At 39.5% G+C, this 144,179-nt stretch overlaps 2 protein-coding genes across 2 annotated transcripts; one reads left to right on the top strand and one right to left on the bottom strand.

Annotated features, from left to right (window-relative positions):
* Positions 1-40,355: 40,355 nt before the first annotated feature.
* On the bottom strand, positions 40,356-143,645 carry LOC309615803 (uncharacterized protein; the record flags this gene model as incomplete). Its single annotated transcript, XM_082365779.1, has 6 exons — positions 40,356-47,010; positions 88,921-88,948; positions 97,241-97,312; positions 107,700-107,783; positions 140,083-140,711; positions 143,573-143,645. The coding sequence occupies 6 exons, from the start codon at positions 143,643-143,645 to the stop codon at positions 46,949-46,951; spliced, it is 948 nt and encodes a 315-aa protein (XP_082221905.1). The 3' UTR covers positions 40,356-46,948.
* Positions 61,193-70,133, top strand: FAM216B (family with sequence similarity 216 member B). The gene is made up of 3 exons (XM_082365759.1): positions 61,193-61,917; positions 64,127-64,247; positions 65,955-70,133. The coding sequence occupies exons 1-3, from the start codon at positions 61,813-61,815 to the stop codon at positions 66,170-66,172; spliced, it is 444 nt and encodes a 147-aa protein (XP_082221885.1). The 5' UTR covers positions 61,193-61,812; the 3' UTR covers positions 66,173-70,133.
* Positions 143,646-144,179: the final 534 nt, after the last annotated feature.

Raw genomic sequence — 144,179 nt, 5'->3', positions numbered from 1 at the left:
AGAGAGCATGGAACTGAGACTGGCTTGGGGCTTACGGTGTTAGAGAATGGGCTGTAATGAGGGTTCCCATGCCCATAGACTGGGCCCTGCGTGGTTTGACATTCCACCTGTGCCAAAGGAGGGAGTATCTGGGCTTCCTTATCAGCTTACACAGAGTGTAGAAGGCAGGGGAGAGTGGTGGGGCTTGAAAGCTGTCAGCAGTCAGACACCAGAAATAGAGTCAGACTCTATTACACATGATATTTATCAGATATGAAAATCACATTTTTAATATCAAAAGAAACAACTCGATAACATTTAATGTAGAAAATGTATCAAGTGCATCGATTATGCCTGGCTCTTAAATGTACTTCAAAATCTTATAAAAAGATTATCATCTGGAAATATATTACTTGGGCCTTTTCTGAGGGAAATGTCTGTTCTAAATGGACCAGATTCATGTGCTATGAAAGAAGGGCTGTGAATACAGGCAACAAAACATGGATAACTACGAGAATTATGAAATCTCTTCCCCTTATTGTGAGAGAGAACAGAATTCTATCCAACTGACCACTCACTCAAATCACAAGATCACCCGGTTTTTTGTTAATGTGCACTGCATGGGTGGCTCTATCCCAGGTTCTGTATTTTACTGAAGATTTGAGGTCTGATTGGCTGAATGACTGGCTGTAAAGCAGTGGGTCACATGGGCAGAATCCCTGCAGTATGATTATAATTCAATTACAAAAGTATTATGCAAACTTGCATCATTTGTCAGAAACGAATTGAACACCTATTGTGTGCCAGGCACTTGCTAGGATCCTCAGATTAAAAGTTAAGTAAAATAAAGTTGTGGCTGTCAAGCAATTCAATGTTTATTGAAAATGAAATGCTTGGGCCAAATCATTGTAATGGCTTGAGATAGATTTTTAAAAAGAATATAAATAAAAGGGTAGACTGGTCAATCATCTTTACAACTTTACTCCAAAATGAACAGTTTTTATTGGGAAATGTAATGGAATATTTTTGGACCTTCTTCTCAGAAATACGAAAGCTGGCATGGCATTTGGGAATCTTATTTTCAATAGAGATCACTAACCAGTATAATGAAGCATGTTCTACAGACTAATGAAATTCAATCTTTGAAACAGAGAAAATGTGTTTTTATATCTCACAACATTGTTACATTATAAAAGTAATATTTTGTCAAATATTTTCTTATATTTGTGCCTGAATCCCTTTCTCTTTTCCTGCGTGGTAGGAAGGAAGCCATTTTATGATCAACACCACAGGGAAAATATAGGTGAGAGGGTGAAGACAAGGAAGTAGTGGCTTTGTTATTTATTAGTTTGTAGTCATGGCTGGATCAAGGCATGCAAGTGCTCTGTGCAAGTTAATCATTAGGGACACCAAACATGCTAATAACATGACATACTTCAAGCTGATTGTCTTTACTTTTTTCCCAATATTTATTTTTAGGTGGGAGGAGTAGGAAGTAGGGCTACGGTGCCAGTGATTAGTGTCTTGTCTCTGGTTTAGGGCAATGGTTTTCAAAGTGTGGTCCCCAAGATCAGCGGCATCAGCCTCCCCTGAGAACTTGTTAGAAATTCAGATTCTTGGACCTCACTCCAGACCCACCGAGTCAAAAATTCTGAGTGAGGCCCAGCAATATGTTTTAATGAGCCTTTAGAGAATTCTGATATATGCTGAAGTTTGAGAACCACTAGTCTTAGGCAATTCAGCTCTGATCACAAACTCCCATTTTTTATTCAGAAAAACCAAAGTCTTACAATTTACCTACCTACAAATCTCAGAAGATGACCTAGCAACCCTCAATTGTTATTCAAGCATGTGCTTTGGGGGCCCGTCCCTTAACCCCTACCCACGTTACTACCACCACCATTCTATCTGAACACATACTGCTAACTCTTCCTTGAGAGGAGTTTTGCTAACTACAAAAGCTTTTTATTTGTTACATTTCCAGTGACATTTTAATGCTCCCAGTGCATTGGTATCCTGACCCTTCTGGCCTTTTGGGTTTGATGTGACAAAGTGGTAGCTCTACTGGGTTATTCAGAAATCTCCTGGGGTGGTGGTGGGGAGCAGAGGGAGAACAGTTTTCTACTAATACAACTGTTGGTCTGTTTTTCTACCATTTCTCCTCTAAAAATAGTTATAATTGTGAATTCTGTAGTGGATTTACTGCTGTTGGCTTTAAGGAGAAAACTGGAGACTTGGATCACAGAAGTTATAAGATTAAGGCTTGAAGTTTCTTACAGATAATAATTTTTCATTTTAGTTCGTGCCAAAACAAAGATACTGTGTTGATAGACTACACAATTTATACATCTGGAAGAAGAAAAAGAAGGAGGAAGAGGAGCAAGAAGGGAGAAAAAAAATGTTATGTATATAATGTTAATTTCAGACAGAGCAGACTTTAAATCAAGGTAAGTTATCAGGGATAAAGAAGGACATTACATAATGTTAAAAGAGGTCAATTCTTCAAAAACACATAACAATCCTTAACATGTATACACCTAGCAACAGAGCATCAAAGTATGTGAGGCAAAAACTAATAGAATTGAAAAGAGAAATAGAAAAACCTACTACCATAGTTGCAGACTTCAACATCCCTCTATCAGAAATGGACAGATCCAGGAGGCAGAAAATCAGTAAGGACATAGTTGAATTCAACAGCACCATCAATCAACTGGATATAATTGACATCTATAGACTGCTTCATCCAACAATGGCAGAATATACATTCTTCTCAAGTGCATGTGAAACATTCACCAAGACAGACCACATTCTGAGCCATAAAACACACCTTTACAATTTTAAAGAACAGAAAACATATAATGTCTACCCTCAGACAACAATGGAATTAAACTAGAAATCAATAATAAAAGATAACTGGAAAATCCCAAAATACATGGAGATTAAACAACACACATCTAATTAACACAGGGGTCAAGGAATTCTGAAGAGAAATTACGTAATATTTTGAACCAAATGAAAATGAAAGCATAATATATTAAAATTGTGTCTTCTTCCATTTATTTCACCAGTGTCTTGTAATAGTTTTCAGTGTACAGGTCTTTCACCACCTTAGTTAAATTTATTCTGTGTTTATGGTTTGGAAGAATTAATACTGTTAAAATGCCTATACTACCCAAAGCAATCTTAGAGTCAATGCAATTCCTATCAAAATTCCAATGGCATATTTCACAGAACTAGAACAGATAATTCTAAAAATTGTATGGAATGACCAAAAAAATCCCAAATAGACAAAAAAACTTGAGAAAGCAAAACAAAGCTGGAGGTATCATGTTCCCTGATTCCAAACTATGCTACAAATGTATAGTTATCAAAGCAGATTGATATTGGCACAAAAACAGACACACAGATCCATAGAACAGAATTGAGAGCCCAGAAATAAGCCCACACATAAATGGATAATTAATTTATGACAAAGGAGCAAAGAACATACACTGGGGAAGGGACAGTCTCTTCAATAAATGGTGTTGGGAAAACTGGACAGCCAAATGCAAAAGAATGAAACTAGACCACTATCTGACATCATACACAAATATTAACTCAAAATGGAATAAATACTTGAATACGTGAGACATGAAACCATAAAATTCCTAGAAGAAAACATAGACATAGGAGAAATCATTATCACGGGAACAGGATAGAAAGCCCAGAGATAAACCCACGCACCTATGGTCAACTAATCTATGACAAAGGAGGCAAGAATATACAATGGAGAAAAGACAGCCTCTTCAATAAGTGGTGCTGGGAAAACTGGACAGCTACATGTAAAAGAATGAAATTAGAACACTCCTTAACACCATACACAAAAATAAACTCAAAATGGATTAGAGACCTAAATGTGAGGCCAGACACTGCAAAACTCTTAGAGGAAAACACAGGCAGAACACACTTTGACATAAATCGCAGCAAGATATTTTTGGATCCACCTCCTGGAGTAATGAAAACAAAAACAAAAATAAATGAATGGGACCTAATTAAACTTAAAAGCTTTTGCACAGCAAAGGAAACCATAAACAAGGCAAAAAGACAACCCTCAGAATGGGAGAAAATATTTGCAAATGAAGCAACTGATGACGGATTAATCTCCAAAATATACTGTACAAACAGCTCATGCAGCTGAATATCAAGAAAAACCCAACCCAATCGAAAAATGGGCGGAAGACCTACACAGACACTTCTCAAAGAAGACATACCTATGGCCAAGAGGCACATGAAAAGATGCTCAACATCACTAATTATGGCAATGCTGGGTTCATGGAACCTAAGTGAGCAGATATTTATGACACTGATGTCCAGGCATGCATCTGCAATCAAAGAATCTCTGCCTAGTCCCTGTAAATATCTGGGAGTCCTTATTCTACCTATATTGTTACTCGTCATCAGCAAGTTGCTGGGCAAAGTAATAATGTAGAACTACAAATTAGTAATTATTAACATATTAGTCCTAATCTAGTTAACAGATCACTAATTTAAAGCAATTTGGTAGTAGGAAGCCTGAATTATGCAATATTTTAAATTCAATTCTAGTCTATAGTGCAGTGACAAAATCTGTGCTTAATGAAGGTTTAAGTGAGACTCACTGAAGCTGCTTTGGTAGAAAAGAGAACAGGAAATCTCTTTGCTTTTGTAAATAGACACTACTAAAAGACGTAAGGAATTTTTAGATGTAGATTAACTAGCCTCTTTGCAATCTTGTTTACAGTTTTTCTATACTTAGGAAATCCTTTTCCAAGGATAGTTCAAAGACTTTAGCCTCATTTGAAAAACTATATTTTTTATAGTTTATTATTTATCCCAATTTGATGAGATTTTATTACCTGTGAAATCTTCTACTTCATTGTGTCTCTTTATTTTTTCCTCCTCCTTCCTTTTTTGACCCCCCTTCCATCTCCTAATTCCTTCTTGCCACGCTCTCAGATTTTGACAGACCATCTCTTCAATTCTGATGGCAACATTTCCCATTAAATAACTACACACTCAAGCATTGCCCCTCACACGTCTGGGTGATTGGCCGATACTTGTTTAGAGAATTGGAAACAGCTGAAAGTGACATTCAAGATTCAAAAACAACTTGGCAGGGAAATAAATCTTTGGCTGGGGAAAAATGACTCTCTCTTTGCCAGGCAATAGCCTTATAATTTATCATTTATTGGAAAAGAAGAATGCATTTTGAGAATATCATCAGACTAAAACTGATTACAGATAATAGGCAATGTCTCTACGAGCCATAACTCACGCTGTATGTACAAGCTGAGTGCCTCTGGAAGGCAGGAGCTGATCAGCATGCTGTGTTGCCTTGTTGTAATTGTTAGTATCACAAATGATGGTGTATGACGGGGTTAGAGCAGATTAGAGAGAATGAAGTGTTCTGTGTAGTCTCCTCTCGAAAGAAGAAACAAGACATTATTTCACTGTGATGCTAACTATTGATTTGGGTTTTTGTTTGCTTATGGTTCCTAATGGTTATGATAGCTCTAGAGAAATATTTATGGCTTACTCATTTCAAAAGCCACCATAAGTGATAGCTTAAGCTGTTCCAAATTCATGTTGTTGCATCTGAAATAAAAATAAGGTGTGGGGTTTTTTTTCAGTGTTATTAAAAGAGAAGTGATTCAAGAGAGCTGAACCAAGTGCTATGTAACCAGGACTCCAGAGACCTTAGACACTGGATAAAAAATATCAAAAGAACCAAGGGGGACAGGGTAACTCTCAGCAGTGAACTCACAGAGCACTTATCCATATTCCCACTTGACATTTGTCACTTTCTATCTATGTCATATTTACTTCAAATAACATTTTAGTTACTATATGGGGCAATAAATATCTCAAAACAGAGATTGTAGCTTATAAATCTTTTTTATCTCCTTAGAACCTAGCTCAGTAACTTGTTAGATGCTAAAGAAAAACATTAATTTCTTAATAGATGAATGATATGAATCACTCTACTTATTACAACTCGTCTCCATTTCCTCAGTTCTTTTTTTTTTTTAAACAATGGATGGTGATCCTTTTTTTATTTATTATTTTATTTATTTATTTTTATATTTATTTTTGGCTGTGTTGGGTCTTCGTTTCTGTGCGAGGGCTTTATCTAGTTGCGGCAAGCGGGGGCCACTCTTCATCGCGGTGCGCAGGCCTCTTTACTATTGCGGCCTCTCTTGTTGCGGAGCGCAGGCTCAGTAGTTGTGGCTCATGGGCCTAGTTGCTCCGCGGCATGTGGGATCTTCCCAGACCAGGGCTCGAACCCGTGTCCCCTGCATTAGCAGGCAGATTCTCAACTACTGCGCCACCAGGGAAGCCCTCCTCAGTTCTTTAAAAAAACGTAAAATCTAGATTAGGCAATATTGCGTAACAGAAAACTACAATGGTTTTTAGAATGGGTACAGGTCATTGTTTATATTTCTTCCCACCAGTCTTTAATTTTTAGTGAAAACAATGCTGGTACTTAGTAATCTGTATATATTATGTGGGAAGAGTTTTACTTTTGATGAAAAAGGTATATCCTCTGGAGAAAACATTTTAATGTCATGTCTTTTAGGTCCCCACAACTTGCTGTTCAGAATATGAGGTAGTAATTAGCACTACACAATCTCCTCTAGGCAGCTTATGAAATGTAGATATTTACTAAGAACAAAAAAGAGTCTGTGAGTATAAACTCTGCAAATGCAAATATATAAAGGATCAGAAAAGTCATACTAGTGCATTGTGTTAGCAAACCTTTCTGCAAGCAGCAGGGCTAGCCCTCAAAAGACACTGTGGAATAGAACAGAGAACATTTTGAGCATCCTCTCTCCTCTTGTTTCTGGACACATCCCTTCACCCCACAGAGCATACTTATATCAGAAAAGAAAAAAAAAACAGAAAATAAATGAGCTAAGTGTTCATATCCAGAAGTTACATTTAAAAAGAATAAAACCAAAGAAAATAGGATGAAATGTATTTTTTAAATAGGAGCAGGGATTGATTAAAAAATATAGAAGATCAACAAAGCAAAATATCTCTCTGGGAAGATTAAAATAATAGACAATTTACAGTAAGACTGATAAAGAAAAAAATCAGAAACATCACAAATAAAAAGTATGACTACTAGGAGTGGGAAAGGTAATATATACTATACTGATGAAAGTTAAAGGAATGAATCTACAACAATGGAATTTGAAGAATTAATGATAGACCACTTGGACCCTATGGGGAAGATTTCCTTCTGACTGGAAGTTCTGGTCTTGTCTCACTTCAGAGCCAATGAATGGGTACTTACAAACTAAATGTCATTACATTACAATGACTAAAGCTGAGGAGTATGTAGGGTTAACTCTCCAAAAAAAGTTTATAAAGTAAGCTGGATGTTAATAAATAATTAGCAAACATGAAACAACTAAGTCTGAAACACCAGGCCATAAAAAGATTTTGCTCCTATGGTCTTTCAAAATCCTAGCTATGGTTCAAAGTCCTTTTCAAAGGCCACCTACTTCATCCCGCTTCCTATGATACTCTTCTATTAGATGTGACCTTCTCTCCTGTGAACACTCAAGTATTTTGTTTGTTATATGAGTCATAAGCAACATTTTCACCTTCCTGCTTATGGTAGCATAAGATTCTTGAGAGGATGGACTGGATCTTATTCACCTAGGTAATTCTAGTGGTAGCAAACACTGTCAACAGTCAACAGTGGTCAAAACTTTAAGTTTAGTGGAATTATATCACTAAAACTAAACATCACAAGTTCTTTTCCAGGAATTCTAGGATCTGGGAAGTGACAATATCTTAGGGCAGGAACAGTCCCTAGAGCATATTTTGCTCCACCATCTAAACAATGCAGAGAATTACATCAATACTATCTCTGGTGTCAGGACCCTCTTAGGGCACTTCCAATGATGGGTACATACCACCTCATAGAGTTTACTTAAAAGTTGGTCAGCATATCCCATCTGTAGGATGTTCCTACTGTAACTGGAAGTGGAGGCTGCTCGCCACTCAAAAGCCAATAAAGAGGCAAGGTTGGTGGAAAGGAAAGTTTGCTTTATTTTGGATGCTGGCAACTGGGGTGGGGTGGGGTGGGGAGGGCGAACTCCTTTCCAAAGGCCGATCCCCCTCCCCGACCCCGTGACAATCAGTAGGCAAGAGCTTTTATAGGTGGAGGGAGGGAGCTACAGGTATAAAAAACACAGTCAGCTCTGACAGTCATCTTGAAATTGGTCATGCAGTGGTCTGATCAGCAACATCTTGATTGTTTTAAGTACAGTTAATCTTCAGTTCCAGGGTCGGCTTGTTCCCATTTCCTTGAGGCCAATTCTTGGAATTGTGGCAGCTTATGTCATGACTACAGTCTGGTCATCATACAGTTAACTTCTTCCACCTGGTAGGATTTTCAATATCTACAAGCTAGCTCACAGGATATGGTTCAGAATATTATCTAGAGCCCGTGAGAAGGAACTAAAGGTCCTTAAATATGCTTAATGACTAAACTATTATTATTTAGTCTTGTTGGACTGTTTTCCTTTGTTTCTGCATTTTCTCTCTTCTCTGATTAACCTTATTCTTTGGCTAAAGTTGTTCCACAGAAAAAAGTCAGGCTGAGGACATGGGGGGCAAGGACCATAGGGTCCTGCTCCGTTTCACTACCAGTGTTGGAATATCATTATCTATCCTTTGGCCATAATCCTGCTTTCAGAAAGCACACCACCATGAAGAATAAAATGCAAAACTTTTCAGCATGGTAGACCTCCAAATTCATTCATTCCATTAATCAAAGAACCTTTACTGAGTGGTCACTTTGTCCCAGGGATAGTGCTGAGTGTTGGAAATATAAAGCTAATGATATAGAATGTAGCCCCACCCTCAGGAGGTGTAGTCTAGTGATATAGGTAGACAAGTCAATCATAATGCAATTACAATGTGGTATGGTAAGCAATCAGAAATTGTTATATAAGCACATGGCAGGACACTGAAGCCAGGTTTGGGTATGGAAGTCTTTTCAGAGGAAGTGGCACTTGAGTAGAGTTTTGAAGGAAAGGTAGGAGATAGTCAAATAAAGAAGTTAGGGAGGGATAGTCTGAGGACAGGGTGCAACACGTGCGGAGACCCTGGGAAGTTTAGTTTTGAAGTAGTCATCCTGTTTCCTTTAAGCTTTCCATTTCCAAGCTCTGAATGTCCTGCTTCTTCAACTAGGTGACTTAAAACAACAGAAATGTGTTCTTTTTTATTATTATTATTTATTAAAAACCCATTTTAAATGTGTTCTTTTACAGTTCTGGAAGCTATAAGTCAGAAGTCAAGGCAGCCACAGAGCCACACTTGCTCTGGATGCTCTAGAGGAGAATCCTTTTTTGCCTCTTCCAGCCTCTGGCGACTGCATTTCTTGGCTTGTGGCTGCATCACTCCAATATACGCCTGCGTCTTCACTGTTCTCTCTGTATTTCTAATCTGTGCATCTCTTACAAGGACACTTATCATTGGACATAGGGCCCACTCCAATGATCTAGGATGATCTGCTCTTCTCTAGATCCTTAACTTAATCACATCTGCAAAGATCTTTTTTTCAAAAAAAAGGTCACATTTACAGGTTCAGGGGATTAGAATCTTTGCAGGGGCCACCATTCAACCTATTACAGTTGGCAACTGTAGGTCTGATGTCCAAGTAGCATCCATTTCTGTCAGCTTGGCAATGCAGAAGTGCTCAGTAGTGCTGAACATCTTTTTATAGGTTCATGATTTAAACAGCATTTGTCTAAATTTCATCTTCCTAGTATCTTCCAGTGCCCTTTAAAATTTTATTTTTGGTCATGAATTTAACAATATAATTTGGTTTTAAATTCCTGGGGAAAGTAATAACAAATGTTTGGGGATATAAGTAATATTTATGTCTTAAAACAATTTTTTTAGAGTTCTGACGTTCAATATAATATTTCTAATAGCATTGACACAAGAACCTACAAATACAGAGTGAGGTGATTTCCTTTTGAAAAGTCAGTATATTATGTTCTGAGCACTTTGAGAAATCACCCTATTTTGATGAAATAATTCAATTCTGAATGCTGTCACCAGAAATGAAGAATTTTCTTCATCTTTTTGATAAGGAAATCAGTGCCTTGGACATGATGTTTTACTTCCCAGGAGGGAACAATACCTCTTGTTAAGCAGAAATGTGTTTTGTTTTGTTTTTTTTCAGCAAAGAAACTGCTACTACAAAATTTTAAAAACCAGGTTAATATTTTATTTCAACTTCAATGTTAAAGGCCTGTGAAGGAAAAACTTTTAGTGTCACGGGTAATCTATGGATCAATGACTACGATAGGTTTAATGTGGATTCTGTAAGATGTGACCTTTATTTTAAAAAATAAATACATTTTCCTTGTTTAGAAGCAAAAGATGAGTTTGGGGGAGAAATTTTGAAATGAGAAAAGCTGCACAACTCAATGTAACATATGAGATTAGACTATACCGATTAGTAAATGTCCCATATCATATGTGTGCACTTTTGGTCAACCAATTTTTATTAATAAAAATATTATTTTTATTGAAACTGTCTGGTATCCTTAGTATATGTGAGTGTAGGTACAAACAAATGCTCAGAAGCACGTGTCTGAGATGAATTCACGCCTTGGCCTTAGTGGTGCATTTTTGAGAGTTTATGGATCTACTCTATGCCTATATCATGTCATCTTAACGGGTACTGCAGCTTGCTGACAATCTGATTAATTGCCAGTTGAATTGAGTACATGAATACTGAGGTCATCCCGCTGCACATGGAAACAAGTAACAAAAACTCCATTTGAATTTTTTTCTGGAGTGCCCACTTCTTTACTGCAGGGAGCCAATGTCCATGAGCTCTTTCTTTCTTCAGTGTCTAGTTCATGTTTTGGTAAAAAGTCCAATCCAAGTATCTGAAGTATCATGTCAAATTGGCTTAGCCTCATCTCTGTCTTTGTCAAAATTTTGAAGTCATAGATTTTGGGATTGAAGAATTTTTAAGAAGACATTCTATACCTGCAGATCTCACTGACCTCTTCTGAGATATCCAAGTGCTGAACCCACTCCATTCTCTCTTCTGAAGGTTTCCCTTCATGTAGGTCACCATCTTGGTATTGTATGTTGTTGTTACGCTGGCCACAGTAGACTGGACCAAGCACAGGTCTCAGTCATCTGTGAGCTGGCCGGGAGTCCTCAAGGTACCTAGCACGAGAGCTTTCCACAAAAAGGACCTGCTATATGGACAAGGACTAGCCACCTTGGATAGATTCTCTTTTGGGGAGTTTGAATGAGAGATCCACCAAGTCAGTAGAGTACAGAGTGATCCAGGCATGCAGAGACAGACCACGAAGGCAGTGAGCAGGAGCTGTGAAGCACCAAAGCCAGCAGCAAGCAGAACACACGAATAAGTAGAGCACATGAAGAGCAGGAGAGGGAAGAAATAAGTTGATATCAAAGAGCAAAAAGAAGCAGTTGAAGGGAAAAGCAGATGCAGGGACTGAAACAGAAACTTGGCCCAGAAATAAAATTTCCGTTCTTGCCCTCAAGATACTGTCAAACAGTTAGAGCTGGTGTTGTATGCTGCAGGCGCTGAATGGCATCCCATGTCTCTGTGACCTCTGGCTATGTTTTTGAGACAGCACCCAGTTTTCTATATTTCTCCATGTATCTCATTAAAGAAGATAACCTGAGTCTATTTCTGTTCTTTGCATTTGCAAGAACCTAAACAAACACAATTTCCTCAAGATGAGGCAAAGGACAGAGTTAGATAGGCAAAATTAAAATGTGAATTCATAATTTTGACAGTAAAATGTAACCATTTAACAATATTTTCATTTAAGCACTCTATGCCAGGCAATGTGCTTTGATGCTTCATATACAGGCAAAGGATATACTCTGAAAAAGGCAATTCTGAAAGCCAGAAAGCTGTTGATTCTGGGTTTGAGACACAAGTAACTACTCCTGAGACTGGACTCCCCAGAAGGTAATTAGGTTGTTTGTCCAGGGACATTTCAGATAAATAGAATTTTCATCTTTGGAAGTGAAAGCAATGGGAGAGGGTTGCCCCAGCAACCTTACTCTGTGTCCTAATAGAGGTCTTTCCATCCTGCATTGTAAAATTTCATCACTTTGCCCCTGCTGAGCAGTCAAGAGCAATTTGTGCATGATTGTCAGTCTGATGTCTGATGGTAAGCATTTCTTATTAACTCAAATGTGATGGAGAAGAGAAAATAGTTGTGTTGGTTTCCTAATATGCTAAGGTTTCCTCTCTTCTGAATCCAATGTATGACATTTCTATTATCTGAACAATGTTAAGTGCACATTTTTTGTTCCACTTTATGTCTTTGTTGTCTTTGAATCAGGCTTATTTCTTCACAGACCAAAAAAAAGGCTTGCTTCATTGTCTTTCTTATATGAGTCTCCCTTAAGAGCTGAAGGACATCTATTTGCATTTATTAATTAAATTTGGAACAAATTTCATTCTTCTGTGCAGAAGGTGTTATTTATTAGGATTCATTCCATTTTTGTGAGCCTCATTAAGTTTGGGGGTCCAACAACTATATTGTTTTCAAAGGAGAGCACAGGGTTAGAAAGTATTGATCCCTGGAAGTTATCATAAAAACCAAAGCTAGAGAATGCTGTTAACAATCACAAATACTTATTTGTAATTTAACTATTTCAATGACACTTTCTAGTAATAGAGACTGTAGATTAAAAAAAAAAAAAAAAAAAAGGAGCATAGGGTATGGACTAAGAATGGGCCGGAACTTCTGGCTCTACTATTTCTCAGAAATGTGGCCTCCACAGTCCCTGAACAGCTCGGTTTCTGCCTTGACAGGGAATTAGCAGTACCTGCCTTATCTCCCAGGCAGGGCAGTGGTGAAGCTCAAAGGAGAGTCTCTTGTGGAAAGCGCTAGGCCAACAAAAATCTCTCTTCAAAAGCAAGGTAATAGGATGGTGAATGCTGTGACACAAAGGCAGGCTTCAAGTCTTTGTGGCTTTTAATGATTATTATGTAGGGAGTGGGCTGGGGGTGTGCAGACAAAATGAGAAGTGTTCAGAATAAAACATTCCAAACGCCCAAGAAGCACAATGACAGGTATCAGCTCCTTCGGAATTCTACATTTACATAAATATTTTTCTTTATGAAATTTCCAGGTTGAATTGGAAGGTGACAATGCAGCTTTTTTTCATTCCATACATATCTCTACAGTATTGACAGAAATGAGCTGAACTTAATGAAATGAAATAATAGCTATTTAGCCTAAGAACTGAAGACAAAGACAAGATGGCAAATAAGATTTCTTTCCCTGCTTCCTTTCTGGTTTTTCTTTCATTAACGTGAATAATTCACATACTTTACATTTTGAGAGGAATAATTACAGTAATCAGAATCTGACTTTTTATGAGCTATAAATTTGGGGAAGCTGTTTATTCCTACTGGCATCAATGTAATAACTAATAAGTATCTTTAATCTACCAATTAGATAGCATGTAGCTAATGACACAGAGCAACACTACCCTGTGTTGTTAATGTTGTCAACGTTATCAATGTTAAATGTGTAGGAATTGATAATATAGACTCTACCCCTGGTCTGAATGAGTTAGTTATACATTAAAAGCCCTAGAAAAGGATGACTTTTTAAAGTATATACTTTGAAATTAACAAAACAAAACAGAAATGAAAATGGGATATTTTGTTTGGGGGGGATGCTTTGTTCTTTCCAAGCATGTAACAGTTTGGGGGGATTAGTGGCTCTGTTTAGGGTACAGAGGATGCTAGACTGCCGACCCAGCAAAGATATTCCAATGAGTGAGGACCAGAGTGGAGAGTGGGGACCCCCTCATCCTCTAGTTCTATGAGGTGCAGAGGTTTTCAACTCTTCTGGTCAAAGAAGTAGCTTGATATTTGGATCCTATTTCCCACCTATGAAGCTATTTTCCCATATTATCCCATATCATTTATTTGAAATAACATTCACTTTATTATTTTGTTTAATTAATGAATTAATTTTTTTTTTTTTTTGGCTGCATTGGGTCTTTGTTGCTGTGCGCGGGCTTTCTCTAGTTGAGGCGAGTGGGGGCTACTCTTCGTTGCAGTGCGCGGGCTTCTCATTGCGGTGGCTTCTCTCGTTGTGGAGCACAGGCTCTAGGTACGTGGGCTCAGTAGTTGTGGCTCACGTGCTCTAGAACACAGGCTCAGTAGTTGTGGTGCACGGGCTTAGTTGCTCCATGGCATGTGGGATCTTCCCGGACCAGGGCTTGAACCCGTGTCCCCTGCATTGGCAGGCAGATTCTTAATCACTGCACCACCAGGGAAGCCCTGAAATAACATTTACTTTAAATCCCATTTTAAATGCCCCATCCCTCCAGTAGAAAACAATTTTAGAACATGTATTAATGATTAAAAAGAAATATTACCCTGATATACAATTTTTTTCTGTGTATTTTAATTCTGATTACTCCCAAATACAAAGGGAAATATCTCAGGGGTAGCACAGGGTGTGATGGAGGGAGGAGGGAATGTAGAAAGGAGATTCTTTACACCAAGGAAGAGAGGTATTTCCAGAGACAGACTCCACAGAACATAAGGCACCTGACCAAAGCGGTTTAACATTTCTTCCACTGCCAAGAAGGCAGTCTCAGACTTATTTTCTTTAAAATGAAAGTCTTGGGTCATACCTAAAGTCCCTTCTAGCTCTTAATTTCCAGGATTCTAATGTTCCTGAATTTTGGCCTTGGCTTTATTTAGCCCTTGCTTGGGTGAATTTGAATGATCCACTTGATTTCTCTCCAGCTACCCTACCTTTTCTCTTCCTCTGAAGCAGAAGTATAACCAGTTGACTTTAGCTGACTGTCAGGAAAAAAATGGTCAAATTCTTAAACGTGGGCAAAAGAGATGGCTGGGTGTTCACCCTGGGTGTGTGGGACATTGTCTGGCTGACCTCCAGGGATTACTGGATTCTACAGAAGTTTCACCTTTGGATGGTTTCTATTGATTGGGCTATTTTGGCACTCTGTAGTAGTAGAATGAAGATGTAGACAATTGAGAGTAATGCACACAATTCTTATCCATAGCAATGTAAATAAATTTTATTTGCTAGGTATACAAATGATTTTGGACCTATAGAAAAGGTTACCCCAAAGATTACATTTTATTGCCTCAACCCTCTTTGCATCTATTAGCAAATTCATTTCCACATTCCTGATTGCCTGATCTTCGAATTCTCCAGTAACATCTTATTGATTCCCCCTTTAAGTATAGAGACAAAGAAAATATTTGATTTCTGTTCAATTTATGTAGGAGTTATGATTTTATCATTTTGAAGTTATACTTGAGCAGCAATTTAGCTAATGAAATGTGTGTGTGTGTGTGTGTGTGTGTGTGTGTGTGTGTGTGTGTGTGTGAGAAAGAGAGAGAGAGAATTACTAAAACCCTCCTTGTTCATTTTGTTAACATTTGTAACCATAAGTAATCAGCTGCCCCCACTGGGCTTTAGCTGTATCCACATTAAATCAGTATATTGAGTCTAATTTAGAAAGTTCATCATCACCTAGGTGAATTGCTCTGCAGTTTTACAGAGTTCAAGAAAGATCAGGGAAGCTGGCATTTAATGTAATTATAGAATAATTATTACCTTTTGTAAAAAAATTCCAAGCATAAAGCAGCTAGAACAAAACACTGTCTTCAAACAAGAGGGAGGTTGTGAAATGGCTAGTTGGTTCAATTGTCATTTCCTCCCACTCAAGGTGTTCAGTCCTTGAATCTTTCCCTTGCTTAGATGAGGAGCTGATTTCACAGGAGTCCTCTCAGTGGAAGAAGAAATGGGGAGAGATACTGATATTAATAGTTCATGTAATGTGAATTTGAGAACGCTGAAAAAATTGTCATCCCATGTGGAAATCTTGTATTCATAAGAAAGCGCTGTAGTAAACAATGTAATTCCAATTCAATCCTAGTCTTTTGTGAACTGCAAAAGGTATTAACCTCTGTTTTTGCTGCAGGCTTTCAAATAAATAGGTATGAGATAATTACCACTCATATTTTGGAATCAAAGACATTGCTGCTTCAGCTAATCTAACAGGAATCTAGTGAGAGAGTTTATACTCAATCTCGACTGAAGACAGGCATACCTGAACCCTTTTTAATTCAATCCAATCTACATTTCTCCTTAAAATGTATTAATATTGCATGTACCCTGTATAATCTTTATTCATACCTTCCTGAATTATCTGGGGATAGGCACAGATTACAAATTAACCTCCCACCACTATTCTCTTTCTGCTAATAGGTTTTTCATTGGCATATTAGATACTAAAAGTCAATTCTTACTGAAATGAAAACCTCATAAAACTATTTTCCCAAGTGGAAAGTGTGATAAAGTAAGAAGGTAGGCAAGAGATACAGTCTATTTTTCTTTGCTGTAATTACAATAGGATATATAGATTGTTGTTTGCAAAATCCATAATAAATGGAATTTGTGGAATCAAAATTTTTTATTAAGTAGAGATACTTTTTTTAAAATTATTTATTTATTTATTTATTTATTTATTTATGGCTGTGTTGGGTCTTCGTTTCTGTGCGAGGGCTTTCTCTAGTTGTGGCAAGCGGGGACCACTCTTCATCGCAGTGCGCGGGCCTCTCACTGTCGCGGCCTCTCTTGTTGCGGAGCACAGGCTGCAGACGCGCAGGCTCAGTAATTGTGGCTCAAGGGCCCAGTTGCTCCGTGGCATGTGGGATCTTCCCAGACCAGGGCTCGAACCCGTGTCCCCTGCATTGGCAGGCAGACTCTCAACCACTGCGCCACCAGGGAAGCCGATACTTTTTCTTTTACATCTTATTTTAAAAATCTTAGAATATGATATTTATTTGTGTTTGTCCATTTTCTACCTGAATAAAATAGAAAATAGAGCTTACTCTTTTTTGATTACTGAGATCTTGCAACATTATCCTGAATATTCTTGATCATTGAACAGTGATCACTAGCAAGGCAAAGGGATAGGAGACTGAGCAGAATCCAGGGCCATCATAAAACCGTGGGTCCTTTAGAGCTGCGCAGTCCATAACCTATGCAACTGTATCTTCCAGTCCTGGATACTGCTGGTCCTAACAGTGAGGACTGGATTTCAGACAAAATGAAAGTGTGAGCCTGCTTGGGATGATCAGATGTCAGAGATTCCTGGATTGATCTGCAATATAATCTTCAATACAATCTTTAATACAATCTGCATCCTTCACCCAGCAGTGTGCAATACTGGCTCATACTAGCTCCTAGCCTGAAGAGAAAGGGATGGAAATATCCCTAGGGCAAAATGCATTCCTACCCTGATACAGTTGAATAATAATTTGCTGTTGATACAACTGAATAATAATTGGCTCTGGACAGCATTGTTACTTTCCTCTCTCACAGCTGTCAAGAAATGCCACAGAGGAATAAAGACACTCCCACCTCCAACCCCGTCAACTTGGGAAGGCCCACCATACAGTCTGGAAGGGCCTGAGCAAATCATCGGCCCCATGTGGTGATGTCCTTGGTTGTGTGGCCTGGTATAGGAAATACAGGGGATGGGGGGTGTGGTGGGGAACTGGGTAAGGAAGCTGCATCTACCACGAGCTCACTGCAGGATCTCCTGCTCTGTGCAGCAAGTTTCTTACAGCTAAATTCTTGCTTGTATCATTTAAGGAAAGGAATTTATATTGCTTGCCTGTGTCTGTGGACAACATAATGTCAGTCACTATCCCCCTGAGACAACCACCCACCAGCACGTCCTTGGAATTCAAATCAACATCAACAACATCATCTACATCCCTGATAGGAAGTTTTGTTGTCATTTGTTCCTTTGTTTTAAAATACAGAGTAGAAAATGAGGGCAGGGGAAGCAGAGGAAAGGAGCCTTGTTATTTGACTGCTACAATTAGTTAGATTCCTCTTAATGGAGGTTTTACATATTCTTTTTTCTTTCTTTCCTTCTTCTTCTGCAAGATTGACTCTGGCTGTCACAGCTCATAATTATGGGCCTGTCCTCAGTGACATAAGATATTGATTTGCCTCCTTTAAGCAGTAAATTCTTAATGACAGAAATTATCTCTCATCGATTTCTTTTGTATGATGCCCAGCATATGGCTGAGACACAAAAAAGAATTCTGTATATGTTTTGATTATGTGAGATGATTTAGAACAAGTCATTTAACTTTTCAGTTTTGCTGTCTACGATAAAGAAATCAAAAATAATTGTGGGGCTTCCCTGGTGGCATAGTGGCTAAGAATCCACCTGCCAATGCAGGGGACATGGGTTTGAGCCCTGGTCTGGGAAGATCCCACATGCCGCAGAGCAACTAGGCCCGGGAGCCACAACTACTGAGCCTGTGCTCTGGAGCCCGCGAGCCACAACTACTGAGCCTGCATGCTACAACTACTGAAGCATGCCTGCAACCTGTGCTCCGCAACAAGAGAGGCCACCGCAATGAGAAGGCCACGCACCACAACGAAGAGTAGCTCCTGCTCGCTGCAACTAGAGAAAGCCTGTGCACAGCAACAAAAGACCCATGCATCCAAAAATAAATAAAAATTTAAAAAATAATTGTGAATAAAATGTTTTAAGAACTGTACCCTTAGTTATAGGGTTATTGGCTGTATTAATTTATGCAGCTGCTAGCAAAAGGCCTGGTAGAGAGCAGGTGACCAAGAAAGGGTCATTGTAATTATTAATATTATTATTAACATAAATTGGAAATGCAAAGATTAGCCTTGAGAGCTTATAACTAGGTGTGATGCCATGTACCAATCTAAGGATGAGGAGACCCTCATAGGGGGAAGGTCTTACTCACCTCCAGATCTGGACATACCCTAGAGGAGAAAAGAGCAGCTTAGAGTTGGAATAATAATCAAAACTAATGGCTTCAACTTCTTAGGTATCTAATATATGTCCTTTATCTTCATCCCGTTTAACATTTTTAATAATGCTGCAAAGTAGTTATTTCCCCCATTCTTCAGATAATTATTTTTAGAGCAGTTTCAGACTTACAACAAAACTGAGAGGTAGGTACACAGATTTCCCATATACCCTCTGCCCCTACACGTGCATAGCCTCCCCCAATATTTCCCATGTTTTAGTAAGTAAGCTGAAGACCAACAACTTGTCCACATTCCATAGCTAATAGGCAGTGAAGTTGGTCAAATAAATCTAGACCTGTTCACTCTAGGCCCTAGATTTTTTCTTTTCAACTTGAATGAAAAGAGGCCATCCAAAACGTCTATATGCAGGACCCCAAAGTAAAATATAAAAAGACAACAGGCCTCCCTACTTATTTATATCTATTTGTAATCTCCAACTTGAATTCCTATTCTCAAACAGTATTGTTAGCACTCACCGATGGAAGACTAGAACCTCAGCCATGCTTAACCCAGAGGAAAAGAGGCATCTAACTATGCAAAGAGGAAAACAATCTGCCATAGAAGACAGCCCTCTAGGTAAGCCAATTCCCACCCAGCATCCATAACCAGCCTTCCCCACTGGAATAGGATTTCTCCTATGATTCCAGTCTTCACAGTTTCCCTTTTGCCAAAATTCTACTGCACCAAGACCTCATACTCCAGCAGTCTTAAAACTATATGGTCTTTTATTACTTGTTAATTAGAATTAAAAGATAGAGGTGGCCATAGATCACATACATAAATTGAATTATTTACAGATAGAAAAATAGTGCTTCTTGTGTGCCGGACTCATCTTCCTAAACAGATTATAGGTTCATTAAGGGCAGGGACTATGTCTTACTCACCTTTATGGCCCATCCCCTCTGCACTGCCACCCACTGACTCTAACATAGTACTTAGTACATGGTGGGTACACAAAATATACTACTAGGTGACTAGAACACCTAGCATATTTTACCTGGCTTCCTTTACCAGATTGTAGCTCCAGAGAGCAGGAATCTTGCCTGCCTTAGTCACTGTTGGCACATAGTACACACTAAATAAAGATTCGTAAAATGGTTGTTTTATTGAGCCCTTACTAGATGTCAGACATTGGCCTAAGTGCTTTAATACTTAAAATAACCATGTGAGATATAGAAAGACTTTTCCTCTAAATCTACTTCTTCTCTCAGCTAGAGATGTGTAACTGCATCATGGAAGCCAAGAAGGCTTAGCTGCCATCAATTCTCCAGTAATCATTGGACCACTCAATAGGAAAAGTCATGACTGGCTTAACCTGGTGCCCCTTAATGTTCACTAGACATTACCTGGGATTATTTTCAACAGTCCTTCAGAGTCCAGAACTCTAAAGATGGAAATCAACAACCAAAACAGAGCAATGTAATGTCAATATGCAACATGAAATATTTATATTTTTATACATGTAAATTTTCTCATGTAGAAATGTACATGCAATCTACACAATACTTTACAAATAATAACTATATTTTGACTATGTAAATATATGTATAATTTAATTTATAGTTTTAATTTTCAATAAATTATCTTTGGCCAATAAACAGTCCTTGTTTGTGTTTCTCTGTGACCTACAACCAATCAGAGATTTAGAAGATACTAAAGTAGTTACCAAGTTCATTAGGATTTAAGTCCAAGCTTCAGTTCACTGAAATTCACAGATATGACATAGTCATTAAAGAGGCAGGAACCCAGAATACAAAAGTCAGTTCTATCTGGAGGAACAAAGCAGTTCAAAGGTAAAAAGAGTGGGAAGGGCTTTATGGTTAGCATTAAGAAATCTGGTCAGTTCTTTCCTGTGTACTTCATGCAGTCAAGACATAAAGGGCAAACCAAAGAAACCATGGTGATTAAGGACTGTTTTTCCTCAGTTACCACTAGAAGGCTGACATGTAAATGATACATAATCCAGTGTAATTGACTTTAATTTACTTAATATTAAAAGGAGACATAATATAGCTATGACTCATCTTAGTGTAATCAATTTCTGGTTTCTGAAGATACAACAAACAAAAAATGACTTTTTGTTTGGTCTGTAACACCCAAACAAGAACCCATGGAGATGCAGACACTTCTGTTCCCAGGAGCCTCTTGAATCAAATTTTTGTCTTTGTTGGTTCTCCTTCCTTCTTTCTCCCTCAATGAATGCATTTGAACTCCAGGTCTTTCCTGTGCTTGTGTGTGTGTGGTGGTAGGGATGGGTGACAAGAGTAAAAGTCAGTCCTTTCTGGATTTCATTTAAATGAAAATAAAAAAATCTGCTGCTTATTTAGGTACTTGGCTGAAGGGAGAGGCAGGAAGAAAGTACAATTCCAGCTCACATTTATTGAGTATCTGTGCTGTGCCAAGCACCTTCCTCAATTTGCATATAATGAAATAAAGCTCAGAGAGGGTGTGAACTTGCCCTTGCTCCCACAGTCTGTGTAAGTGTATGTGCAAGAATCTGAACCCCAGGTCCCTGAATTCCAAGCCCATGCTCTTGTAGCACATGGTCTTGCCAACTTCTCTTCAGAAGGACTGGGATTCTGTTCCCTTTGAGTAAATGTGTTGACTGTAAAAGAATCATTCCATTTTCTTATTTTTCCAAGTGAAAAAATAGACAAATCACCCTCTCTGCAACCTTCCTGTATTAGTTTCCTATTGCTGCTGTAACAAATGGCCACAAAATCTTAGTGACTTAATACAACACAAATGTATTCTCTTGAAGTTCTGGAGACCAGAAGTCCAAGGTAAGTCTGATGGAGCTAAATAAAATCAAGGTGATGTCAAGGCTGGTTCCTTCTGAAGGCTCCAGAGGAGAATCCGTTCCTGGGCTCTTCCAGCTTCTAGTGTCTGCCGGCATTCCTTGGCATGTATCACATCGCTCCAATCTCTACTTCTGTGGTCACATTGCTTTCTCCTCTTCTGTGGTCAAATCATCACTGCCTTGTTCTCATAAGGACACTTGTGACGGCATTTAGGGCCCATCCTAATAATCCAAGATAATCTCCCTGCCTCAATATCTTTAATCACATCTGCAAAGTCCCTTTTTCCATATAAGGTAACATTCACAGTTTTGGGGGATAGGGACATGGATATCTTTGGAGGCCATCATTCACTCCCCCATACCATTCTTTTATTCTGACCACTCCAAGAATATAAATTCAGTGGTATGAAATGGCAACTATCTATCTCTACAGAAAGTATTTTAAGTTTTGAACCTCCATGTCCACTGAGGGTGGAAAACCAAATCTTGCTTTGTTGCTCTCTAGGTAGTTTGGGTCTTTCTCAGCTGCATTTTGCATTTGGTACCCTCACCATGAGTTTATTACTAAATGCATTAAAGAAGAACACCACCTTGACTGAGCCTGGTCATGAATCAGATAAATAATCATAAAAACAGTTTAAAAAAAACACCTTCTTTTAAAATTGCTCATTTTATGTAAATCCTTGCATAAATCTGATTGCATGTTTCATCATTTAAATGTGGCAGCACTCAGCCTATTCCCTTTTAAAAAAAATCTTCGATCTCTCACCATTACCTGCAGGAAAGAGTGAATTTTCAGATCAACAATCAGGGCCTTGGATAGTTTGTCCTATCCTCCTGGTAAGCTGGCTCTTCTCTAGCCTCACACCACTGTGGAAGGTTGCAGGAGGATCTCAGCACATCACATGCGTGGGGTGAGACCTCAGCCTTTCTGTCCCTGTTGGTCTCCACTCACACTATAAACGGCCTAAGACACCAGACAAGGGAATGTGACAACTAGAGCTGCTCATCTGCCTCCACTGAGAGAGCGTCAGCACCAGCCTCATCATGCCGCATGTCCTATCTGTGTTCATCGCAGTCACTCCCCTGAAACCCGCACGCCATTCATGGTCGCCCAGACTCCCATCCATGTGGGGCCCTGCTTGTCACCTAATCTGACTCAAGCTCCCACTGCTTTTCAACAACTCAAGCCTTCAGTATGCCCATGAAAGGCACTGTCTGCAATCAGCAAGGTATTCCATAGCCTCAACCCTCAACCTTGCCTTTGAAAAGAAGGGAGTTGCTGGATCTAGAGTACCTTCATTTTTATCTTTACCAGATATTGTAAATTGTTCTCCAAAAAAAAAAAAAAAAGGTACCAATCTCTTTTGAACCCACTTCAATCAAGCATTTGTCTTCACTCCATTCAAATGACTCTTGACGTGTCACTGTCCACATTCACATTGACTGCCAGATCCAGAACTCAGTTCTAGTGTTCTTTTTTGCTCATTAGAGTGTCCCCCAAGTTTCAGCCTTTCTCTCCCTTCACTGTATACTCATTCTCCAGATGATTTCATTCAACTTTATAGCTTGAAATACCATTTACATACGACTCCAAAATTTTTATCTACAGCACCAACCTGTCTCTGAAATCTATACTTAGATAACCAGTCTGCTCCTGATTATCACAAATTGGTTGATTCTCCCCCAGTGTTCCCATCTCAAAATTACCAATCATCCAGTTGGCACAGTCAAAATTTTTGGAATTACCCTTGATCTTTCTCTTACCCCCTATATCTAACCCATCAGCAAATCCTATCGGCTTTACCTTCAAAATATATCCAAAATTCAACCTTTCCTCACACCTCCACTGACACACCTAGTACAAGCCTAGATGAAAACTAGAGAGGCAATTTAGGGAAGTGGGTGGAGCATGAACTCAAATCTCAGCTTTGCCATGTATGTTCCACCTCTACACGCTTCAATTTCCTCATCCATAAGGTGGGGATTATCATAGTAAATTCCTCATAGAGTTTTGTTGGGGTTAAATAAGTTAATACATGTGAAGCACTTAAAACAGTATGTAGTACTCTGCCTGTTATCATCATCATCGCTATCATCATCATCACAATGGCCTAATAATTATTATCCCTGCTTCTGCTTAAGACTTCCTTACTCTCTAATAGAATTATCTATTCTTTTCACAGAGATTATCAATAAAATCAAAAGTTGGTTCTTAGAAAAGATCAACAAAGTTTACAAACTTTTAGCTAGAATTATTAAGAAAAAAAAAAAGATAGAAGACTTAACTAAAATCAGAAATGGAAGTAGGAACATTAAGACTGACCTTAGGTGAATAAGAAAGATTGTAAGAGAATACTGTGAACAACTGTATGCCAAAAAATAGAATAACCTAGACGAAATGGACAAACTCCTAGAAACATACAAATTACCAAAATGGGCTTAATAAGAAATAGAAAATCTCAGCAGACCATCAACAAGTAAAAAGATTGCATCAGTAATTTAAAAAAATTCCCAATAAAGAAAAGTCCAGAACAAGATGGTTTCAACAGTGACTTCTATGAAACTTTAAAGAAGAATTAATACCAATTCTTCTCAAACTCTTCCAACAAACAGAAGAGGAGGAAACACTTCCTCACTCATTCCATAGAGCCAGTATTACCTTGATGCCAAATCCAGACAAAGACATCACAGGAAAGAAAACTATAGACCAGTATATAAATACAGATATAAAAATTCTCAACAAAATACTAGCAAACTGAATTCACAGCATATTTAATAAAGACTATACACCACGACCAAGTGGGGGATGGCTATTTTTCACTCAGAATTCCTTGGAGATTCACCCAAGTTGTCACATCAATAACTCTTTCCTTTTTATTGCTGAGTAATATTCTGTGGCATCGATGTTCCACAGTTTGTTTAACCATTTATCCATTGAATGACAGTTGTTTCTAGTTTTTTTTGTCATTATGAACAAAGTTGTTATGAATACACACATTCAGTTTCTATATAAATATGTTTTCAAGTCTCTTGGATAAGTGCCCAAGATTGCAAAAAAAAAAAAAAAAAAAGACTTCCTTACTCTCTGTACTTCATATATCAGTCAAACGGATCCTTTTAAAGCATAATCATGTCATTAACACCCCAAGCCCCCAAATGGCCTCCAAGCACAGTTGGAATAAAATCTAAAGTCTTTATCCAGTAGAGCCATGCCCTGCCTACCTCTCTGATACCATATTCTAGTACTCTCCCTTTGCACATTATGCGTTGTTCATTTCAAATTCAGAAATCATGCTGGTACTTCAGAGCTTCAGCACTTGATGCTTCCTCCACTTCAATGACTTTCCCCAAATATTTGTGTGGCTCTTTCCATCACTTCATCCAGGTCTGTGCTTAAATGGCACATCTTTAATGAAGACTTCCTTGATCTCATTCCCCAAAATAGTAGTTCTTATTAGGGCAGCCCAGAAATTTCTCTCTTTCCCCTTTTCTTATTTTATTTTTCTTCATGGCACTCACCACTTTCTGGTATTGCTATGTATTCATTGTTGCTGTTTTTTATTAACTATCTTGCTCACTAGAAAATAAGTTCCTTTTAATCATGACTCATCTTGTCTATTATTATACTCTCTATGCCCAGAATAGTGCCTGGCATGTAATAAGAATTCAGTAAGTATTTGTTGAATAAATGGATAAATCTTATCTCTTGCAGTTCCTCAGTGCAAGTCCTCTGCTCTAGGTAGATGGGTTACTTGCTGTCTCCTGCATCTACTTTGTCCATACTGCCTCTGTTCTTGTCCTTCTGGTCTACCACTGTTGGAAAACCCTTCCCAACCACTTCCAAATATTACCTATCCTTCCAAATATTACCTATCTTTAAAGGCTCATTCAAGCCTCACCTCTTTCATGGAACTTTTCTCAGTGAAAGACAACAAAATCCACACCTTCTGAAAACCTATTTTATTCATTATATATGTCCTTTATATATATTCTTAATTTTTTCATTTACAAGTTATGTGTAGGGTTAACTACACATTAGTTAACTATTCTAGTTACCTTCAGGGTTAACTATTTCATGTTAATTTCATGTAAAGTCATTTCTTTGACTTTACACTCTTCCAGAGAGAGTTCTGAGTCCTTCCTCTGCCCAAAATTTCCCAAACATCCCACATATACGTTTATGATAAATACTTTTGAATCAATGAATGAAAAAATAAAATTAAAAGGTACCCTAGTAATGTGAGTGATAAACTTTCAACAAACTAGTTCCCAGTTTTAGATATATTTCAAACTTTAAAGAGGAAACTACTAAAATTAAGGTATCTTCTCTACCTGATAATTTCTTTCATTTTTCATGACCCAAGTCATGCATCACATCCTCAATCCACTCATTTATATAGTAATGTTATTTATTTGAGAACTTCTGTACTCTCCTCACAGTGTTCCATTTCATAGATGAAGAAACTGGGTCTCAGAGGGGTTAAGCTCATATTCTAAAGGGGTAATAGAAATATAAACAGATAATTACAAAACAATGTGATGTATTTTATCGAGAAATTTATGGGCTGCCCTAAGGACAGTGAGGAAAATGCACTCAACTCTGCCTATCATACAGGAGCGTGGTATGGTCAGAGAGGATTCACAGATAAAGGTGATCTCAATTGCAGTTTGATGAATAAATGGAAATTACCTAGACAGGTGAAGAAGCCAAGGAAATAACACATGCAGAAGTTCAGTGGCATGGCAACAGAGAGAAAAATTTCAGTGTAGTGATGGGAGCTAATCCTTCTCACCGCTGCCACCACTCTTTGCAAATGCTTCTGTCACAAACATCATACAGTATTCTAACTGTGAGTTCAGGAGTCAGTTTCCATTACTAGATACTGTTTTTTTCCCTTGTATAACTCCCTTTGTGCCCAGCCCTGTGCCTGACACTGAGTTCATATTCCTTAATTTCGAGCTGCTTACGTGGCTAACGAGACTGCTAGCTGGATAGATACATGGAGATGCCATTTCCGGCTTGTCCCCTTTTACAGAATTTCCCTGTAAACAGACATCTCTCAGTGGCAGCCACAGGGTGATCTGGACAGGAAGGAAGACATTACCAGACATGTGGTAGAACTGAGCAAGTTCTGAGCCCTTGGAAAGAGCACAGCCAGCTACCAGGTCCTGGAGGATGTTCTGCCCTTGAAGTGCTTCATCTACAGTAGTCCCTCATCCAAGCCTCTGTGTATTGCAACATAATAATAATCAAAATAATAATAATATTTAGATTGAGAAATAACAAGATGTGATTAGAAAATCACTTTGAAATACCTGAATTGGAAGATGTCATGCAGGATAAAATATACCTATTCTATGAAAAGTAAAGAATCCAAAATGCCCTGCTTCATGAATTAAAGTATCTTTCTATTTTCTAATTCCTTTTCTTTTAACTGCAGGGGTGACTGCTGGCAAGCTCTGCCCTCCACTGCCAGCTTCCGAACAAAGCCAAGAAATCAACATCATAATCATGCATTGTTTCCATAGCAAGCAATCCTGTAGCTCTGAGCAAAACAACACTTTCTAGATCCTGCCAGAGTGTATGTGGCAAAGAAAGATTAATTAGCCTCTCACTAATTGACAGTATTTCCCTTCACATCTGCTTGGGCTTGATGTGAGTTTAAATGTCTCTATTTATGTGCCTGAGGCTGACTGAACATGTACAAAATTTAAAGCCCCTTCCCAAGTATCAGAGATGCCTAGGACCTGGGTTCCCTTTCTTTAAACGGTAGAGATATCAGAAGAAGGCTTAAGGTGGTGGTGAGTCCTTGGGGGCAGGCAGAAGTAGCCTAAGAGACCTGAGGTAGAGTTCTAGTTCTTTAAGAACCAGTCACATGGCTGGCAAACTATGCCTCACTTCTTTGGACTTCTCTTCTTGCTCAGGTGTTAGCTTAGATCGGTGGTTTTCTATCTTGTTTCCCAGAGTCCTAGGAGTTCCAGAGTTCCCTTAGGGATCTCCTAGACTCTCAAGCAGTGCTGTTCAGTAGAGATTTCTGCTATAATGGAAGTGTTCTATATCCACGCTGTCCAATAAGTTTGCCACTTGCCACTAGAGGCTGTTGGGTGCTTGACATGTGGCTAGTGAGACTGAGAAACTGAATTTCATGTTTTATTTCATTTTAATTAATTTAAATTTAAATAGCCTCATGTGGTGCACAGCTTCCATACTGGACCATGTAACTCTGGAGGGTTTGAGTTGGGGTCTAAATGGACAGGGTCCAGGATTTGCCCCACTCCTGCCAATCAGAACACATCTGCCTTTCTCTGTTTCCAGTAATATGCTTCCGTGACGGCTTCCCTGAATAAAGCGTTCATAGCTAAAGAGCATTTGAAAACTGCTAGACTAAAGGCCCTTAAATCTTGAAAGTTTCTAATCCCATGGTTCTAACCTCCCTTTGTAATCAACAAGGACCACACTCTCTCTAGCGTGGAGTGGAGATAAGACAGCCTACTCTATTGTCACACCCCATTTTGCCCGGCTTGAGGGAAGATGCTAATGCAGCTTGATGTGGTCTCTGCACTGAAGAGCATCCTGGCTCCTTTGACGGATGTTCCCAGCTGCTCCATCCAAATTGCTCCCCGGGGGCTGCTCATGCATGGCTCTTTGTGGCTTTTGCTGGTCCTAGAGACTCAGACCACAGAGAAAAAAAGGATCCAGAGGCCGGAAAAAAAATCCAAATGAAGTTAACTTTCTCAGCCTGTTAAGTCTCTATTCTCACACAGCTGGGAAGGAGGGGCCGAGGGTTTCCCAAATGAAAGATGCCCAGAGCTCTGTCAAAGTCATCCCAGGATGCCCACCTCCAGAAACAAGGCCTAAGGTGACTGTTGCTCCCAGGGTTGGAGCTGGGTGGTGGTGAGTGCTGTGTGCGCCTGCTGGGGGAGGGTGGTCAAAGCAGAGACCGTGAGTTGCACGTGGTGAGGTCTGGGGTGACCCTGTCAGGCTGTGAGCCCTGAGATGGGAGCCCAAGGAGGTCACCGTGTATGAATCTCACCTCAATAAAGCATTTTTGTAAGAAGAACAAGAAATGAGGTTTACAGCATTTCACATCCCAGAACTGCCTACAACATCTGTAAACCACATAAAATAAAGCTTGTCTCATAAAAGGTGCCAATATCTCTGGCTGTGACTCTTGAAGGGAAGGGAGGGAAGTATTACACAGTTCCTGGAGTGGTCCTGCGGTGAGGAGTTGTAGGAAAGGAATGTGGAGGCCTTCCTCACGGAGGCGAAAGCTCACACAGCTCCTTCAATTTCACATCCCCAGACTCCCTTCGAAGCTTCCCCCCCAGACAAAGGTAAGCGACTACCAGTAACCTTCCAGAAACCTTTTGTAAGAGGAAATGGCTGTAATTTTCCATCTTTCTCAACCACACTAAAACAAACAGTGGTGCCTGTTAAAGTTCAAGTCAATATTTTAACCAAAGAATACAATTGAGAGAACCACATCATCGAACATTTTTCCAACCCACATTCTCACTTAGAGCAGAAATGGTTGACAGCAGTCTTGTCTTCTGTCAGGTGTTTGGGTGAGGACTTTGTGGAAATACAGAGTGTGGCATTTTGAGGAGGACTTGCTGCTAGAGTGTCACTTCTTGGCTTTATCACATTTCTAGTTGTCTCTTCTTATCAGTATGTTAAATCGCTCTCACCAATAAAATAGGCATATTTTGTCTATGGTGCCCCATCCCTGCATTCAGCAGCCCCATGCTTATTCTTGAAGGGCTGGATAATGCTGTTTTCTGTCAGTAAGGAGGTGACTGGAAAGACCAGGGTCTCTCCACAGTGAGAACACACTTCGGCCCCTTTGCTCAGTAGCTGTGCTGGCTGCTTTGGGGGTGTTCCTGCTGGTGGCTCAGTTTCTAGGGGCCTGGTTTCTGAAGGAGATATGAAAAGTTAGGCTGTTGATGTCCATCAGCTACTAGCTATACTGCCCTGTGGAAGCTGGACTTCTGCATGTCCAGCTCAGCCCTGTTTGAAATCCCACACGCCAAATAAAGAGCAGTGTATTCTGCCTTGGTTCTGAGTTCACTATTCCTAAAAGATGTAGGACAATTGCACAGTCTACCAAGAAAAGATTCTAGACTTGATTACAAGTCAAAATCTCTAACAGAGGTTTGAAACACCTTGTGGTAATAAGTGCATGTCAAGTCTGGGGTTACCTTCTAGGGACTTTCTTTTGTAGTGTGAATATCTCTTTATTATGGGTTGTAGCCCATAATAATAAATAAAGGGTCACAATTAGGTAAAGACAATTTAGAACTAAAGGGTCCACATGGCTCATTACCTTCCTCTGAGCCATAGACCTCTGGTTTAATAAATTCAACCCACAGGGTAGGAATTATTTCTGAGAAAAGTCTGTGCCAGTGTTGGACTGGGAACACCTCTTTATGTCCCTTACACACTGAAGCACTTACTCTCTTCCAACTGTACAAATAAGCTCCTTGGAATCATTACCCAGGATTTACTGAAATGATAAAAGTGGAAGCTACTGAGATTTTACAATAAAAGGAGAAATCTCAGGTTTGAAAAATGTAAAACTTTTTTTTTTCCCAGTTCCATTAAATTACCTATATCCTCACAGGACACAACAGAGGATCTTGCTTGATACCTGCCTGGAGTCACATGAAATTTATTCTCCCGATTGTTCCCAAGGACGTGATTAATGATGAGTCAGAAAGTCTCCGTGCAGGAAGTCTATCCTTTATGACTTTGACCTACTTTTCTGAAAATGGATTCAGAGAAGAGAGTGTCATTCAAAATGCCTGGAAAAGAGAGCCTTAACCTGATTATTACAACCCCAAGGACTTGGGAGAGGGAGATTTCATGACCAAAAGCAGAAGTAGGAGTTTGGATTAATGTGAAGAAAAAGTAGTTAAGCAGTGGAACATACAAGCAAGAACGCAAAACAAAACAAAACCCAACAAGCAAGTGGAAGGAGAGCCAGTTAGCAGGACACTATGGCGGTGTCTGGGTAATGATGTAAATACAGGCTGAACCGCCTCCTTACTACGAGCCTGTGAGACAATTAGGATAGAGGCTCACTCAAGAAAGCAAAAGAGCTAGAGCAACTTGTAATTAAGAAAAACCAAGCTGCTTGGGAGGCAGCACTGGGCTACGGTTTTTTATCTTAACACTCACCACCATAATAGCATACGTTTCTCTATTTTGTAGAACCATCCCGTCAGTAAGATGTACACTTTATTTTCAAAGGGGTTTATGTTTGCCTTTTCCATGGATGCAGTACTTCCTTTCATGATTATTTAGCTGCTCGGGACATGTGCAAATGTGAACAGAACTACCACAGCACTGCCAAGGGCTTGGCTGCCTCACTGGGCACCCCACTTGGTCCAGGATGTTCCTTCAACCATCCTTCTCATGTAGATTTTTCCCCCAGTGAACTCCTGCTCCTTTTTTCCCACTCTTCCATGCCATGTTGGGGGTATAAGCAACCATAAAGAGTGTCTGATGTGGACCAACCTCAGCCCAGTGTGGGGAGGCTCAGAGATGGCAGCCATCACTCTCCTGCTGCACAAGGACAACTGGGGAGACAAGGAGAATCTTCATGGAGCCCCAACAAGTTAGCACAGAACATAATAAAATCTGGAGTTGAGTGTCACAAGCCAGAAGGAACTATATAGCAATTTGGAGGAAGAGGGTGTCAGTGAGAGTGAAAATGACCAAGCATGATTCCTGGGTAAATAGAGGCAACAGGACACAGAGAGATGAAGTGTGTGGCTTTGGAGCCAGCCAGATGGCACTGAAGGAGTCACTCAGAGTCTCCAAGATTTACTGCCCTTACCTTTTTAAAAAAATAAATAAATAAGGGAAGTGATACCCACCCCACCATGTACTAAGGATGAAATTAATAATTTATGTAATATGCTCAGCACAATGTTTGGTTCTTGGTAATTACACAATAAAGAAGACAATTATTATGGAACTTTAGCTGGACCTAGAAATTTAAGTAAGATTAAGATAGATGGATAGGGAAAAGGATCATATTCCAAGCACAGAACATACAGGAAATATAGTACACAGTTCTCACACATATGTATGTTCAGTTCTTACCCCTGTATATGCTCAAGAAAGACCTTTTTAAAATTTGTAATAATTGTATATTTATTAGAAAGTTGCAAAGATATTACATGCTCTTTAGCTAAAGGTATGATGGCAATCATGTTGCAATATATAAAAGTATCAAATCAATATACTGTACACTGTAAACTTACACAGTGTTATATGTCAAATATATTTCAAGAAGGAAGGAAGGAAGGAAGGAAGGAAGGAAGGAAGGAAGGAAGAAAAAGACAGAAAGAAAGAAAGAAAGAAAAAGAAAGAAAGAAAGAAAGAAAGAAAGAAAGAAAGAAAGAAAGAAAGAAAGAAAGAAAGAAAGAAAGAGAGAGAGAGAAAAAGGAAGGAAGGAAGGAAGAAAGAGAAAGAAGGAAAGAAAGAAACGAAGGAAGGAAGGAAGGAAGAAAACATCAGGTAAATAGAACTTGAGGGGCATTCTATAGACTGCCTGACCAGTGCTTCTGAAAACAAAGTAATGATAACGAAACTTGTTTCTAATGATCCAATGATTGGAGGCAGCAAGAAGAAGAGTTTGTTCCTGTAATGCTGAAAGGATCCCTGCATAAATTTGTGACAAGGGCTGATGAGTAGGCCAAGGGTAGGAGGTGTTAGGGAAGAATAAGCTAATTAAACACATTTCTTGTATTACCCTACACTATGCCCACCCTATATCAGCATGATAACCTACGAAGTTGACATAAAAGGATAAAGACTCTGAGTACCCTCTCTCTATTCATGGAACCCCATGGCTTCATTGATCCCATTGCCCAAAGTTCCCCAAAGTTACAGAACCAGGAAGATTCACACATAGAGGGGACGTGTCTGTTTCTGAGGAAAAATCTTAGGGTTTCTTGAGAAAGCTAGCTGGTCTTATTAAATCATTTTAATAAGTAAGTTACTGATTATCTACTATATAGAATGTGTGCTAGAAATATAATAGTGAGTAAGAAAACCATAGTCTCTTCCTTCACATATTTTAGAGTCTAATGGACTACAGATGTAAATTAAATAAGTACGCAAATACAAATTTATGAATTGTGAAAAAGCTTATGAAGGACAAATTACATGGAGAAGTAAGAACATGTATGGGATCTGATCTGGTCAGGGAAGTGGGGAAGGACATCTATGAGGAAGTAACTCTTGGGGGGAGATCTGAAGGATTCAGGGGAATTCAATGGGGAATGGGAAAAGTGGTCCAGATTGAAGGAAACACAAATGCAGTGGCCCCAAGGCAGAAGGGAACAGAGATGGTCTGAGAAACTGAAAGATGACATGGCCAGGTGGCAGACACCCAGAGAATAAGGGTGAGAGATGCAGCTAAAGATGAACACAGAGGCCGTGTTAAAGATTGTGACTTTCCTAAAAGCAACATGGGAAGCCATTGAAGTATTTCAAGGTCTCCCAGGCTTGGTGGGGAGAACATATTGAAGTGGAACAAGACTGAAAATGTGGAGACCAAAAGTCTCAAGAGTCCTGGAGAGCAAGGATGCTAGCTTGACAGAGGGTGACAGTGCTGGTGATGATCAGAGGTGAGCAGACTTGAGAGAGATTTGGGAGGTAGACTCAGAAAGATGTGGGGATAGACTACCTATTGGAGGTGAACAAGGAAGCAAGACAAATGTGACAAGGAAGACCAATGATCTGAGAGGCTGGATAGTCAGGGGAAACCTTGGGTGAACAAGGGACCCAAGATTTTCCTGGGGGACAATGGAGAAAAGCAAGGAAGGGGGAATCTACAATCTAAAGGGAATCCTCTGGCCTCCTCTGCTAAGAAAGTGCTGGAGTGTGCTGGGAGACTGAGAAAGAAGGCTGGCAGTGAGAATATCGGGGCCTGTCCACCAGCGGGGCAGAGAGAACAGGCTTGGAAGAGGTCTTAGAGGTGGTAGGGCAAACGGCGGGGCAGTTCTTTGAAGGTCTGACAAGTGGCCACTAGAAGCGTTCAGTGTGGCCAACACATGTCAGAGGAAGGTCACAGGCTGGTTTGCGGCTCTCAGAGCAGGAAAGTCTCTTTTCCACCAGGGACTGTACCTGCCCTAGCTTTATACTTGTTGTCCTTCAAGATGGGGTGAGCTACTAGAAGATCCTTGGTACTTGCTAACAATTACATTTAAAAAAATTTTAATGTTGTACTTACAAGATTTCCAAAGCACTGAGCTGGAAACATTTGCAAGTGAGTGGGGATTTCCCCAGGTCACTTAGAGCATCTTCAGGACAAGACCATACCTTGTGTATCTCTGCATCCATAGTGTCAAGCACAACTGAGTGAATAAATGAGTCCTGGTTTTAGGTTAGGGTAACAAGTACACTGCAGAAGACCTCAGGCGAGAAATAAATCAGTAGATGAACTTGGCAAAATTGAAAATAACTTCCAGTACTGTTTGTGTGTGGGTGTGTATGACAACCTAGAAGCCTGGTGAAATAGGTCCACGAAGGCTGAATTCATCCCCGTTTCCATCTGTTGCTTACTTTCTTTCCTCCAAGCTGGAATAAAGCCACGAAGAAGAGCCAAGGACTAACTCCCAGATGAAGCTCATGCTCCTTAATGCACAGAAGCTGGTTTGCCCTTTCTCACTGGCAGCTTTCAGAGGAACTGCATCACCAACTGATGACAGTCTTGTCCTGCTCCTCCTTCAACCCATGACTGTGACATCGGGAAGCAGAGGGCACCAGATGCAGAGGCATGATCCTCCCGTCATGCAAGGAACAGGGCTCAGTGGTGTTTGGAGGGGTGTTGCAAACCAGCCCGTGAAGAGCAGTTTCATCTTTCTTCTCCATCCTCCACATGAGACTTCGTTTCCAAGCATTGGATTTGGGCTGCCTCAATCCCCAGACAACCCAATGTAAAGTGCTGCCTACATATCTGAGATCAGCTCTCTGGAGGCACAGTTAATATGCTTACGACGTGTTATTCCTCCAAATCCTGTCTGTCCCCATTACCTACATATCTTATAACTTTTGCCATCCTTTATTAGGAGTATTTCTGTTCACTCCTCCATTTTCTCTTTCCTCAGACAGTGGTATCACGTGACTCACATAGGTAAACATTTATTTAAAAATCTACATGGGGCTTCCCTGGTGGCGCAGTGGTTGAGAATCTGCCTGCCAATGCAGGGGACACGGGTTCGAGCCCTGGTCTGGGAAGATCCCATATGCCGCGGAGAGGCTAGGCCCGTGAGCCACAACTACTGAGCCTGCGCGTCTGAAGCCTGTGCTCCGCAACAAGAGAGGCCGCGACAGTGAGAGGCCCGTGCACCGCGATGAAGAGTGGCCCCCGCTCGCCGCAACTAGAGAAAGCCCTCGCACAGAAACGAAGACCCAACACAGCCAAAATAAATAAATAAACAAATAGCGTTCCCTTTATAAAAAAAAAAAAAAAAATCTACATGATCAGAAATGCAAATTAACACAAATATTTTCTTGCCAATCAAATCTGCAAAGTTCTTTTTATGTTAATACCTAATGATGCCAGGTTTCCAAGGAAATGGGTACTGTTGGCAAGGATATAAATAGCTCAACCTTTCTGGAAGGTAATAGAGTAATTTTATCCTATGTCTTGAAAGTATGCATATCATCTAACCCGGCAGTTACACATTGAGGGTCTATGCTAAGTCTCTCAATTTAATCTCAGAATCATTTTGTGAGGTAGTTATTATTACTGTTATCCTCATTTACCAAGGAGAAAACTGAAACTCAAAAAAGGGTGAGTTACTTGTTCAAGGTTACACAGTAAATATGTGGCCAGAAAGGGGCAAAATGCAGATCTCAAATGTGATCCTTAAATCTCAAATGATGTGAAAGGCTGTGATCTTACAGTTAACACAATAATTTTCATCTAAACTTTACTTATATAATAGGGAACAACTGACAGCAACCTGAATATGCAACAATAGAGAATCGATTTTTAAAATTATAGTGTAACCATACAGTGAAAAACGCATATATTCTTTAAAACATTGTAGAAGAATATTTAATGATGTAGAAATGTTCATAATACACAATTTAGTCTACAACGTAAGGCACAATATAATCTCAACTTTTTAAAAATAACTGTATACACATGCACAGAAAAAAGATCCAAAGAATAGATATCATAATGTTAATAGTGTTAATCCTTTATTGCTAGAATTTCAAGACTATCTTCTTTCTTACTGCATTTTTTGTAATGTCATGCATTTTTTTAGCAAGAAAAAAAAATTACTAAAAAGGATTAAAAAGCCCATGTTTCCCTTCCTTTAGCCTGGATGGACTCTAGATCTATAATAATAAGTAACAGCCTCCATTTATTAAAGCATCTGCTACCTGTCTGGCAAGAAGGCTTTTTAAGGGACAGTTCACTTGTCACTATTAACCCTAATACACCCATGTTATGAATAAGAAAACTGAGGTACAGAGAGTTAACTTGCCAAAATCACACAGCCAAGAGGCAGAGCTGAGACTCTAACATTTCATGTCATTGCAGAGCGCGTGGTGCCCTGGTTGGTGGTGAGAACGAGGATCTAAAACCAGTGGGTTTGGATTCAGATTCCTGAGCTACTGTAAGTAGCTTCTGGCAGGAAGGAGGTCTCTGCAGAAGGCACCCCTTTGTCTTGACACTAACCTTAAACCAGGCACCCCAATGCTCTACTCGTCTCCAGCCCAAGCACACCTTTCAAATCTTCTGATCACACAATACTTTGCCTAATTTGTTGGTTCTTTCCATAGATCAAAGAAATAGAAATGAAGAATAAGTAATTAACTGATGACCAGATCTCTTCCCTAGCTTCCCCTTCAGTAATCTCCTGAACAAACTTGAACAAGACAGCCTCTAAAGAAAAACCACAAGTCGACAAGCCTGCACACAGAGGGGGACGGCGATGACTCTGACCCCCATCTCGATGATCAACTGAGGTTACTCCCGTTTCCCTTTAAAAGCTTTCATGGCTGAGCAAAACCTTCGGATATGGCTTTTGTGGACACTGAGTCCACCATCTCCCCAGATTGCCGGCGTTCTGTTAAGCACCTTCGCTTTCTGCCAACGTTTGTCTCTCTCTCTGAGCATTGATTTTCAAGTGGCAAGCAGCCGGACCTGATTCGGTACCACTACTTGCTAGCTGTGTATAAGGAGTGATTTGCTCTGTATCTCAATTGCCTCTTATGTAAATTTGTATAATAATGGTGTCTACTATGTAATGATGAGGATTAAATGAGTTAATTATGAAGTTGCTTGGAACAATACGTGACAGGTAGCATCCTAAGTGCCAGCCTTAGGAAAAGGGCCCTACTGGTTGGTGCTGGCAGGTATATCACGGAGCCAAATACATCTCCAAATGCAATCAATTTTGGCCACTTAACTGGGTGGACCTTGAGCAAGTCACTTATCTCTCTGTTCCTCTATTTCATTATCCCTTGTGTCAAGTGCCCTGAACATGGTACCTGCTAATGATGACAATTGTCCCAGCCATGCTACGGGCCCATCCCTGTGTTTCTCCCCGACACTGTGACACAGTCACTGGTTAGGAACCCACCCCTTTGCTCAGGCTGAGTTGCACCCTGAACTCTGCCAAAGGGCAATTTCCAAGCTCCATGTGAAGAAGCTTGAAAACAACAAAACCTGTACTCTGTTCCTGATCTTTTCCAGGAGACAGATTCTGTTCCGATTCTGAAGCAGGAGAGGAAGTTCAGCTATTTAATTCCTTTCTGCTTTACTTCAATAACGACAACAACAACAACAATAAAATCCTCAGCTTTGCCAGAAACAAGAAGCCCGGAAATGTTTTGCTTCTTTTGATAGTACTAAAGAAAAGTCCCATCTGCTTGCCATTTACCTCCGGAGGCTGGAAGCACTGCAATTCTCAGAGCAGGGGCAGAGATGGAGGAAGCTGTTTAATGGCTGCAAGGGTTTGTGCCTGTGTATAGCATGGGAAAATAAACAACAGCCACCACTAAGGTATCTGGGCCTTCCGCTCCCCGGGGAGCGGAAGGGAAGAGAGGAACGGTGTGGGCATTCCAGAGAGCAGCAGGGCTCTGTGTTATTTTTTTTTTCTTTTAAAATTAGAAGACTCTAATGCTTGCTATCTTCCCAGCCCACTGTTCCCTGGGCTCTCTCTCTCCCAACTCTGCCAAGACACATATTTCTCCTTCTCTGGACCAACCTGAAGGTGTGATTTGGGAATGGCACTAAACAAACAACCCTGATTCCGGCTCCCTGGGAAGCACCCAGACACCCAGAAAAGGCTCCAGAGGGGAGTGGCTGGAAGGATGTGGCCTGGCCCAAGAGCATCCCTGCTTAGGAGGACTCTGGAGAGGCCATCTCTACTCCACACTTCTGGCTTATTTGGGGCTTGTGGTGGTGTGGGGGCGGCGTGCTCACCACAGACTAGACGGTCAGTCGTGGAGTGGAGTGCTTGAATCCGCTCCCATCAAGGCTGACCTGAGGCTGGGTCCGTTCTCCTGATGGTGAAGGAAGGCCCTGGCTGAAAGGCCACACACAGACCTCTTCTTAGTGAGACCCCGTGTCCCAAATCACTTCCTCAAGACATGGCCTCAGGGAAGGTCAATGCCCTGGAGAGTGTGGGAGACCATGCAGGGGCTGCAGAAAGAAAAGACTGCTGAATTGAAGATGGATGCTTTAACAAATGTGTCCTAAGTAAGAGCAAACCAGAGATGGCCTAAGGCAGGAGTTTACAAACTAAAGCTTGTGGACCATACTCAGCCCACTGCCTGCTATTGTGCAGCCCTCAAGCTAAGAATAATTTTTATGTTCTTAAATGGGTGAAAAAAATCAAAGGATAACAGTATTTTGTAATGCATGAAATTATATGAAATTCAAATATTAGCACCCATCAGTAACGTTTTATTAAAACTCAGCTGCACTCATACATTCACATATTGACTGTGGCTGCTTTCATACTACGATGGTGGAGTTGAGTAGTTACAACAGAGGCCATCTGGCTCCCAAAGCCTAAAATATTTCTTACCTGGCCCTCGATGGAAATAGTTTGCCAACCTGTATTCCATGGCGGTGGTTTTCAAACTTTAGTGTACATTAGAAATCACCTGGAGGGCTTGTTAAGACAGATCGCAAGCCCCATCTCCAGAGTTTCTGCTCCAGTAGGGCTGAAGTGGAGGCAGAAATCTGCATTGCTAATAAAGTCCCAGGCGATGCTGTTGCTGCTGGCCCAGGGTCCACACTTTGAGAACCAGTGTACCCACAGGGACACAGACAGTACAAAGAAAATGAGAGGAGATGCTGAGGAGAGTAGGTTCCGTGGTAGTATTAAAGCTGCAGAGACAGGGAAAGGAATGTTCTAGGGAATGAATGTGGGTTTGAGTATACTTCTCAGCAAGCACACACAGGAAAACTGCAGACGGAGAGAAAATTTAAAGATGTACAACTCTGATGGAAAGGGACACTGCTTTGATTAAAATGTGTGGACTGAAGGAAACAAATTTCCTTCCAGCTCATTGCTTCACTTGGCTTTTAACAGTCTCAGTGTCTCTGCCTGTGATAAGAAAGGGTTGATTATAAAAGGGCTAATTGGACATATGAAGACGTTAGTTCTTAACCTTTTGAGGTAAGGTTATTTAAATTCCTTTGGGATTTCTTACACCTCACTCTCAGGAGAAAGAACCAGTTACCGCTTTTGGTTCTCTATTGCTGCAGAGCAAGCCATCCCCAAACGTTGTGGTTTAAAATACAGTAACCCGGTTTTGCTCAGGATTCGGTAACTGGGCTGGGTTCAGCAGGGTAGCCAGATTTACCACATGGTGGTTTAGGGCTCCCGAGATCACAAAAGCAGACACTGCCAGGCTATCTTAAGGACTAGACACAGAACCGGCACAGCATCACTTCCATGGCGGCCACACTGTACTGGTGATGGAGAAGGACAGGCCAGTCCAGGTTCCAGGGGGCGACACCAATGTCACGGGTTAGGGCAGCATTTGGGAAAGATTTCCATAAAACCAAAGGAAAATAGGTACATAGGAAAGCTCCCCTGCTAATAGACGGCTCTACAGGGACAAAACTAAGACTTATGGTAATTTTGGGGGGTGGAATCCTAGGACTGAAAGCACTGGAAGTTCTTCAAGAGCATTCACAGATGTTTTCCTTTTTTATTTTTTAATTGTGCCCACACAAGTTCTAGAACAGCCTACTTCCACTGACTAAATTCACATAGTTACTGACAATTATCTTAATTACACATTCACGGAAAACTCACAAAGAGGTGGAATAAGATTACCTTTAAGTTGTGCTATTGGTGAGGCTTTTTTTGACTGTTTTTTTTTTTAAATACAAGCACACCGGTATATCCCCTTTTGAATGTTCTAAAGGCATCTACATAATGGAGCTTGTATAGGGGGAGAAGGAAAGACTTGAAACAATTATTTTCTTCCCAGTATTCCTTAATTCTTTGTTTTCATATTTATCAATGTGTTTGTTTTAATTACAAAAAAGTGTTTATTCAATACACATTGTACTGTACCTTGTATTTTCATTTAATGATTCTGTCCATGTGAGTATATATAACTCTATATCATTCTTTTTGATGGTTATGTAGTATTTTGTTATATTATCTAGCTAATCTCCAATTGTTAGACCCAAGAGAATTAAAAACATATGTTCACACAAAAACTCATACATGAATATTCATAGCAGCATTGTTCATAATAGCCAAAAAGTGGAAACAACACTAATGACCATCAACTGACAAATGGATAAACAAAATGTGTAATATCCATAGAATAGAAAATTATTCTGCCATGAAATTAAAAAAGAACAAAGCACCAATAACACCCTACAACATAGACGAACCTTGAAAACGTTATGCTAAGTGAAAGAAGCCAGACACAAAAGACCACATATTTTAATGATTCCATTTACACAAGAGGCAAATCCATAGTGACAGAAAAAAGATTAGCATGCCTTCATTCTTGAAATGCTCTCCTTTCCTGGCTTTCACAATATCGTTCTCTTCCGGAGTTCCTTGCTACCTCTCTGACTGATTTGGTTTCAAGTATGTCACCCACCACCCCTCCTTACACACTGTGGTCCTCGGTGACCCTCGTATTCTCTCACCCATATGCTCTTTCTTGCACAGAGCTCAGAACTGCTGTGACAAGTTTGCTGACTCTGTGACTTCCAGATTTATTCCTCCAGCCTTTTCCTCCTCATGAACTCTAGACCCTCTTGCCGTTCTTGAGTATTTCTTCTTAGACGTTCCTCGGGTTCAAAACAGAATTCATCATTTCCTAAACCATGTCTTTATGCTTTTGTGTATGTTGCCTCCTCCACCAGAATGCCCTTCCCACTTCTCTGCCCTGTGAACTCCTACTCATTTTTCAAGATTTAGCTTAAATTTTACTTCCTCCTTAAGGCCTTCATGGGCTACTTGGTTTCGATAATTAGCTGCCTTCTGTGTTGCCAAGCACTTTACATATGTCTTTCGCACATTCGCCACATTGTGTTTAATTATTTTGTCTGACTGATCGCCTCAAAGGCTGCCATTTTGTCTTACTTTTTTTGTATCCAGCAGTTAGCACAGTTGCATGGGAGATAATAACAGTGATCACAGCTAACACTTCTATTGTGCTTACTGGATACCAGGCACCATTTTGAGTAATTTTACTCATATTAATTCACTTAACCTCCCCATTCACCATTTGAGGCAGGCACATTTCTATGCCAATTTCTCATATGGATAAACTGAGATTAAGAAAGTTTAAGGAACTTTCCCAAGGTCACACAGATACCAAACGGCAGAGCTGGGATTCGACCCCAGACATTCTTGCAACAAAGTCTATGTTCTTTTTTTTTTTTCTGGCTGCGATGGGTCTTCATTTGCTACACGCGGGCTTTGTCTAGTTGTGGTGAGCAGGGGCTACTCTTTGTTGTGATGCGCAGACTTCTCATTGCTTTCCTTAAAGTCTACTGATTGTAAATGTTAATCACTTCTGAAAAATACTCTCATAGCAACATCTAGACTAGTGTTTGACCAAACAATGGGGCACCAGAGCTCAGCCAAGTTAAAAATTAACCATCACACTGTCCATAGCCATAGCTAACCATGGTTGAGAAAAGGAAGTCTCAGAGGCAGTGAATATATAAACTACTTCCAACTGAGGAAAGCTTTCATTACCTTAGGGGCTATTTTGTATGCCATGGTCTAAATTTATGAAGAACATGCTTAAAGCTGCCTTATATTCTTTTTCCTTGTCTTAGACATCCCATACCACCTCTCTCCATTATCCCCAAGTACTCTTTCCTCCCATCAGACTGTTGTTTCTGCCACTGAACCTCCCAGGACACCCTTCCTATTCATTGTCACAAACAACATGTCTTCCTGATGAAAAGTGGTCATTGAGAACACTTGTCCTACACCATGTTTTTGCAACTCTTCCCATTTAAGTTTCAGCCTTCTCAGATGCTCCACAACTCATAGAATTATAGAACTTTAGAACTTGAGGAGCAACTTAGTCAAATTTCCTCATTTTACTGATGACGAAACTGGATGCGGTGACTTCTCTGAATTTGAGGTGGAAGCAGGAATAGAGTTCAGGTCTGTTCTGCCAGCCTCAGTGTTCTTTACGCTTGATAGACAAGAAAGAACCAATGCAAACTGGAAGGGAAACTAGCCTGGGAGGAGATAGGAGAGGATGCTCTTGATATAACAAGCGGATTTTGTTCAAACATTTAAATCTCCCTGAGCCTCAATTTCTTTATTTGTTAAGTGGCTGAAATTGGTGCTTCTCAAACTTTAATACACATACGAATCTCCCAGGGATCTTTTTAAAACACAGACTCTGATTCAGTAGGTCTGGAGTATGGCCTGAGAGTCTGCATTTCTAACCAGCTTCCAGATGCTGCTGATGCTGCTGGTCTTTGAAGTAGAAGGGCATAGATGATCTGTAAGCCCAATCTGAGCCTTAAAATTCTATGATTTGGTGCTTCCGTGGTTAAGGACAGCAGCATCAAAGGTATGTAAAATAGGCAGTCTGGGGAAAATATTAAATTTTACCCGTACTTCTCTGTACACTTTTTTTCACGATACTTTTCTTCCATAGAGGGTCACCATATATTCTGATTTATCTGAGAAAGGATTGGTTTGTGCCTGTCTTCCCAGTGTGATGATTCAGAGAAACCTTTTCACTCTTAAGAGTTTCCCAGTTGGGACAATAAATTTATACGGTTACCCATTGTCTAAAAGTTTCTTTTGCTCATTATCTATGGTCATAGAATATAGAATGCATTTTATTTCGACAGTTTGCATATTTCGAACCACGGAAGAAAAGTTGTGTCCCAGAAGGTTTCCTGCACGGTATGTCAGAATTTCATGGTTTGTGAATTCCTGTTTTCTTTCCTTATGAAAAGCACACTCACTGCAGGCACTTGGCAAGGGCCTTTTGCATTCAGCCCTCCTAAGATGTGGGACCCTGGGAAAAACTGCTCACTGTTTGTTTTGTGGTGACTGGCAGCAAAGCTCACTTGGATGATTAAAAGCTAAATGGAAAAATACTTCATGGGTGATTTTCCCACTTCCTACTCTCACGAATCAGTGTGTGAATGTATAGTTCCCAAGCTCAGGGGCAGCTACTGGAGTGAACTTCTGTGCCTACTTAACCAAAGGTGTTTCTGAAGGCAGAGCATAGGGAGGGCACCAGCCGCAAACTACAGGTCCTCCACCTGCTGTTCCTCCAGTCTGCCTGCAATCCCGCTCAAGAGACTATATTCCTGGAGGTTTCAAAATCAGTTACTAATTACCACCTTCTATTATGAGTTAGTGGCCTTTGTTACTGATTCCTTTAATAAATATTTGGTAAGTGCCTACTATGTGGCAAGACAGGATTACCTGACAGCTGAAATTAAGAACTGGACACAGTTTTAGTCTGTAGATCTTAGTCCCTGATTTTCTACAAGAAAAAGGGGAGGTGTTAATGGAAATTGGAGGGGTAAAATGTGACACTGTTTTTTCTATAATTGATTCGGAACATAAGAACCTACGTCTAAAAAAGGAGAGAAGAGACATGGAATTAATATGAACCACAAAAGGTTAGCACACTACTCATCTCTTTCAAGTCTTTGCTCAAAGGATATTGGTTCACTGAGTTTTCTTGGCCACTCTATTTAAAACTGCAACTCACACCCTAACCCAGAACTCTAAATCTCTGCTCTCCTTTATTTTTTCCACTACATTTATCTTATAATATATGATATAACTCACCTGGTTATGCTATTTATTGTCTTGCTTCTTCAGCAACTTTTGAATATGCAATACAGTATTACTAACTATAGTTAACCACACTGTACATTACATCACATGGCTTATTTAGTTTATAACTAGAAGTTTGTACCTTTTGACCCCCTTCACCTATCTTCCTTTCTAAGATGCTCATGAGCTAATTGTTTGCCATGAAAGTCTAGATTTTTGCTAAGAATATCACACGCATAAGAATGTCAGATGGTGCAAACATTTGGAAGTACCAAATATAAAAGATAATATAATCCATAATCAAAATTATTTTGACAGGGTTGAAAGCAAGTGTAAAATTAATAAGAAAATTTAGCAGGGTTAAAAGTAGCAAAATATCTATTTTACCATTACAGAAAGAAGGTGACTATCCTTGGGAATTATCTTTGATGGTTTAGTTGATTGTGAATTTAGTATGATTCAACATGGTTAATCCATACGTGGCTTCCAAGGGAACCAACACTCTCTAGGAAGGTATAAAAAGGAGTATAACATCTGAGTCACTGGAAGTAACTGGGCTTGTCAGAATCTGCTCTGGTCATTCACGTGGAATCTAGTACAGGAGGAAATGTTTTGAAGGCTCCTGATAAACCAAGGTAGTCCAGAAGAGCGCAATGAGTTTGGAGGAATTTAGAAACCAAATGGAGCCTTCCTTTAATTAGCCATAACCTAGAAAGGTGTCAGTTTATGCTTTGTCAGGTGCTAAAGCTAAATTAGAGGCAAAGCTAAATTAGAGGCATGGAGTGACAAAGGAAGCTCCTAGTGAGGAGCAGGGCAGAGGGAAGAGGTTTGACATTTATCTTCTGCACAGGAAAGGAGAAAGGGGAGCACACGTTGGTGGTAAAAGAGAGCAGGAAGAATGACTTCATGCACAAACAGGAACCTCAGTCTTTTTTCAGGTTCCAGTCTCTCAACATTATGCAGGTATGGGCAGTAACACCCATAGTCAGAGCTACGCATGAAGAGTCAGCATAGCATAGCAGCCAACGGGGCAAACTCTGGAGTCAGCCAGGCTGGGTTTAAATCCTGGGACTACTACTTAAGAACTACATAACTCTGAGCCGTTAAATCTCTTTGTGCCTCAAATTTCTAATCTGTTCAATGGGACTAACAGCACTTAGCTCATGGGGTTGATGTGAGGATTAAACAGGATGATATATGTAAAGTTCTTAGACTCATGCTTGACAGATAAGCACTATGCAAGTTGATCATGGATTGGATACTTGCTGTATCTCAAGCTTCTCTATCTCATTTAATGCTCAGAACAACCCTAGTATATAGAATCTATTGAAATAACCTTTTAACAAATAAGGAAGCTAAAACTTTGAAAGGTTAGGGAACCTGCCCAAAGTTACACAGGTAGAATATTGTGGAACCATTCTGCAAACACATGTTTTTCTGATTCAAGATTCACAGATTTTAATCTCTGGCCTTGACTGTTTTTAACCTGATCTCAAAGTAACTAGAGAGCCCAAATCACAACTGTAGAAAAACCACCAAAATAGAAAAGGTAATATCACCTGTGGGTTTTGGAAGGGCTGAGGATTACGCCCAGTAGGTGTAACCTCCAACATTAGATGGAGTGAGAGGCCATAGTTTTGATGATTGTGCCGATAGTTAACGATCAGAGTGCTGGAAAAAAGACAGAGGGACAACTATAAAAGGCAACATCATAAACAGTTGCTAAGTCAGCTTCACCAAGCTGAGCTCTTCGGAGGGAACTGGATCACGAGATCCACATGCAGCAATAGGAGGGGGGTAAACAAGGAGGGCAATCTCTTTGTCATTACCTTCAAAAAATAATAATAATAATAAATCTGTATTTCATTAAGTTACTCTTCTTTGGGTTACATATTGCATAACTGATAAAGGGTTAAAAGACCAAAACAAAGGACAGAAAAGCAGAAGACCCTGCTAGAGTGAGAAAGAAGGAAAATAAGCAACAGACCTGAGTGGACATTTAACCATAAAATAGATTTCAGTCTATTACATCTGCGATTTGGGCTGCAAGGGACTTTCCTTAGGCCTTTGTTAGCAATTCCAGGAAACATATTTTAATGGAAGTTCTCTGAACCAATTTTATTTTTGTGGAATCTCCTTGTTAACTAATGATGCTCTCAGGTCTATTGTATACTTCCCAAACCCGTTGATGGTACTGCATATGTTCACTGCAATTGCATGCTTTTATTAAATATTACATAGACTGATTACGAGAGTAGTTTCTACAAAAACCAAGTTGAATGCTTAGAAAGCATTAAAAAAAGAGTAATGAAAAAAATGTGCTGCCCGGTTAGATATGAGCAAGACAGTTGCAAAAGGTAAGAGGAAAAAAATAATTAAAAGCTAGGAGGGGGACCTCCCTGGTGGCGCAGTGGTTAAGAATCCGCCTGCCAATGCAGGAGACAGGGGTTCGAGCCCTGGTCCGGGAAGATCCCACATGCTGCAGAGCCCGTGTGCTACAACTACTGAGCCTGTGTGCCACAGCTACTGAAGCCCGCGTGCCTAGAGCCCGCGCTCCGCAGCAAGACAAGCCTGCACACCGCAACGAAGAGTCGCCCCCGCTCACCGCAACTAGAGAAAGCCTGCGCGCAGCAACGAAGACCCAATGCAACCAAAAGTAAATATAAAATAATAAATAAATTTTAAAAAAAAAAGCTAGGAGGATTCTGTATCCCATTTGCTTCACAAGTGTCTTCCAAGAGGTCCCTCAATTTTAAAGAAACAAGATTGGAAATCATAGATAATTTATTAGGAGCTTGTTTTATTTGAGTTAACATGAAATTCCATCAGCTAAATGACCCAAATCTTCTCAATAGGAGTCTCACTGACATCTTAGGTGAGCTGTTTTCTTTTGCAGGACTGCGCAGCATTGAGACATTCAGCATCTCTGGTCCACACCCACTAAATGCTATGGTGGCCCCCAGTCACTGTGACAATTGAAGAGTCCACTTTGCACAGTTCCAAGTACTCCTTAAAATAAACATAAGAGTTTTAGTGCCCCCGCCATGAATTTCTGCTTGTATTAAAATAAAAGGCTTTGCCCTACCTCAAAAAGTTAGAAAAAGGACTTATATATTTTAAATTTAAGAATATATATGTTTAAGACATGTAAGTATAATTTTTAGATGATTTTTTTATTTCACTTGCCTTTCTGTGATTAGCCAGTCAGCCATGAGTCCTGATTGTTTTGGTTAAGAGTTTTTCTTCTACATCTGACTGCCTAGGGACCTTCTGAAAAATGGGACCATTACAGGGCTTACACATATAATAAGAGGAATTATTGAAGAAACTATTTTTTAACCTGGAGAGGCAATGACTTAGAGAGACAGAATTATTGATTTCACACATATAAAGAATTATCTTGTTTGAGGATAATTCAGTTTCCTCTATGAGAATCCACATAGAATATTCTAGAAATAGCTCTAAACAAATTGAACAAAATGTAGAAAAGACAACACAGTATAATAGAAAGGTTTTATAGCCTTAGTGCCAGACAAACTTGGGCATAAATCCTAGCTCCACCTTGTATGATATATATAAACTGTCAAGATCTCAGAGCCTCATTTTTTTCTTCCATAAACTAGTTTAATAATATTTATCTCAAAGCATTATGAAGAATAAATAAAATAGTCTATCTTAAATTCCTAGCACTGTTTTTGGCATATATTAGACACATAATAAATGAGTTTCCTTCATTATCTTCTTTCCTGTCCCTGGAAGTGTGAAGCAGAAAAAGCCAATTATCTGTTTAAACACACTACCTCTGAATACTTTGATAGTTTAAGGTGTGGATAGAACTATAAAAATTCCCTCGGGATCAAACCCTTGCTTTGTGGCAGACACAGTTGACACCGTTCCTAGCCTATCTAAAAGCCATTTACATTTTTTCTTTCTGGATAGCAGCCCTCCGTATTTGTTTAAGATTGGATAAATATCCTTTGGCTTCCAGGAAGGTCACCCCAGCCCCTGGTCTAGGAGCTGGCCTAAATCCAGACTTTCTGTGGCAGATTACATTACCTTTCAGCAAATATTCATTCCTTCCCCATGACCTCCTTGAGAAAAGTATCCTTTCCTGCCACATTGATTTTGGACTTGGAATACGGCAGAAGGAAGAATGTGCCAATTCCAAGCCAAGGCTTGCCCCTCAGGAGCTTCTGCCATAAGGAGATATGCCCTGGGTAGCCCAGCTCTCATAAGAAGGAGAGACCCATAGAACAGCTGCCCTGGCTGACGAGACAGAAGTAAATGTGTGTTATTGTGTGTCCCTGAGATGATGCTGTGGTTGTTTGTTCAGCAATAATCGAAACAACTGACTGATAACACCTGCCTGAGTGATATTAGGCAAGATTAGCAGAGAAGCTTCTGAGAAATAGTTTTTGTCTCTGATAAGAGAAAGTTTTGGGAAGATAAACTTCCTCCTCAGTGCCACATCTGGACTTTGATTGATTGCCGCATCTTGACATAGCCAGGTTATGACCACGAAGAGAAGACCAAGAGAATTGGAGACACCAGCCCAGAATTCCTGAACCAATACCACCAACCATCTTGCTTCAGTTCTTGCAAAGTGACAAGAATAAATCCCTGTTTGTTTATACCAAGATTTGCTGGGCATCTCTGTTATCTGTAGCTGAAATGTATCCTAAGTGATACTTAACGCTAAGATTTCTAGTTTTTATAACATAAGCTAACATATTTGACAATTCACAGAATTATTTCTGGTTTGTGAATAGATGTCATGTATTACATTGCTGTTTGTGAGTGCAGTGGCTCATACAGTCAGCATTACCAGCTAATTCATCAGATACCCAAGCATTTAGGATGTCCCCTAGGGAACTATATTCCCTGTAACCACATGGATGGGTACAAAGCTTCATTTCTCTCAGAGAATCTTCCTTCACTTTCAGTGTGCACCTACTGTCCACAGTGAAATATTCCATGTGTAGTAGAAGTTAATTTTTGATTTGGCCATCTTCCAAGGTCTCTCATGTTCCTCTCTGTCTCCTTACCAGACACTATGGAAAACAGTATGGGGGATCCTTAAAAATTAAAAATAGAGCTACCATATAATCCAGCAATTCCACCCCTAGGTATTTATCCAAAGAAAATGAAAACACTAACTTGAAAAGCTATCTTCACCCCATGTTCACTGCAGCATTATGTACAACAGCCAAGACACAAAAACAACCTAAGTGTCCACTGACATATGAATGGATAAAGAAGTTGTGGTATATATATATATATATATATATATATATATATATATATATATATGCAAAGGAATATTATTCAGCCATAAAAAAACAAACAAGGAAATCTTGCCACTCGAGACAACATGAATGGACCTCGAGGATATTATGTTTAATGAAATAAGTCAGACTGAGAAAGACAAATACTGTACAACCTCACTTAATCTGTGGACTCTGAAAACAAACCAAAACAAAAACACAGTAACCAAAAATTCCCAACCAAACGCATAAAAAAAGAGATCAGATTTGTGGTTACCAGAGGCTGGGGGCAGGGATAGGGGGATTGGAGAAAGGTGGTCAAATGTACAAACTTCCCGTTACAAGATAAAGAAGTACTAGGGATGTAATGTACAGCATGATGATACTGTTAACATTGCTATTTGTCATATATGAAAGTTGCTAAGAGAGTAAATCCTAAAAGGTCTCACCACAAGAAAAAACATTTTTTTGCTTTCTTTTTTTATTGTATTTATGTGAGATAATGGATGCTAACTAAACTTACTGCAGAACAATTTCACAATACATGTAAGTCAAACCATTATTCTGTAAACCATACATTTTTACAGTGATGTATGTCAATTGTTATCTCAATAAAACCAGAAAATTTTTTAACATCTTTATTGGAGTATAATTGCTTTACAATGTTGTTAGTTGCTGCTGTGTAACAAAGTGAATCAGCTATATATATACATATATCCCCATATCATCTCCCTCTTGCGTCTCCCTCCCACCCTCCCTATCCCACCCCTCTAGGTGGTCACAAAGCACCGAGCTGATCCCCCTGTGCTATGCGGCTGCTTCCCACTAGCTATCTATTTTACATTTGGTAGTGTATATAATATGTCCATGCCACTCTCTCACTTCGTCCCAGCTTACCCTTCCCCCTCCCCGTGTCCTCAAGTCCATTTTGTACGTCTGCATCTTTATTCCTGTCCTGCCCCTATGTTCTTCAGAACCATTTTTTTTTAGATTCCATATATATATATATGTTAGCATACGGTATTTGTTTTTCTCTTTCTGACTTACTTCACTCTGTATGACAGACTCTAGGTCCAACCACCTCACTAAAAATAACTCAATTTCATTTCTTTTTATGGCTGAGTAATATTCCATTGTATATATGTGCCAAATCTTCTTTATCCATTCATCTGTTGATGGACACTTAGGTTGCTTCCATATCCTGGCTATTGTAAATAGTGCCACAATGAACATTGTGGTACATGACTCTTTTTGAATTATGGTTTTCTCAGGGTATGTGCCCAGTAGTGGGACTGCTGGGTCGTATGGTACTGATATTTTTAGTTTTTTAAGGAACCTCGCATTCTGTTTGCTAGTATTTTGTTGAGTATTTTTACATCTATGTTCATCAGTGATATTGCCCTGTAGTTTTCTTTCTTTGTGACATCTTTGTCTGGTTTTGGTATCAGAGTGATGGTGGCCTCATAGAATGAATTTGGGAGTGTTCCTCCCTCTGCTATATTTTGCAAGAGTTTGAGAAAGATAGATGTTAGCTCTTCTCTAAATGTTTGATAGAATTCACCTGTGAAGCCATCTGGTCCTGGGCTTTTGTTTGTTGGAAGATTTTTAATCACAGTTTCAATTTCAGTGCTTGTGATTGGTCTGTTTATATTTTCTATTTCTTCCTGGTTCAGTCTCAGAAGGTTGTGCTTTTCTAAGAATTTGTCCATTTCTTCCAGGTTGTCCATTTTATTGGCATAGAGTTGTTTGTAGTAATCTCTCATGATCCTTTGTATTTCTGCAGTGTCAGTTGTTACTTCTCCTTTTTCATTTCTAATTCTGTTGATTTGAGTCTTCTCCCTTTTTCTCTTGATGAGTCTGGCTAATGGTTTATCAATTTTGTTTATCTTCTCAAAGAACCAGCTTTTAGTTTTATTGATCTTTGCTATAGTTTCCTTCATTTCTGATCTGATCTTTATGATTTCTTTCCTTCTACTAACTTTGGGGTTTTCTTTTGTTTTTCTTTCTCTAATTGCTTTAGGTGTAAGGTTAGGTTGTTTATTTGAGATGTTTCTTGTTTCTTGAGGTAAGACTGTACTGCTACAAACTTCCCTCTTAGAACTGCTTTTGCTGCATCCCATAGGTTTTGGGTCATCATGTTTTCATTGTCATTTGTTTCTACTTATTTTTTGATTTCTTCTTTGATTTATTCAGTGATCTCTTGGTTATTTAGTAATGTATTGTTTAGCCTCCATGTGTTTGTATGTTTTACAGATTTTTTCCGGTGATTGATATCTAGTTTCATACTGTTATGGTCGGAAAAGATACTTGATATGATTTCAATCTTCTTAAATTTACCAGGCTTGATCTGTGACCCTAGATATGATCTATCTTGGAGAATGTTCCATGAGCACTTGAGAAGAAAGTGTATTCTGTTGTTTTTGGATGGAATGTCCTATAAATATCAATTAAGTCCATCTTGTTTAATGTTTCATTTAAAGCTCCTGATTCCTTATTTATTTTCATTTTGGATGATCTGTCCATTGGTGAAAGTGGGGTGTTAAAGTCCCCTACTATGATTGTGTTACTGTCTATTTCCCCTTCTATGCCTGTTAGCATTTGCCTTATGTATTGAGGTGCTCCTATGTTGTGTGCATAAATATTTACAATTGTTATATCTTCTTCTTGGATTGATCCCGTGATCATTATGTAGTATCCTTCTTTGGCTCTTGTAATAGTCTTTATTTTAAAGTCTATTTTGTCTGATATGAGAATTGCTACTCCAGCTTTCTTTTGATTTCCATTTGCATGGAATATCTTTTTCCATCCACTCACTTTCAGTCTGTATGTGTCCCTAGCTCTGAAGTGGGTCTCTTGTAGACAGCATATATACAGGTCTTGTTTTTGTATCCATTCAACCAGTCTATGTCTTTTGGTTGGAGCATTTAATCCATTTACATTTAAGGTAGTTATCGATATGTATATTCCTATTACCATTTTCTTAATTGTTTTGCATTTGTTATTGTAGGTCTTTTCCTTCTCTTGTGTTTCCTGCCTAGAGAAGTTCCTTTAGCATTTGTTGTAAAGCTGGTTTGGTGGTGCTGAATTCCCTTAGCTTTTGCTTGTCTGTAAAGGTTTTGATTTCTCTGTCAAATCTGAATGAGATCCTTGCTGGGTAGAATAATCTTGGTTGTAGATTTTTCCCTTTCATCACTTTAAATATGTCCTGCCACTCCCTTCTGGCTTGCAGAGTTTCTGCTGAAAGATCAGCTGTTAACCCTATGGGTATTCCCTTGTATGTTATTTGTTGATTTTCCCTTGCTGCTTTTAATATTCTTTCTTTGTATTTAATTTTTGATAGTTTGATTAATATGTGTCTTGGCATGATTCTCCTTGGATTTATCCTGTATGGGACTCTCTGTGCTTCCTGGAGTTGATTGACTATTTCCTTTCCCATAGTAGGGAAATTTTCAACTATAATCTCTTCAAATATTTTCTCAGTCCCTTTCTTTTTCTCTTCTTCTTCTGGGACACCTATAATTCGAATGTTGGTGCATTTAATGTTTTCCCAGAGGTCTCTGAGACTGTCTTCAATTCTTTTCATTCTTTTTTCTTTATTCTGCTCTGCAGTAGTTATTTCCACTATTTTATCTTCCAGGTCACTTATCCGTTCTTCTGCCTCAGTTATTCTGCTATTGATTCCTTCCAGAGAATTTTTAATTTCATTTATTGTGTTGTTCATCATTGTTTGTTTGCTCTTTAGTTCTTCTAGGTCCTTGTTAAACGTTTCTTGTATTTTCTCCATTCTATTTCCAAGGTTTTGGATCATCTTTACTATCATAACTCTGAATTCTTTTTCAGGTAGACTGCCTATTTCCTCTTCATTTGTTTAGTCCGGTGGGTTTTTACCTTGCTCCTTCATCTGCTGTGTGTTTCTCTGTCTTCTCATTTTGCTTAACTTACTGTGTTTGGGGTCTCCTTTTCGCAGGCTGCATGTTCATAGTTTCCTTTGTTTTTGGTGTCTGCCCCCAGTGGCTATGGTTGGTTCAGTGGGTTGTGTAGGCTTCCTGGTGGAGGGGACTGGTGCCTGTGTTTTGGTGGATGAGGCTGGATCTTGTCTTTCTGGTGGGCAGGAGCACGTCCGGTGGTGTGTTTTGGGGTGTCTGTGACCTTATTATTTTAGGCAGCCTCTCTGCTAATGGGTGGGGTTATGTTCCTGTCTCGCTAGTTGTTTGGCTTAGGGTGTCCAGCACTGTAGCTTGCTGGTCATTGAGTGGAGCTGGGTTTTGGTGTTGAGATGGAGATCTCTGGGAGAGCTTTCACCATTTGATATTATGTGGGGCTGGGAAGTCTCTGGTGGACCAGTGTCCTGAAGTCAGCTCTCCCACCTCAGAGGCTCAGGCCTGACACTTCACTGGAACACCAAGACCCTGTCAGCCACATGGCTCAGAAGAAAAGGGAGGGGAAAAAAGAAAGAAAAAATAAAATAAAATAAAATATAGTTATTAAAATAAAAATTTTTTAAATTATTAAAAATAAAAAAGTAATTTAAAAAAAAAAAGAAAGAAGAGAGCAACCAAACCAAAAAACAAATCCAGCAATGAGAACAAGCGCTCAAAAGTATACTAGAATAAAAAAACAAAAAATGGACAGACAGAACCCTAGGACAAATAGTAAAAGCAAAGCTATACAGACAAAATCACACAATGAAGCATACACATACACACTCACAGAAAGAGAAGAAGGAAAAAATATATATATATAAAAAAAAGGAAAAGAGCAACCAAATCAATAAACAAATCTACTAATGATGATAAGCTCTAAATACTAAACTAAGATAAACATAAAACCAGAAACAAATGAGATGCAGAAAGCAAACCCCAAGTCTACAGTTGCTCCCAAAGTCCACCACCTCAATTTTGGGATGATTCATTTTCTGTTCAGGTATCCTAGAGATGCAGGGTACATCAAGTTGATTGTGGAGATTTAATCTGCTGCTCCCGAGGCTGCTGGGAGAGATTTCCCTTTCTCTTCTTTGTTTGCACAGCTCCTGGGGTTCAGCTTTGGACTTGGTCCCACCTCTGCGTGTAGGTCGCCTGAGGTCATCTATTCCCCACCCAGACAGGACAGGGTTAAAGTAGCAGCTGATTAGGGGGCTCTGGCTCACTCAGGCCGGGGGAGGGAGGGGCACAGAATGCAGGGCAAGCCTGTGGCGGCAGAGGTCGGAGTGACGTTGCAACAGCCTGAGGTACCCCATGCACTCTCCCGGAGAAGTTGTCCCTGGATCACAGGACCCTGGCAGTGGCAGGCTGCACAGGCTCCCGGGAGGGGAGGTGTGGATAGTGACCTGTGCTTGCACACAGGCTTCTTGGTGGCTGCAGCAGTAGCCTTAGCATCTCATGCCCGTCTCTGGGGTCCGCGCTGATAGCTGCAGCTCGCGCCCTTCTCTGGAGCTCGTTTAGGCAGTGCTCTGAATCCCCTCTCCTCGCGCACCCTGAAACAATGGTCTCTTGCCTCCTAGGCAGGTCCAGACTTTTTCCTGGACTCCCTCCTGGCTAGCTGTGGCACACTAGCCCCCTTCAGGCTGTGTTCACGCAGCCAACCCCAGTCCTCTCCCTGGGATCCGACCTCCGAAGCCCGAGCCTCAGCTCCCACCCCCCGCCCACCCCAGCGGGTGAGCAGACAAGCCTCTCTGGCTGGTGAGTGCTGGTCGGCACTGATCCTCTGTGCGGGAATCTCTCGCTTTGCCCCCCACACCCCTCTTGCTGTGCTCTCCTCCATGGCTCCGAAGATTCCTCCCGCCGCCACCTGCAGCCTCCGCCCACGAAGGGGCTTCCCAGTGCGTGGAAACTTTTCCTCCTTCACAGCTCCCTCCCAGAGGTGGAGGTCCTGTCCTTATTCTTTTGTCTCTGTTTTTTCTTTTTTCTTTTGCCCTACCCAGGTACATGGGGAGTTTCTTGCCTTTTGGGAAGTCTCAGGTCTTCTGTCAGCGTTCAGTAGGTGTTCTGCAGGAATTGTTCCACATGTAGATCTATTTTTGATATGTTTGTGGGGAGGATGGTGATCTCCATATCTTACTCCTCTGTCATCTTGAAGGTCCCTCCCTTCTCTTTAACTTTTAATCTGCTAGTGTTGGAGGGTCTCCTGCAGAGGTGGGGGATGGCTGTCCAGAAATTGTTTTTAACACATGAGCCCTCCAAATATTTTGTGAGGCTTTATTGCCCACCCCACCCCCTCCTGCCATAGGTCTTTTCCAGATTCGATAGTTCTTATGCATGTGCCAGCTCATCCTATGACACAGCACCTCTGTTTTAGCCACACACTCCACCTTGCCTATGTCCCTTGTGTGGACACAACACTGCAGCACAAAGCACACCAGGGCAATCCCAATTTCTCCCTTATTTTAGAAACTATACTTCTGTTGATGTAGCCTACAGACACATGAACCCCTCTAGCAGCCTCATTCTGCATTTACTTCCCTATGCCTAAACTGCTACTAAACTCCAAATTCTATTTCTGAGTTTTTTGAACTAGAAATCAAACTCTGATGCAGAATATAATTTTTGTTGTTATTGTTACTACATTTTATCCTATTAGATTCAATCCATCACTTTAACTTGTCAAGATCTTTCTGTGTCCTGATTCTGCCATCCACTATGTTTTCTATCCCACCTGTTGAATAGATTTCTGTCGTTTGGAAACTAGATGTTTGTCCCCTGAAAACTTAATAAGATTGCCTACTATGTCTTCATTCAAGACCTTGGTAAAACTGTGGAATAGATCAGGGCATGTCACCAAAACCCTATCTAGGTTGTCAGTGACCCTTTAATTGGCGCCTCTAGTATTACTTTTTAACAAGTTTCAAATTGTACTTATCTGTCCATGAGGATTTCACAAGGCACCTTGTTAATTGCAGAAATACCAGGTCTACCACACCTAAAAGTCTCAGAATCCTATCCCTATTAACAACAACAAAAAAGGAAATGACTGTTCAAAACATAGCTGTCAATATTGATCTTATAAATGTTTATAAAGATGGATATTAACTAGACTTATTGTAGTGATTATTTTGCAATACATACAAATATAGAATCATTACGTTGTACACCTGAAACTAATATTATATGTTAGTTATATCTCAATGAAAGTTGCTCTACTAATTCACTGTCAAGCGATAGATGGTATTTTTATTCAGTCCACTTTTTAAAAAATCAGAATACATGCAGAGAGTGTTTTCCTGGGTAAGGACCTAAGCTTTACACCCACATCTTCTGTGAACTGGGAAATGACTGGGCAGGTTTGAAGGCTGATGGGACTGGCCAGCTAGACACCTGTTTCCATGAAGCCTTTCCAGGAACCTTATTAGAAGGTCAATGATGCAGTATAATAAGACTAATATCCTGCTCCATAATTATAACCATAAGTCTTTGTGAAACTAAAGCCTCCCCTTGTTCAACCAAGTAGTATTCAAGATGGAAATGAAATATACCCCAAGGACAGAAAGAATCAAGATGCATGAATTTTGTCTGTGGGTAATGGCTGGATAAGATGAGCACATATATGTTGCTTGAATTCCCTTTTAGTTCCGGAGTCCAAGGGGAGAAATCATAGACTTCAGGTAACCATGGGTTTGAGTCCTGGCTCTACTATTTAATAGCTATGCCATAGGATCTGTTTTCAGAGGATCATCGCTAATCCCCAGTGAAAAAGACATTTTTGTAAATTCTTAGAATTTTTAAAAATAACATGCCCTTGAGTCTAGAATTGTCTACCCAGGGCACCTACTCTAGTTCCTTTTGACCTCTTACCTTTTTATTCCATAGAGTTATTTGGGATTATAGAGTCAAAGTTAAATCTCTGGGTATTTCCTTGAGTTATATTCCATTTTAGATTATTTTCTGAACTTTATGAATCTGTTTTCCCAAAGTCCTTGGCACATATATGACCATACCCAGCTTTTCCTTTGCTGCTAATCACTGCTTCTAAGTGTCCAAAGTAGTTTTCACTCACTGAAAGTGGCTCTTACAGCTCAAACCGGGATTCTTAGTTTTCTTGCTTTTGAGACCAGTGACCCTAAAGCGGTCAGTATGTGTAAGAACTTTGGTTTGGGGATCTTGGAGAAATAGGAGTTTTCTGTGAAGAGATGGCATGAAAAAAACAAAAGATAACAGAGGAATAATCAGCCTCCATGAAAAACCCCACCAAACAGGATTGCACTCAGTGGACTACACAGCTCTTTGTGAAAGAAAGTCCAACAAAGACTATGAAAGCTCTGAATGGAAACACTCAGGAGTCCAAGTGATAAACAGCAGCACCGAATGGGGGGAAGGATACTTCTTTCACTTTATTATGGTTCACTGATGCCCTCTGAGGGCTTGGGGTAGCCAAGGGAGGACATCTGTGCCTGGCATAGTTATCCCCTGGCAGAATTAGCCCTGCAGCTAAAAGGATCCTGGAGAAGAAGCAGGAGCAGAAGGATATGAGCAGATAATTTCCTCTTGGGTTCATGGTTTTCCTGGGAAGTACTTATCTCTGTAATATACAGTGATACTCTGCCTCTTGTTCTAGCAGACTGGATTCTTTGAATTAGGGATTAATCTCATCTTGGATTCCAATCATGGGTCCCTTTTTCTCACTTGGTAATGCCCATGAGGTCATATCTACCCTACTATTCTATAAAAACACTTTATGACCCATGTTCTAAGCACTGGAATGTAGACATACCAATGTCTTAAGCATTGTGTCCCATTGCTGTACCAATGTTTCATCTATGAAATAGTATGCACCTTCATCATTAGTCAAAATTATATTTTCTATAGTAATTATATGATGGGTGTTTCTACTTTTTTTTTTGGAGTCAGTTTTAATTCTCTTTGAAAAGTCTAGCTAGTCATTGGGAAAACAATTTCTTTGTCCAAAATTGATGATATACATTTTTTCATCATTCCTAAGTCTTAAGTTACTGTCCCAAAATTTATATCTCATTCTTTGATACCATCTGTACAGCTAGTTAATTATCTTTTATTTTGTCTTTTCTTACAAAATTCCAAACTTTAGTGGTATTAGGCAAACACTGACTGTATGTGGTGTCCATTATCACTCAGCTTCATGCTTACCCTTCTATATCCTTCTCTTTACCATAGTAGTGGGAAGACTGCAAAATACATTTTGCAGAATTCCTCATGAGCTGGCATCCAATGGGATGCAGGATATGGAATGCTGGGGGAAAGGAGAAGGAGAATGGTTTCTGCTTGCATCTGTAACAGTGGCGGCATCAGCAATAGTAGCAGCCAGGGCAGTGACAGTGGTGATAGCAACAGTAATATTTAAAGTTTTGGAAAGAACACAGAAGCAAGAACAGCAGGTGTGTACCAGGTCCTGGTGTGCTACTCAGGCAGCAGTGTCCCAACAGAAGCAGCCTCAATGGCACAGTGTTCATGGACTCTGGGTGAAATCATTTTCACTTTTGCCCCCCAGCTCTCGGTGTGGTAATAGTTTAGTGCAATTGCCAATCTTTGGATAAGCTAACCTTTCTTGTTTTGCTCCTGTACAGCCCATTCCAAAACTTTTATATTCCTTATGTTCAATTCCCTCTCTGTCAAACACCTAGGTCTGTTTCTATTTTCCTGACTGAGCAGGGAGTAATGCATGCTGTTATGAATCAGTATGTGTGTGTAACAGTCAGCAGATGTGGTCTGCTCTAGAAGGCATTTCATCATATCCTGGAAAAACATTCAAGGGAGACTCAACTGACAATGCCAACTCTGCAGACAACTGTTCTTTATCTCTCAGTAGAGAATCACCAACCTCTGAGATCCAGATCTGAGAGGTTTTGTGGTATTGACTGGCATTTACAGACTCTTACTTGTGCCATTTTTATTCCCCAGAAGGTCTGCATTTAAATTATTGAGAAAAAATGCAAACATTTTTGTGTGTTGAGTCCTTTCTTTTTTAAGCTATACAGTTCATCACTTTTATCTCCCTATATTTTTCTTCCCCTTAGTCTCCTAAGAATTTTGAATTTGTGGTTTTCTTTTGGTATTTCTTCTTCCATTTTCTCTAGGAACTCTTCATTTTTGCAGATAATGTAGCATTCAAAGAGAGGATTCTCAAGAAAGAAAGAAGTCTGTAATAATAACGCTAGCCCAGAGGAAGGGATAAGATTGTTCTCATGGATCAGGTTAAAATGAGGCTTATGCTGATGACATCAGTGTGAGCAAGAATCTTGTGCCATAAGTTCATTATCAAACGGCCTCTATTCAAGATCAAATATGGAGAATATCATACTCCTCCAAAAATTAAGGAACAATATCTTAATATATGGGACAACTCCATAGATTACTACAGTCAAATGTATGCCTGTACCTCTATATTTAGGAATTATTCCTTCATCATTCTGAGCAACGGGGATGGGGTTACTGACTCCAAATCTGAGAGAACACATGTAATGGCCTGTTGCCCTGATGGATTTCTTGACCTTTAATATTCAGCCTCTCTGTCTCCATGCACTTTTCTCCCCCATGTCTGCATAAAACGCAGATATGGTAGATTTAAAAGTTGACACTTGATTAGATACAAAATTTGGAAGAAAAACGATTAAACTGTGCAGTTGCATGCTGTCCAGAAGCAGGGAAAGGCATGCAGCCAAACTTCCCCAGCTCTTTGCTTCATCACATGACATTGTTTGGATATCAGCTTATCAACAAACTGAATTTTACCACCACGACTGCATGAAGAAAGGGACCTTGCAAGAAAACTACATTGGATATGAATACCAGCTTTTTAAAAAGGGGAGATTACAATACAGGCTAAGTTTCTTTTAAGCAAATCTGTCTTTTTGTTTCAGATATAAGTTTTTTTTGTAGATTTTTCCTCCCTGAATTCTGCAAGCATTTTAATCAAACTTTATCAAGTATAGACCACTTGAATAGGTAAGATGGATTTCCTCAGCAACAGTCCAAGAAAATCACACATGAATTGTTGCCCCAAGAAAGATCGTCCGTCATTTCCTTATGCTATTTGAGGAGAGAAGAAATCTTCCCAGTTTTGAAGAATATTTATGTTCTGCTCTACAGATCTGGAAAATGGGAAGAGGGATACTGAGATGATTTGATTACAGGATAGAGTGTAGGCTTCTATCATGGACAATATTAAAAGAGTATATCTTGGTTGGTATGGTTTCTGGAGTGCACATTGAAGGAAAGCAGTATTTATAGTTTAATTTATAAGTTTATATCATGGAAACAAGACACACAAAGATGCTGACTGATGTTTTCCTAATAAATTTCTCTTCTGGAAGATCTGAGCAATTAGCTCTGTGAACTCAGAACCAGAGTTTCCTCACGCATTAAAATCCTTCTTAAGCGCATTCATTAGGGTAGAGGAGAGAAGAGGAACTGGCCTAATGAGATCATTCTGTATTCAAATCTCAGTTAATAATATTATATATAGAATGGATAAACAACAAGGTCCTACTGTATAGCACAGGGAACTATATTTAATACCCTGGGATAAACCATAATGGAAAAGAATGTATATATATGTATAACTGAATCACTTTGCTGCACTGCAAAAATTAACACATTGTAAACCAACTATATTTCAATAAAATAAAATTTTAAAAACCTCTCAGGTAATCAAACAACCCGATGAGGTAGGCGTTGTTGACAAGGGCAAAGGAGTGAGCAGAGGAGAAAATGTTAGGGGTTTCCACTCTGCCTTAGCAACCCTATTCCAATATGTCCATTCTTCCTTGATTGTTAATTTTTAAATTATGCTATACACCTCAGATTCTAAACCCTAAATTACATGGAAAGGAAATGAGACTTACTCATAGCAGATGTGGCTCCTTCATTCTGTATCTTTGTCAGGTTAGAAGCATGGCTAGATTTAATAGCTTCTTTTATAGTACAAGGCTGGAAAATTGCAAATCTGAATGTGCAAGAAATGGAGAGTGATGTAAAGATATACTATACTGCCAAGATAAATCATATTTTCAAAGGATATTTAATGTTCTGGGAAGGTGCATAACACATAGAGAATGATCTCCCTGTTCTAAAATCACACACAATGTACACGGGAAAAAAATTATAAAATGGAATCAATCAAATGCCAACAATAGCTATGCACTGTTAAATTATGGATGATCTTATTTCCTCTTCAATTTTTAAATTTTTTCAAATTTTCAAAAATGACATATATTACTTTTAGAATCAGATGAAGCAATAATTATTATATAAAATTATCAAGAAATAACTGTTATGACCTGGTGTGGTTCTACAACCCACCTGTTGCAAAGGCAGAGTGAAGCAGAAAGACAAAGGGCTCTGAATTATTCCTTCAGTAAGTAAGGGGTAAGAATTGGGAAAAGTGGAGAACTAAGAAGTCTGGTGAGGTCTAATTCCATGGAAATATTTGAGAAAATGTCTTATCCCTTGAAATAAATAATATTTATCTATTTGTTTATTTATTTACTTGTTTGCCTGCTTACTTACTTAGGTACATCCCCAAAATTGGTTGAACAAAATGAAATTTTATATTATGCTTTGTTGTTCCTTGGAGGTACAGGATGAAGATGGGAGGAAAACAGAAAAGACAACAAAAGCTACGGAATGTTCCACAGATTCCTTGCATTCGAGTCCCTCACTCTGTCTCTGATACTTCACTACTGAAGGTACAAGCATATTATTCACAGATGGAGGGACCTTCTCTGTCTCTTCTTCAAGGGTTGAGGGTTTCTTGGCTCTTTGTTTACCCCGCATTAGGGAAAACATTGGGCCCAACAGAGGCCCTCGGTGCATGTCGACCATGTGTGTGAGAGAATGAATGAGCACTTGGATGATCTAATTCTACACCCATCCCACTTCAGGAGCTCTTCCTTCTCCTCAAGGAAGGCTAAGCAACACAGTAAGAATATTAAAAATGTTATCTGTTACTACTCATTTAGGAAGTTGAGAGTTCTACTAAGGAAGAGAACTAGGCATTTTTTTTCCCTTGTAAAGTAAAACCATAAATTTTAAAGCTTTATCTTATATAATGGAAACTCCCATTGCACTTTGGAGATTTGCTCTTGAAATGGCTTGCAATTTTCCTGTTATATTGTTCTCAATCATTTGAAAAGTCTTACTTAGGGATCTATTCTCTTCTTCAAATATATTATCTTTTAAAACATCTAATTCAGAAACTGTAAAGCTAAAATGATGTCTCAATGTGCGAAGTATTTGGCTCAGCTACTTTCCCTCTGAACATATTTTTAATATCCAGTTTAAGGTCTCTAGATGCCAAAAAAATCTGACTCACAGATGTCAACTTCACACAAAATTTCTAGCAGATAAAATTCACTTAGCTTATATATATTTATCTTAAGTTTAGCTTGTATTATTACATGGTTATCAACTAGTTTTGAAATTCTGTCATTGTTTTGAATTTTTTAGCCTAAGGGGAACTTATTTTTTCTTGATTTTTCTAAAATGTTGATGCCACTATCTCTGTTTCCCCATCTCAATATACTGAGCACTTATGGTATATCAGGTATATAAAAGTAATTGTAGTCCAGCCCTTCTTGTTCCTCCCTAGCACTAGATGGTAGCTTCCTAAATGGTCTCCCTACCAGTGGTCTGTCTTCCCTTGAGGCCATTGTCCACAGCAGGGCCACAGCGATCTTTGTAAAATGCAGATCTGGTCAGCTTAAAGAATTGCATTTGGGGCTGAGTAATTCTTGGTTGCAGGGAACTGGGAGGCTGTCTCATGCTCCGTAGTCTATTCAGCAGCCTCCCTGGCCTCTCCCCAACTGAATGCTGGTGGCATCCATCCTCCCTCCCACCATTTGTGACAACCAAAAATTTCTCCAGACATTGCCACACGTCCCTTCAGGGTCAAAATCACTCGTGTTGATAACCACTGCTTTAAATAAAGACCAACGTTCCTCACATAAAAGGTAATCTTTAAACTCTTAGTATAGTAGAAAAGGCTTCCATGATCTTCCCCTGCCTTACTTACTCTAGAGGCTTTGCCAGCTTAGACTCTATATGCTGATTAAAGTAAAAAAAAGCCGAAAGTCTAGTTCCCAATATATTCAGATATTTTGTGTCCCATTAGAAAATCTGTACCACTTTCTCCCTCTAATCAGCCTTTCTTTTCCTTCTAGCCCAGTGGTTCCCAAATTTTACTGTGCGTGTAGCAAAAGCACCTGGAGGGTACCAGAGGGCTGGGCCCCACCCCCAAGAGTTTCTGATTCTGTAGTTCTGGGGTGAGACCTGAGAATCTGCATTTCTAACAAATTCCTAGGTGATGCTGATGCCCTTTGAGAACCAGTATTCTAGTCCGTTTAGGGAATCCCTCCTCACCTGGAAGACTCAGACGTGTTGGTCATCTCTTTCAGGAATCTTCCTTGACTGCTAACACAGAGCTTGTTTTCCTTCTCTGTTTTCATAGCACCTTTTCACTAATGACCTTGCACCCTTATCACATTACCCATCTACGTATCTACCTAGCTCTCTCCCCCACTGAGAACTCTCAGTGGAAAGTTCTCTTTTACCCTCCAGAGCCTGGCACACTTCAGGCCCTGTGTAGATTCTCATAGCCTACCTTCCTCAACAAGGTTTATAATAGATCAGTACAGTTATCAGATATTGAAAATCCTTGGATCTCCCTCAGCCCAATACTTTGACCTACTTACCCAGAATCTTCTTTTAACTCATTTTCACCACTACACATGTCAGAGGAAGACTGTTTAAGTAAACTAAGGGAGGTGAGAGAGAGAGAGAGAGAGAGAGAGAGAGAGAGAAGCATCTTATTTCTGTGGAAGTCAGCGTTGAATACATCACACTCTAATCCTATCGAATTCCACCAACTCATCAAAATCACCTGCTCTGCTCTGACAGGACCTAACCCAAGGGCAGCAGCGCTACTTTTACAGCATCATGAGGATTTACAATCCCAGGGCCCAGTGGGTGGCCCTGCAGACCTGCTATGTTCATGGCCTTCAGCAACAGCAGCTGCTTGGTGAGTTTAACTACCTGACCTGAACCAGGCATCTCAGGAAGGGACTCGTATGTTGCAGCTAGAAGTCAAGTTTCCAGATAAATAATTCAAGTAGAATGGCCTCTGTCAGCCTGATATTTTATCAGCATGGTTGGCAGGTCAATTTAAAAATGATTATCTCTGACAGTAAAAAGCAAGCTTTTATGGGGAAATTAAGAGGACTTAAAGAAATTGGAGTATGGTTTGTTATAAAATGTCAACAGCTCTCTGAGATTTGCAAGAACTTGATCTAGTAGAACTGGCAATGGGCTTAGGCAGATGGTCCAGGCTCAAACCACAGCTCAGCCCATTGCTGGTTGTGCAGACTCAAAGGCTTGTTTGACTCACAGCAATAATATTTATATTTATTGAGTATTTACCATGTTTCCAGCATTGTGCTATGAGCTCTACAAAGAATATTTCATTTTCTCCCCCACTTTACCGTTGTGGGAAACTGCAGCTCAGACAGGTTATGTGACTTGAAGAAGATCATACAGAGAGTAAATGTCAGTTAGGACCATCACCCCAGAGACCATGCACCTTCACCCCATACTCTGCCATCTCTCTTCTTCCACCAACCTCATGGGATTTTATGAACCATAAATGAAAGAATGGTTGTGAAAAACTTTCACAGACCATAAGCAACAACCTACAGAAAGGTGTAGTTATTATTAAATCTCTTTTCTTCCAGGAGATGTTTTCAGTCTCCAGTTCCCCCTTATTACACTCTTCTAACTACAACAGGTCCTTTCTTCTGTAAACACTCACTTGGCATTAGCACATCTACCTTATTAGTATTGTTCCTGTATTTGCACAAAAGGAAAACATGGTTTTTGCAAATGATTTAATATCAAGAACAATAACAACAATAGCTACCTTTTATTAGGGCTTCCTACGTGCCAGGCATAGTTCAAAGTGCTCTACATGTATTGTCTTATTTAAAACTCAAACACCTCTACATGGTGCCTTTATAACCCACATTTTACAGAGATGGAAATTGAGACATAAGTAAGTTAAATAACTTGACCAGGGTCATGCAACTAGTAAATGGCAGAGCCAGGGTTTAGCCTGGTCCCCATGCTTATCCTGAAGGGTTACAGAGGCATCATCTGGTAGCTTTGTTTGTAGAGTAAAATTGCATAGAGGCCAATGAAACCAGAAACAGAGATATGCAACATTTAGAGCACGTAAAACCCACCTGTCTATGTTATTAAAATACAGACTTCCAAGCCTAACTCTCTGTTTCTGACTCAGAAGTTCTTTGGAATAGAGTCAGAAATCTGCATTTTTAAAAAGCATTATTAATGTGGCCTCAGCCAAATGATTCTGTAGTGCGTGGTCTGCAGACTACACTTTAAAAACAGAGAGAGATTGAATATATCTGTTTCTATTTGAAGAAAGTTTTGATATTGAAGATAAGCAATTCATGTGAAGATTCCACATGGCTCAAGTTCCTCTCCAAATAATTTGTTGTGTTAATCAATGACTATTTATTAACTTATTAAATGAGAAATGCAGCAGAAGAAAAATATACTTCATATCCTGAAAAAGTATACAATCTGAGTGTGCTAAACATAATTGTTTCTACCCTACAAAGTAGAAGGAATTTTGTGCATATGTGGATATTTGCAGAATTGTTTGTTTTGTAAAACTGTTGACTGTGAGGTTTATCTCATTTCTTCCCTCCAGGCTATATTACTCAACAGGAGGCCTTGGCTTGTGCTGCCGTACTTAGAGATTCAACCAAAAGAGCCTCAGCCAAGGCAGGTTGTCATAGAACCGTCTCCCAGAGAGCCTCAGGTGGGACAAGAACATGGCCCTCAGCACTGCCTGTGTTTGTGGTTCCACTCAGGGCCCAAAGCATAGGGCTCCGATCCCTCAGGACCAAGGCCTTGCACAAGCTCTGAACAGGTGGTTCACCCATATACCCCTGGCATCTAGTGAGTATTTAGTGCATATTTGTTGAATAAGAATGAATAAAAGAATAACATCTAATACAAACACCATTCCTAAAAATAACCTCTCCAATTCACATACATTTTACCAGCAAGAACAAGTTGAGTGGCTTAAGAGCAATGGGAGCTAAGAGTCAGCAAGCCTCTCATTCTATATATAATCTGTAGAGTAAAATGACTTTTGAAGCTTTCAAAGTAAAAGCTTCCTTTGAATTAGAACATCCCAGAGAAATCCCAAGAACAGTGGAAGGGGACAAGTGACCAGAAGATTCAGGTCCTCTGTCACGGGGTGAACATATTTTGCAAGCCCCCTACTGTGCATATTGAAAATACACAAATCAACACAGACGGGACACTGGGCACACAGGGCTTCTGGACCATAACATCTCAGCAGCTACTGGACTGTACCTTTCCATGGCCTCCTTGCTCTCAACTTCCCCATCAAACAACAGCATTAAACTTGGCCCCAAATCTGGTTCTTGCCTAACTCAGTCACTTTGTGTCCTCTTGAACTTGGACTTATCAACCTGCTATAGCTGGGTTCATTCTACACAGCTGTAATTGACCTTGACACAGGTAAGAGGATTCATGCACACATCTTCCCCTGGCAGCTGAAGATACATTCTCAGCAGAAGAAGAAATAGCCCCAAAGAACGGATCTCAGGTCCAACCTTTCTATGGTCTTAATGGTTTTAAGACTACACAAATATGCAAAAAACGAGATTAATAGTGAGTCAGATCATCATACAAATGGTAGAGTATTATGTTAGCTACATTTAATAGTTACATCACTAGTGATTTTTTTGTGTTAAAAATAAGTCACCAGAGCTCACAGAAAGTCAAAATTTAAAAATGCCTTTCTTCATCTAATTTCTAAATGTTCAACTTCTTCTCTCATTCAAATCATACAATGACTTTGTCAAGACTTTAAAAAGGAGTTGGTTGAGATGGAGTATTAACTTGCTTGACAAGGAATATGCTAACACTGATCTGAAAGGAAGATGCTGCAATATTACGAGAAGAAAAAAAAAACTCATTGATGATTATTATCTTCTTCTCTCTGCAACAATTAACATAGAAGATGTAAAAGTTCTTATGAGATTCTGAAAACTCCCAGTACTGGCTGTGATATCTGATCTACTTTTCTTTGGGAGGGACAAGGGTGCATGGTTGGCAGGAAGACTTGGGTAAGCCAATGCTGACATTGCTGGGTTCATTCACTTAATCAAAAAGAACCTTCTTGACTTCTGTAAATCCGGGCCCCAATTCATGTACTCTAAGCAGCCTTATGGTTCTAAGTTAAGAATTGTTAGGTAGGCTTAAAAGAAGAAAAAAATCAAATGAAACTGGGGTGGGCGATAGCATAGCCCTCTTAAGGCACAGAGGTTTGTGGTCGACCTAACTTGGCCTGTATTAACCTTCTCATTGTTTCCACAATGGAGCTTTTATCCTTTTGAACGTCTTGCATCGCTTTTATCTTAGACCCTTTTCTTGATGGGCACAGATATTTGCTGTGTAAACCTTAGCTACTGATGCAGAATATCAAGGAGGCCACTTATAATTCTGAGCTGCATCCCTACATCAAAAATTTCAGAAGTACCTTGTTTCCGATAGAGGGTTTTGAAAGCTAATTGTCAGGTGAATGTTACAAGGCCCAAAAGAAGAAATAAATCTAAGTTGGTGCAGAAGGTCCCACTTGTTGGATCTCCCTTCTGAGAAGATAATGTCCTACCTCTTGAGCCCCACACCCAAAGCTTATGAGGAATATGATTGGTTGTGGTGCTAGAAGAAAGGTGCTCACCTGGGAGGATGCTAAGAAAGATGATCAAAGGGAAACAAAGGACAAACTGTGACTCTTAGGAAACTCTACTACTTTGACCTGTTGGAGACCCTATTGCTTGCCTTCACAATGTCAGTGGATACCATCAGTATTTAAAGTCCTTGAGATCACTGACCATTTTCAGTGAAATTACTAGTACCTAGAACAGCACCTGGTCTGTGGTAGGTAATCAATAATACTTGTTGAATAATTATAAAATGTTGAAAGATTTTGCAAATCAGACTGGCCTATGAACTTGTGCTATTATTCTAGGGTCGCAGGATGCCACAACTACTAGTGAGGAGCACAAGCAGTTTATTAAGTGCACAGGAGCAGCTCATCCAGGTGCCAACAATAGGGGTGAATTGTCTGGAAAGGATTTTAAAACAATAATAAAGCTCATTAAACATTGGTCTGCTTTCTATTATCACCATAAGCCAGCAATTCTAAACTATATGAGTGAGGAAATATTCCTCTACCAAAAATCTTTTGTTGGCCTAGGGTCTAAATAATTGCTGAGGTTACCGTTGAGTTTTAATAATGTATATGTAAGCTTCAAAGTTACACAGCCTTATTGCTTTTCCTTTAATAATCATTTTATTCTGCATGGAAAGTAATTCAGAGAACTTCAAAACCATATCAGCTCACATATCTCCAACCACTGTGGTACTATGTATTCTTGAATGAACAATGATTACACCATCACCGTAAAGACAAGAAAAAGAACTTGAATTACTTCATTCTTTACTCTATGTGGCCACTTAGCATTTTTCTTCTTTTAAACAATTTTATTGAGGTACAAATTATATGCAGTAAATGCAGTCAATTAAAGTTCAGTGAGTCTTGACAAATGCATACAGTCATGAAACCACCACCACAATCATGATATAGTACATTTCCATTACCCTAAAAGTTTCCTTGTGTCCTTTTGTAGACAATCTCCTCCCTCAAATTCTGGCCCATGATAATCACTGATCTGCTTTCTATCACTGTAGTTGCCTTTTCTAGAATTTTCATAATTGGAATCAGAGTAGACAGTCTTTTGTATACAACTTCTCTTACTTAGCATGATGCTCTTGAGGTTCATTGTGTTGCATATGTAGCATTCCGTTGTATAGACACGTCACACTTTGCTTATCCATTCACTAGTTTATGAACATTTGGATTGTTTCTAGCTTTGGACTATTACAAATAAAGCTGCTATAAACAGTTTAATGTAAGCTTTTATGTGAACATAAGTTTTTATTTCTCTTGGGTAGATACTTAAAAATATGATTACTGGGTCTTATGGTAGATTTAGGTTTCACTTTATAAGATGGTGCCATAGTGTTTTCCAAAGTGGTGGCACCATTTTGCATTCCCACTAGCAACGTATGAGTTCTCATTGCTCTATACCCTTGCAACGTCAGACATTTTAATTTTTGTATTTTAGTGACTGTAGCTGCTGGGCAGAAGAGAACTTGGATAAGTGGGACATATCGTCACTATCAGTTATAGTCACAATCTTACTGGGAATCATGGCTAATTTCAGGGAAGGAAGTCATGATAGACATGAGGGTGGTGACGGCAATAATCATGAAGATTTAATAGCAGAAACTTCAAAGTTTAAGAATCGATCTCTCCAGCTTATTTTAAGGGAGGAAGGGTTTGGAGGAGATGAGGAAGAAGAAAAAGAAGCAACCCCTGCAGAAAGGACCACCCCTGGTCAAAACCATGATGTGGTTCAGTGTGTCCTTAGTACCTTTTCATTTTCCTTGTTTGCATAGTTCTTCAGGTTCAGCAACCAGCACCCCACCACCACCACCAAAATCTGTAAGCACTGTATTAGTTACCTATTCCTGCAGAAAACATTACTCCAAAACTTAGTGAATTAAAACAATAATATTTACTATCTCACAGTTTCTGTAGTCAGGAATCTGGGAATGGCTTAGCTGGGGCTTCTGACTCAGGGTCTCTAATAGATTGCAATCAAGGTGTCAGTTGAGGCTCTGGTCTCATCTGAAGGTTCAACTGGGGAAGGATCTACTTCCAAGCTCATGCTTGTGTGTGTTGGCAGAACTTAGTTTCTTGGGTGCTGTTGGACTCAGTGCTTCAATTACTTACTGGGGGTTGTCTGGAAGCCACCCTCAATTTCCTGCCATAAAGGTCCCTCAATAGGGTAGAAATATCAATACATCTCAATAAGTCACAAACAGCAACTTGTTTCATCTGAGTTAAAAAACAAAAGAGAGCAAGAGTGAGTGGTGTGTAAGGTGGAAGTCACAGTCATCTATAACCTGATCTTGGAAGTGTCATGCCAACACCTTTGCTATGTTCTACTACTTAGAAACAGGTCACTAGGTCCAGCCCACACACAAGGGTAGGGGATTACACAATGGCAGGCATACCACAATTGGGGTGGGGGGTGGAAATCACTGCAAACCATTTAAGAAGCTATCTACCAAAGCCAAGACTAGGGTAAGTTGAGTGAGGTGCCTGGGGTGCAAAACTGAAAGAAACACTTGTTCTTGCATGATCCTGAGTGTGAATCCCACGTAGTCCCTACCTAGACACCTCATTGCTGTACTTTAGTCTTGGCTCTGCTGTCTGTCACACGCACCCAATACCTTTATGTTGACTTCTGAACACCCAGTCAGGGCTCCTTGCCTAGACATCTGGTCTGAGCCTGTCTTCTCACACAACTGTCCCATGCTGTAGAAAATCTTTAGCCTCCTGTATGCTGCCCACAAGCATGTAGACACCAGACTAGTTGGAACCAGAAGATTGGTGATGCTGACTCCCAGTTACCACATCACCAACCAATCAGAAGAATGTCTACCCCACAACCCCCTCCCTCACCCTGTCTTTAAAAACCTTTCCCTGAAAGCCATCAGGGTGTTCAGGTGTTTTGAGCACTCCTTGCTTGGCACCCTGCAATAAATGCTGCACTTTCCTTCACCACAACCCAGTGTCAGTAGATGGACTTTAGTGCACATGGGACGCAGATCCAAGTTTGGTTCGGTAACAAAGCTAGGTCAAACCAATGGTGTAACAGTACTTGAATCAACAAAAATGATTTAGTTTCCCAAGACTTGGTATTACTATATATGCCTTACAATTCCACCAAAATGAATCCTGACTTGATTTTCTCTCCCATTTCCTGTTTTGTGACAAGGGCTATAGGAACCTGTCCAAGAGTTTTTGCCCCTTCTCAATTAAAATGAGTTGTTAATTGCATCGGTGCTTGTAGAAGAAACCATTATATCAGCATTCAGACACTTAGAGTCCATTGTCTGAAATGTAATCAATCCCTATATTAGAAATCAATCCCTTGTCTGCCTCCAGAGAATTGTCCCTCATTTTTCTCCACATTAGGGCTTTCATACTGTGCCAGTTACACAATGGATTCCATCAGGTCAGAAGGAGAGGAAATCCCTGTTGCTTTGAAAATCAAAGCTTAGGTGCAGTGTCAGAGGCAATTACCCAAATGTAACCAAGCCAAAGAATGAGATGCTACATGGGTTGAATTCCCAAGCACCCCTCTGGCTCATGGAACAGCATAGACCTGAGGGGAAATGAGGACTTGTTTATAAACAGAAGATTCTAGAGAAAGAAACTTCCTACTTTAAAAAAAAATCTAATGACTCCAGAAGAATGATCAAAATGACTTGATAAGGTATCATAGAAAGTCAGTGATGTTTCAGAAGCCCAGCTCTGTATAAGGAAAAAAATCACACCATTGTAAATATATTCCTTATTTAAACTCAATAAGCTATTACAGTATGTGTTGCATTGTATATTTATGTAAATAAGGAAAGATCAGAGGGTAAAGTCCCAAAAGTCAGGGGGTCTGTTTGAAGCACATCTAAGATTGGGTTAGGGGAAGGTGGGGAGGAGGGGGAGGCTGCTGATGGGCCAGATTGTGTGTAAAAGTCAGGGACTAGGTGTAAAACGTGGCTCCATTTCCTAACTGAAGGGTCTGAGAGCTGAAAAAGCTGAGAAGTATGTCAAATGGTTATGACCAAGATGATGGAAGTGTTAGGAAGAAACGCATGAAGCCAGATAAGAAGTTAACTAAGATCAAAAGAATATATGTATGATCTATGTAAGTTAAATGGCCTTTCATTTTGGGAAAGAAAGTCAGGTGTTAATGTTCAAGCTGTCAGGCACTTTTCCAAGAAGGAGAAGGGTATTCTGATTCAGCTCCCAGTTCCAATGTGTGGGATTTTCCCCCAAACCAAGCAATTCTCAGACACCAGCTGGAATTTGTCCCAAAAATTCAACTCAATTCTGACACTATCTACCTGGAGTTAGCATCAGATTCCACAAGTAGAGGACTCAGTCCTACAAGACTGTCCCCACTTCAGATGCCAATCCCAAGGCATCCAGGTTGTTTGCTGCCCTTTTGACTGACTGGTTATAAATCAGAGGTTCCCATGAACCCCTCCCTAGGTTCAATTAATTTGCTACAGCAGCTCACAGAACTCAGGAAAATATTTACTCACTAGATTACTGGTTTATTACAAAAGGATATAATCCAGGAACAGCCAGATGGAAGAGATGCATAGAGCCAGGTATACAGGAAGGGGCTCAGAGCTCCCATGTCCTCTCCAGGTACTTCTGTCCCTGCATCTCCAGATGTTCACCAACCTGGAAGCTCTCTGAACCCTGTTCTTTGGGGTTTTTATAGAGGTTTCATTAAGTAGGCATGATTGATTAAATCATTGGCCATTGGTGATTGAACTCAATCCCCAGCCACTCTCTCGTCCCTTCCTGGAGGACGGGCAGGTGGAACTGAAAGTTCCAACCCTCTAATCACAAGAGTGACTCCAAAGGCTCCTTGGGTACTTTCCAAAAATCACCTCATTAACATAACCAAAGATACCTTTATTGCTCTCATCACAGGAAATTCCAAGGGCTTTAGGAGCTCTGTGCCAGAAACAGGATGAAGACCAAATGTACATTTCTTATTATAAATCACAATATCACAGGCACACACAAAAAGAGAAAGTCATTTTGGAATTGACTATAATTCTTAAGATAACCTACATAACTGGAACAAGAATTAAAAAAAGAAAAACTTTACATATTATTTCAAAATTATAATTTTATGATTAATATCTCATGGTGAGATGGGCTATATTAGGCAGTTCTTATGCTATTTAGTCATTTATATGTTCACATATTTGCAGTACCTGAGAGCTAGTGGGAATAGTATTTATTAATGATTATGTTTACCAGCAATTAATGATTATGTTTACAAGCACAATGCTCTGGCTGAAGTGCAGAGCACATATAAACACAAGTAGTGGGAAATAAGTCTAGGAAGAAATTATAGCCCAGTCGTAGATAAATTTTAATAAACTTTAATTAGCATACAATAGGGAATCACTGGAGTTGTTTTTAGTAGGAGCTTGGCCTGAGAACATGTTAGGAGGACCGATTTCCAATACTGAGCAGGTTGGATCAGAGAAGAAGAGGAAGGAATCAGAGAAACAATTCAGGATCTGTCCCAATATTCCAGGAGCAGAAATGAGGAGGACTAAACTCAGGAATGAAATACAGGGAACAAAAGCAAAAGATGTGGTGACTGAAGAATCAGTGACTTGGTCTGGTGTAACAGAAGAGACTGAGGGTATCACAGGGGAAACCCAAATTTCTTCTGAGGGCAAATGGCCCTCAGAAGAAGAGCTGATTTGAGGGACAGTGAAATATTGTCTGGCTTTGGGCAAGTTGAGTTTGAGGTCTCTGCATTTCAAGGGCATTGCCATGGAGTGAGAGGTCAATCCTGGGGGCTGTGAAGAGGTGAAAAGAGGGGAGATTCCCAGGGATGGAGGGCAGATGTGCAAGAACAGAGCCAGGGACAGACCCTGGCAATGGGGCAGGAGTGTGCAGTGTGTTACCCTAGAGGACAAAAGCATGCTTGAAAGGGATCCTTCAGAAAGTAGCCAAGAGAAGAGGGAAACTGGAAAAAGAAGAGCTAATGCCTGCATGAGGAAGATAAAGATTGAGATATGGCCATTGGGGTGTCCAGTTAAGAGCCTGCTGGTGACCTTAGCAAGGCAGTGTCATTCAGGCACGAGGCGGGCAGCTGGACTGGTGTTAGGAGAGTACAGGGAGCCACAGAATGAATTCAGATTTTTAAGCAATGTCAAAAAATGCTTGGTCAGCATCCATTCAAGTTTCTGTACTTTTTCATTCTACTCAGCCTTCCTAGAAATTCCTATTTGAATCCCATTTTCTCCATTCATTTACATAGAGTATCTCTCTTCCACCAAAATGGAAGGCATTTTCAAAAGCTGATACCAGCTGAATGTGTTAATGGAGTCTCATGATGAAATTCTATCAGGCAGAGCACATTGTTATTGCAATATATTTTATTACTCTATTAGTACATGTTATAAAATATGTACTTATGAACAATTACTACCACAATGTGATATACCCAATCCATTGAGTAGGAATTTGGAGCAACAGTGTCATTTTTAGTAAAGAAATTGACACGAGTAAAGGTGAAACTCAAGATTCTATAGCAAGTGTGAAATGAAATGATCCATTTTAAAGACTGGATATAACTATGCTACCATAGATATATTTCCATTTAGGACAAACCATTCCATTTATAACTGTTAAGAATACATTAAAGATAGAGAATTGAAGTCAGACAAAAATCTCTTAACAAAATGTCAACTGTTTCATCCACAAAGAACAGCAGGAAGCTTTAAAAAAAAAAGCCCCTTCTTTTTTGACTAATGGTTTAAAACCCATGCTAATTTCAGTAAATGTAAGGGATGATTATAGTCAGCACTTTGAAAATGAGAAAATGAATGATTTAGGATGCAGACTGTATAAAAAATCTAGTCCCTAGAGCCAACACAGATATGGGCAGGGGAGGAGGTGAAAAGGACAATAAAATTTGGTGCAGAACAGAGATACAGGGGCCATTTTATATGGAGAAAAAAATAAATCAATTAAAGCAGGAACCGTGCTGTTTATTGTGATAAATCATATTAATAGAATTCCTCTGAACAAGATATTCAATGGAAGGAAATTATATTTATTTATATAAATAAATCAGGGTTTTAACCGACTGCCTTCACTTTTGGATGCAAAAAGACAATGCCACACTTTCATGGCTGTGTCTGTACCACCACAAACAAATGCATTGGCAGGGAACCCCGTGTGCAGCCCTGTTTATGAGCATGCCCACAGCAGGTTCCAAAGAATAAAATGTTTCCAAAGAGGAGGGAAGCATGGAAATCAGAGCTTTGCTCAGAATGACATTCTGATTATTCTCATTAACAGCAAAAGAATCCAGTTTCATAAAAACCAGTGAAAGCAGCTTCATATTTTTTATTCTAGCTTGTCCACCACCAAACATTTCTTGAGTGTAGGTGAGGAAGCAGGTCCTAGGGAAGGCACTGAAAATTGTGTATGGAATGAAATACTTCTGCTTAGCTTGTCTTTGCTGTTTACCTTGCAGCTTTGTGGCCCCCACTCTCAGACCATGGGCTGTGACCAAGCCCAAGGTGACCTTCTCCACAGGTGCTGGGGAGTGGCAGCTGTAGACTGCAACTTCCACTCATGTGAGGGCTCAGTGAGGTCATCTTCCGTAGCCACTCTACCTGCGCAGGACTAAGTCCAGCGGGAGAACAAAGGGAAGAATCCAAACAAGCTGCAGAGGAGCCTACCTACAAATCCTTCTGCCCTGACACGGGTTATTGTGGCTACGTAGACAGGGTTGTTTTTAATCAGAACTAAGTATCATATGATCTTGCAAACATAAACTGGTCAGAAGTATGTTTTACCTTTTCTCCCCATGTTTGTTTTTAGTTAAGGTACTTAAATTAATACAATAGTGAAGAGCACAACTATGGAGTCCGATCATCTGGGTTGAATTCTAGTTACATCACTTACCAGCTGTGTGACTGCAGGTGAAAGATTCCACCTCTGTGCCTCAGTCTTCTCCTCTGTAAAATGGTGAAAGTAACAGTCCCTACTTTGTAGCGTTTTGGGCCGATTAACACACAATCCTCAACATTATATGTGTTCATTCATGTTAGCTAACTAATTACCTTGGTTTAAAAAGTATAATAATTGTGGCAACAGAACAACTAATACTCAATATTTTTAATGTTTTACCATTTACTTGGCACATTTATATGTATCACACTTAATTAAAAGGTAAGTTTGGTTAAATGAGTTTATTGAATATATTGTAATTTTCCAGAAAAAGTTTGTAATATCTCTCTGTAGGTAAATTCTCATCATCTCCTCTTTCAAATACTATTATATTTTGGAAGATACATTACAAAGGAAAAGCAATAGAAGTGACTTGGGAAATTGGGTGCAGGGAAGATCCAAACTGGAAAAAACCCAGCTGTCCATCAATTATAGAATAGATAAGTAATGGGGGTTTATTCAGACAGTAGAATACTACACAGCAATGAAAATGAATGAATTACAGCACACAAAACCATGATGAATTATAAAAACATAACATTGGGTCAAAGAAATAAGACACAGAAAATGATATTACATATATATGACATATAGATATGATATAACATATATATGACATATAGATATGATATGACATATATATGATATGATATGACATATTAGGTTGGCCAAAAAGTTCGTTTGGGTTTTTCCATAATGTCCCACAAGGGACCAGCCCTTGTGGGTCTTATTATAATTGTAAAACACACCTCAGCCAAAAAATGATCAGGGAACTTTGAAGAACAAGATTTATTACTCATAGCTCCTAAAGGGTATACAGCATGCCCAAGGGCCACAGTGAGATTGTGGGTTGAGAGAGAAGGAGGGAGTGAGGACCTGGAGCTCTGCCGTATTAGGATCCAAGTGTGGGATACTTACGGTTTCACTGGTTCACCCTTTATTGGCAAATTTAAAGCACAGGAGGGGCAGTTAGGGCACAGGATAGGAAAAGTGAAGTCACTCAAGTGGTCAATTCTCTACGTTACCCTGGGCTTTCTAAAAGGGGACTTCATGAGTAGGGCAGCCTAGCTCTACATCTAGTTGTGTAGCTGGCAATATGTTTATTTGAAATGGATGTCTTTGAAACGGATGCCTTGGCAATCAAAAGCTTAATGTCAGGCACTTATACTCCATGACTACCATAGGATGAAGGAGCTGGTGATGGGAAGGGGCATGTGGGTGTGTAGAGGTTGTTTCTGGAATTCTGTCAATACCTTATTTCTTGGTCTGTGGGCTGGTTACTACTTAACTATTTGCTCATAACAATTTGCAATACTATGTATTTATGTTTTGATCATTTTTCTTTCTATGTACCATAGTTTACAAAAAAAATACTTTAAAATCCCAGATGTAAGTTTGGAATTTTTTAATAAATGGAAATAAAAATGTTATGAGGAAAGACATTAGGAACCTAAGCTGGATGTGAGCAAAGTAAATCTGTTTGTTATATGCATATACTCCACCCTGAGCATCATTTTCTGCACTTACTTCTCCAAATCTTTTGTTCCCTTCACCAATTCAATTCCCAGCACCTCCAACCATAAAAGATCGTAGGATAATTATAAATAAATCCAGCTTACTGCAATGTCTAAGGATATTCTCACAGCATGCATAAGGGATCTGATTCTTAGATGTAATGAAAGAAAATACATATTTTATGGCAAGATGAGAAAAATTTAAACATAAAATTGTTGTCTGCCTGTTTGGGCCTCCTCCCTCCCCCTTTGTATGTATTGTACATCCCCTTCTTAATCTCATCAAGGGTCACAACTCCTTAAGAGATAACCTTCCTTCTTAATCTTGTAAGGGGCGGTGATAACCCATGACCCACTACTCCCTTTGTTCCTGTAGATCTGGATTGTGTAAACTGCCAATAATACATCATTTAATGCACAGCCTCTGTCTCAAAAACTTATAAACCCATAAGGGAAAAGAGTCTGAAAAAGAACAGATAGGTAGATAGATAGATTTATAACTGAATCACTTTGCTGTACACCTGAAACTAACACAATATTGTACATCAACTATACTTCAATAAAAACAAAAAACATATAACTGTGCTTTGACCTCTAACGGGCAGAACAATTCTTGGAGCTGTCTGAGAAGCTATTCCCAGGTTATAATCCTCAATTTGGCTCTAATAACATTTTCCATTTCCTTCTTAGATCAACTAATTAATTTTTTCATTGACAGATATAAAGAATAAAACCTGGATCGTCAAGATGATGAAACATACTCTTGAGAGATGCTCTTTTTGAGAAGAAAACTGACAAATGTATGTTCTAATTTGGATTATCTGCTCCGCTTCTATTTCAGACTCTAAGTGTACTTAGCTCACCTTTTTACAGAGACAGGAAAAAGTCCTGGATAATAAGGGTTCAGGACAAGTTCATTCCCATATTCCAGATAATGGCTAAGAGCAACAGTATTCTGCCGATCTATTTGTAACATTTTGGACAAGAAAAGCTTTTTCTGGCCTAAACCTAGTGACATTGAAAATACCTGCACTATAATGTTGACCTAACTCAGAAATCTCTTAAACGTATACATCTAGAAGAATGAAGTTAACAAAGTCCATAAAATAAGAGAGGAAAATTGTCTTTTTAAGACAACAGTCAGTAAGGCCATTGTTTACTTGATGTTGCCCACTCAAGGAACCGGTAGGACATATAGGTTCTACCTGGTTCCGAATTTCTCTGTCACAGCCAGAGAAGGGTTACTGACCTAGGGACTTTATGAAGATGACAGATGAGTTGAGAATGACTGACCCGTATAAAACTGCTCTGGTACAGCTTTGCTTTAGTACGACCCTTTTGAGCGCCGAAGAAGAAACAGCTCAGTGAAAGTCATTTTATTTGTTATGGGGGTATCATTGGAGAAATTGCTCACCACATAACATGGGAAACTCAAATTTCAGTACCAAGACCACCTGGCTTCCCCTAAATAATTGATTGTTTATTCTATAGACTCAAGCTACTGCCTCATTCTTTGTACTGGTCGTAAGGAATTTCAGTGCAACATTTGAAGTCTACTGTTAGTATAGGCAGTTTTTGGTTTTATTTTATATCTCAGATCCATATTTTGAATTTCCCCTGATTTCTGTATTTGCCTGTTTTGGTCTTGTAGCTTGGTTTTTCAGGATGTAACAGAGTGTAAGTATCTCCCCAAAATTGAAGCATCTTATCGAATAGGTCTGTAGTTCTAGTCCAGATTCTCTCCCAAGCAACAGACATAAACATCCATCTGCATTGTGGACTTCACCTAGATTTTCTGTAGGCATATCAAATTCCCAAAACCTAGTCCTTCTGTATTCCATACTCTGCCTTGATAAGTGCCCCCATGTGCTTGGAAACCCAAGTCAGAATCCTGGGTACCATACTGGATTCTTCTTTCTCCCCACACAATTTGCTTCCAGTTAACCTCTAATTCTTGTCATATTGACTCCCCAAAATCTCTTGAATCTGTTCCTTTCTTTCCCTTCCCAACGCTGGTAACTAATTTCAGGCCCTCCTTCTGCCTTGCCTAAACATATAATAATCCTTACCAGCTTCCCCACTCTCATCTCACTCCCCTCCAGTCAATGGCACACGCTCCTGCAGGAGGGATCTCTCTCACACTCAAATCTGGTCATGTCACTGCCTGGTTCCTTTTTTTTTTTTTAAGATTTTTTTGATGTGGACCATTTTTAAAGTCTGTATTGAATTTGTTACAATATTGTTTCTATTTTATGTTTTGGTTTTTTGGCTGTGAGGCATGTGGGATCTTAGCTCCCCCACCAGGGATCGAACCCGCACCCATTGCATTGGAAGGTGAAGTCTTAACCACTGGACCGCCAGGGAAGTCCCCCTGGCTCCATTTTTTCTCAATGGCTCACCCATTGAGATAAAACAAAATTCTTTAGAATAACTTGTAAATGGCGTTTTACAATTTGAACTTCTAAGCCTTTTACCTCTCTGCTCCTTAAACACTTGTGTGCTCCAAACATGCCAAATTCTCTTATTTCCCATTTTTATGCACACACTGTGTCCTTAAATTCCCTTAGATTGCCTTCTCTTAAATACCCTTCCCTCTTTGGTAAGCCAGGGATTCTTCTATTAATCCTCAGGCCCCAGCATAAGCCTTGCCTTTGAGAAACCTTCTCTTTCGTACTCTTTCCCTTGTGCTCTTATAGAATCTGACCAATATACCTATTATAGAAATTATCATGGTATTTTGAAATTACTTCCTTATGTATCTCCTTGGATGATAACTTCCCTATATGTTCAGTCACTATGGCTCACTTTCCTTTGTATCCCAGAACCTAGCATAGAACACACTCAGTTAAATAAATTTATTAGTGAAGGGTAGATAGAATTGTTATGATTAATGGGGTCAGATGTTAACTTCAGAAGACTGTACTTTTAAAACAACAGACTAGAGCAGGCATCAGCAAACTATAGCCAAGGTCAAATCTGGCCCACAGCCTGTTTTTATAAATAATGTTTCATTGGGAAACACCTGTTTGCTTACATATTGTTTAGGCTGCTTTCATGCTCCAACATCAGAGTTGAGTAGATCTGGCAGAGATCGTGTGGCCCACAAAGGCAAAATATTTACTATCTATCCCTTTCCAGAAACTGTTTGCAGATCCCTGAGCTACAGACATACTTATGGGCCAGATTCAGGGACCTTAGAATGTGTCCTGCTGTCCTACAATGTCAATCATACTCAATATACAGATTAACCCTCCAAGCTTTCCTTTTCTATTCCAACATACCCCACTTCTATAATCTGAATTCAGATTAGCCCTCAAATTCTGCATAACCTATTCAAGCTGACTTATTTAAGATCTTCTGCCTATCTACCTATGGTATCTAACTAAGAGTGCAGAGACCGACTGTTCCTCAGTTTACAGGCTTCTCTTCTTCCTTTTAGTAACATACTCCCCTGAGTTTGGGCTGGGCACAGGACTGCCTACTTAGAGACGATATTGCCCAGCCTCTCTTGCAGCTAGTATGGCCAACTGATGATGTTCTGGCAAATGGAATGTGAGCAGAGTGATGTGTGCAATTCAGAGTTTCTGCTCTTGGAATAAAACTCAGTGCTCTCACTTCCTCTATCCTCCCTCCATCGGGTTGGAATATGGATGTAGAAGGGAGGGGCCAACTTTGATCCCACAGACAAGGACAATGTGTGTGGGAGCAAAAATACAGAAGGACCTGGGCCACCTTTCAACCTCATGGAGTACCCTTCTCCTCCTGGACTGCTTTCAACTCAGACTTTTTTGTGAGAGAAATAAAACCTTGCATCTTTTTTACACTACTATTATTTGGGTCACTGTTAAAGCAGTCAATCCAACATCAGAACAATTTCACTCAGCTTCTCTCCATGTCTTGTTTTTCCTGAATACTCAGCTTAGATTTCCTCTCCCAGAATCTGCCCTCAGCCCATCTCTATTCACTTTCAACTACCTTCCCTAAACTCTAAGTCTTACTCTGAAACCTCACCCTTTCTTAAGACCCTCATCTTTCCACTCCCTTCCCCCTTCTTTCCATCTCTGTTTTTTCTTCTTTTCCCACAAAAGAAAAACACTTTTCCAGCCTTTCTGATACATTCCTTGTTCTCTATTTTCTACTTTCCTTTCCTTGTTGCCCCAACAAGGAACTAAGCTGTTGAGGACACAGTATTTCTTAGGGGACAGAAGAAGGGGGAAGCAGAGTTTAAAAAGACTTATTTCTCTTTAGTGGTAAACTGGATAAGGTCATAAACACAGCTATTAATTTCTAGCAGTTTCACAATGGCAGAAGTTAAGAATTTGGAATATGATGAATCTAATAATATAAAAGTGCTATTAGTTCACTCTGAGGGCCACTGAGCATCGAGTAAGTGGTGAGTTAGTTAGGATGTAGGGAATCGACTGAATTGCATGGTTTTGACTCAAGGGCAAGGGACTACTTAGGAGGTGAGAAATCCCCAGTCTAGGGTGATGCAGTGAAAATAGAAAGTAGGGGAGCACATCCACCAGATGTTTTTTTTAATACATATTTTTTAATTTTTAAATTTAAAAAAAATTTTAAAGGTTACTTTCCATTTACAGTTATTACAAAATACTGGCTATACTCCCCATGTTGTATAATACATCCTTAAGCCTCCACCAGATGTTTAAAGGAAGAAAAGTTTTGATGACTGATTGAATATAGACGCTCCATAGTTGTCTTCCTAACAAGAATGTCTTCCTCAATATTTGATCTGCTACATTACCAAAGGACTGTAGAGAGTATATGGAATTTAAAGGAGGGAATAGAAATAAGTAAGTATATTTCCAGAGTGCAGCACAGTAAAATACATGCAAATGAAATCACAAGTATGCAAATAAGTGAACCTGGATGAAACGTCACGTCTTACATCAAATGGTTAACACACTTTCCAAAGGGCACGTCAGGTACACGCTGATGAATCAAATTCTGTTCTAGCATGAATAGCTTCAGATTTGGGGCACTTCAGTGAATAGGTTAAGTTTAGTCTGCTTTTAGTTTCTCTCTACAATCCCCTCTAAGTTCTTCTCCATGATATCAGGCCCTCAATGATTATTAAACCAATCTAATGAAATAAAAGCCTTTCCTCATCTAACTAATATTATGTGAATCATCCCTAACCTTTTGTCTCTCTGGAAGCTTTGTTCGTGATTCAGTGTGGTTGAAATTAGAATCCTCACAATTTAAAAAGAAAATAAATTTTTTTAACTCTGCTTCTACAAACTGAGAGTCTTACTTACAAACAAAAGCAATGGGGATTGGTGGATAGGATGCTGGCTCCGCATCAGCAGACCTGGGCTTAAGTCTGGTGCCGCCATCTGCCAGCCATATATAATCCAAATATTACCATGTCCCATGTGCTCAGGGCTGCAGAAAAGCCAAAACACTGCAAACAATTCCAATTTTCACTTAATGTCTTAAGAAAATGTTAAAAGTCTTAGTGTATTCTTAATGTAAATTTAAACGTTACCATCCTTTTCAGACATCTCTCTTGTGGCTGTGTGGGGAGTAGCAAAAAGCCTCTGCTCCGTCTCATTCACTTCCTCCCTCCCATGCATTCTCCCCTACATGGAGCTCACCCCTTCCACGACTAGCCCATCATCGCTATTCTAGAGAATCAGCCCATGACCTCCACTCTGCACACCAGCTGGGGTGAGGAGGGAGTCTCTTAATCTTTCCACACTGACAATCATTGAATTTATTTCTAATCTCTCCTGAGTCCTCATTTCAGTATCTATAAATTGGGGATTCTACCTGTCTGATCTACTCCACAGGATTGTTCTGAAGCCTCCATGTCACACTGGATGCAAAACTGTTTTTGAATGTGTTCCACTACTGTACAAGTTTAAGTGGAAAGTCATCATTATTTTTAGGCCTAGTGTTTTCTTTCACTTTCCACGCACTTCCTTTGTCAAGGGAAAAATGCTCCCGCATTACAGGATGTTTGTGGGGTGAGAAGAATACTCTTCCTGACCTCTGTGTCTCCCTTAAGCAACACCCCTCCCTTTCCTTCCCTACAGAGCAAAGCTTTGGGGAAGCATTGTCCACATTCATTACCTCTCCTTCTTCACCATCATTTAATGCTCCCCCTTCCCCACCTACTCCACTAAACCTACTGCTTCTGATAAGGACATCAACGGCGGACAAATCGACCAAACACTGGTGGGCCCAACCCCTTCCTCCCTTTGATTCCATTTCTCCTGACTCTGTGTTTACCTCTCCATCATACTCGCCTCCCAGCCTCCTCTACCCTAAGGTCCTTTCAATGTCTGCCTGATCCTGGGGTATTCCTAATGATTGCAACACTTACCAGTTCATGCTGAGCACCTACTATGCATCAGACACCTGACATTTCCCATCTCATCTTCCCATCAGTCCTAAGAGGCAGCCTTTGTTATCCCCATTTTACAGATGAGGAAAGAGAGACTCCAGAAGGATAAGTGGGGCCAAGATCACATAGCCCTCGAAGCTGGAATTCAAACTCTGGTCCTTGCTCTCCAAAGCCAGGTTGCCTCCTTCTTCTCTTCAGACTTTCTGATTTTAAATCTTGGCTTTGCCATTTACTTGCTGATCTCAAATCACCCCTATTTTAAGCTCTCTAATATCCATTTCCTCATCAGTGAAATGAGGAAAACAGCATAGAACTTTCAGAGCTGTGGTGAGGATTTGATTATATAATGCTTGTAAACAACTCAGCAGAGTGGCTAGCACTTAGTAAGCCTCAATAAATGTTACTATTGCTTTTTATTATTATGTTCAGTACCATTGCCTGTCTCGTCTGTCTATATACCTGCTCCCTGGGCAGGCTCATCTATACATTCTGCTTCCAGTAGCATCTACATGTGAAAAAGCCCCTCTCTCTACAGCCAGTCTAGACTTCTCTGCCAAATGCTAGACCATACTTCCAGTCATTGGCTGGATTTCCTCCATTCGATAACCCATGAACACCTCACATGTGACAAACTCACAGCACAACTCATCATCATCCTCCCCCATACTTACTTCTTCTCTGAATCCCCTAGGTTGGAGACTGACAATGCTACATGAGTCATAAACTTGGGCTTTGTCCTTGACTCCCCTATCTGCCTCTGTTGGCTCATTACACCAGTCACCTAATCCTTCCTCCTATCATCTCTCTGTTTCATCCAGTCTCTCCTGGATGTTTTTAATGTTACTGTTAATTCTGTCTTTATTCAAAAGTTTTATATCTTGTTTATCATGGATTTTTGGCACTAATTTTGATTTTTTAAAATACTCCATTAAAATATTATTTATCTTGATTATTGAAGGTTTTGGTGCCCCTTAAATTCTGGATCCAAGGTAAGTGCCTAACTTGCCTTACTCTGCTACCAAGTCTTCTCCCAACGCAACCTCCTATATGGTCCTGCCAGAATGATATTGCTAAAACATAGGTCTACTCATGGCACACTCTTGCTTAAATGCCTTCAGTGGCTCCCCAAGCCTTCCAATTCCACACTACCTCCATCCTTCCCCCTTGAACCCTATGATTTAGCAACAGGAATCCATTTCCTTTCCCTACTTTCACATTTCTGTGCCTTTTTGGCAATGCTTTAGTTAACCTAGGATGGTTAGGAACTTGTTATACTTGCAAATAGCTGGATGTTTATGTGTTCACTGATAAAACTTAAATTTCAACTATATTTTATTAAAATCCTTCTAAAATTTATTATATGTCTCTGCAGTCTTCCATATAATATATTCATAATTTAAAATATTCTCAATGGCTCAGCCTCATCATTCTAAGCACCAGTTATGGTACGGTGCTATAATCCAGTGATGCCAGCCTCAGGAGTCATTGAAATTTATGTCATCTTGCCCCTAAACTCAATGCTCATATATCATTCATTCTTTTCCTTATTTTGTTGCAATTTTCAACTTGGAGTGTCTTCTTGCTCCTCCTGATCTTTGCTCTCTGCTGCTACTGGTTCTGCTTCTTATGATTCATTCCTAATTACTTGGCATCATTCCATTTCCCTTGTCCACGTCACTCCCACCTTAACCTTGTTCTCTGCCATTGTCTCCACTAATTCTGCTTTCCCAGTACTTCTTGGAATTGGCACTCACGGAGCTTGATAATTATAACCTTTGCCAGCCTAAGACTGTACCCTTCTCTTCTGCTCTGCTAACTGACTCATCCATTTTATTATTCAATCTTTTTATCTTTATCTCTTCTTATGTCTTTTTACTCCTGAGTTTGCCATTGTTCTGGCTGGTTGAGAGGTGCTGAATATTTATATAATTGTGGCTATGTAATCCATGGGTTAACTCTCAAGCTATTTCTACTGTGGCATTTCTCCACAGAGGGGATCGTGGGCAGAGGTTAAGAAAGAATTCTAACCTCAAGCTTCTGAAGGATTGACATCCTCTGTCCCTCTATTCTGTGCTCTTCAGAGAACTCCAATCCTACATTTTTTAGGTGGGGCAGGATAAAGAGACATGGAAAACTAACATGTGCAACCAAAGTGTGTGATTACTGAAGGGAATATTGAGTCAATGGATCTTACCCACGTTTGAATAAATTCACTCTAAGTTCTTCTGGTTCCTTGTTAAAATAGGAGAAGGCAGGGGATTACTCAGAATGCCAATTGCCCCCTATTTTGGGGTGCATTAAAGGGCTCCAGTAGGTGACAAGGTAATTTTTATTACTAAGAGTTTACTTGTAATAATGAAATTATAAAATACAGAAAACAGCCATACTAATGAACAAAGTGTAGAAACACTAAGAATCTGGAAAGCTCCTGAACAATCTGTACTGAGACAGAAACTAGTCAGAACAAGATTTTTAAATAGATCCTTTCCTAATGACTGAGATTTTGAAGAAACATAGGCATGGAGTAGAACCTGAAAGTTTTTTTAAAATATAAATTTATTTATTTTATTTATTTATTTTTGGCTGCATTGGGTCTTCATTGCTGTGCACGGGCTTTCTCTAGTTGCGGCGAGCGGGGGCTACTCTTCGTTGTGGAGTGCGGGCTTCTTATCACGGTGGCTTCTCTTGTTGCAGAGCATGGGCTCTAGGGCCGCAGGTTTCACTAGGTGTAGCACGCGGGCTCAGTAGTTGTGGCTCGCAGGCTATAGAGCATGGGCTCAATAGTTGTGACGTATGGGCTTAGCTGTTCTACGGCATGTGGGATCTTCCCAGCCAGGGCTCGAACCCGTGTCCCCTGCATTGGCAGGCGGATTCTTAACCACTGCACCACCAGGGAAGCCCCAAACCTGAAAGGTTTTGATTGCTCATTTTTCTGGTCATTATCCTCTTAAAAAAATACATAAATAAAGCCCGGGCCAGCAAAGAAGGTATAGTACTTCTTGGATACTGAACACAAATAAGTCTTTTTTGTTTGTTTACACAGTATTCCCCACCCCTACTCTCTATGTCCTTGAAAAGAAATGTGACATAATGGAAATAACAAGGGCTTAGGAGCCAGAAAGATCCAGTGTGACCTTAGCCCCCCCATTTATTTTCTGGGTGGCCTTAGGCATGTCACCTTAACACAGCAAGCCCAACAAAGGGTTCCTAAAGTGCACATCAAAGGAAGCCTTTGAGGATTGAAGAAGAGAAAGTGCACAGGACCTTTAGTTCAGTGCCTGGCACATGGTGGGAACTCAGAGAACATAGGTTCCCCTCACATATTCCTCCTCTTCACTTTCATATCATCTATGCCAGGGGCCAGAACCTGGTGTCAAGGTCTTTACCTCCATCCTGTACCAACACTTGTTCTCAAGAACAGAACTAAGGAAACACTTCTTCACAACGTGAAAATAATGGCCCAGTGAAAGAAGCAAATTCTAAGAGCTCAATTTTATGGGATGTCTATTAGGCCCAGATTCTTGGGGTGGCTTCTTTTGAAAACTTCATTGTTAACAGGTTCTTTCCCTTGCTGTTAGTTTCAGAAGAAAGTAGAACTGTGATGATTTGGGGGAGCAGTGAGGCATTTAGTTAGGATAGACTGCAGGGTACCCATGGGGACATAAAGAGATGTCAGATTGAGATGCAGATGGAGGTCATTCTGAGGAGGACTTGAAACACTAAGCAGAGAAATTTGTTATAATTCGGTAGATGAGGATAAGGCCCTCACATGTGTAAGAGAGAGAGAGGGTGAGTTTGGAGCTGTACTGCAGGGCAGTTTCTTTCACTGTGATGTGTATATAATGGGGAGCTTTTGCGAACCCTGGCCTAAATGCTTCTGAAAGCTAGAAGCAGGAACAAACCAATAGGACTTGGTGGCTGCCCGGATGCAGAGGAACAAATACATCGAGGGCAGTTTACACATAAAAACAAAAAACACCTGGGGCTTTGAAACCTTCTAGTGCTCCTGGTCACCCTCTTCAACCAAGCAATGGACTCAGCATTGTGAAGAGCTCAGCTCTCTCCTTCTTGGCACGAAGTCTGAGATCCAGCGTGTCTGGGAGGGTGCACATTGCCCAGGGGCAGTCGTGGCATTCATTAATCTACTCTTGGGTTGGGATCTAGATCCAGAGACTTCCCTCCTCTTCTAATTGTTTGAGGGAAAAACTGGAAGAAAGGAGCAGGAGGAGTCCATAGCAAACATGCAGTTAAACCCTCTTTGAAGAAACCACATAGCAAGGCTCTGTGCTCTGAACATGCCCTGCACTGCTCTTCTTCAAAGGCAGGCCAGCCAGGCGATGAATACGGGTCTAAGCCCTTTCCCATGGTTGGGATGGAGGAGGTCTCAGCGCCCCGTGTGGTGGCTTCCTCAGCAAGGGCTCATTCATCAGTGCTGTTGTCTTACGTGACTGGCCCACTTCTGTAAGGCAGCCCCATAAGCTTTTTTTTTTTTTTTTTAATTATTTAATTATTTATGGCTGTGTTGGGTCTTCGTTTCTGTGCCAGGGCTTTCTCTAGTTTCGGCGAGCGGGGGCCACTCTTCATCGCGGTGCGCGGGCCTCTCACCATCGCGGCCTCTCTTGTTGCAGAGCATGGGCTCCAGACGCGCAGGCTCAGTAGTTGTGGCTCACGGGCCCTGCCACTCCGCGGCATGTGGGATCCTCCCAGACCAGGGCTCGAACCCGTGTCCCCTGCATTGGCAGGCAGATTCTCAACCACTGTGCCACCAGGGAAGCCCCCCCATAAGATTTTTATTATCATTCTTTGAACCTCTTCCAATACTTTGATGTCCTTGAAGTTAAAAAGCTAAAAACTGCACACAGTACAGCATGCCACACAAAATACCTTTAAAAATTTCTAGTTCGGAGGCAAGTGGGCAAAGCCAAATCTCTCCATTTGATTCTGATTGTGTTCCTCTCTTAGGATTTGTCTTGGGCATGTTACTATACAAATAACTACTATCATCATCATCATCTCCTCAGTTTTAAGAATTACAATAGCTGTAAAGTTAACTTACCATTTTTTGAGACAAGAAGTTTTGTTATCTAAAATAAATTGTTAAAAGAAATCAGATTATCAAAAAGTACAATCATAGCTAACAATACTAAACCAACTGCTCAACAGGTTGTGTTTTTTTTTTCAGTTTTTTTTTTGAGCCACAGTCCTTTTTGAGCATCCACTGATTCTACAGGGCATACGTGACAAGCAGACCACGTGGTCCTTCACCTGGACTGCTACGACTGCCCTCTACATACTGTGCTACTCAGTGGTTGTGGGCAGCTGGAAAATTGGACAGGGTGGCTGAGTCTTTGAAAGGTGCATGGGCCAACCTTTTTAATTTAGTAAGTCAATGCGATTTAGGTCCCCTCTGAGTACAGCTAGCTCTATAATGGGGTAAAAGCTCTGGAATTTCTTTCCTCAGCTCTGCCACTAATTTGGGGGTAGCTACAAATATTAGTGAGATAAACCAAAGTCAGATCTTACAAATTGGGACATAAAGAATGTGCTGGAGAGTGTCACAGACAGTCCCTTGGGGGCAGCGTTCATATCTACAGTAGTCCTGAATTTAATTTTTAAAATGACTTTCTTAAAAATATGTCAAAAGGATACCCAAACAACAAGGATGCATTACTGATTGAAATACGCAATGCATTTAGAGGTAAATTTATATATATACACTCACACACATATGTATGCTTTCATAATCGCATTCACATCTGCCCTGCTCTCACTGATGGTCAAACATTTCAGGGGAGAACATCTGGCAGCCTCCCCCTAGTCATCTTTTTCTCCACAAAACTCTTCCCACACCTTTGTTCCAGCTACAACTAATTTTTCATTTACCAAAGAGATCATGCTCTCTTTCCATCCCAAACTTGGCTAAAATTGCTTCCACTACCTGGAATGCCTGTCCTGCCCTGACTCCTTCTTAACCTAGCTAACTCTCCCCATCTGTTAAGGGCTCAAGTGACCTCTTCCAGGAAGCCTTCTCCCTCCCCAACCTCTCTCTCTCTCTCTCTCTCTCTCTCTCACACACACACACACACACACACACACACACACAAAATCTACATACTTGACTAGTACCTCATGCTTACTTCTCCCATAGCATTTAATACCCGTTATTGAATGATCTGGTTACTTATCTGTCCCCCACCACCACTGTAAATGACCAGGACCCTATAGGCCTTCCCAGGACGGACCTCACCCCCCTCCCCCTCACCACTCTGTCCTCTGCCTGCCTCTTGTCTATAGAAAAACTTTAGCCTCCTTGGCCTTCCCAAAGTTCCAAAGAATAAATTTAATCAGAGAAGTGAGAAAATGCAGAAACAACGGAAAACAGTCAAGTAAGACAAAATAATAATAGTTTAGCCATTAAACAAAGTCAAGGACTTTTAGTTCCTCCTCAAGGGCTACAGACAATATTCTGAGCCATGTTCTTTGAACTGTTTTGCAGATATTGAAACCCCAACCAGGTGGAAGAACTTAACTATATGCTGACCACAGGCACATAGACCCCAGACTGGTTGGGACCAGAAGGTTGATGATGTTGACTCCCGGTTACCTCATCACCAACCAATCAGAAGAATGTCCACAAGCTGATCAAGCACCCCACAACCCTCTCCTTCACCCTGTCTTTAAAAACCTTTCTCTGAAAGCTATCAGGGAGTTCGGATCTTTTGAGCACTAGCTGCCTAGACTCCTTGCTTGGCACCAGCAATAAATGCTGCACTTGCCTTCACCACAACCCGGTGTCACTACATTGGCTTTACTGCACACGGTCAAGCAGACCCAAGTTTGGTTTGGTAACATCACCCACACCTTAGAGCATCAGCTCAACCAGGACAGAGTGGGTGTCTTTTTCACTGTGTGTTCCCATTCTTCACACAGTGCCTGGAAAATAGGTAAATAAACACTGAGTGAATGAGTGAATGAATGGAATGAATGAGTGAATGAATTCTTACTCTGACCATTTGGTGAATAGTTACTTCATACGCTACCTCCAATCCCACTCTCACCCTGAAGTCTGGAATTGAACTGAAGGCTGGTGGGTGGAGAATTTGGTCTCCATGTTCCCTAGACAACATGAAGCTGTTTGACTTAATCATCCATCCACAGTCCACCTGGATGAGAAAAAACACCTTGCTGGGTAGTTTTTCTTTTCCTGGAGGTTTTCATCACAGTTTGTGGCACATTTTATCAAGTCTAGACACATTTTTTGTCTCCATGTGCTGTGGAGTCTCAGTCCCTGTAACACAAACCTCTTTAATCTTTCTGGTGGAATTTGATAGGGGTCATATAAAATCCTTCTCCTCATCTTCTAATAGCAATTTATGGACACTTACTATGAGCAATATACATTGCAAAAGACTAGAAAACTCACCCTCTGGTTATGATTCAGCACTGTAACGTGATAGCTGGGAAACTAGACTGATAGTTTAATCAGCGGTATGTGATCCTTATTTGTGGTTGGCTGCCTCATCAATTTTCATTTGGGAATTGAAATGGACTCTGAGGCAGATATGGCATTAATTACGGGGGAAATTGGTTGCTATATGCCTTGAGGTAAAACCCTTCTGATGGGAATCTGAGATTGAAAGAAAGCCAAATTATAAAAGGATGATTTACTGGAAAAGGCAAATGTATGCATTACCGTCACTGCTTAGCAAAGAAAAAGGAACTGATAAACCAGAAAGACTGTGGATTGGCTGAAAAGTGAAAAAAATCCCTGGGTCTAACTCACTTAAAAAAGATTTATTCTTATGCTGAATGCATTATATTTCCCCAGATACATACGACATTTTCCAAGAGTGCACTTCAATTAAAAGGCAAGCAAGCATTAATAACAGTTGGCAGGGTCCCTATTTTCTTCTAGATTGAAATATATTTTACTTAGAACTGAATAGGGACCATCTAGGGACACCAAAGTTAAAATTCATTTTACCACTTATGGTATCTGCTGTGTATCAATCTTCTTATAATATCACATGGGTTTTTTTCCCTGAAGATTTCAAACACCTTCTTAGATAATATCTTCTTTCTCCTATCGCCAAATATTGATGAAGTAACATATAGAGGCAAAATCATAGTTGAATGACTATCCCCAATTTAATATGAGAAAACTAAGATATGGGGACCTTAAGTTAGTGCAGCTTTCAAAGCAATATATTCTTTTTCACTAGGTATATAACAGAGTGAGTTATTAAAAATCTTTTCGAGAATTAATACCTCTTCCTTCATTGTACCCAGGAAAAGGAGAGCAGCACTGTATTTTTAAAAGCTGGGACATGTTCACTCATACCCAGGGTTGAGAAGAAGTGAGAGGCCTCTGTGTCGCAGGCAAAGAGCAACACAATAGAGTGGTTAGGGACAGGGACTGAAGTCAGGCCATCCACACCCAAATCCTGCTCCTGCTACTTACCAGCTGGGTGACTTGAGCCCTGGCCTATATGCCTCTGTTTCCTTATCTGTGTGACTGCTATAGCACAAAAGAGTTCCTTATTATCCTAAGAATTAAGTTGGGTACCTTCTTTAAAGGGAGGAGTTGCAGGAACAATTTGAATTGGACAACGCAGAAGTTTCTGGACCCCAGAGAAGGGTAAGAGTTCTGAGACCAAGTGCAGGTTTCCATTGGAGAGGGGAGACCAGGTAGTGCCCACATGGGAGACTGAAGTACACCGAACCTGGGACTCTGCCCCTTGGTCAGGAGACCAGGGATCAAGAATTCTGTGGGCAAGTCTGTGGACATGGCAGGTATCTCTAAGTCAGCCTGGAGCTGAGGGCTCACCAACACATTTGTAGCTAAAGGTATTTTTACCGTGTGTTCCCTTTCTTCATACAGTGCCTGGAAAATAGGCTAAAAAGTATTGAGTTAAATGGGCTGCTCCTCTAACTAGGGTGCTTGAAGACAGAACTGAAGTTTTTTTTTTAAGAATGTAGCATAGCAAGAAAAGGAGACAGAAATAGGGAGGAGAGAGTGGATCAGAGGCATGAAGGGCAGATTGAAAAAACGTCTACGTTCAAAAGGAGCAAAAAAGAATTTGAAATAGGCAATAGGTGAAGAAATAATAGATGAGAACTTTCTAGAATTATTGAAAGATATAGATTCTTAAATTCAGGAAATATTACTCATCCTATACAGGACAGAAGAAAAGAAATCTACACCTTGACTTATCAGAGTTAACTGCAGATTATCAAAGACAAAGGGAAACATTTTTTAAGTAGCCAAAGAGAAGACAAATCATCTACATACGAGCAACAATTAATCTGACAGCTGACTTCTCAACAGAAAGAATGGAAACCAGAAGACAAAACAATAATACCATCAAAGTACCAAGAAAAAAAATCTGTCAGACAAATATGGTACAAAAAATGGTACAAAAAATATGGTACAAACAAATATGGTACAAATATGGTACAAAACAGTTCCTAGCTAAGTGAACTTTTTTTTTAAATCAAAATAAATAATTTCCAGGCCCTCCAAAAAATTGAGAGAGAGAGAGAGAGAACTTACTACTACCAAGCCCTCAATAAAGGAGGGTTATACTGAAGATTATACTTAGGAAGAAGGAACATGTTCCTAGATGAAAGGTCTGCTATGCAAAAGAAATGTTGGCAAAATACCAGTAGCCGTATGAATGAATCTAAACAATCATTAATTATGTAAAATGATAAGGAAATGACTAACAAAGGATTAAAAATTTAAATTAAATATTGGACAGCAACAACTTTTAAGTAGAGAAACACCAGCTTGACTATCTCTGATGATTCCCTATTTTATTTCACTGGGCTTGCACTATACATATAGTGTAACTTGGCAACTACTAACTTCTTTATGATACATCATTTTCCTCTCTAAGAATATTGCATACCTTTTCAGTTGTTCAAGTCACCATTTTTGCGTCCCTGAAGTGTCTTATAAAGTTTTCTTTGTATAGAAATTATACATTTCTTCTTGAGTTCATTCTTGGAAATTTATCTTGTTATTGCTTTATAAATGAGATCTTCCATTATTATCTAATTGGTTTTTGTCTGTATATATCAAAGTTAATTATTTATGTATAATAATTTTGTAGTAGTCATCTTCCTGAATTATCTTATTGTTTATAGTAACTTTTCCACTGATCATTGGTTTCACAAGTTTAAAAATCACATTGTATGCAAAGATTTTACTTCCTCTTTTTCCATGTGTATTTCCCTTGTCTATTTGCATTACCTAAGTACATCAGTCTAAACAGTGTTAAATAATAGTGGTGTTTGTGGTCATTCTCTTGTTTCTAACTTTAATGGAAATGTTATTTCTGGTGTTTGTCCACTAAGTGTGATGCTGTTTTGTGGACTGAGAAAGGAATTTTTTACCATGTTAAAGAAGAATCTATATATTCCTATTTAATTAATTTTAATAGATGTCAAACTTTATCAAATGCCTTTTTAGTACCCATAAAAATTATCAGAGCATTTTTCCAATGTACAACTATTAATATGATGAAATACATTATGATGTATTTCTATAACAAATCAACTATATATCACCCAAATACACTCACATGGTCATGGCATATTATCTTCTAAGGTGCTACTGGATTCCGTTTAATTTTCATTTTATTTAGGATAATTGTCTCACTATTAAAATGAAAATTTGTGACTTTGTTTTTGTGCAATCTTTTTCAGTATTTGGTGACAACGTTCTATTTGCTTCATAAAAAAAATCCTTTGGAGAATTTCTTTATTTTTCTATGTCCTACAAAGTTGAAATTGCATAGGAATTATCTTCAACGCCAGATAACATCCTTTTCTATGAAAGAAGAACTTTCCTATCCCTTGCTTCTTTTTTCTGCCCCCAACTTCAATTCTGGAGGAGACTAAATGGGATAGAATGAAGCGGGTGTGTGAAGATTAAGCACAAAGTGGAAAATATAGAAGTTGATATGCTCTCCTCTCCTCTCCTTAGCTTCCCATCCCAAAGCAGCAGTATTAAGTTGGGGGAGAGGAAAATCTCAAACTTCAAATGAAGTTCAGAGTTTTTATTATTAAACTGGGCTGCACCTTTAAATTGCTGAACTGAGATTATTCTTATGACTTGAAGTGACTGAGGACTTTTGATAATCTAAGAGTTACTAGAAAAATCTATTAGACTTAAGCAAGCACAATGAGTTGGTCTGAAGGGCCACAGGAGGAAACAAAGTTATTTTATGACTGCACCCTGTTAAGTCCATCTTTTGCTATGTGGCAGTTACACCTGCCTAGGACACTATAAAGAAGAATGAATAAAAGCAGCCCAGGCTGTTTAAAGAGTACAAAAATGAAAAAAAAAAAATCTTGACTTCCTCCCAGTGGCTATCCAACACAGAGCTCTTTCCTCCACCTCCATTTAAAATTTTAAAATCCTACCTAGAAGAGACTCTTCTATTTCAGAAAGATTTTTGGCCAACATCATCTCTGTCAAAACAGATAACCATCCAGGCTCCCAAGAGTCAGAAAGAAATGGTTGGTGGAGAGAACATATTTGTCAAAGTGGTGTCACCATATGATCTAGGAGTGAAGTCATCCCTCCCAGAGTGGCTTGATGTAAAAGCAAAACAACTTGGCTCCTTCTTCTGTTGCTCTCTGATATTTATAATTCAGCAACATCTCTTGAGGAGTAACCAGACCACAAAGCAATAATTCTCTGATCTCTGCAATTACTAAGGAGGAGACATTTGATAATTCAATATCTACAAGTATCTAGGAGAGTTAGCTGTGCAATAGCCTTCTCCCAGATATTGACAAAGCTGGTGCTTCTGCCTCCTTCAGGGGTTTGCTCGAATGTTACTTTCTCAAAAAGGCCTCATCTGAACACTGTATCTAAAATTCTCAACCCCCAACAGGTCCTATCTCTTTTCACTGCTATCCTTTTTATTTATCTATAATATTACATACTTTATTTATTTATCTTGTCTATCTTCACCAGTAGACTCCATAAGGGCAGGAATTTTTGTCTAGTTTGTTCACTGTTGAATCCCCAGTACCTAGAACAGTGGGTGGTAGATGGTAGGCACACTTGCTCAATAAATAAATGAATGAATTGAAGAACTGAAAACATAGTAAGAGTCCATTAATGGTGATTTTTTTTAAAAAAAATAAATTATAGTAGATCCATAGGAGGGCAGTATAGAATAAGGACTCTAAAATCAGGTTACCTGGAATAAAATTTTGTCTCTGACACTTGCTATCTTTGTGTTATTGGGAAACTTACCTAATCTCTTAGTGCCTCCGTTTTCTCATCACCAAAATGGGGATTATAAAAGTACCCATCCCTTAGGATTGGCATAAGTATTAATGAGATAATAGTATTAAGTGCTTAACACAGTTCTTGACATACAGCAAATAGTTAAATAATGTTAACTCTTATTATTACAATGGAATAACATGTAACCATTAAAAGCATGAGGCTGATTTACATATATGGACATGGCAAGATCATAGATGTTAAAGAAAAAAAGGTACCCCAAAACAAATATGTATAGTATGATCTCACTTATGTGTTTTTTAAAAATCTCTGTATGTGTTATATGTGCATAGATTAAAATATATGAAAGAAATCAAACCAGACTTCTATCAATGGTTGCCTATAATGAAAATGATATGGATGTCTGTGAAGGGGACTTTAACTTTCTGCTCTCTGGGGCAAACATTTCTGCATTGTTTGAATTGTGTGATTGAATTATTTACAATGGGCATAAATTTATTCCGAGTTTCTGGTATATAAGACTTTAAAAATGGGATGAAAGATTCCTTCTTTGCCTGCCTGCCGAGCCTGTCTTCTGAGACAATTGTCCAGATATGTAAGGTATGGTTTTAAGGGTGTTAGAAAAGATCTCTGGTTAGACTTTTTATCAAAGTATATTAATCTTTTAAAATTCATTCCCCTGTTGATAAGCAAATATTTAAGTCCCTTTCTATGATTTGTATTTTTCCCAAGTATAAAATCAGATTTGTGTGAGAGTAAAGAATAGGTTTTTTCAAACTATACTCACTGTCTCCCTCCTCTCCAAGATTCTGAATCACTCTCTTAGATGCCATGCCCCTTTGTTTCTCTTCCTAAAATGTAACCTAGAAACGTAAATCAGTCTTAATGTCTCATTTTCACCTCAACGTCACAAATGCCTGATCAATGAGAGGAGAACATCTTCTCGAAGTAGCAGCTCTGCTGTGACCATCTTCTTTCCTGCTGATAATGAATAACCCTCCCCTGTTCTAAGAACTTGAGTCTTTTCTGACTCTTCTTTTCTCTCATTTCTCACATTCAATCCATTTTTAATCATCAGAAAGTCAACAAATGTTTTTTGAGAACTTACTGTGTGCCAGGCACATTTCTTGGGGTTGTAGAGACACAAGAGTAAATGGCCTTTGTCTTTGAGATGCTCAGTCTAGTGGGGAAATAGACATGTAAGCAAACAACACATTCTACAAAGTACTATGGAAACACAAAAGAACAGCCACTTTCCCCCAATAACATCTCTTGTATTCATTCCTTCTGCTGCCTCGCTTATCAAAGTCCTTCACCTGCAATGGTTCCCTAACTCATCTCTCTATTTTCAGTATCTCCCATTCTAATCCATTCTGTACAAGGCAGCTCAATGAATCTTCTCAGATCATCATTTTTAGTTTACTCCATGATTTTACTTTTCTCCAATGCTCAAAAATCTTCTTAGTTTCTCATTACCAATACTGTAACATACAAAATACATTACTTCGGGGTCAAGGCTAGTACACAGTATACTCTCAATAAGCAGCTGATGAATGAATAAATGAATGTTGGATGAGTGAATCTGGACTGAACCTCCCTATTAAGACTTTTATTTTACAATCATATGGCTCTAATCATACTACTTTATCCACATGGATACAAATCTTGTCCTAAAGGCACATTAGCACATTCCTGCCTCTGTCCCTCACTAGTTCCACTCTTTCTGTGTCCCTGGGAAACCCTTTCCAAGTTCCTCCTAACTGCCAACATGCACAAGCTCAGCTCTGGACCCACCTCTTCAGTGGAGTCTTCCCCAAACACCACCCTCTTCCAAAACTCCTTGTTTGAGCCACTCATTTGCTGCTTTGGAATATGCTACTGGGAATTGTTATATTTTGATAAATATGCCCTATCTCTCCAAATAGGATCCCCATAATTTATCAGCTTCTCTAAAACTGGAACTATAATTGTTAGCTCTCATATAATAATTACTTAGAGGGCTGAAACAATTTGGGAGAAAACAACATCTATTCCCAATAGATGAGAATGACACATTCCCAGGTCTACCTCCATTGCAGACTGAACAAGGGATCTGACAGGAAATCATGAGGCAGCAGCCCTCATGAACATGATAATGAACTGGGAACATACTGATCAACATCTCCTTTCCCATCAACACGACAGAATTACAAATCTATTTCCAGGGACAGCTCCATCAAACCCACCAGCTGTCACTGGGCATTTCATCATTTATTTGGTTTGATTATTAAAGATTCAGTCATGCTTAAATTGGGAAGTGGGAGAAAAGGACTAAGAGCCCTCCTGGGCTCTGTGCTAAATTGAAAAGCATCTCCCTGATACAACTCTCTGTGACCTGCAAGCTTTGGAGAAGAATCAAGCAGTAAAATCCATGTCTTTATTCACATTTTTATTCTCATTCCACAGCATCATCATCTACTCCACTCCAAAATTCAGGAGCCACAGGGCATAGAAATGACCTGTTTAACTTGTAACTACGAAGAAACTGAGAAGGGCCAGATCCACAGGCAAAATGAGTTTTCCCAATGTCACCACCCACGCAGATGCGAAGCCCTCCCTGGCCAACTCCACGGCCACTCTGTATCACAGCGCTCTCGGCTCATCCTAGCAGGACACCTAATGCAGTGGATTCACATTGCATATGCCTGTGCACCCCAAAGAGAATAGATCAGGAATGGAATTCCTCAAGATCCAGGCTTTATCCTTGTAATTTCAGTCCTCAGAAGAGTGTCCAGCAAAGAGTAGGCCTGTAATATTGGACCTGAACAAAAACTAATGACTTCTTATGATTTTCCACTTCCGACTATCCTAACCCCATTTCAGAAAACAGAGGCTGCATGCTGCATCTTGCCACAGGACAGCAGGGTGCACACTGCAGCTATACTGGTCTAAATGGAATTTTGAAGATCTTTCTTATTACCTATTGTATAACACATTGAATTAAACCTCACAGTAACCTGTGGATTTGGTACTATTATTCCCATTTTACAAGTGAAATAATGGACTAAAAGAAGTCCGGAGTGGTAGGCAGAATAATAACCTTCCAAAGATATTAATTCCTAATCCCTGGAACCTATAAACATTACCCTATAAGGAAAGAGGATCTTTGCAGATACGACTAAATTAAGGATTTTGAGATGAAGAGATTATCCAGTGGCCCCTAAATGTAATCACAAGGGTCCTCATAAGAGGGAAGCAGAGGGAGATTTCACACACACACACACACACACACACACACACACACACACACACACACACGAGGAAGCAGTGTGACTACAGAGGCAGAAATTGGAGTGATGTAGCCACAAACCAAGAAATACCAGCAGCCGCCGGAAGCAGAAGAGGCAAGGAACAGAATTCCCTAGAGCTCCCAGGGGAGTGCAGCCCTGTTGACACCTTGATTTGGAGCCAGCGGAACTGATTTTGGACTTCTAGCCCACAGAACTATAGAAAAATAAACCTCTGTTGTTTTGAGCCACAGAGCTTATGGTAATTTGTTATAGCGCAGGAAACTAACACATTGGGTAATTGGCTTAGGGTCAAATAAGAGGTTCAGCCAGGATTCAAATCGAGGTTCTCTGACTTTAAAGCCCAAACCTGTTTCCCTGTATCTCATGCCAGGGATGCTCGGAACGTGACCCAATCCCAGACTATGACTAGGAGCTTTGGGAAGTGATAGTAGCTTTCCAGCCTTCCAAAGTGGTAAGGGTGGCTGACTCCTTCACATGGAGCATATCTTTATGTGACATGCCCAGTACTATATTGAAGTATATATGTATATACTTTCAATACTGACAACCTTAGGAATTAGATGCAATTGTTATACCCATTATAAATGAAAACATGAAGGTACAGAGAGGAGGGTAAATTATTTACCCAAGGTCACACACACTTTAGGAGGTTATCTGCATATCTAATAATAAATATGGCAGGATATTTTTAAAGTTTTAACTGTGTTCAATCCCCTTCCCACATCAGCTCTCCCCTTCCCCAGAATTTCTTCAAAGTTTCCACAGGGTGTCTCTCCTGACTCAAGCAAGGCACTATGAATCACCTTAGGAGTATTAAAGCAGAGGAGAGAGAAGAAAGGAGTCAACTATTTTTCTCCTGTTTGACAAGTTGAAATGCAGGTACCAGATGGTACAAATAAGGAAAAATAGAGGATCTTTGGTCCCCTATGTCATTCCGTCCAGGAAACAATTTCATGGCTGGGAAGGAGTGAGGCGAGATCTCATGGGTGGGAATGGAGGGCCATTGAGAGGCTGCCCAGCTTTGCCCCCGGGAGCTTCATGATGGCAGCGACAGCACTCAGGCCACAGCAGTCTGGGTGCTCCCCACTGCCTGACAAGCAGGAGTTAAACTCGCTTCTCCATTCCCTTAAACCCATTTCATGTGGACAGTCACCCCCCCCTCCCCTTCGATGGCTTGGGTCACTCACACAAGTAACCACAAACACCTGGAAAGGAAGATAGGGCCCTGACACGTGGAGGGAGAGGGCAATGGGGTAGGGAGAGCCCCGAGGACTGAACCAAAGTATTTTTGTGGTCTCCCCTGAAATTCCCTGACTCCTCTCACCCCCACTCCCTCATTATGGCAATCAGCAACCAACCCATTAAACTAACAATACACCCAATGGACTCACCGCACACCATAAACTGTGGAAGAACCTGACTCAGTGGGAGTCCTCTGTGGGGAATCTGTCACAGAATGTGATACTGACTTGTGGTCAATGCCTTCTATTTCTCTAAAGTACTCAGAGATTGTGATACTCGGTCCATTATTTAATCATACACTATATTGTGGGGCTTCTCGGGTCATTTTGCAGCTATTTCTCTTCCCCCTCACTCCTCTCTGACAAATGATTCATTAGCAAACCATTCGCAGGCATGGAGCAATGCACACCTTTAACCTCCCTTCCATTTACTCCACCAACGACAAGGGTCCCTTCCATTTAACCCAGTGCCAGGCCTAGCAACAATCTAAGAGCTGGAAAGGGCAAAGCACCAATTACAGTACGTAAGGCTTGGTCTGCTGGAGGACGAAATAGCAAGTTTGACTTTTAGACTTATGCTAACATGGAGGTCACCAGGGTTCACTTAGTCAAAGACCTTTTCTGAACCATCTCAAAGAATTAACATCTCCTACCATAAGCAAACTCAGATCCTTTTTTCATTCTACAAAACCAGACTCAAAGCATTTATATATTTATTTCTAAAATGTTTTTTAAAAATTGTATTTAATGGAGATATTTGAGGGACTCCAAAAAAAAGGTAAATGGCATAATATTCCATGGGAGGAAAACATTGAGCAACCAAGATATCTATTGATCGATCGATAGATATTTATATTTATATTTTTACTTATATATACATATATATATATAAAACCGAAACCTCAATTTGGTTAGTGTGGAATGGTGTTTACAATATATTCTTCTATTTAGCACCATCCCACAAATATCTTGACCAATTTTCTATTGTATATTGTATGTTCAGCCCCAGACCAGGTACCAGGGAAAATAAAATTTGAGTCACTGACTTTCTAGAGGCAACTAGTTCTCATTCTAATGCCCACCCAAGGGGAATTTGCCCTGCCACAGTCACTCACAACTTCTCCTTAGATATCCCTGGCACATTTGATCATTCCAGCTCACAGGCAAGGCCCCTAAAATGACCATCTCTGTCTTTTGGGATAACACAGCTTACAGAGCATGGGAATCACGAAAGTCTGAGTTAATCTGTAGGAATGTCCTTAAGAAGAAACCACAAGCAGCAAATAGCAGTGTCAGTCTTAACGTTAGTACTCTCCCACTCTCACCATGAGAACATTCTTGCTCCTCTTTAAAACCCTCCCAGCTAGCTTTTAAAAAGTCTCTTCTACAGTGCTTTGGATGAATCACTCTTGTAATTCTTATTATAATTATTTAATATTTACTAAGTGTCCATACCATATGAGATCATGAAGTTGCTTGACATGTATATATTTGGCAGAAATATTCCTAGTGTATTTAGTCATTGCCAATGATCTTCCAGTGTTGGCAACACCACAGAGGAAATGTGTACTTGACCTGAACTCTTGAGTGTCGATTCTTTTAAGTGTAAATGGAACAGAAACCCTCCATCAGAGAAGCATTTGCAAACAGGATACCAAGTAAGAACACAAGCAGCAGATGGGGCTTGAGAGCCATGAATGAAAAACCCAGGATGCGTCCAAACTCTGTAAATCATTACTGACTGAGCTCCATGACGTCTTAATGACTTTTACTACCTCTTGGTTCCAATTTGAAGTGCATATTAAAGCAAGCAACTTTGCAAAGACCAGAGGGGCTAGAATAGTAAACTACCCGTAGCTTAGTAATCATTATGCATTAATTATTCAGGAGCTGGAGCTACTCTTTGCAAACATTAAAACCAGTGACAGCAAAGAAATATACTTCCATGTGGAAAATGGAAAAGAGTCCTAGTGCTATTTGGGGTTGATGCTGGCATGATATTTAGCAGAGCAAAGCATGACAAATTTAGTAGATAAATAACGTGATGTAGTATCATGCAAACTGTTACCAATGTATTGGAAGGCTCAAGTATTCCCTATAGGGCATTTACATTGGATTTGCTATGATTGCAATATCTGCACAGTGATGCATTACATGTTTTATTCTCTTTATTATATGTTTTCATTACTTTGTGTGTTAGAATGCAACAAAGAAAGCTGAAGCAATAAAGAATGACTGATAATAATAATTCTGCAAAGATTCAACTTCCTTTCTAAAGCAGTTCCAGAGTCAGAAGAACCAATAGCATCCAATCATCTGTTCCTTTGTTAAGATTTTATCCTCCTTTCTGGTAAAGGAATTGTAATTGGTTTGGAAACAGCTTTCGGTGACAGCTGGCCCTGTGTGGTAAAGGAGGAGGAAAGTAGGGGAGACTGTGTTTCATTTCGATGCTGAATCCCGCATGCAGCTCCATTCTCTGCTTCTCTCTTTTCTTTCATATTCTACAACTTAAATTTATCAGACGTCCTCTTTGAAACAAAAAATAAATAATTTTCCAGTATCTGTACTGTTGCATTCTCTCACTCTGACAGCTTATCCTATGTTCTAAAGTTTGTTTCAATCTCTTCTCAAGGGTCTCTCTGTAGTAGCTCTAAAACTGGGATCATTGGAGTCAGGAACTTAACAGATGTTAAGATGTGTGTTGGGTAGGGGAAGAGTCCCCACCTAAGTTTAAAATGAGCTTCAGAGATTTAGATATGGCTGAGCATTTGTGATGAACTGGTGAAGAGGTCTATAAGGAGTAGATTTTTCACAGTGGTTTTGTTCGGGGAATATGGTTTATTTGTGGGCATCCAAGGAAGTGAGCGGACTGGAAATATAGACTAGTGTTTGGGGTGTTGGAGAGAGGAGCTGCACATGGAAATTGAATGAGAAGGACTTTGGAGACCCAGGAGGGTAATAGTGTTGCTTGGGTGGAAAAAAATACAACACAGAGTCAGAGCAAACAGCATCCTCTCACTTCTATGCCAAGCACAGACTGGCTCCAACCCAGTCAGGATGCCTGGAAACAAAGCATCACCCCCGGCTCCTCAAGGGTTTGCAGCTCTGAAAGTACAGAGAGAGAGCATCTAGTCCTGGTCATGGAGATCAACACCTGCAGGGAGGCCACCAGCCTTGGATTCATGGAGAGGCATAGCCTAGTGACTCCAAAAGTGACACACATCAACCAGCAGCACGGCACAAAGAAGCAGCGTTGAGGACACCTGGGAGGCCCGTCCCAAAACTTCCTGGAAACACTGAGGGAAAATTCTGCAGGAAATTAAGGTCTTGTATTATGTCTGTATGGGCATGAGTCAGTGAAATTTGGGTTATAAACATTAAGTGGCTTTATTTGTACCCATAAACAGATGAGGCTTTGGGGAAACTTAGGTTACGTATGAAGTAAAGGGAAAATTACATTTGTGATTGCAAAGGGCAGGCAGTCACTCTAAGGATAGGATTTTCTAAAAGGCCCAAGCAATATAAACAACCCACAGTTAACCACACTCATGGCACAGAGTCAGGTCAGGCCAGGGAGCCCTCACATATAGGGGAGTCATTGCAGAGGATGACAGAAAGGATAGGGATGCCTAGGGATCACATCAAACCTAGAACAGTACCTATAAAACACTGGTCACAAAAGAAATCACAGAGAAAGCTTGTTAAAGTGCAGATTGCAGGGCCCCACTCCCCAGAGGTCCTAATTCAGGCAACTCAGATATTTCACAAGCTTCCCTCCCAATATAATCTTGACAGAAGTGGTCTTCAAACTACTCTTGGATAAACATCATAGCAGGAGTATCTGTTAAGGCCATAGTCTGCATTGCGAACCTAGAGGTAGGCCAATGTCAACGGAATCACCAAGACTATACCCAGAAGGGATAGAACCCTGTGTAAGGCAGAGAGTAAAGTGAAGAAGACAGCATGGAATGCTGTGACCAGACACAGGGTCAGAAAACAGGAAGCCAAGAGAAGCAGAGAGAAGACTGAAGTGTGGAACAGGGCCATGGACAGACCGGGTTGTAGGTCACAACTTTTACATGGTGCCCCTGGCCCAATGTCAGAGGGCCTCATGTTGGGCTAGACAGTGGTGGAAAACCTTCAGGAGATAACTATATCTGATCAGTTATTTTGAGTGTTTTTGTAGTCATTGTGTGGCATGCGGTAGGCATGTTTTTAGGGACACCAAATTGATTTCTTAAATACATTTTTCTTATCTAGTAGACTCATTTACTGTTGAGTTGTAGGTATTAGTTTGCAGATCTGATTTTTGAGAAGCTCTTTATTTCTTCCTAGATGTTCATCCTCAGAAGTTACTCTGTGAGGCAACCTGGTATGACAGAAAGAGCATGTGCTTTGGAGGCAGAAAGACTGGAATTCTAACTCAGACTCTCTCCACACACTGTGTGACACTGAGCAAGTTATCTGACCTCTTGGGGCATCAGTTGTCTGTTCTAAAAAATGAGGGTGCTTGTACCTAGCTTTGCATGGATTAAATAAAATAAAATATATAAAATAAAATATAGTTATGAGGCATTCCTCACCGTGCTTGGGATTTAATAGGCACTGAATAAATGGCAACCGTTACTATTATTACCAGACTAGTCTATAGCCTTGAATAGCTCATCTTTCTAAAACTGTGGTTAGCAGATTATTACACTTTTCCAAATTTTAAGTAAAAACTGAACTATTTTTTACATTACTTCAGCATAAACATTTACTTGTGTTTCTGTTACATTCAAATAGGATATATGATTAACGTGAGTTTTACAGAAATATTAACACTTGGAGAAGGTTATTCTTTTTTTCACATGTTTAATCTAATCCTGGTTTTTCTTAGACTTAAGCAGAATATGCTTTTTATACAGGTAATCTTAGATTCACATACGCCTGTTTTCTGTGCATCCCCTAGATACAGATGGCTACTTGAGAACAGCAGGCCCATATAGACCACCTTAGGGTCACAGAATCTCCCTGTCTCCTTGCTGTCATTTCTTACTACTAGTCCTCTTTATCTTCTCCATTACTTACTTAAGTCTAAGTCCCACCAGCAGCAATTTTATTCTTTTTCCACCCCAGAACTAATTAGGAGCAAGGTGGGAAATGACAAAAGCATGGTAGTAAACTAGAAGAGGAAAGTTAATCTTTATGCAGCTACTCTTTGCGGCTTTCACTGTACTGCAACATCTTATAGTTTATGGCTTACTAGAATACGATTGGTAAATTCCATAAAATGATGAATTTATAATGTGCTTTGAAAGCACAGAGGAAGAAACAACTATAGGAAGTAGGTTCTGTATGGCTTCAAAGAGGAAGTGATATTTAATCAGGGTCTTGAGATTATAATGGTAGAGAAGAGAGTCAAGAGCATTTTAGGCAGTGTGAATAGCATGTGCAAAGAAAGTAAGAACAAATACCAAGTGGTTAGAACTCCGTGTGTGTGTGTGTCTGTGTGTGTGTGTGGAGGTGGTGATGGAGGATTGGAGTTGAGAACAGAATGCAGGTTGGGATTGGACTGGACTGGGAATAGCTTTTAGTCCAAGTTATAGAGTTAGCACTTTATCCATAAGATTCAACCAGCTTAAAAAAATTATTCCAATGGCAATATGTGTGTAAAATTGTACAGAACAAGAATAAAAGAGAGGAGACAGTTAAAAGCCTACTGCAATATCTTTTAACTATTGATACATCTCACAGACTCTTCCCATACTAACACAAAGTAGAGGTGATCCTACAATAGAAGAAAAGGAACATCAACAATCAGCATCCTGTTTTGGTAACGTAGATTATCAGTGAATCAAAGTGACACTCAGCCTTTGTTTATGCCCAAATTTCATTTAAGACCTAGAACTGCAATATACACACTACTATATACAAAATAAATAACCAATGAGGACCTACTGTATAGCACAGGGAACTATACTCAATATTTTATAATAACCTATAAGGGAAAAGAATCTGAAAAAATAGATATGTATGTACGTATAACTGAATCACTTTGTTGTATACCTGAAACTAACACAACATTGTAAATCAACTAGACTTCAATTAAATAAATAATAAAAATTTTTTAAAAGATCTAGAACTGCAGATTCTGCTCACTTAAGAGGTATTTTACTTTTAAAATAAGTACATTTCATTTGAAAATGGATTTTTCAGCTTACTTTATCAAAGATGTTAGTCACCTAGACCTACAAAACTAGGGTTCTGAAGCCAGCTTCAATGTGATTCTCACTGTATATTCAAGCTACTTAGAGCTCTTATCAGAAGCTCCACATCACTATAAAGGGGTTACAATTTAGACAAGGGGACATAGCACTAGATGTACAAAGCTGCTGCTGTGACCTAAGGCAGAAGAAATGATTACCTTGAAATTTCATAGAATCCATAAACAAAATCAGACTGTTTAAATTTATAGTCTTCAGTCCCCCCAAAATAGTTGTAGTTGCCTCCCTACCCCTTAATCACACAATTTCTATACTTTTAGACAATTAATGATCAAATTTTCTTTCAACCAAATCACTGCTTGCCTTCAAAGCCTAAACTTATTACCAAAACTAGCTTCAGTGACCCTGAGAAAAATTCTCAAGAAATTCTTGCCAAGTGAATTTTTAAACAATAAAACAGAATACTTTAAACAGAGAGAAATTTTACTTTGATCTCTTTTGTGAATCACTGAAATGAACATGGGCTTAGGTCTTCTCATTGTCAGCCTTGTTCAATAATATTCCTCATATCTCTCTACTTATCAAGAAAACTGACAAAATCACCATCCATTTCTGTTCCAAATTATGGTTTTATGAAACTTTCATTTCATCATGGGTGAAATACCATGACTAATAAAAAAATGACTATGTGTTTAAATGCTGCTTATATTGTAGCAAACATCTTCACTTTCTGATGAGTAAATTCCATCAAAGAAACAAGGACAAAGCAAAAAGTTGTTTACTTTCAAAACTCTAATCAATCCTTTTTTAAAGACAATAAAAGTTCTGACCTCAGCACTCCTTACTGGCTTTTCCTGAAGTCCTCTTCTTCCTTTGATCTTCTTATCTTCAGTTCCACTGGAGATGACTCTATCCTGAGGACAAGATGGAAGCATGAAAAGATAAGGGACTTGGACTCCAATTCCAGAAGATCTTGGTTCAAATCTAATCTTTGCCACACAAATGCTTTGTGACCTAGAGCCAGGTAATTAACCATTCTGGCTCAGTTTCCTTGGATGTAAAATAAAGGTAAAAATAACCTACTTCTTAGAGGGGTATGTATTTAATAGGCATAGGTATGTGTATTAAACTGTGCTCAAAAAACACTTGATAATTTCGTTACCTTAGTGGGGAAAGCTCAACCTACTTACTGCACAAAAGGAGTCTGGTCAAACAAAATTTAAAAAGAAGGTGGAAGAAGAAGATCCAAATATATGTAAATAGACTCAACTGTCCAACTAAGACAAAGAATGTCAAACCATATTTTTTTTAAATAGTCACATCAAAAAACAAAATTTACAAAAGGAACATCTAAAGCAAAAAAACACAGAGGATTAAAAGTATAGAAAAATTACATATTATGCATGTACTAACCAAAAGAAATATGGTATAATTAAAATAATATCAGACAAAAAATAAGCTTTAAGGGTAAAAATCATTGTTAATAAAGAAGGCTTTTATGTATTAATAAAAGTTAATTTTCCAGAAAGATATAAAAATTCTAAACCCGTATGCACACAATAAAATACCTTCAAATATGTACAACGAAAAGTTACAGAGTGAAAAGGAGAAATTGACATATCAACCATCATAGTAAAAGATTTTAACACACCTCTCAGCAATTTAGAGATCAAGAAAGCAAAGAAAGAGTAATAGAATATTTGAAAAACAAATAATCCCTATATTAATACATATTTACGGAACATAGAGAGTAAACATTCTATTGAAGTATGCATGGACTATCTATAAAAACTGACCATATAAGGAAAATCTCAATAAATTTTGAAGAATCCTATCATAATCTTCATTCTCTGCATTAAATTCTAATTTAATCTAATAATATTAAATTAGAAATCAATGATAGAAAGATTTTTTTAAAGTCCATGTATTTAGAAAGTTAAAAATATGCTTCTAAATAATTCATGGATGAATGGAGAAATCATTCTAAAAATTTAGAACAATAATAAAAACGTTACATAGCAAAATTTGAGGAATGCAGTTAGGTTTTTATAGCAGCTTTATTCATAGCTGCCAAAACTTGGAAGCAACCAAGACATTCTTCAGTAGGTAAACTGGTAAATAAACTGTGGTACATCCAGACAGTAGAATATTTTTTGGTGCTAAACAGAAATGAGCTAACAAGCCATTAAAAGACATGGAGGAGTCTTAAATGCATATTACTAAGTGGATGTAGCCAATCTGAAAAGGCTATATACCATGTGATTCCAACTATATGGCATTCTGACAAAGGCAAAACTATGGAGACAGTAAAAAGATCAGTCATTGCCAGGGGTTGCAGGAAGGGCAGTGTGGAGAGGTGAATAGGCAGATTACAGAGGATTTTTAGGGCAGTGAAAATGCTATATATGATACCATAATAATGGACACAGATTATTATACATTTGTCCAAACCCATAGAATGTACAACACCAAGAGTGAACCCTACTGTAAACTATGGACTTTGAGTGATAATGATGTGTCAATGTAGGCTTATTGACTTTAACAAATATACCAATCCGGAGAGGGATGTTGACAATGGGTGGGGGTCAGGGAGGCAGGTAATATATGGGCAACCTCTGTACCCTTTTCTCAATTTTTCTGTGAATTTAAAAGCAATCTAGAAAAATAAAGTCTTTTTTTTTTTTTTAAATCATAGACTCACTAATGTGAGCAGGAGACTGTATTTTTGTCACAGAAAGGAAAGTTGTCTCTTTTATCACAATGAAGACATGTGGTGAGAAGAACCAATTGTATGAACTTGGATAAGCCACTTATTCTCTCTAATCTTCTGTTTCCTACAATTTAAAGTGAGGGTAGGGCTTCTCTGGTGGTGCAGTGGTTGAGAATCCGCCTGCCAATGCAGGGGACACGGGTTCGAGCCCTGGTCTGGGAAGATCCCACATGCCACGGAGCAACTAAGCCCGTGCACCACAACTACTGAGCCTGCGCTCTAGAGCCTGTGTGCTACAACTACTGAAGCCCGCGCACCTAGAGCCTGTGCTCCGCAACAAAGAGAAGCCACCGCAATGAGAAGCCCGCACACTGCAACGAAGAGTAGCCCCTGCTCGCCGCAACTAGAGAAAGCCCGCGCGCAGCAACGAAGACCCAACGCAGCCATAAATAAATAAATAGATAAATAAATTTTTAAAAATAAATAAATAAATAAAGTGAGGGTAGTAAGTCACAAGAATTAATTATGTTCAAATCTCATGCATTTTTCTTAGTAGGAACCTAATAAAGTAAGCTGTATTCAATTAAATGAAGGTGAAGTTGTCTCCAGCATATAGAAGACCAGAGTCATCCTAGCTGTCATGTTAGGTTAGCCCTATAGGTACAGGGTCATGAGGCAAGCTTCCTTGTACTTTGGGACATGCTGTACACAGACACCTCTGGCTAGATTCCCTCTATGTCAAGATCAGCCACTGTCACATGCCTCTGCATGCTCGGAAAAGCTAGTTTTAAGTACAGAATGCTTCAGAGCCTTGTAACCCAGTCAGTGAAATCTGCCCACTCCCAGTGCATAGTGCAAAGGCTCCATCTCCACCACCACCTCCTCTGGGCCAGCTCACATCTGGAGCACCCAGACCAAATAAATATCTAGCCTATTGTTAAACATTTCCAAGACAGAGAGTCTTAGTGACTGTATATAAACAAACAACAACAACAAAAAGGGGGAAAACAGAATCAAAAAGAAGATACATGAGAAACTGGTTTGCACACACACAGAAAAACTCTTCAAGCCTCTGAGATTTGATCACCTTCTTGGCTACAAAGTCTATTTCTGAATTGAACACTTTCCCCAACGTTGACTAGAGGTAGATAGCATGTCTCTTATTCTGCATATGCCAAGGGCAATTTCAGTACTCAAAAATAAGAAAGAAAAATGATGATGAAAACGTGAGGCTAAAATCCTATGCAACCCTTTGCCCGCTCCTGCTTTTGAAATTCTAAATTCTGAACCACATGGTTCCACATACCTGGCTGACTAGTGGCTTCTCTCTTGGGAAATGACTCAATCATGCATTTGTCTTTCTGGGGACGGCTGAGTTTTCTAAAAGCTGTCTGTCCTCACAAGCCTACACACTTTTTGTTGAAAGAAAATCTTGTGAAAAGCAGAACATACAAGTCATTAACAGTCATACTCATAAGCTTTCATACTTACCCACAACCCTGCAAGCAGGCCTCCCTGTGGTTACTAAATTTTTCCTCTTGCTGAGATTTCCCAGCATGCTCTGGGATTATCAAGTAAAGCCAAATATTAGGAGGAAAATCTTCAAAATCCTTCAGTGCCTGGGGTGGAATCAAATCAGATGTGCCCTCCACTCTGGCACCAGCCAGCTGAGCTACAAACACTGACCCAGCCCACGCTGAGAACACTCATCATGAGTAGAAACCCATAATGTTGCTGAAATACACTGTAGACTCAAAAGTGGGGGAAATGAAGTACATAAAACAGAGGGAAAGTTTGCAGAAATAACAGTTAATATTTATTTCAGGCACTCATACGGACATGGCAACATTTAAATGTTTTTCACTCAGCATTTCTTTCTGCCCTCAAGGCCTTATATTGGATAAGATTCTGAATTCCTTAACCATAGCAGCTATGCACCGTGTCTCAATTTGCAACTAAATGTAGTTTTTGCCAAAGTGAGCGCTGGACTCAGAGAACAGTTGACATTAAAAATGAAAAAAAAAAAACCTGAGCTGGAGACAAAAACATGGAAGCCCGTATTTCTGGTCAAATGAATTTTATTATGCCACATTTTAGTGTCTTCTTTATGTATTCTACTTGGTTGCTCAGATTGTGAAAATTACAAAATAAAAATTAAGTGCCTGTGTAATATCTGACTTGTCAGTTTTTCCACCTGGCATTTCTTTCTCTTGCAGCATTAATTCTGTCTCAAGGAGAGGATGCATGAAATATGAAAAGCCACCTGTCTCATTTAGTGAAATGGGAAGAGTAGCAGGCTGGAAGTAAGGGGGCCTGGTTTCTAAGCCCATGTCTGCTACTTTATGGTATGTGTCCTTCAGCAAATCCCTGTAACTCCCTGAGATTTACCTGTGTTTAAGATTTTACAGGAAATGTCATTCTCAGTAAAGGAAACACAATCTCTTAAGATTTCTGTCACAAAAGGAAAACCTCTGGGCATAGAGGGGCATGTCTGCTAAGTACCCAAGTCTGAATAATTTGAATAACCAGAGTCTGTCTGTCAAATAAAAATGGTGTTCATGAAAAAAGCTGCTAGTTCAGTTCAAAACTCAACCACACAAGTGCTTTTTTTTTTTTTTTGGACTTTTCTATGTAACAGAAAGACATTATTTGTACTCCCCGTATCATCACACAGGCTGTTAAAAAGACACGTACACCCAAGGATGAAGATTTAATAAAATTAATAATACTGCTGCTTCATCAAGGTGATTCCAAAGTGAAACTTTTTTTTTTTGTTTTCTGCCAGTACATGCAGATGAAGAATAAAACGTCTACTAGTGCAGTTGGTGGTACTATCTTGATTTGTGCTAAGATGTCAGCAGTTTTATCTACCATTGCTTTTGTACTATCACTGACAAATGACAAATGTCAACACAGTGAAAAAATCAAAAAATCAACACAGTGAAAAAATCAAAACTGAGAACAGTTTTGACCTCACAGACTCCCTGGAAGTGTCTCAGGGATCACCAAGCATCCACAGACAATTCTTTGATAATCACTGTGTTCATATTAATATAAAGACATGATGGTAACACATGTGGCTACTGGAGATAGGAGAGAAACAAGGACAGAACAAAGGGGGATTCACTTTATAAAATACAAAGTTTCATCAGACATGAAATAATCAGACATCTGGTTCTATAATACAGATATCATGTATATTTCCTCTGGTATTATAATCAACTTTGTTTAAAATTAGAGTAGACTAGCTAATAAAAGCATGTTGCTGTATGTATTAGTTTCCAAGGGCTGATGTAACAAATTATCACTTCTGGTAATTTCAAAACAACAAAAATGTATTCTCTCACAGTTTTACAGGCCAGAAGTCTGAAATCAAGGTGTCAGCAGGGCCATGTACCCTCTGAAAGTTCTAGAGAAGAATCCTTCCTTGCCTCTTCCCAGCTTCTAGTAGCTCTCAACAATCCTTGGTGTTACTGGGATTAGAGTAGCTACATCACTCCAGTCTCTGCCTCTATCTACACATGGCGTTATTCTCTCTGTGTGTCTGTCCATGCATCCTCTCCTCTTAGGGGATACCAAGCACTAGATTCGAGGCCCACCCTGATCCAGTATGACCTCATCTTAACTTGATTGTGCTTGCAAAGTCCCTGTTTCCAAATAAGATCACATTCCTAGGTAGTGGGGGTTAGTACTTGAGTATATTTTAGGGGGAAATACAATATTGTGTCCCTTAAACCCATTATTACTACCTAATAATAATGAATTAACAACAACTCATGTTCCTCATTTGCTTGTAATGTTCAAAGAGTTGGAAATATTGAGCAAGAAATTTTATTTTTTGAGACAGCTTGATTGAGGTAAAATTAATATGAAGTAAACTGCATGTATTTACAGTGTACAACTTGATACGTTTGGACATATGCATTCAGTTGTCCCTCTGTATCTGCAGGAGATTGGTTCCACAGTCTCTGTGGATACCAAACTCCAAAGATGTTCAATTCCCTTATATAAAATGGTGTAGTATTTGTATATAACCTATGCACATTCTCTCAAATACTTCATTTATTTTTCTTTGTTTGTTTTGGAAAGTTTACTTAGTTTTCATTAACAAAAATTTATGTTAAAATGTAATTAACTTATTTTTAAATGAATGTTTTAAATTTTTCTCAGTTTTAATTTCTTTTTTTTAAACATTTTTATTGGAGTATAATCGCTTTACAATGGTGTGTTAGTTTCTGCTTTATAACAAAGTAAATCAGCTATACATATACATATATGTCCATATCTCCTCCCTCTTGAATCTCCCTCCCATCCTCCCTATCCCACCCCTCTAGGTGGTCACAAAACACCGAGCTGATCTCCCTGTGCTATGCGCTGCTTCCCACTAGCTATCTATTGTGCATCTGGTACTGTATATATGTCCATGCCACTCTCTCACTTTGTCCCAGCTTACGCTTCCCACTACCCATGTCCTCAAGTCCATTCTCTATGTCTGTGTCTTTATTCCTGCCCTGCCCCTAGGTTCTCCAGAACGTTTTTTTTTTTTTAGATTCCATATATATGTGTTAGCATACAGTTATTAGTTTTTCTCTTTCTGACTTACTTCACTCTGTATGACAGACTCTAGGCCCATCCACATCACTAGAAATAACTCAATTTCGTTTCTTTTTATGGCGAGTAATGTTCCATTGTATATATGTGCCACATCTTCTTTATCCGTTTGTCTGTTGATGGACACTTACGTTGTTTCCATGTGCTGGCTATTGTAAATAGAACTGAAATGAACACTGTGCTACATGACTCTTTTTGAATTATGGTTTTCTCAGGGTACATGCCCAGTAGTAGGATTGCTGGGTCGTATGGTAGTTCTATTTTCACTTTTTTAAAGAACCTCCATACTGTTCTCCATAGTGGCTGTATCAATTTATATTCCCACCAACAGTGCAAGAGGGCTCCCTTTTCTCCACACCCCCTCCAGCATTTATTGTTTGTAGATTTTTTGATGATGGTCATTCTGACTGGTGTGAGGTGATACCTCATTGTAGTTTTGATTTGCATTTCTCTAATGATTAGTGATGTTGAGCATCCTTTCATGTGTTTGTTGGCAATCTGTATATCTTCTTTGGAGAAATGTCTATTTAGGTCTTCTGCCCATTTTTGGGATTCGGTTGTTGTTTTTTTTTTGATACTGAGCTGCATGAGATGCTTGTAAATTTTGGAGATTAATCATTGGTCAGTTGCTTCATTTGCAAATATTTTCTCCCATTCTGAGGGTTGTCTTTTTGTCTTCTTTATGGTTTCCTTTGCTGTGCAAAAAAAAAGATTTTAAGTTTCATTAGGTCCCATTTGTTTATTTTTGTTTTTATTTCCATTTCTCTAGGAGGTGGGTCAAGAAGGACCTTGCTGTGATTTAGGTCATAGAGTGTTTTGCCTACATTTCCCCTAAGAGTTTTATAGTGTCTGGCCTCACATTTACGTCTTTAATCCATTTTGAGTTTATTTTTGTGTATGGTGTTATGCAGTGTTCTAATTTCATTCTTTTACATGTAGCTGTCCAGTTTTCCCAGCACCACTTATTGAAGAGGCTGTCTTTTCTCCATTGTATATTCTTGCTTCCTTTATCAAAAATAAAGTGACCATATGTGCATGGGTTTATCTCTGGGCTTCCTATCCTGTTCCATTGATCTATATTTCTGTTTTTGTGCCAGTACCATACTGTGTTGATTACCATAGCTTTGTAGTACAGTCTGAAGTCAGGGAGCCTGATTCCTCCAGCTCCGTTTTTCTTTCTCAAAATTGCTTTGGCTATTCGGGGTCTTCTGTGTTTCCATACAAATTGGGAAATTTTTTATTCTAGTTCTGTGAAAAATGCCAGTGGTAGTTTGATAGGGATTGCATTGAATCTGTAGATTGCTTTGGGTAGTAGAGTCATTTTCACAATGTTGATTCTTCCAATCCAAGAACATAGTATATCTCTCCATCTGTTTGTATCATCTTTAATTTCTTTCATCAGTGTTTTATAGTTTTCTGCATACAGGTTTTTTGTCTCCTTAGGTCAGTTTATCCCTAGGTATTTTATTCTTTTCGTTGCAGTGGTAAATGGGAGTGTTTCCTTAATTTCTCTTTCAGATATTTCATCATTAGTGTATAGGAATGCAAGAGATTTCTGTGCATTAATTTTTTATCCTGCTACTTTACCAAATTCATTGATTAGCTCTAGTATTCTGGTAGCATATTTAGGATTCTCTATGTATAGTATCATGTCATCTGCAAACAGTGACAGCTTTACTTCTTCTTTTCCGATTTGGATTGCTTTTATTTCTTTTTCTTCTCTGATTGCGGTGCCTAAAAATTCCAAAACTATGTTGAATAATAGCGGTGAGAGTGGAAAACCTTGTCTTGTTCCTGATCTTAGTGGAAATGGTTTCAGTTTTTCACCATTGAGAACAATGTTGGCTGTGGCTTTGTCACATATGGCCTTTATTATGTTGAAGTAAACTCCCTGTATGCCTACTTTCTGGAGGGTTTTTATCATAAATCAGTGTTGAATTTTGTCAAAAGCTTTTTCTGCATCTATTGATATGATCATATGGTTTTCTCCTTCAATTTGTTAATATGGTTTATCACATTGATTGATTTGCGTATATTGAAGAATCCTTGCATTCCTGGGATGAATCCCACTGGATCATGGTGTACGATCCTTTTAATGTGCTGTTGGATTCTGTTTGCTAGTATTTGGTTGAGGATTTTTGCATCTATGTTCATCAGTGATATTGGCCTGTAGTTTTCTTTCTTTGTGACATCTTTGTCTGGTTTTGGTATCAGGGTGATGGTGGCCTCATAGAATGAGTTTGGGAGAGTTTCTCCCTCTGCTATATTTGGAAGAGTTTGAGAAGGATAGGTGTTAGCTCTTCTCTAAATGTTGGACAGAATTTGCCTGTGAAGCCATCTAGTCCTGGGCTTTTGTTTGTTGGAAGATTTTTAATCACAGTCTCAATTTCAGTGCTTGTGATTGGTCTGTTTATATTTTCTATTTCTTCCTGGTTCAGTCTGGGATGGCTGTGCTTTTCTAAGAATTTGTCCATTTCTTCCAGATTGTCCATTTTATTGGCATATAGTTGTTTGTTGTAATCTCTCATGACCCTTTGTATTTCTGGAGTGTCAGTTGTTACTTCTCCTTTTTCATTACTAATTTTGTTGATTTGAGCCTTCCCCCTTTTTTTCTTGATGAGTCTGGCTAATGGTTTATCAATTTTGTTTATCTTCTCAAAGAACCAGCTTTTAGTTTTATTGATCTTTGCTACTGTTGCCTTCATTTTTTTTCATTTATTTCTGATATGATCTTTATGTTCCTTCCTTCTGCTAACTTTGGGGTTTTTTTGTTCTTCTCTCTCTGATTGCTTTAGGTGTAAGTTTAGGTTGTTCATTTGAGATGTTTCTTGTTTCTTCAGGTAGGACTGTATTGCTGTAAACTTCCCTCTTAGAACTGCTTTTGCTGCATCCCATAGGTTTGAAGTCGTCACGTTTTCATTGTCATTTGTTTCTAGTTATTTCTTGATTTCCTCTTTGATTTATTCAGTGATCTCTTGGTTACTTAGTAATGTATTGTTTAGCCTCCATGTGTTTGTATTTTTTACAGATTTTTTCCGGTAATTGATATCTAGTCTCATAGCATTGTGGTCGGAAAAGATACTTGATACGATTTCAATTTTCTTAAATTTAACAAGGCTTGATTTGTGACCCAAGATATGATCAATCCTGGAGAATGTTCCATGAGCCCTTGAGAAGAAAGTGTATTCTGTTGTTTTTGGATGGAATGTCCTATTAATATCAATTAAGTCCATCTTGTTTAATGTATCATTTAAAGCTTGTGTTTCCTTATTTATTTTCATTTTGGATGATCTGTCCATTGGTGAAAGCGGGGTGTTAAAGTCCCCTACTATGATTGTGTTACTGTCGATTTCCCTTTCTATGGCTGTTATCATTTGCCTTATGTATTGAGGTGCTCCTATGTTGGTTGCCTAAATATTTACAATTGTTATATCTTCTTCTTGGATTGATCCCTTGATCATTATGTAGTGTCCTTCTTTGTCTCTTGTAATAGTCTTTATTTTAAAGTCTATTTTGTCTGATATGAGAATTGCTACTCCAGCTTTCTTTTGATTTCCATTTGCATGGAATATCTTTTTCCATCCACTCACTTTCAGTCTGTATGGGTCCCTAGGTCTGAAGTGGGTCTCTTGTAGACAGCATATATACGGGTCTTGTTTTTGTATCCATTCAGCCAGTCTATGTCTTTTGGTTGGAGCATTTATTCCATTTACATGTAAGGTAGTTATCGATATGTATGTTCCTAGTACCATTTTTTAATTGTTTTGGGTGTGTTGTTGTAAGTCTTTTCCTTCTCTTGTGTTTCCTGCCTAGAGAAGTTCCTTTAGCATTTGTTGTAAAGCTGGTTTGGTGGTGCTGAATTCTCTTAGCTTTTGCTTGTCTCTAAAGGTTTTAATTTCTCCGTCAAATCTGAATGAGCTCCTTGCTGGGTAATATTCGTTGTTGGTTCTTCCCTTTCATCACTTTAAATTATGTCCTGCCAGTCCCTTCTGGATTGCAGAGTTTCTTCTGAAAGATCAGCTGTTAACCTTATAGGGATTCCCTTGTATATTATTTGTTGTGTTTCCCTTGCTGCTTTTAATATTTTTTCTTTGTATTTAAGTTTTGATAGTTTAATTAGTATGTGTCTTGGCGTATTTTTCCTTGGATTTATTCTGTATGGGACTCTCTGTGTTTCCTGGACTTGATTATTTCCTTTCCCATATTAGGGAAGTTTTCAACTATAATCTCTTAAAATATTTTCAGCCCCTTTCTTTTTCTCTTCTTCTTCTGGGACCCCTATAATTCGAAGGTTGGTGTTTTTAATGTTGTCCCAGAGGTCTCTGTGACTGTCCTCAATTCTTTTCATTCTTTTTTCTTTATTCTGCTCTGCGGTAGTTATTTCCACTATTTTATCTTCCCGGTCACTTATCCGTTCTTCTGCCTCAGTTATTCTATTGATTCCTTCTAGAGAATTTTTAACTTCATTTATTGTGTTGTTCATCATCGTTTGTTGGCTCTTTAGTTCTTCTAGGTCATTGCTAAACGTTTCTTATATTTTCTCTATTCTATTTTCAAGATTTTGGATCATCTTTACTATCATAACTCTGAATTCTTTTTCAGGTAGACTGCCTATTTCCTCTTCATTTGTTTAGTCTGGTGGGTTTTTACCTTGCTCCTTCATCTGCTGTGTGTTTCTCTGTCTTCTCATTTTGCTTAACTTACTGTGTTTGGGGTCTCCTTTATGCAGTCTGCAGGCTCATAGTTCCCATTGTTTTTGGTGTCTGCCCCCAGTAGCTAAGGTTGGTTCAGTGGGTTATGTAGGCTTCCTGGTGGAGGGGACTGGTGCCTGTGTTTTGGTGGATGAGTCTGGATCTTGTTTTTCTGGTGGGCAGGACCACGTCCGGTGGTGTGTTTTGGGGTGTCTGTGACCTTATTATGATTTTAGGCAGCCTCTCTGCTAATGGGTGGGGTTGTGTTCCTGTCTTGGTAGTTGTTTGGCATAGGGTGTCCAGCACTGTAGCCTGCTGGTCATTGAGTGGACCTGGGTCTTAGCGTTGAGTTGGAGATCTCTGGGAGAGCTTTCACCATTTGATATTACATAGAGCCGGGAGGTCTCTGGTGGACCAGTGTCCCGAATTCAGCTCTCCCACCTCAGAGGCAGAGGCCTGACACCCGGCCAGAGCACGAAGACCCTGTCAGCCACACAGCTCAGAAGAAAAGGGAGAAAGAAAGAAAAGGAAGGAAGGAAGGAAGGAAAGAAGTGACGAAGGAAGGGAGGAAGGAAGGAAGGAAAGAAAGTTATTAAAATAAATTTTTTTTAATTATTAAAAATAAAAAAATTAAATTAAAAAAAGAAAAAAAAGTAAGAAAGAAAGAAGAGAGCAACGAAACCAAAAAACAAATCCACCAATTATAACAAGCTCTAAAAACCATACTAAAAACAAACAAACAAAAAAAACGGACAGACAGAACCCTAGGACAAATGTAAAAGCAAAGCTATACAGACAAAATCACACAAAGAAGCATATACATAAACACTCACAAAAAGAGAAAAAGGAAAAAAATATATATCTCTATATATTAAAGAAAAAGGATGAGAGAAACCAAATCAATAAATAAATCTACCAATGATGATAAGCTCTAAATACTAAACTAAGATAAACATAAAACCAGAAACAAATGAGATGCAGAAAGCAAACCTCAAGTCTACAGTTGCTCCCATAGTCCACCACCTCAATTTTGGGATGATTCATTTTCTATGCAGGTATTCCAGAGATGCAGGGTACCTCAAGTTGATTGTTGAGATTTAATCCGCTGCTCCTGAGGCTGATGGGAGAAATTTCCCTTTCTCTTCTTTGTTCAGACAGCTCCTGGGGTTCAGCTTTGGATTTGGCCCTGCCTCTGTGAAGGTCGCCTGATGGCATCTGTTCCCCATCCAGACAGGATGGGGTTAAAGTAGCAGCTGATTAGGGGGCTCTGGCTCACTCAGGCCAGGGGAAGGGAGGGGTATGGAATGCGGGGCGAACCTGCAGCGGCAGAGGCCAGCATGACGTTGCAACAGCCTGAGGCACACCGTGTGTTCTCCTGGTGAAGTTGTCCCTGGATCATGGGACCCTGGCAGTGGCAGGCTGCACAGGGTCCCAGGAGGGGAGGTGTGGATAGTGACCTGTGCTTGCACACAGGCTTCTCGGTGGCTACAGCAGCTGCCTTAGCATTTCATGTCCATCTCTGGGGTCCGCGCTGATAGCCACAGCTCATGCCTGTCTCTGGAGCTCCCTTAGGCAGTGCTCTGAATCCCTCTCCTCGTGCACCCCGAAACAATGGTCTCTTGGCCTCTTTGGCAGTTCCAGACTTTTCCCCCGACTCCCTCCTGGCTAGCTGTGGTGCACTAGCCCCCTTCCGGCTGTGTTCACACAGCCAACGCCAGTTCTGTCCCTGGGATCTGACCTCTGAAGCCTGAGTCTCAGCTCCCAGCCCCCACCCACTCCGGTGGGTGAGCAGACAAGCCTCTCAGGCTGGTGAATACTGGTCGGCACTGATCCTCTGTGCAGAAATCTCTCCACTTTGCCCTCTGCATCCCTGTTGCTGCACTCTCCTCTGTGGCTCCAAAGTTTCCCCCCACCCACCCCCCGTCTCCACCAGCGAAGGGGCTTCCGAGTGTGTGGAAAATTTTCCTGCTTCACAGCTCCCTCCCAGAGGTGCAGGTCCCGTCCCTATTCTTTTGTCTCTGTTTTTCCTTTTCTCTTTTTCCTTACCCAGGTATGTGGGGAATTTCTTGCCTTTTGGGAAGTGTGAGGTCTTCTGCCAGCATTCAGTAGGTGTTCTGTAGGAGTTGTTCCACATGTAGATGTATTTCTGATGTATGTGTGGGGAGGAAGGTGATCTCCACGTCTTACTCCTCCACCATCTTGAGGTCTCCCCTCTCGTATACTTTAAATCATCTCTAGATTACTTATAATACCTAATACAATGTAAATGCTATATAAATAATTGTAAATACAATGTAAATGCTATGTAAATAGCTGCTAAAGCATCGCAAATTCAAGTTTTGGTGTTTGGCACTTTCTGGAACTTTTTTCTTTTTCCCAACGTTTTTGATCCTCTGTTGGTTGAATCTGCTGATACAGAACCTGCAGATATGGAGGACCGACTGTATGCTCATGAAACTATCATCACAATCACGTACAGTAAGTTCCCTACATACAAACCTTCAAGTTGCGAACTTTCAAAGATGCGAACATGGGTTAGCATGTCCAGTCACATAAGTTAGTTCACATATCTGGAGTACACTGTCATGTGTGCTTCCTCTACAAGTGGTTGTGCTTTTGTGTACTTTACTGTACAGTACTGTATAGAGTACAGTAGTGCAGTATCTTTATTTCAAGCCCAGGATGTCCAGAAGCAAGAATAAAAGGAGCAGTATATAGCCGATTGTGTTAGTTGGGTACCTAGACTAACTCTGTTGGACTAATGAACAAATTGGACTTATGAACACGCTCTTGGAACAGAACTCGTTCATATGTAGGAGACTTACTGTAAACATATCTATCAACCCCTAAATTTTCCATGTGCTCCTTTGTAATCTGTCCTTCTTGCCCCTCTCCACCCCCACCTCAGTGTCCCCAGGCAATCACTGATCTGCTTTCTGTCACTATGATCAGTTTCCATTTTTTAGAGATAATACAATGGAATCATACAATATATACTCTTTTTTGTCTGGCTTCTTTCACTGAGCATAATTATTTTGTAATTCATCCATGTTGCCATGTATCAATGATTCCTTACTTTTAATTGCTAAACAGTATTCCATTGTATGGATGTACCACAATTTAATATCTATTGATCTACTAGTGGAAATTTGGATTGTTCCCAGATTTGGATATTACAAATAAAGAAAGAACTTTTAAATCTTCCATATGCAAGGAATTTACTTTTACAATATGTTGTACATTTTATTTGTTCATGAACCTAACAAAGTGTGTGTTGCTATAAGTAAAACTAAGCTCTTTTGGTTTCCAAGAAGACTGGATTCCACTTGCATAAATTATGGAGAGCCATTTGGAAAGAAGATGTATGATAAATCCAGAGCTAAAAAAAAAGATAATTTTCTATTCAGTAATCCCACTGTTAGGAATTTAGCCTAAAGAATTTTTTTTAAAAAAAGGAAAGGTAAGTTGATGAAGTTATTTTCTACAGACCTCTCTAGAATGGTAAAACTTTAGAAGCAATCTAAATTTATAATAAAGAAATACTGAAACAACATGAGAGAGTCTTTAGATATAACATTCAGTTCAAAAAAAATCATATGAAATTATGTCTAGATTATGATTACAACCATATATAATTCAGCTATGTTTGTGGATGAGTGAACTCAAGTATTATTATTGTGTTACAGTTATGGAATTGTGAATTTTTTTTTGCTGTCTTTATTTTTGTCATAAAATTTATATAATAATAAACATCAGAAGGCAACAGTTGACTGTGCTCTAAAGTCAGTAAATTCATAGGTTTCTTCTCCTTGATGGAATTCAAAAGCTGTTTGTATACATCTGGCCCATCCTTCATCATCAATGAGATAAATTATGGCGTTGTCAGAGACCCTGCCTAAACTACCCCATAACTATTGCTACACTTCAGACAGAACCTGGAGGTTGGTATTAGAAAGTCTTCTCTACTCTGGGAATCTTCTTTCCACTCAGAAGTGTGTATATATATATATATATACACATATAAATTAAGGTTTCTCAAAAAACTAAAAATAGAGCTACCATATGACCCAACAATTCCACTCTTGGGTATATACTTGAAAAAATTAAAAACACTAATTCGAAAACATACATGCACCCCAATGTTCATAGCAGCATTATTTGCAATTGCCATGGTATGGAAGCAACCTAAGTGTCCATCAACAGATCAATGGATAAAGAAGATGTGGCATATATATATATATACACAATGGAATATTATTCAGCCATAAAAAAGAATGAAATTTTGCCATTTGCAGCAACATGAATAGACAGGGAGGGCACTATGTTAAGTGAAATCAGTCAGAGAGGGAAAGACAAATACTGTGTGATATCACTTATGGGTGGAATCTAAAAAATACAAAAAACTAGTGGACAAAACAAAAAAGAAGCAGACTCACAGATATAGAGAATAAACCAGTGGTTACAGTGGGGAGGCGCAATATAGGGGTAGGGGAAAAAAGGTGGTTATTATGGGATCATATGAAATCATGTGTGAGAAACCTTTGAAAATTGTAAAGCACTGTAGAATTTAAAGAATCTTCCATTCAATAAAAAATAAAATTTTAAAAAGGAAAAAAATATATACATATAAATGAAAAAGATGGAAAATACCAAGTCTCAGTGAGGTCTCACACACTGCTGATGGCTGTTTGATTTGGTTCAACCACTTTGGAAAACTATTTGGCATTATCTAATAAAGCAGAACATACTGCATACACTGTGACCATAACTTTCCCTTCTAGGTGTAGATCCAACAGAAATGCACACGTATGTTCAGCAAAGGCATGTACTAGAATGCTGATAGCAACATTATTTTAATAGCCCCAAGTTGGAAACTACCCAAATGCTCATAAACAGAAGATGGATACATGAATTGTAGTAGAGACACACAACAGAATCCCATATGACAGTTAAAATGAACGATCTACAATTACACATATTCATATGGTTGAACCTTACAAATGTTTAGAGAAATAAGCCAGATGCAAAAGAGTATATACTATACTATTCCATTTATATAAGTACAAAGCCAGGAAAAAGTAATCTATGCTTTTAGGGATCAGGACAATAGCTGTCCTTGGAAGTACAAGGGGAGATACTGAAAGGAACATAACAAGGCTTTGGGGGTGCTTAAAATGAACTATTTATTGATCCAAATGCTGATTATATGAGTGTGTTCAGTTTGAAGAAATTTATCAAGCTGTACTTTATGTGTAATTTTCTGTAATGTATATTATACTACCATAAAAGTTTTTTTGTAAAGTCAATCAGTATTATCAAAAGCTTTATTATCAAAAGAGTGTTACCAATATCTTTCTTTTTTATGTAGATACTGAAAAGAAGGCCAGTTGGCAGAGTTAGTATAGTGTTGTGATTTTACAATGAACTAGAAAGTCAGGGTTATATACCATGGTGCATCTGGGGAACTTTGTAACCAGCCAGGAATGGTTATTGCTAGTCACAGAGCCTAAAGCTCTCAATAAATTTTGTTTCCTCCACTGCACACTGTCTGATGATTGGCAAAGAAATAAAACATAGAATCAAAAAAGCCATAATGCCCTCTGCAAGAATAAAATGTACTGCCAATATGGCACACAGCTGCACCTCCATCCAAAGTTGTATGGGGCTGATGAGGGGTCCAAGCTGCTTCGTGACTTGGAGAGCTAGTGTGTATCCCTTTGCCAGAAGCACAGTCAGAAAAAGCAAACAGAAAATATGTTTCCACTAAGATTCCTGAGGGAAGGAAGGAAAATTCTTCTCCAAAAGAGGAAAGGAGAAAAGAGTATCAGCTTCTCATCTTGTTAAAGATAAGCTCCAGGAAGTAGAGGAGAAATTCTTTATCGACCTGAAGAAGTGTTATTTTCCTTTAGTCCTCACATAATGCCCAAGAACTGTTTGGTTACCAGATTTCTATTAAGAATTTCAACTCTCTTAGTACTGGTTTTCAATTTTTCAATTTCTGTTAATGATACAAGGACCATAGCAAGTTTCTTAAACAGTTTTCTTGTATCTTCTATATGGCTTTGCAATTGAATGGCAGAATCTAACAAAACTGGGGGAAAGGTGAATGCCAGCAATGGAGAATGGTTAAATATATCACGGTATGTCACAGAGTATCACAGACCCATTAAAAAGATAATAAATTTACTTCTAGAACCAAGATTGTGGTCTCTACATATCATTTTCCACTAAAAGGGAACATTCCTACTTGGAGAAATGACTCAATCTAGATCTGGTGTAGAAAATGTACTAAGTCTAGTATACCTTATTGTGCCAGAAAGCATGGAAAACATCATGAATTACTGGGGTTTTATTAAAAGAAGACAAAAGGAGAAAATCTAAGGGCTTTCCATTGGCCAAGGATGGAACCATTTGAACATCGAATAAAATAATAGCTTCAAATAAAACATATAGATATGAAAATCTACAAGTCCAAATATGTAACTGACTATCACTGGGGGTTGTTAAAGCACCAACTCATTTTTCATAAAATTGACAAATAAAAGGAAAGGATCAAGCCCTTATTCTGCCTTTCCTATACAACTGCTTTTTGGGATTACCAATGATGGACAAGGGAGAGGTCTTCATAGAAGAATTCCAGAGAATAAATGCAGAAAAATATTAATAGATTTAGAAAATCATTTTTCAACTCTGAGTGAAATAATGGATGTAACTAATGTTCAATTCTGAATGCTAAAACCATTAGGAAAGGTTAATGAGGAAGTTTATACTGGGGAGAGGAAGCTGACCACACTTGAACCCACTGATGAATTTCAATGTCACTTAAAGCGGGCCAGCCAATGTTCTATTCTTCCCAATGCTGATGCAAGAGGAAGCGCACAGACAGCACCAGCTATTAAGTGTTCTTGTTAAAAGAACTGAACTTGGACTTCCCTGGTGGCGCAGTGGTTAAGAATCCGCCTGCCAATGCAGGGAACACGGGTTCGAGCCCTGGTCCAGGAAGACCCCACATGCCACAGGGCAACTAAGCCCGTGCGCCACAACTACTGAGTCTACGCTCTAGAGCCCACGAGCCACAACTACTGAGCCCATGTGCCACAACTACTGAAGCCTGCGGGCCTAGAGCCTGTGCTCCACAACAAGAGAAGCAACCACAATGAGAAGCCCCCGCACCGCAACAAAGAGTAGCCCTGCTCACCGCAACTAGAGAAAGCCCGCGCGCAGCAACAAAGACCCAAAAGAGCCAAAAATAAAAATAATTAATAAAAAAATAAAAGAACTGAACCTGAATCTAGTCAATCCTCTATATTCAAGTAAGTATGTAAAGGAAAAACGTGGTAGAAGAATGTGTTAAGTGACACCATAAGGCTACAATAAGTCAAATCTAGAAGGTGGGAAGTTCTACAAAGAAAATAACCTGATTTCTTCAATAATTGGGGCATTAAAGGGGGAGGGGAAGGGAAAACTGTCATACATTTAAAAGCGATTCATAAGACTTATCAGGAAAATGCAATGTTTGGCATTCGAATCCTCAAACTACTGAAAAAAGACATTTTTGAGGCAACTGGGGGGATTTGAACATGAACTGGATAATAGATGATTTTAAAGAACGATTATAAATTTTAACTGATAATGGTATATGGTTATGTTTTTTTAAACACCTCTGTTAGTGAAAAATACAGAAGTGTTTACTGCATAAAAATAACAAAGTCTAGGTTTGCTTAAAAAAATATTCCAGCAAAAAATAAATGAAAGAAAAAATTTAAGTCAGGCAGAATAGATGAAATAAGATTAACAAAATGCCAATAGTTGTTGAAGCCAGCTGATGGGCAATGGGGATTCAACATATTATTTTCTCTATCTTTGTATATGTCTTAAATTTTCCATTCTGAATTTAAAAATAATAAAAGAATAACTAGAGTTCTGACAGTTGACCTGGAGCATTTTCCATGATCTCATGTTGAAAGAAAAAAGCAAGATGATGTAAAGCACACGTAAGAATAATAATATGAACCCATTTTTGTAGAACAATGACCTGTTTTTGTAAAACACACACATATATAAACATGTGACATTACATGTGACTTTACAAGCTGAGCACTGAGAATTATTTGGAAGGGCACATGCTAGATTATACACATGGACTAGCTGGGGGTGGAGGCTGACATGGGTCAGGAAAGTAGGTAAGGGCAAATGAAGAAAAAATATTTCACTTAAAAAAAGGTATTATGATATGACCCAATGTATAGATTTTATGACACGATTCAAATGCATATATTTCTACATGTATAAAGAGGATTGTTTTAACCTTAAAAATCAGCAAAACCTGCTCCCATTTCTGAAACTCGGCTGTTTTCCTAGTACTGGAGCTGCAGTAAAACTCTGCAAGTCTGCATGTAAACTGAGCAAGAGTAAACCAGGAACTCTTAGTAACAATAAATGGTGAGCTGAAGTGAGGCAAATAGAAATGGGTGTGTGGTAGGGTCTTTGAGATGGGGGCCAGCTGAAAATCAATACTTCAAAAGTGTACTGAAACACTGAACACCGTGGTGTAGTCATGGATGGCAAGGAAGCAAAATGAAATGTCAGCTGAGAATACGAGAGAATAAATATCTTTTTCAGAGCCCAGGTGTCAGGCAAAATGTACACCAGCACCAGGCAGCCATGGGGCAGACGAAAAGTGCTGACCCAGAATCAGAAGTCTGTGGCTTGTACCTTACCTTGGCTTGGCCACGTACCAACTGCATGCAAGACCTTGAAAAGGAAAGAAACTTGATCTCTTAGCTTCGATTTCTACACATGTAAAAATGACAATAAAAATAACACCTCACTTGTGATGATCAGGTGAGATAAAACACATCTACTTTACCAAGTGCTTTAAAAAGCACTTTAAAAAGTGCTGCACATATGAGGACTTCCCTGGTGGCGCAGGGGTTAGGAATCCGCCTGCCAATGCAGGGGACATGGGTTCGAGCCCTGGTCCGGGATGATCCCACATGCAGTGGAGCAACTAAGCCCGTGTACCACAATTACTGAGCCTGCACTCTAGAGCCCACAAGCCACAACTACTGAGCCCACATGCCACAACTACTGAAGCCTGCACGCCTAGAGCCCATGCTCTGCAACAAGAGAAGCCACCGCAATGAGAAGCCCGCACACCGCAACAAAGCATAGCCCCCACTCACCACAACTAGAGAAAGCCTGCGTGTAGCAACGAAGACCCAACACAGCCAAAAGTAAATAAATGAATAAATAAATTTATTTTTAAAAAAGTGCTTCACATATGAAAATACCAAAAAAGATCACTGACTGCCCCACACACATACATGCACACCTTACCATTCACATATTCATATATGGAAATATATACTGTTAACATATAGAAATGCTGTATATATATAAATATACAACTCTCCTCCCAAATTATAGATTAAAAAACCAAGACTTAAAGGCCTTAAAAAGCTAATCCACATAGTAACCCATTATAATTCTTTTGGGATCTAGCAAAGATAGATATTTTTAAAATAGTCTTATTCATAGCTGTTAAACATTATTTCTCATCTGGAGAGGGGTCTGTAATCCTTGACCTGGAAAACTTCTAAAACCGGGCGCTATGGCTGAATTATGTCCCCCCAAAATTCATGTGTTGAAGCCCTAACCTCCAATGTGATAGTATCTGGAGCTGGAGCCTTTGGGAAGTAATTAGGTTTAGATGAGGTTATGAGGAGGGGGCCCTCAGGATGGGATTAGTGGCCTTAAAAGAAGAATATTGGAAAGCTTGCTCTCTTTCTCCTATGTGAGGACACAAGAAGAAGGCAGCCACCTACAAGCCAGAGAAGAAAGCCCTTATCAGAAACTGAACCCTGCCAAAGCTTGATATTGGACTTTCCGGCTTCCAGAACTGTGAGAAAATAAATCTCTGTGTTTCACACCCACACCCAACCTATGGTATTTTGTTATGGCAGCCTGAGCAGACTAAGACACCAGGTCAGGAGCCTCTATATCAGATCTTCACAATATCCTTAATCAGATCTTCACAATATCCTTAACATCCTATATCTCATTACCTTGTATCTTTAGTGCCACTTCTAGCCACGTGACCTTGGGTAAGTTACTTAAAACTTCCCTGCAGCTGTGTTTCCTTTTCCATAAAATGGGGATAATAATGGAACCTATCTCATAGCACTTTCCCACATCTTAGAGTAATGATTATGTGATTTAATACATGACCTCACCTAGAATAATATCTGGCAAATAGTAAACATTTAATAAGTATAAGAAGCTGTTTCTGTCGCTGTTGTTTTGTTGTCATGTGACTACTTGGCTAAATTATAAGCTCCATAAGGGCCTAGGAACTTTGATTATCCCTAAGAATGAACACAGTAACACAGCACATAAATAAATATATGCTAAATGAACAACTAGATGATGAGAAAGGAGAATGATTAGGAGAGAGGGAAAACATTTTCAGGAAGTTTATACTGCACCTATAAATAGAAACAAAAGCTATTTTCTCAGAGATTTTAAGCAGAAATTTGTAAGTTGCAATTTAGTTGATTCAACACACAGCCAAAAAGATGAGGAAAGAATAGTATAATATTCTCAGAATAACTGTCTTGGGCATAATAAAATATCCACTGTAGAATTGTAGGGAGTGTGCTCCATCCTAAAACCCATTAAAGCTGCTGGAACAACCATTGTGCAGCTTTTGGTTTTTCATTTAATTTTAATAAAATATTTTACTGGAGGAAATTTGAGGTGTAATAGCAATGAAGTGTGTCTACTGCTTTAGGTGACATTTCATTTCATTTCTGGACACCTGTGGAGATGAATATACTAACCCCAATGCCTGGGAATTTTGGTTGCTGGTTATCCAAAAATGAAATGTCATGTACAAAAACTTATTTTTTATTGTTTAATATTCAACTGTCTGCCCAACAAATCAGAATGACAAAAACAATAGCTATTTCAGGACGGGCCACCACATGCATTATAGAAAATGCATCTCATTTGGAACTTCAGTCCTATTCTTGACAAAAGATCTATGAAAACATGAACTTTAAAATATTCCTCATTACTTCCTGAACACAGGTGATTATGATTCTTTAATTTTGTTTTGACTGAAATCATAAAGCAAAGGCATGGATATACTGCAAGTTGCAGCCACATCATATGCATAAACAATCCATACCTCTAGGCAAACCTTTTATAGCCTAAATAAGTCTAGAAGACAATGAGAGTAGTAAGTAAGTTAGATTTAAAAGCAAGATTTGATCTGTAGCTCAAGGAATTCAGAGCAGACAGAGAGCCTGTTCATTCTATTACCAGGACCACAGTCGACAATTTTTCAACCTTATCACATATCTCAAAACAACAGAGCATAATTCCCACCTTGAACTAAATTGTCTGAAGAAATTTAGTACTACTCTGCTCCTCTGAAGTCCAAATAACTTGCTTAACTGTATAATTTAGTCTCCCCAAAATAAGGAGAGAAGAAAATTCTCTTCTGGTCCATTCTCTAGCCTTCAGGGATACTGCCAAGACAAAGCTTCCCAGAGATTTCTAACATAACTGTTCGTGTTGGACAAAACCCATGTGTCATCTCTGTCAGAATACCCCACACCGATTCCTACGGAAAAGAAGGAACGAATCAATATTCATGAAATCCTTGTGTACATTTGCTCAAGTTCTGTTGAAGACAGAGTCAAGAAAGTTTATTTCTCCTCCTTTGGAAATCTACACTGACCATCACTGGCATTTCCATGCACCAAACTTCCCACTGACAAGAGTAAGAGCTAAGTTAATTAAATAAAGTTTGGAACACGCTGCTTAATTTCTTCATCAAAAGGCCCTCCCTTGTTTTTTGCATATTTGTTCAATGGAATTACCTTGCAGCTCTGACTATGCCACATTGGTGATTGCTTTAAAAGATGTATTACCTTCTCTTTTCTAATGACTCTTCACTCTTTCCCTGGGTACTACTGTCATATGATTTTAAATATTATCTGTATGCTGATGATGCCCAAGCTTTTATGTCCATCCCTGATTTTCGCTTGACTTCCAGACTTTTATATGCAACTTCCCATTTGATGTATCCATTAGGATGAAGAATAGAAATCTCAAACATAAGCCTTTTAAAAACAACTCTTGATTCCATCCCATACCTATTTCTCTCACAGGCATCTGCTCACTTGCTCAAGCCCCAGATCTAGGATTCATCCTTGATTATTTCTTTGCTTCTCCATCAGCAACCGCTGTCCAACTGGCCTCCAAAATGAATAATGAACAAGTAAAAACTTAAATTAATATTAATTAACATAGTGATAAGTGTCATGAAGACTATGAATCGGGGTGATATTAGAGGAAGGAGCGGGGTCGTACTTTTGGTAGGGTAGTCAGGGAAAGCCTTTTTAAAATTTATTTATTTATTTATTTTTGGCTGCATCGGGTCTTAGTTGTGGCACACGGGATCTTCATCGCAGCACACGGGCTCTTTGTTGCGGTGCACAGGCTTCTCTCTAGTAGTAGCGTGCAGGCTCCAGAGCTCTGTAGCGCTCTGTAGTTGTGGTGCATGGGCTCCAGAGTGTGTGGGCTCTGTAGTTGTGGTGCACGGGCTCTCTAGTTGTGGCTCACAGGCTCAGTAGTTGTGGCGCACAGGTTTAGTTGCCCCGTGGCATGTGGGATCTTAGTTCCCCAACCAGGGATTGAACCCGGGTCCCGTGCATTGGATGGCGGATTCTTAACCACTGGACCACCAGGGAAGTCCCAGGGAAAGCCTCTTTAGGAAGGTGAAAATTCTGTCATCTGACATCTGGATGGAGACGTCCATTCCAGGCAGAAGCAACAACTCTAAGGAAAGAAAGAAGGCTGCTTTAAATGAGGGGGGAAGTACCATAACCTCTGGTTGCAAAGGGAGATAGGAGTCAACTCATATGGGACACTTTAAGCCAAAATAAGGACTTTGGAGTTTATCTATCCAAGTGCAATAGCAAGTCATCAGCAGGCTTTAACCTGGGGATGACAAGATATATTTTATTTTTAGAAGATCACTCAAGATCCTCAGACAACATGAGCTGAATTCAGTTGCTTCCTTTCATTACCATCACTTCCACACACAGATACTACAGATCCAACTGAAAACACACAGAAATGCTTTGTAAAAGCACAGAGCAATAATAGAGAATACATAATCAACTCAGAAGAAGGAAGGAAAGAAGAGAAGGAAGGAAGAGGAGAGCAAGGAAGATAAAAGCCTTAAGAAACCAAGATGAAAAAAGAACTCAAACCCTGAGTGGTAATTCTAACAACTGTTGAGAGAGAAGCCCAAGGTGGCATGGGTATGGATATCAGCCCTGATGCTAGGGCTGGGAACAGAGTCAGGTGGGGGTGGGAGTGGGGGCATAGGAGGGGTGTGTTCTACCTTGAAGGTAGGAAAAGGAGATATGGCCCAGGGGCAGTGTGAGGTAGGAAGGGAATCCTGCACAGAGCAAAGTTCCTGAAAGGATTTCCCTGTCTGGATAAAGAGGACTAGAAGAGCTCTACCCATCAGCTCAGGAAAGAGAAAAGGAAGCTTACAAATTGCTGGGAATTTAAATGGAAAACAAACAAAATCTTTCTTGAAATTGAAATCTCACACAAGAAAGAGCATCAGAAGTTACAATGCCCAGGGAGTGTAAGAAACTCAAGCCAAGAGGATATTATAAAAATTTCTCTACTACTGCTGAATCCCTGAAGCCCAAGCAAAAGTGAATGCAAAATTGAGCCACAAGGGAGTGCTTGACTTACATGGGGAAAACAACCCCAGTTTAACAAGCGTTCACAATAACAAATTACAAACCACACAAGAAATAAAACCATTTGAAGGTGAAGAGCAGACACAACCATTAATAGATTTAATACCACACATTGTAGAGTAGTTGACAAAATCTGAAAGAGATTATAAAATAAGAATGGAAACTAAAATCAAAGAGCTGGCACTAGGAAAAAGAAGAGACAAGTTGAAAACAAAAACTAAACATATACTGCTTTAAACATTAAAAAAATTACTTATTCCATAACAATCTTAAGAAAGAAGCACAAAGCTGGAGGTCTCACACTTCCTGACTTCAAAATATATTACAGTGCTTGCTTCAGCAGCACATATACTAAAATTGGAATGACACAAAGAAGATTAGCATGGCCCCTGTGCAAGGATGACACGCAAATGTGTGAAGTGTTCCATGTTTTTCCAGGCCTTGGCGAGAAGATGGCAGCATCCTAGAGGGCCCACGACAATGAGCAGTTGCCAGAGCCGCCACCGCCAGTGTCCCTGACCCCACAGTGAGCCACAGCAGCCTCCACTTCCTTCGCAGGTGACCCTCAAACACTAACAGATCCACCCACCCCAAGCCACCACCTTCTGCATTTCCTCCATGACATCCTGCTTCCACTCTTACTCTTCTCTCATTTTCCTCACAGCAACCAGCCAGACCGACCTTCCTTAAATCAGAGGCTCATCTCAACATTCACAGAAAGATAGACAAGATGAAAAGGCAGAGGGCTATGTACCACATGAAGGAACAAGATAAAACCCCAGAAAAACAACTACATGAAGTGGAGATGATCAACCTTCCAGAAAAAGAATTCAGAATAATGATAGTGAAGATGATCCAGGACCCCGGGAAAAGAATGGAGGCAAAGATCGAGAAGATGCAAGAAATGTTTAACAAAGACATAGAAGAATTAAAGAAAAAACACCTAGAAGAAATAAAGAACAAACAAACAGATGAACACTACAATAACTGAAATGAAAACTACACTAGAAGGAATCAATAGCAGAATAACTGAGGCAGAAGAACGGATAAGTGACCTGGAAGACAGAATGGTGGAATTCACTGTTGCAGAACAGAATAAAGAAAAAAGAATGAAAAGAAATGAAGACAGCCTAAGAGACCTATGGGACAACATTAAACGTGACAACATTCGCATTATAGGGGTCCCAGAAGGAGAAGACAGAGAGGAAGCACCCGAGAAAATATTTAAAGAGATTATAGTAGAAAACTTCCCTAACATGGGAAAGGAAATAGCCACCCAAGTCCAGGAAGCGCAGCGAGTCCCATACAGGATAAACCCAAGGAGAAACACGCCGACACATAGTAATCAAATTGGCAAAAATTAAAGACAAAGAAAAATTACTGAAAGCAGCAAGGGAAAAATGACAAATAATATACAAGGGAACTCCCATAAGGTTAACAGCTGATTTTTCAGCAGAAACTCTACAAGCCAGAAGGGAGTGGCATGATATACTTTAAGTGATGAAAGGGAAGAATCTACAACCAAGATTACTCTACCCGGCAACGATCTCATTCAGATTCGATGGAGAAATCAAAAGCTCCACAGACAAGCAACAGCTAAGAGAATTCAGCACCACCAAACCAGCTCTAAAACAAATGCTAAAGGAACTTCTCTAAGTGGGAAACACAAGGGAAGAAAAGGACCTACAAAAACAAACCCAAAACGATTAAGAAAATGGTCACAGGAACATACATATCGATAATTACCTTAAACGTGAATGGATTAAATGCTCCAACCAAAACACACAGGCTCACTGAACGGATACAAAAACAAGACCCATATATATTTTGTCTACAAGAGACCCACTTCAGACCTAGGGAAACATACAGACTGAAAGTGAGGGGATGGAAAAAGATATTCCATGCAAATGGAAATCAAAAGAAAGCAATACTCATATAAGATAAAATAGACGTTAAAATAAAGAATGTTACAAGAGACGAGGAAAGACACTACATAATGATCAAGGGATCAATCCAAGAAGAAGATATAACAATTATAAATATATATGCACCCAACATAGGAGCACCTCAATACATAAGGCAACTGCTAAGAGCTATAAAAGAGGAAATCGACAGTAACACAATAATAGTGGGGGACGTGAACACCTCACTTACACCAATGGACAGATCATCCAAAATGAAAATAAATAAGGAAACAGAAACTTTAAATGACACAAGAGACCAGATAGATTTAATTGATATTTATAGGACATTCCATCCAAAAACAGCACATTACACTTTCTTCTCAAGTGTGCACAGAACATTCTCTGGGATAGATCACATCTTGGGTCACAAATCAAGCCTCAGTAAATTTAACAAAACTGAAAACATATCAAGCATCTTTTCTGACCACAACGCTATGAGGTTAGAAATGAATTACAGGGAAAAAAACATAAAAAACACAAACACATGGAGGCTAAACAATACGTTACTAAATAACCAAGAAATCACTGAAGAAATCAAAGAGGAAATCAAAAAATACCTAGAGACAAATGACAATGAAAACACAATGATCCAAAACCTATGGAATGCAGCAAAAGCAGTTCTAAGAGGGAAGTTTATAGCTATACAAGCCTACCTCAAGTAACAAGAAAAATCTCAAATAAACAATCTAACCTTACACCTAAAGGAACTAGAGAAAGAAGAACATACAAAACCCAAGTTAGTAGAAGGAAAGAAATCATAAAGATCAAAGCAGAAATAAATGAAATAGAAACAAAGAAAACAATAGCAAAGATCAATAAAACTGGGCTTCCCTGGTGGCGCAGTGGTTGAGAATCTGCCTGCCAATGCAGGGGACACGGGTTCGAGCCCTGGTCTGGGAAGATCCCACATGCCGCGGAGCAACTAGGCCCGTGAGCCACAATTACTGAGCCTGTGCGTCTGGAGCCTGTGCTCCGCAACAAGAGAGGCCGCGATAATGCGAGGCCCACGCACGGCGATGAAGAGTGGCCCCTGCTTGCCGCAACTAGAGAAAGCCCTCGCACAGAAACGAAGACCCAACACAGCCATAAATAAATAAGTAAATAAATAAATAAAAACCCAAAGTTTAAAAAAAAAAAAAAAGATCAATAAAACTAAAAGTTGGTTCTTTGAGAAGATAAACAAAATTGATAAACCATTAGCCAGACTCATCAAGAAAAAGAGGGAGAGGACTCAAATCAATAAAATTAGAAATGAAAAAGGAGAAGTTAAAACAGACACCGCAGAAATACAAAGCATCCTAAGAGACTACTACAAGCAACTCTATGACAACAAAATGGACAACCTGGAAGAAATGGACAAATTCTTACAAAGGTATAACCTTCCAAGACTGAACCAGGAAGAAATAGAAAATATGAACAGACCAATCACATGTAATGAAATTGAAACTGTGATTAAATATCTTCCAACAAACCAAAGTCCAGTACCAGATGGTTTCACAGGTGAATTCTATCAAACATTTAGAGAAGAGCTAACACCCATCTTTCTCAAACTCTTCCAAAAAACTGCAGAGGAAGGAACACTCCCAAACTCATTCTATGAGGCCACCATCACCCTGATACCAAAACCAGACAAAGATACTACAAAAAAAGAAAATTACAGACCAATATCACTGATGAATATAGATGCACAAATCCTCAACAAAATACTAGCAAACAGAATCCAACAACACATTAAAAGCATCATACACCATGATCAAGTGGGATTTATCCCAGGGATGCAAGGATTCTTCAATATACGCAAATCAATCAATGTGATACACCATATTAACAAATTGAAGAATAAAAACCATATGATCACCCCAATAGATGCAGGAAAAGCTTTTGACAAAATTCAACACCCATTTATGATAAAAACTCCCCAGAATGTGGGCATAGAGGGAAACTACCTCAACATAATAAAGGCCATATACGACAAACCCACAGCAAACATCATTCTCAATGGTGAAAAACTGAAAGCATTTCCTCTAAGATCAGGAACAAGACAAGGATGTCCACTCTCACCACTATTATTCAACATAGTTTTGGAAGTCCTAGCCATGGCAATCAGAGAAGAAAAAGAAATAAAAGGAATAGAAATTGGAAAAGAAGAAGTAAAACTGTCCCTGTTTGCAGATGACATGATACTATACATAGAGAATCCTAAAGATGCTACCAGAAAACTACTAGAGCTAATCAATGAATTTGGTAAAGTAGCAGGACACAAAATTAATGCACAGAAATCTCTTGCATTCCTATACACTAATGATGAAAAATCTGAAAGAGAAATTAAGGTAACACTCCCATTTACCATTGCAACAAAAAGAATAAAATACCTAGCAATAAACCTACCTAGGGAGACAAAAGACCTGTATGCAGAAAACTATAAGACACTGATGAAAGAAATTCAAGATGATACCAACGGATGGAGAGATATACCATGTTCTTGGATTGGAAGAATCAATATTGTGAAAATGACTATACTACCCAAAGCAATCTACAGATTCAATGCAATCCCTATCAAATTACCAATGGCATTTTTTATGGAACTAGAACAAAAAATCTTAAAATTTGTATGGAGACACAAAAGACCCCGAATAGCCAAAGCAGTCCTGAGGGAAAAAAACGGAGCTGGAGGAATCAGGTTCCCTGACTTCAGACTATACCAGAAAGCTGCAGTAATCAAGACAATATGGTACTGGCACAAAAACAGAAATATAGATCAATGGAACAAGATAGAAAGCCCAGAGATAAACCCACGCACCTATGGTCAACTAATCTATGACAAAGAATGCAAGGATATACAATGGAGAAAAGACAGTCTCTTCAATAAGTGGTGTTGGGAAAACTGGACAGCTACATGTAAAAGAATGAAATTAGAACACTCCCTAACACCATACACAAAAATAAACTTAAAATGGATTAGAGACCTAAATGTAAGACCAGACACTATAAAACCCTTAGAGGAAAACATAGGAAGAACACTCTTTGACATAAATCACAGCAAGATCTTTTTTGATGCAACTCCTAGAGTAATGGAAATAAAAACAAAAATAAACAAATGGGACCTAATGAAACTTCAAAGCTTTTGCAAAGCAAAGGAAACCATAAACAAGATGAAAAGACAACCCTCAGATAGGGAGAAAATATTTGCAAACGAATCAACGGACAAAGGATAACTCTCCAATATATATAAACAGCTCATGCAGCTCAATATTAAAAAAAACAAACAACCCAATCCAAAAATGGGCAGAAGACCTAAATAGACATTTCTTCAAAGAAGACATAAAGATGGCCAAGAAACACATGAAAAGCTGCTCAACATCACTAACTGTTAGAGAAATGCAAATCAAAACTACAATGAGGTATCACCTCACACCAGTTAGAATGGGCATTATCAGAAAATCTACAAACAACAAATGCTGGAGAGGGTGTGGAGAAAAGGGAACCCTCTTGCACTGTTGGTGAGAATGTAAATTGATCTAGCCACTATGGAGACCAGTATGGAGGTTCCTTAAAAAAGTAAAAATAGAATTACCATATGATCCAGCAATCCCACTACTGGGCATATACCCAGAGAAAACCATAATTCAAAAAGACACATACACCCCAATGTTCACTGCAGCACTATTTACAATAGCCAGGTCATGGAAGCAACCTAAATGCCCATCGACAGACGAATGGATAAAGAAGATGTGGTACATATATACACTGGAATATTACTCAGCCATAAAAAGGAACGAAATTGAGTCATTTGTTGAGACGTGGATGGATCTAGAGACTGTCATACAGAGTGAAGTAAGTCAGAAAGAATAAAACAAATATCATATATTAAAGCATGTATGTGGAACCTAGAAAAATGGTACAGATGAACCAGTTTGCAGGGCAGAAGTTGAGGCACAGATGTAGAGAACAGACGTATGGACACCAAGGGGGTAAAGCCGCGGTGGGGTGGGGATGGTGGTGTGCTGAATTGGGCGATTGGGATTGACATGTATACAGTGATGTGTATAAAATTCATGACTAATAAGAACCTGCTATATAAAAAAATAAATTAAATAAAATTCAAAAATTTTTTTAAAAACTAATACTAAACTTTCTTTGGGTTATTTGTATGGAAATATGTTAATATAAATGTTTCAGACATTACATGAAATTCCTAAAAATCTTATATGTTCTGGTATAATGTTATAAGTCATAATTCTAGTTATTACTTTAAAATGTATATCTCAGAAATAACTAAATTTCCTTGTCAATTGCATTATTATGAACTTTCATCAAATCTTTAACCGTGGTCATTTTTAAGTCTTTTGTCATTTACAGACAGTTCTGGGTGTACTCTGATGCTTTTGCAAAAATGTTCCTATAAAAGGGTTTCATCTTCAAGGAATTCACGGAAAAGACTCTGACAAGTACAGGTTTCTAGTAACTGACTATACTGCTGAACTGAATGAATAAGCATTTTCAGAACTCTAATGGAAAACTGATGAATCCATAAAAGTGCTAACAAAAGATCAAGATGAAAAAAAATTAATTACATGGGACTGAGTGAACTGATGAGGATGATTATAATTTTTGTGACTTTGAATAAAAAAAATGTGATGTAAATTTATGTAAAAAGAACTTAATGTAAAACAATGCCACTCTTCTCACATATTTTCTCTTGTTTTGGAAAATATAGATATTTTCTGTTAAAAACGTGATTTACGCTGACATGTAATAGGTTGATTTTTGTTATTATAAATGAATTAATAAATATTTTTAAGTTTCCAAAAATAAAAAAAATTGTGACAGTTCAAATGATATGCAAGATTTAATTTTGAAATTCTATAACTGCACTTAGTAATATCTCACATTGTAGAAAGAAGTTTTCTTTTTTTTTTTCAAATACAGCTCCTATCTTTCCTGTACCAGACTAGGGGAAAATTGAGAACTAAATTTTGCAAAATATAAACTTGGCAAAATAGAGAAAACTAACTTGACAAGCTTTGCCTTGCGAAAATACTTTCTGAAGAAAGGTATTCTGAATGGAGGCAAAAACTACCCTTGAAAATACATTAGAATTGAGAATATCATCCACTTAGAATTTGTTCTGATCCCATTAAGTAGACTAGAGTACATTCTCCAACATAATATGGTCTACAGTGATCCATTGAGGGTTCGTTTCAAATTTCTTAGCCACAAAATGCAACTTCAAAGAAAATTTCAGGTAATTTTCTTTAAAAATGTAACACAGCAAGACCACATCGCTGTGGAAAGAAAAACACATTCTTCAGAAAAATAAAGTAGCATGGTATTTGAGATACATGTGTTTTAAGAAACTCATTAAAGGGGGTGGATAACTATTCTGATTCCTTTTTAATATTTACTTTTCACTATAAAAAAAAAAAGTAGTTTTAAAAGTTTACTTTGAGGTCGATCGATGGATGTGGTGACGTCCGGCTCGCTGGGGCCGGGCCTAGGCCTCGCCAGACGATGGACGGACGTTCATGGCGAACTGGGCCGCCCTTCTCGTTCTGCCCGAGGCCCCTCGCCTCTCCTCCGCGCCGGTCGGTGGTGTCGGAAGGCAGGGGTGCGGCGTCCGGCCCGACCCCCGGTCTCCCGACCCCAGCCTCAGGGCCTGGGCAGGCCGGCGTCCTCTGCCACTCTCGCTTCGCCGCCTCAGCGCGTCTCGCGAGAAGCGCTCCCCACGGTGGGGTTTGGCTGGGGCCGCGGCGGCGGCGTGCGTCCGTCGGTGCCGGAGTGCGTCCCGCCTGGCCCTTGGCGGTGCCCCTGGAGCGCTCCAGGTCGGCGTTCAGGTGCCAGAGACCGAGCGGTGCCGTCGTCTCCTGTTCCCTGTGAGCCCCTCGGGTCCCCACTGCGGCGGTGCTTCCGGTGAGCAGCTCTCTTGGGGAGTTGAGACGGTAAGGGAGGCACGGCTGTCCCCCTCGTGGGGCTGGCTGCAGCCTCGTCGCCGTCGTCCTCACTGCGTGCCGGGGGGCGGGGCGGGGCGGGGCGGGGGCGGGGTGGGGGGGGAGACTGACTGTCAAAGTTATCCCTGCTTAGGTGAGTTAGGTGAGTCAACGAATGCGCACGTTGCTCAGAGCCCTGCACTGTAATCCATTCAGAACCGGAGACGTCCGCGCACTTACAGCCTCTGCTGGGCTAGCAGAGATCCTAAAATGCCACAGTCGCTTCCTTACAAGATTCCCGTCGCTTCCATAATACCATGGAAGTGAGGTGCGGGAGGCAGGAGGACCAGGTAGTTCTTTCTGACAGTGGTCTCTTTGAAACATACCGAGGGACCAAGTCAAGTGGATGGCAGTAAATTGAGAGAAAGGGGACAATTGCTAGAGATATTGTGGAAGTCGAACTGATAAGCCTTGGCAGTAAGTTATGCATGGATGAGAGGGGAAAAAAGACGGTTGAGTCCTGCAAGAGTCGACGGTGTTCTGTAGTCAGAGGTGTTCTGTAGGATGGTGATAAAGTAGGGAGGAAGAAGAGCGAACACTTTTAATATTGAAGTGCAAGGGTTGAGAGAGCCTCTTTCTATTTAATACTAATTTAGCATTTGCCATTCCCTTACCTTGTACACTTATTTACCTTTTAAGAGCACTTAGCCCATCCAGGTTGTCCAAAAACTATCCTGTGAAGTAGACATGGAGGTAAGAGAGTAGTCCAGGGTTTCAACATTAGTGACTGACAGAGCTAGACTCTCACGTCTCCTGAGTGGTTCTCCTTTCTTTTTCCCAGATGCTATGGCTCATGGCATTGCTAATGATCTGTAGGCATTGAAGGACAGGCATCACCGCATCCTTTTTGAATTACAAATAGGCAAAGCCAGCACTGGTTTGTGCCAGCAGCTGCCAGTGACAGGGGCTGAACTGACTAGCTTAGTCTGGTAGCCTCGTCCCAAGAATCTTTCCAACCTTGGCTGCCACACCTGGGGTTGGTCAGTTAGCTATGAGAAATCCCAAAGCATCAAGAGAAGCTCTTTCAGAGTGTTTCTCCTCTCCTAATTCTGATCTTCCCACTTCCTTTGACACTGAGCAGCAACTGTATTGGTCCCCTAACGTAGCTTTCCCCTCTCTCTTTTTCTCTCTCTCTCTCGCCCTCCTTCCCCCACTTCTCCTTCTCCCGCTCTCCCTCCTGTCCTCCCCTCCCACACACTTAACCACAACCACTGCCTTGCTGTGGTTTACTTGCCCTAAATGTCCCTGCACCCAATCCTCCACCAACCACCATCATACTTATTTCTCTTAATCTCTGAAAATCTTAACTCCTCCATCAAACCTATTCACTTACCAAATATTCACTGAATCCCTATTATGTGCTAGGCACCATTCAAGGCACTGGGAATACAGCATTGAACAAGACAAAGTCCCTGAGCTCACCAGGTTTAAATCTATAGTCTTTAAAACTCTTGATTGATCACATCAGGGCTCCCTGTCCTCTGAAATACCGCAGATTTTGTCTTTGTGGTCACATCACCATCAACACATTCACCCAGGCTAGAAATATATTCATGGGTGGGAGGTGAGCTCCATGTCCTCTTACTCTGCCATCTTGGTCTCTCTCCCCTTAACTAGAGACCCAGGCTAGAAATATGAAACTCATCTCTCACTTGTCACTCTCTATCTATATTCAGTCACTAACAAAGTCCTGGTTTTTTATATCCTAAGAATTCCACATGCCTATTCTGTTCTCTCCATCTCTACTCAGTGCTCTAGCTTAGGACTCTCATCATGGGTCATTTGGACTCAAGCAGTCACCTCTAACTAGTTGCTCTGCCTCTGGTCTTGCCTCCCTGAAATCTGCCTTCCATGAGATCTCTCATGATTTATTTAAAACAAAAATCTAATCAGGTCCGTTCTCTGCTCATAACCCTTCAAAAGCCCAAGCTACTTGATATCGTACACAAAGCCCTCCGACTTCCATCATGTCTTACACTTCTTGCCTCATTGCTTTACATAGTTCCTATCTCATTTTTTTCCTAAGCTCTCTGTGTGTGTCTGTGTCCCTAACTCGGTTTTTTCATGGCTGGTTTGGACATCTTTGTGGTCTTCATGCCTAGCACAGTACCTGGCATATAGTAGCCCCTTAATAAATTTTTAACTGGACTGGGTTTCTACTGTTGTTTTGCATTTATATGTATGTCTTAAGTTTTCATGGGTGTTTCTTCTTCAACCTTACAGCGCATTTTTGGGGGTAGTCATTAGAAGTATTTACAAATGTTCCTGTTCTCTTCTTCCTTCTGCGAACATTGTAGAATTGTATTTCCCACTCCCTTTAAAGTTGGGGATAGCCATGTGATTTGTTCTGGCCAATAAAATATGAACAATAATGGCGTGCACCATTTCCTGGGAAAGCATTTAATTACCCAATACAAGATACTGCTACTATCTCTTCCCCTTGCTGTAGGGGAAGCACACAGGGAAATGGAGGCTTCATCAGCTTGGGCCCTTGAGGGACAAAGGTGAGCAGAGCCTCTTGCTCACCTGTACTTGAAGTGCAGCATAATCAAGAAACAAATACTACCAATCCACTGAGATATGGGGATTTACTACGGTCGCATAACCTTGTCTATCCTGACCACTCCATTCCCTCAGGACAGGAACGGTACCATTTATCTTTGTGTCTCCATGGTGCCATATTCAAAACAGACTAGAGGGACTTCCCTGGCGGTCCAGTGGTTAAGACTTCGCCTTCCAGTGCAGGGGTTGCAGGTTCGATCCCTGGTCGGGGAGCTAAGATCCCACATGCCTCGTGGCCAAAAAACCAAAACATAAAACAGAAGCAGTATTATAACAAATTCAATGAAGACTTTAAAAATGGTCCACATCAAAAAAAAAAAAATCTTTAAAAAAAAGACTATAAATATTGTATTTAAATTTTGATTTCTGATTTTTCCTAATTCACCATGTCCAATTTCAAATATTTCTCTCTCATCTGTTTCTGCTGTCTCATTACTAAAGCACATTTTCTGCTCCATTTTGGCACAATTCTGGTTTCCAAAATATAAAAATTAAAATTTCTAACCAGTTCATAGTCCAGGGTTGATCACTCACGTAACATTTTGTGGAGAATGAGATGTCTACCCTCTGATGACTGAGTGAACAATTCCTCCAGCTCAGCTGTAGCAGTGCTCTTCGGGGAAGTAAGGGAGGCTGGAGCATGGGTATGAAGCTCTGAGTGGTAGGGCAAAGGGATTATAATAATCAGCTTACTAGAGGAAGTGCGTGTTACAGCGCAGGTCTCCCTGTATCCTCTGCCCCAGCAGATGGCACAATAACATGTAATAAATGTAATAAAATTTTTCTGCCATTTGCCTTTATCTGCTTTAAAAACCCTCAGTTTTGAGCATATGATTCTGTGAGAAAAAAAAAATCCTTTTTCTATGATCCTTTTTAAATGCCACTGTTGAACAATGGACTATTCAAAAAGAAAAGGGGTGCAACACAGAGCCTCTACCTGAAATTCCTAACGTGTACTAATTCTCTCTGTAATCCTTACAGTAACTTGAAAG

This window comes from Balaenoptera borealis (assembly GCF_965194805.1).
Source record: "Balaenoptera borealis genome assembly, chromosome: 18".
Lineage (NCBI taxonomy): Eukaryota > Metazoa > Chordata > Mammalia > Artiodactyla > Balaenopteridae > Balaenoptera > Balaenoptera borealis.
Note: the sequence above shows the minus strand (reverse complement) of the source record. Positions and strands in the feature narration are given on the sequence as shown.

Bases quoted from the DNA above. Each gene is read 5' to 3' on its own strand.
- FAM216B (XM_082365759.1), top strand. From the start codon at position 61,813: ATGAAGATGGGAGGAAAACAGAAAAGACAACAAAAGCTACGGAATGTT. The intron at 61,918-64,126 runs GTACAAGCATAT...CTGCTCTGACAG, and splicing joins CTGATACTTCACTACTGAAG to GACCTAACCCAAGGGCAGCA. The intron at 64,248-65,954 runs GTGAGTTTAACT...TCTTCCCTCCAG, and splicing joins TCAGCAACAGCAGCTGCTTG to GCTATATTACTCAACAGGAG.